Consider the following 144,179-nt stretch of genomic DNA (forward strand, 5'->3'; position numbering starts at 1 on the left):
TTTAATACCACTGTGGTTATGTGAGGGCTGGGATAGGGAATTCAGCTGCTCATAGCACAAGGGCTGATATAAACAGTAATAGCTGCTTTGTTACTAGTAAGCTATCCAGAGTAAAAGACTGGCTTAGTAGATGATCTAATAGCAGCTGTTGCTGAAGGCTGCATATTGCTTGCAGAACTCTGTGGGTCACTGGGGCTGCCTGAGGGAGGATACTCTTGGATTACTGGGTGTAGTCTTTTCCCATTACCAAGCAGCTGACAGGCTGCTTTGTGATCCTGGTAAAAATAAATAATAGGTGGTATAAAGTGATAGCTCTTTGAGAAAGTAGGGGAAATAAAGTAAAGGACAAAACAATATAAATAATCGATTAGTTGTTATAAGATGGCAGCAAACAATGGATCTGAAAGAGGTCATGTAGATGAAAAGAGGTTCAAGGAGAGATTAAAAAGCTTTCTGTAGCCACCAGGTAATTGCAGGAACAAATATAACAGTTTGCAGTAACATGCTAAGGGTGTAGCTACGCATACTCACTGTATTCAAGTGAGTATATTTTTTTTCTGAGCATCTGTCAGAAACTTTATCTTCAATGGTACATAATGTTTAGAACTGTTTGAGCTATTGTTTACTGAATAATGTTATATAAAACAGGCTTTCCTAAGAAAAATGTACCTCTAAAACAGCCTTTTTATGGTTACAAGCATAGCCAGCTTTAGGCACCAGAAACCCTGTAGTTGCTGGAGGCTCCCTGTTCCTGAGGGGCCCCCAACAACAGCATATCTTGATATTTTGTAACATGTATATCAAACCAACAAAACTAGTACAGAGATCTTGTATACTTAAACCAGCTGTGTAATAAGTCTTTTATTTATAACTCTTTTAATACTCAAAGATCTCTCTCTGGTTATATTGACAGTGTTTTATCAAGTAACAGGCTTCACAATTCCATTTAATATTTTAACACTGACATAGTACCCCTGGCTTAGTTAAACCCTTGTGGTGGACATTCTGTCCAGTAAACCTAACACTGTAGCCAGCTTTAGGCACCTACAATATCCATGGCTGCAGGAATAACCCCTTTATCATCCTCAACACTGTGGGGACCCCACAGAAGCTGCTGTTGGTTGTGGAAAAATGAGGAGAAAAAAGTGTATTAATTTCTTGATGTTGCGTCTTTTGGCTTTTCCCAGTTAGGGGTCACCACAGCGGAACTCCGGTCCGCTAATGATTGGCAGTAGATTTTTACGTGCCAAGTTGCCAGCTCTGACGCACAACCTTCAACGAAGGTACGCCCATTCATGCATGTCTCCACACAGAAGACGCTCTAGCTGAGAATCGAACAGGACAACGTCATACTGTGAGGCGACAACGCTACTGCAGCACCACCACTGCAGTTGATATTAATTTCTTGATGATACTCTTTAATGTGAACAGGGCTTTGATATGATCCTAATGGATAAAGCTAATAATGAACATGAGCAAGGTAAGCACTATAGATCTCAGCAGCCCAGTGACTAATCTCAGTGCAAACCTTGGATTTTAAGAACATCTGATGCTTTCAATTTTCAGGGATGGTTTTCTCATTCTGGAAGTTTTATAAATACTGGCAGAACACCAGATACTATAAGTCTCAACTTTGCTGAAAAATTCATCCCAGTGCTAAAAATAATAGCAGAATAAAGGCTCAAAATCAGAAACATGTTTTTTTTAAATATTATTCTAATTCACTTAAAAAGTTAATAGAATAACACCTTTTGCATCAACATGTATTTTTTAGACAATAAGAAGTATAAAACTCTTGATGCCTGAATGTACTGACTATGTAATCCTGAATGATTTATTAGCAAATCAAACTTTTTATATGGGACAGAGCAAAAGTCTGATCTAATCTGGTAAGGTCTGTGAAAGCAAGGACAGTGACAGGTATGCATTATTCCTCATTGGGGTAAATAAAAGTGACTAAACAGCAGTCACTGGTCTGGTGGGGGCAGTACCAGTGTTACACAATGTATTGCTATTTGCTGAAATAAGTACAAAACTGGTATTGCTATGGCTTATACTTGTATAAACAATATCACTGATTTTTATCTGTGCACACCCCCAGAAGTGCCAGGACACATGCATTATTATTCTGGGTATCAGTAAAAATATGCAGCTAACAAGTAATTATATTTAATTTTCAAAAGTAAGGTGTAAAATATATCACAGAGCATTCAGACACAGACCTTTTAGGAGTTGGTGGCCCCTCTCCCCAGATTGTATAAATGGATGAAGGGGGCTCCTTTAATCATCCTTGACTGTGTGGGAGCCCCATAAATGCTGTTGCTGGTTGGAGAAAACAGGAGAAAAAAAATTTATTAATTTTCTGATTACAATCTTTAACTTGAACAGATCTGTGATTTGACCCTGTTAGGATAAAGCTGATAATGGCCTCTGCTCTCAACCACACTCATTCTAAAACCAGCCCTGCTCAGTCAGATGTGTGTGTACAAAAAGCTGCTGTAGGTTGTGTGTGTGTGTGGGGAGGGGGACACTGAGGATTGTCTGGTTATTACTTTAATTTTCATCGCAGTCAAACCTTAGAGGTGTGTACTAGAGGTCGTTATAGCTTGTGTTTGGGCTGAGGACAGTATGGTCATTGTTTGTTTTACTTTTTTCTCAAAGCTCAGAGGTTACAAAGAATGTTATTATAGCTTGTGTAGGGGCAGTGTACTGTCTAGGAGCAACAAAGTAAAATACAACAGTAATCATTATTTGTTTCACTTTCCTCACAGTTGCACATCAGGAATATATACAGGTGGCTGTCTTTGAGGATTAGGGGTGAGGAGGGAGAAGGCATGCTATATAGAAATACACAAGTGTTGCAATTTGAACCTCTGCTTCCATCCACATCTAACACCAGAGAAATGCATAGGCAGTAACTGTCTTTTGTTGGGGGTTAGTGAGGCAGGCAGTATTTCTAGATAGGATCTGTGTACCCCTACAACAACTGGCTTGCTAATTTACTGCGAGCTACTATTTTGTCAGCCTTGAAGATTAAGCCTTGGGCACAACTTATGTCTTCCTTGAAAGAGAAAAAAGACGGAAATTCTTTTCTTACTCATGATTTTTGTTTCGTCCACAATTGGATTAAAAGGTTAGGAAATGGCCTAAAACGCATGTGTGCACTTTGGAGCATCCTAGAGTCAAGCTCAGCAGGGTCTTCCTTCCCTGCTCATTTTGCCACACCCATTCTCTTGGCTGTGGTTTCGCTAGATAGTAGGTAAGGACAGTGGGAATCTCGTTCATCCATTCAGCCGCATCACTAATTAGATGACAAGGCATTTGGCTACCTTAAGAGAGTCATAGTTACTCCCAACATTTACCCGCACTTCACTGAATTTCTTCACTTTGTCATTCAGAGCACTGGGCAGAAATCACATCGCATCAACACCCATCGCGGCCTTCGCTATGCTTTGTTTTAATTAAACAGTTGGATTTCTCTAGTCCACACCTCTTCTAAGTCAGCTGCTAGATGCTGAGCGATGCAGGATGCCAGTCAGGACAGGCACCTGCCACAGCAGGGGAGATCCACAGAAAGGGCCTGGTGCATGTCCAGAGTCACCACCAAACATCCATCTCCCCAGGGGCCGCAGCAAGGTGGCAACACCTCATCCATCTACAGAGTGCGCCCAGCCCTGCTTCATGCCCAAGCCCAGCTGACCCAGCCCTTGGAGCCAATCCTTATCCCGAATTTACGGATCTGGCTTACTGACCCTCCTTAACTACATTGTTCTAACATGCCAGAGGCTGTTCACCTTGGAGACCTGCTGCAGATATGGGTACGGCCCGGCGCAAGACTTGCACCCTTTCCCCTGGATTGGCTTCTTGGGTCCTGGCTTATTTGAGTTATTTCCTAAATGGTTATTACTGTGCTATCTTGGTCAGGAAATATGTGTTGAAAAGATGTATGGAAAACTTAAGCTGAACAAGATGAACACTAGCAGTGAATTTCTTTCCTTAATCATGATTTCTGTTCAAGCTATCGTTGGATAAAAAGGTTGTCTAAAAAGAAAAAAAAAACTTAAAATGCAATTCAGAGCATATAAAAAGTTATGGCTTATTAAAAAAGCTGAAGACTAAGGCCAAATGTGAGAAAAAGAAGAAAAAAGTAATGGGCATGGTGTTGGGAGGCCAAGATGGGGCGAAACAGAGGGGGGGACTGAAGGGTGTGTGTGGGGGGGATTGAAACAACAGGCCTAGGTTGCTATTTCACCTAAGTCCAGACCTGTACACGGAGTTGTTGTAATGTATCATTTTTGCAACTAAATGCCAGTAACTGTAACTGTCCCTTTGTGAGATGGGCCAGCACAGTGTGGTACACTGGCCTGTTGTAATGTAACAGCATTGTAGCTACAGGCCATTTTGTGCGTACATCTCATAAAGGTTTGCGGCATGAGCTAAGACTGGTAGTGCCCAGTGGACCCCCAACTTGACATTTGCTGGGGCCCCCAAAATGCTAACACTAGCCCTGTTTACAAGTGACAACAACTGTAAAGTGCCCCTTTCTGAAGTGTATGTGGCAGCATTTTGACAGCTGAGTACATTTTTTTTTAAATGATAGGTTACTGGTGTTACATTAAATGTGCATCAACTATATCTTAAATCATCATGAAATACTGATGTTATGTTTAAAACATCTCACATGAACTGTTTCAGAGCACACCTGTTTGTTATTTAGCTGTCCTTCGTATACTTTCATGAAAACTAGTACTTAGAGTAAAAAGCCAGTCAACTGTTATAGGACACAACCCAGAATGGCATTAAGCTGTCCTTAAACTTCTAAAAGCAATAGGCCACAAACTTTCTACATAGGTTGGCACCAAACTATGGTAGTAAATTTTAAAATAAACAAATGAAAACAAAATCAGCTGGGGTTTAGTTCCCCGAGATTATCTTATAAACAACCATGTAAGTGTGAGAGACAGCTAATGCTTTTCTGGTACCAAACTGCAGTAGTAAGTTAGTTTGAATTCAAAGTGTGAAGCTTCCCAGCATTACTCCTACAGACAGCCAAGTAAGAGGCTAGGCGGGTAGCGTTTTGCTGTGTGAGTGTTTATGTGTTTGTGGCTAGCAGCTAGATATCCAAATATATCTAAAAAACAAATAATACCGAATATAAACTACTCAGTGAGCTATATCAGTTTTAAAGCAGAAAACAAATCAAGTGGGTAGAGTTTGTGGTCACAGACAGAGCAGTGCAGATGGAATGCAGTTTGCAATCTCAGTTAAAGCAGTTTTGGCAAGAACGATACATTTTAAGATTGCACTATCGTAAGTTATAAAAGCCCTTAGCTAGTGTTAGATAATGAAAAAGAAAAAAGTAGGATATTAGATTACCTGACTACAGCATCTGGATTCCTGAGAGGAGAGGAATGCCTGGCGACCCGGCCTGAGGGAAATGAATAAAAGCTGCTGGAAACCATACAGAGAGGGCGGGACCAAGTGATTACAGTATTCCATTCAGATTTGGGGTGTGATCTAATCCTACTCAAGAAATGAAGAAAGCTTAATTTGTGGTAAAAAACAATATCCATGTACATGTTTTGTGGTTTGTATTTTGTTGTCAAAATTAGGACAAAAACACATTAGTGAATAACGCGTTTATTCAGCAATTGTTCTTTTTTTATTTACTATGCCTATTTTGTTCATCTGAAGAAGATTCACATGTTTTAAACCCACATTTGATCTTATCTATTCTTCTTTTATAGAGAGGATGTTGTGTAATCCCTCTAGATTTCCATTCTGGAAAATCTGTTACTGCACCCTGCAGTATTGAATACTATGGCTAAACCTGAACACCTCTAGTAAACAGAGTATGGAGCACTGTTGATTGAAGATGAAAATGTGTCCTGATAACAGTTACTAATTCATCACTGAATTTTGATAAGCACACTGAAAAAGTCATCAGTAAAACACTCATGTCTAAAACTACGTTGCAAAATCACTCATCTGTTTTCACCATCTGCCTGGCCTGCTTTAGCTAGAAACGTAGGTACTAATCCCTAAAACTGAATAGTTTTCCCTTAATAACATTCTACTCCAGCACAAATACACATAAAACAAATGGTAGTTAAAACATTTGTAGTGTTCTCCTTCTACCCAACAAATAAACCCACCACTGCCAGTTACTGGACCATTTTAATTGGCTACCGCTAACAGGAAGATTTACTTCTCTCTTTAGTTCACAAAGGAATAAAATAATCATATCTGGAGAATGTCATTATTTAAAAACTAACCTAATCCTCTATCAGCATATTTACTCGCTTAGAGAAGATATTGAACATAACCTAACCCTTGCTAGACCTAGATTCAGAAAGAGCCCTTCCGAGCACTTCCCTATATCTGTAAAGAAACAAGATGCATTGGAACTGTTTAAATTGAAGCTAAAAGAGTACCTGATAAAGGAAAATATCTGTACATGCTTTAAAGACAATAACTATACTTAGAACTGTATGCTCCAGCCACCTGCAATTCTAGAATGTTCAAACTATATACGATACTTATTTAACTGACTGAACTTAGCTGTACATAGGTAAACATAGTGTATATAGGAAAACACATTGCACATAAGTAAATAAGGAAGACTCAGTACAATGTTACTATATGTATCAGATTCTACTACCAAGTAAATAGCTTTCTTTATCTAATATTTTAAGTGTTAAGTCTCAGTAATGTTGCCTTATGGGCCCAAGTTGTCTCAGTAATGTTGCCCTATGGATCCAGGTAATGGCTGAAAAGGGTCTGCCGACAAGTCCATCTACCTGATTAACAAAGTGAAAAATAAAAAAATAAAAAAAACATTATGGCCTGAACAGTAGACTTCTGGATGCATCCTGGGCAAAATGAGTTCTTATAAGGGTGATGTCAGGGAATATTCCTTTTAAGGGGTGCCTGTGCATGTGCTAATCTGGGTGATATATATACTAAATCCAAGGATGTGAGACTTCTAGGTATTCCCCTTACACCAAGGCACACTAATCTCAGAGTTAGCTTCTATAAGTAGCAGGAGTGCAAGGGTTATGTCCCCCCACAACAGGTACTGCAGGGGAGGCAAATGTCATTGCATAAATGCCTTAATGCTACTATAGGAAGTTTGAACACTGACTATATTTCTTTAATATTGCAGTTTTTTAAATGTTTCTAATATCATCTTAATGCTTATGTAAAATATTTGTAGTAATCAATCTGACAATATTTTGCAATATTTTAACTGTATTGTAACTGTTATACATATTTGTATATTGCATGCCTTTTGCCTAAGTCATGGTTGTAAGGGGTCATTAGATTAACTTATCCATCTGGAAAAATGTACAAATAAATAAGTTGTGGAACATGAAATCACAAGTCTCAAAATTGTGGTTAGGAGCTCTATTTAAGCCTGGGTCACTTGCTGTCCTCATGCTGCAGTGTAAGAGTAAATATTGTATTATCTGTGGTTAATCACCGGTGATGCTGTTTACAATCAAAACACTAGGGCATGTATAAAACTGACAAGTGCAAATCAAATTTTATTGCAATAAAATCAGATATTTCAATTTTCTGATCACAAAAATAAGTCTGATGTTTCTATACCACAGTTGAGAGCTGTGATTTCTCTTATAGAGCCTTATAAAGTTTTGTAGGAGCTATAATTTCAATGAATAGGTTCATAGGTACGTACTATGCTTTTGGCCCTAGGGCCTATATAAGCCTAGCCAAATGGTACCCTGGCTTTCGCCACCCAAGAAAATTATTTTCCTGTGCCCCTGTTGAGCAGAGCCACAGAAGTGATCCTCGGGGTGAATTTCCTGTCTCCCATCCAATCATCAAGATTTTTTTGAAGAGTGCTAATGAGGAGCTTTGTTTGCTATAGATAAGTAGTTTGTTCCAGAGTATGGGAAGTCTCTGAGATAGGAATCTATCCTTCTAGCATGTTCTGATTATTGTGGTGACAAGGTTTAGGTCCCTAGTGCGTGTAGCTCGGAGGGATTGGGATTTCTTTAAGTGGAGCATGTTCAACAACTCTGGTTTTGACATAGCTTTGTATGTTAGGCAGAGATCACCTCTGAGTAGGCGATATGCGATGGAGTAAAGCTGGAGTTTTTTGAGATGGTCTGCGTAGGGCATCTGTTTGAGGCCGGTGATCCTCTTTGTGAGGTATTTCTGTGGCCTTTCCAGTTGTTGTAGATGTCTTGTGAGGTACATACCAAAAGGGGTGTTGTACTCTATAATGTGTCTAATGAGTGACGAGTAGAGGGGAACAATGACCTCTTTTTTCCTGGATGAGAAACCTTTTTTGATGAGGTGTGCCACGTGGAAAGATGTCCTGACTACTGTGGCGATGTGATTATCAAAGGAGAGACTACTGTCCACCTGTGTCCCAAGGTCTTTTATCACACTTTCGGTGTTAGGTAGACTACTGCCTATGTGGTAGTTCATGGGTACAGAGTTTTTACCAAAAGGGATGACAGTGCCCTTTTTGGCATTGAGCTTGAGGCCATGGCTTTGACACCAGGCATCTGTCTCAGTGAGGCCCTTTTGTAAGATGTCCACATCATTAGGAGTTTTGATTATGGCTCCTAGTTTACAGTCATCTGTGAACTTTGTTAGCCAGAGACCTTCTGTGTTACCTGTACTTCAGAGAAGTAGATACCAAACAGAAGAGGACCCAGGACTGAACCCTGTGGTACTCCACTTGTCACTAGTCTGAAGCTGGATTTGGAGTCTGCTACTTTCACAGTGTGGGTTCTGTCAGTGAGCCAGTTGGCAACCCATCTTGTGACATAGGGATTTATACCTAGTTTAGTGAGCTTATCTATAATTCCAGAGTAGGGGATGGTGTTGCAAGCCTTGGCAAGATCTAGATAGGCTGTGTGGACCACGTTACCCTCATCTACGGCTTTAATGACCACTTCAAAGAAGTCTATCAGGTTTAGAAGACATGATCTGCCTTTTACAAACCCGAATTGGGTAGGGTCCAGAGTTTGGAGATTACCAATGTCATTGTTTATAAGTTCCATGATGATACGTTCCATAGCCTTGCAGACCAGGCTTGTCAGGCTATTGGGGTGGTAGTTCCCAGGGTCCGTGGTGGCTCCCCCTTTGTGGAGTGGGATAACCGTTGCTGTGCGCTATTCAGTGGGCACAAAGCCTGAGGTGAGGCTATGATTGAACATGGCACTTAAGTGGGGTGCCAGTTCATTCTGTAGTTTATGTAGAATGCAGCCTGGGATGTTGTCAGGTCCCATGGATGCTGTGTTCTTGGCTTTGGAGAGTGTGGTTTTTTACCTGTGCAGCTGTGATTACAGGAACTTTCCATTCTTCCGGTATGGAGATGGGCCCTATAGGGGATGAGAGGGGGGGGTAAAGTTAGCACTGAACCTATCTGCCAGATGTTGGCAATATCAGTTGGTTCTGTATATTTAGTGCCATTATGCTGTAACTTAGAGCAGATCTGAGTGTTGCCATTGAGATTCTTGACATAGCTATAGAATGATTTGTGGTTGTCATTAGAATTAGTGGCGATTTTGTTTTTGTAACTAGCTTTGGAGGATTTTATGAGGGATCTCAGATTCTTACTGAGGCTGACCAGGGAGTTCCTCCAATCATCCATCCAAGTGACACAACCCTTCAGAAGCACCCCCCCCCCAATGAATGTTTCCATGTGGTTTCTGGTCTGAAGCAGGGATTCCAACATAGGAGGGGCATCACAGATATGTGTCTCATAACTCCTGTTCATTCCCCCATAGCTCATCCAGTGCCTGTGTCACTGGTCAAGGTGGATCACGTGGTCGTAGTTAGGGCTTTATCTGTCTGTTATAACAAATATGGCATTATTTCAATTTTATGTTTAGAAACTGTAGATTTCTATGGAAGCATGAAACTTCTATGCATTGTGTAAGAAGGGTTTATTCTCAGAAATTAAGTATATTTTTACTGTTTCCTGCATGTTATTACTGTTGTTAAATGATTTTTATGGAATATTCTGTATAGATTTATATTAATCTTTCCAGTGTAATTTACATATAACACTTGACCATTCTAAGTTAACTCATTTAATTTTAGTAATTGTTGAACAGTAACTTTTAGCTATTGTCTTTGTATAGTCATCGGTTTGTATTTTTATAGTATATAAACCTTGTTTTTTTCTAGAAAGTTGCAGAAAATATTAATTTATTTAAAAGAAAATTGACAGTGCATCATTATAACTACTCATTAAGCTATCGGTGAATACAGAATCACTTTCAATTCAAAATAAATGCATTCATGCTTTCTCAACAATAAACCAGCACAGTTCTAGATGTTATGGTTAACATGCACATAGTATACCCCTTATCTGCCTACGTGTAAAAATGCAAGCTCCACACTAGGCAGCAAGCCCAGCTGTGCAGCAGTTTATAGCAGGAATACCATCTGCTTCCTCATTTTCTGCAATTCTGCATGCGTCATGCTCATCCTTGTGTCTGGCAGCAGTCTTGAGCATGGCATAGCAATGCTGTCTGACATTCAGAACACATGAGCCAGCAAGTCAATCATTTCTTTAAAATTTTCATTGTCTTATGTTTGCACATATATATGGTCAAATTAATGGCCAAAAATGGCTGAGGTACATGAAGTAAGAATATGAAATATCTACTTAAATTATGAGTTTAATCACGTGAAAAAAAAAGAGATGTCTTGGGAGGGAACAAAGTAGGAGGCCAGTAGAAATGATCATTTCCTTTTAAGACTGTGGTTAGATTATGCTTGAAGAGTTCTGATCAGTGTTGCCCACAGAACTCTACACACAGCTCCAGGTATTTTAAGACAAAGAAGCAAAGCTAGGTACTGATATACCTCTGCAGATTAGGGTGGAAAATTCAGGCATATTAAGTTAATCAGCCAGCAGTCTACAAGAATAAATGAGTATTTTCATTACACAAAGGTTATTAGGCCACAGTATATGGCAGTTTCTAGACTGCAAAGTGCAAGCATTGTCAGGTAGTATAAGATTTTTCCATCAAAAGTAATAGGGTGGTTAAAGGGCAACACTGTAAGATATTCATTCACAGAAAGAGTAGTCAGTGTGTGGCACAGCTTTTCTTGTTTAGTTGTGAAATCAAGCAGTACTCAGACTGTCAAAGTAGGATTAGTCAAATCACTAAGAAAGAATAATATTGCTACATTCCATTATCATATTCCCCATCCTATATCCTAGGATTGATTCTCACAAGAATCACTTATAGGTCATGTGTCATGCTGTAACTCAGTTAACCAAAACAAAGCTTAGGAGTATACTTGAAAACTGTCTGGCTTTTTCTTGCACTTACTGTTTAATAGGGACTAAATAAATAGACAGTGGTTTTCTAAGCGTTGAGCTATCATCCACGTATTAAGTATAGGTGTTTGTATATACCAAAGGGTGGCTACTTTTACTTGCTTCTGTCAAGATAACAGAACATAAGGTTTCATGTCCTTTTTGGTTTTGCAATGATCTTTTTTTTTCTTATAGCAGATGTATTATTACAATTTCTTGATACTGACACATACACAAATACTCTTCAGCTGTGTCATTATAATGATGCAAAACCCTTTCCTGATACAGCACTTTAAACAAAGCACCCCGCTATTTCTGCACAGAAAGCTGTGAGCAAGCCAATTAACTGTAGCAGTTGTCTGCACCTGTTCACACTGGCTCCATAAATTATGAAACCATTCAATTAAAGTACTTCAGGTGTTAAAATGATGAAGTTCCGTTTATAGCAAATGCAGTATGCACTGTGTCTTTAAAATAAGCACAGACAGTTGCCACACCTACTTTGATGTCTTAGTACTAGCACTAGTTAACCTAAAGGGAATCCCTTCTGCAAAACCAAATCAGACTGTATTGCATCTTGTCTATTTATACTGTGAAGCACTAGATTAGACTAAGAGACGGAGGAATGGGAGAATTTGTGCAAGACAGCCATCTCTGAGACAAATGATGAAACTGTGCCATTGTGGCATTTCTAGGATCTGCAGGATCCAGCAGTGACAAGTCAAGAGGGATGGTTGTACATGCAGGTCAGCAGCTGATGGAAAATTCAAACAATGCAATGTCGACTTCTAATGCTGGAGATGAATTCAGTTTTATAAAACCAGATTCTCTTAATACAAGTAGTGTTTTGCATCCCTTGAAGGACAATTTAGAAGAGGTATGCTGAGGCTTCATTTGCTTTTTGTCTTGTTTCTAGTTGTTGCAGGGTGCTGTGTAATCATTCTGCTGTTTCCATGCAAACATTTAAATGGACAGTGCTGTTTCTGTTTGATTCTGTGTTTTCTTTTCTTTTTTATCCTGCTGCGTTATGGGTTTGGGTCTCTTAGCAACTGAGTGGTTATCTTCTATTGCACTGCAATTCGTCCTGTTGCATCATATGATAGGACTTTTAGCTTATTAAGAGCTGTAATTCTCCATCTTTATTGGTAATCTGCACTGTCAGTCAGGTGTAGGGTATGTCTTGTAGACTGACCTTCTGAAGTATAATATTCTGCAAGTCATTTATGTCTGAAGTTAATGTGCTAATTCATTCTGTGAGATGTCTGGACCAACTCTCACAGCAGATCTTGGAAATGCATACATGAACTATTTATTGTACCAAACGCCTGTTTACATACACTGCATCTTGTTAAGAAATTACTACATCACATGGGTTACCAGCTAGTAGTGGGTTGTACTAAGTGTTTGCTTCAGATGCAGGATTTCTTGCCACTGTGGAATGGAACATCATGATTAAAAAATACAGGAAGAGGAAGATTATTCGGCAGCTGATGATATTCCCTCAGGCAGAAGGTTGGGATGATGTTGTCAAGGTACAAGTTTAGGAAAGAAGAGTGTCTGTGGTCGGTGTTTATATAGTGATTACATTTTTGCAAAACTATGCCTAGAAGGGTATAATATTTATTATGTCAGCTCTCCTTGTTTTGCAGACCATATTATGGGACTTTCTTATGCATGTTCTTGAATCTTAAAATGTTTGTTAAAGGTAAAATATTTATTTTTACAGTTGAGGGGAATTTCATTCTTGCCACCCTGCCCTCCCTCCAGTAAGTGTGAAAGATGTCAGGTTCCTATAATGTAGTCGAACTTTTACAAGTTCGAACCACATATGGTCGAGACCATAAGTTCGAATTTGTAAAAGTTTGAATGGAAATCTTCATAAGCGGAAGTTTCCATTCTGTTCAATGTGGTGCGATCTTGGAGTTGGTATATTTAAGTAGCAGGGGTGTGGGGGGTGCAGGGGGGCTTGCCCCCTGCTTACAACAATTTATTTTGTTGTCCGTTTTTTTCCCCCGTAGTCTAAGTTCTGGAACTTCGAACATAATGGTTCGACCATTAGGTGTTCGGAGTTATGGAACTTCGGCTATGTGATATAGACCCAAAGATGTCCTATAAGTAATTTTGTCTTAAATCAGGACTACTGTTTTCCTGTTACCCTGAAACAAAAATAAAGTTTGAAGGCATAGAGGATTGCACTGAGGGTTTCCACATCTGAAACCTGCTGAATAAATGCTTACCAAGATGAGGCCATGGACTGCTTTCTTCTTATCATAAGAACAGAAATTCAATTTATAATGTGTATTAATACATTTCTATCTTTGCTAACATTATTTTTGTTCAGCAGGGACATTCATTTTGGTTATAAAGGTAACATGGTAAGTATCTTTACTATGTATAATGAACACATGCATATTCTTTGGATTACTTGTGACTTCATTCTCAACTGTAATATGGGTCTTTATCTGCAGAAAGCAGCACAGCACTGTGATTCATGGGAAAGAGAGGTTAAGGGGTTAGGGAGCACAGTTTCAGTGATATACTTTGTATTGTGGGGGGGGGGGGGTGGACTACTTCCTTGATGTTCAGTTGTCATGCATATGTGCTCCAAGCAGGTGACATCTTACTCAATTCATTTATCAGTTTTGTAAAGTCATTATTTCTTAGATGCCTAAGTGCTTTATGGCCAGTATAACATTAAATTGCTTATTCTTCATCTCTACTTACTGAAAAATGACAACTAGATGCATCTGCCACAGCGGTAAAATAAACAAAATCAATAAAAAAAAAATGTGTGCAAAAACAAAAGGGACACTAAATTAACTTTTATACAGTTTTAATATCGATTGAGCACTTTTGACCATGAATAGGTCTTCTTCAGAATAAAAAGGAGTTTTAGATCATAGTTTTAATTCTGAAGAAGACCTATTTGTGATCAAAAGCTCTCAATTGATATTAAAATTGTATAAAAGTCAGCTTCGTGTCCCCTCTGTTTTTCCACACAGCGTATTTTTATTGATATTCTTCATCTCCATTTGAAACCTTACATAGCCTCCATCCTGTTTCTAATTTAAACTTCCAGGCACTGCAAGGCAACAAGTCTCTACTCCATTTTACCGAAATTTGCATCAACCATTGTGAATCTTTTACTGTTACAGTGAAGTCATCCATTGTGAATGTTATCCTGCAGTACACAAGCAGACATTATTTTTTTCCTGGAATTAGCATGCACTTATATTGGACAGACAATACTGGGTGAATTACTGCCAGCTATTGGACAGGTATCTGTGAATGTCTGCTGGATAGAGCATTCCGTCAAAGTTCCCAGCTAGGAAGTGAAAGTCTACTCTCTTAGAGTTCTACCTGCTCCTAGAGTAGGAAAGAGAAGTTGAAATGCATGATCCTACCTAGTCAGAATCAGGGCTTGCCCACAGACCCTTGTCCGTGATGGACGTATGCTAGTTGGGTAACAATAGTCTAACCAGACATTCTGTTTCATTGATGCTAAGTGCAGTCCAAGGAGACCCCTGCAGCTAATGGCCAATAACTAGAATCACAGACTGTAGGAAGACCCAGCACAAAACATTTGCCATGACTACATTTGAGTGCAATACAGTTTCATTTGTTTTAGTTAAGAATATACAAACACATAGAATGAGCTTGCATATATATCTGTTTGTCGTTTGCATACCCTATGGTTTCTTTTTAGTCCAGTTCTCACGTTTTAAGGCCATCAAAGAACTCATAATCCTTTCTGTAGAGAAAAACATCCAACATCGTCTTCTCATTTTAATAATCCTCCTTTTGCCACGAGTCATATCATCTCAACATTCCTTTCCACAGATATTGCCTACACAGATTCTGTCCCCACACTTTGTCGAATATTGTCTCCTCGATCCCATCTATTTTCCATACTAAAAGCCTCAGCCTTTCTAGCCTTTCTTTCTGGATAAGTCTGCATTCCCCTGCCCAGTTTGGTGCACCTTTTCTGAACCATTCATGATAGCTCCAGAACTGGTTCTACCCATATAAGACCTAACCAGTTACTAGTATAAAGGCAACAGAACGTTAGCTTTCCACATATGCTGCTTTCTTGTTGAGCTTCTTATCTGCTCTACAGGTCAGGCTTAAATTGTTCAGAATAGTTAAGCCTATACGTAAATGACTTCCATGTTCTTTTCCTCAGAGTTGCTGCAACCAACAAACTTGCAGTACTTTGCACATAAATTGCGACCTTTATTCCAGTTCACAGTAGCTGTCCATGCACTCATCATAAATATTATTTTCCTACAAGAACTCTGCATCCACTTTTTGTCATCAACAGCATATCTGGTTTTCTCCCTTAGTCCAAAATATAGTGTTTGTGATACAGATTCCCATGGTACTCCACTTACCACCCTCGCGTGTTGCACAGATCCCCAGCATCTACCATTTATCCTCCAATTCAGCCAGTTTTAATCCACCAGCATAGCTTTGCACTCTTCAATTCCACTTTCAGACTTTTGTGTGACCATTTCATCTTTGATCGTTGTCCTTAAGCAGGAGAAAACTATGTTTGGGAAATTTTTGATAAAAACTCCATGCTTTGTGACTGATGCGTTTGGTATAGGTAAGTGATCCTACCCTGCTTGTCTGGAATGTATTGTAGAATGTGCTCAGCAATGCAAAAAGCCCAACTGCAAAAATTTATAGAATAGCATTGTCACACTATGCTACCCACAGGAGGCAGCAAATGCACAGAAATGACATAACAAAGGTCATCCTGACTACCACAGATACATACAGAAGCAAAGAGAGACCACACAATGTTTTTAAAATGTAGCAAGTCCATGCACAATAGCACAATGAAAGTGCAAATAAGAATGTAAACACAAAGGTGTTAAATCTGGTTAAGGATGGACCAGTGAAAAAGTACAGACCTTAAGGAAATTAGGTCATTGACGAGGAGAACCCGTGAACACAAATACATACACACATGCACATAAAATCAAAGTCAGAGAAAAGGCGCTGCCACAGAAGTGTAACAAGAATATGGCAAGTGCATCCAGGAAAGATGCAAAAGTGCACCAAAGGGCACAGTACATCAGTGCACGGATTATCAGATCAGCATGCATACAGTACTGGAAGCAAACCAGGTAGTAGATACAGAGACTGAGGTGAGGTGCCTAGATTGGTGGCACCACAGTATGAGCTGAGCCATCAAGCCAGTTATACCAAACCAAGGAAAGAGAGAAGCCTGACAGAATGTGATGGCCACAGACGTAATAGGTATACATGTACTTCACTGCACTCCATTGTTAACACAGTGCTGTATGTGGCATATAACTAATTAATAGGTGTATACAAGACTAATGACCACTACGGCCCTTATAAGCCTAGCTGTGCAACCCGTGTGGCTCACAAATCTGATTTATATAGGTGATGATTCACTGACTTAGTGAACAGGAACAAGGTGCTTGGGGACAAGGGGTGTAGGGATACAAATGGAAGATGCACTCTGCTAATGGATGGGATGTACCTTTTGAAGCTTAAAGAGATGAGGTGCCAAAAATAATTGTGTAAAAATGTGGAATTCTAGGCCATGGCTATATTCAGGTAGTATGTAATGTGAATAAGAGTGTATGTATATACATAGCAGCATACATCAGGACAGGAACATAGCAACAATAATCCGGTTCCCTTATAAGTGTACCGAAGTAAATTGTGGGCAACTATGTTAAAGTATTCCAAAGTGGTATAAAATGACCTGCCATTGAAAACAGTGAAAATGGACATGTGCTGTTCTCCCATAGGCAGTTTTCATGCCAATATTTACCACTATACAGCAAACCATAGTCTGTCTGTACAGTTTTGTTCTACCTGAATAAACTCCAGAATGATGTTCTTCTCATTATCCATCACCACATCATGTGGCCGAAAGATGACATCTGTCTCATCAGGAATATATCCCATAGACATGAACATCTCCCTGTGTGTTTCCTGTGTTTGCTACATTAAGGAGAGATACACTATGGGTTGGAGCTGGCTGTTGGCTGCATGACTGATGTACATATTAATAGTATGCCCTGTAGATGGCACAGGTTGAAAAGTGTCATCCATCATTTATCCTGTTACTGTTGACATGTCCATGATCATCATTTTGATTGTGATGGTTGTCATCCATCATTTATTCTGTTACTGTTGACATGTCCATGATCATCATTTTGATTGTGATGGTTGTCATCCATCGTTTATTCTGTTACTGTTAACATGTCCACGATCATCATTTTGATTGTGATGGTTGTCATCCATCGTTTATTCTGTTACTGTTGACATGTCCATGATCATCATTTTGATTGTGATGGTTGTCATCCATCGTTTATTCTGTTACTGTTAACATGTCCATGATCATCATTTGGATTGTGATGATTGTCATCCATCGTTTATTCTGTTACTGTTGACATGTCCATGATCATCATTTTGATTGTGATGGTTGTCATCCATCGTTTCTTCTGTTACTGTTGACATGTCCATGATCATCATTTTGATTGTGATGGTTGTCATCCATCGTTTCTTCTGTTACTGTTGACATGTCCATGATTATCATTTTGATTGTGATGGTTGTCATCCATCGTTTCTTCTGTTACTGTTGACATATCCATGATCATCATTTTGATTGTGATGTTTGTCATCCATCATTTATTCTGTTACTGTTGACATGTCCATAATCATTATTTTGATTGTGATGGTTGTCACTCTGAGACCATCGTTTTTAACTGTCATTGAGAAAGGAACTATGTTTAGTGTTAGTGATGCATTATTAAATGGCATCATGGCACTACACTCAGTGACCTTCATAGTCTTGCATGTTCATTTAATGTGTTGTCTCAGTGCCTTGGTGGACTAAATCACTGCCTACACAGGGTGTCTTTGAGGCATGCTTCTACATTATATCATCCGGTGTCCTTGCTGTATTAGAAATGGTACAGTTTATGTTTTGCTGTGCCATTGCAATGGGATAAATAAAGGGTAGTCATGCTGCGTTTTAACCTGACACAGAATGGGGACCTGCAGTGGGATCTGTTGGGTGGTCAGGAACCACATTCTTCCCCTTTAGTAATATGACTGCCCATTTTCTTCATCTGGTTTTGCACTTCCATGTGCAGCACAAGTAAAACTTGTTGGTGTCGGCTCCTTCCATGCAATATTGGGAAGCCATCAACGTTCAGTTTTGGGATTCCACTTGCCAAAATTACAACAAAGTATATAGCCCATGGTGTCCCATGACTGTATAAATAATATCTGAACATATAACCTTTCCTGTATGTATCCATTAGGAGAACACTGTTGACCTGCATGCAGACATTTTTACAACCTTTATTAACCACAGAATGACCATGTCATTTTTGTCTGAACCTTTATGGGTCTACCTCCATTTGTAACATATTCCAGTTTTAGACTGCTACTGCTTGTTCAGCAGCTGCATTCTACTGTTCTGGATTTACGTACCTGTTGTGGATAATAGTTTATCTATTTGTTAACTAAGTAAACCCATTAAACTGTCTGGTTAAGTGGCTTGCTTAAAATCACAGTTTATAGTCCTAGAACTGCTGGATGAAATTTGATAACAGGTCATTGCATTTATACTCTGAACCAAACAGTTATACTGTTTATTTACCTTATTTTTTTTTTATTTAGTGCATTTGTTTATCAGAATTGTCCTACTGGGCAACAATCCAAACCCTTTCCAGATGAGGCCTAGGGAAAAAAAACTTTGAAATAAACAGGACAAATCAATAATTAGTACAACAGTACATATAAGCTAACAATAAGATTATTATATGATAGATATAAAATAAATATTGGAAAAAGGAAAATATATGCATTGAATAAACTAGGAAATGCTGAAAAAAAGCAGAGGAGAGGATGGTTAAGAAAAGAAAGAGAAATGCTAGGTTTGCAGAAAAGAGAGAGAGAGAGAGGAAATGTGGGAGAGGGGAATTTGGAAATTTTTTAAATAGTGATATTTACAGGTATTAGTGGATAGTAGTAAAGAGGGAAGGAGTAAATAGAGAGATGGGAGGATTGTAGGTGTCAGTCAATAGCTAGGTCAGAATAGTTAACCAGGAGAGGTACAAAAACATAGTCCTGTATCTGTTAATCACATCTTTCATTGAAATTTAAAAGGACTACTGCTTTGTCTAAGTGAGAGGGTAATATGTTCCATATTTTTGGACGCTGTCTTGAGTACAAGGATTCTCCTGCAAGGTTGCTTGATTTGATTGCTCTCAGTAAAATTTAATCAGTATAGTGTAGTAGTCTGCCAATAAAGCAGATTTGGACAATTTTTATAGACTAAGGCAATGTTCTGGTTTATAAATGAGTTTGTATGTTGTGAGCAGGTTAGGCGGTGCTTATGTTCTAGCCACTGGAATTACTTAAGGGCATGGCACTGATGTGACCTGTAGTGGTGGTATTAGTGGCACACATGGCTACTTTATTGCAGGATTAGCATAGTAAGGAGAATCTGTATAGAATCTGCATGCATGAGTGTTGTGGTAAGGAATTATACAGCAATATTTATTGGTGTGTGTTTTTTTACAACATGTTTATGTGATGGTCAGATTTCATCTTGTAATCAATCCTGACATCCAGAATTGTTGATAAGTTCTATGTTAGTGTTGTTGGACTAATTTATTGAAACATTATTTTGTGGTCAGATAGTTGCAGCCAAGAGACATAGACTAGTGGGTCATATTTTCTCTTGCACATAACCTAATTCACTGTAGTGAAAAAATGAGCTTGGAAGATGCTGGACAACCTAACTCATCTCTGTGCATAGTATGCCAGGACACTTAATGGGCACCCAAATTCATCCCAGTACAAAGCATGACAGGACGATGATGGACAACCTAATTCATCTCTGTGCATAGTATGCCAGGACACTTAATGGGCACCCAAATTCATCCCAGTACAAAGCATGACAGGACGATTATGGGCACCCTAATTGTTTTCGGTTTGTAACATGTTGGGGCACTATGAATTTAACTTAAATGTAGTATGCTAGGGCACTGATGGGCACCCAAATTAATCATACTGAGAAATGTGCTTCTAGAGTACAGATGTTAACTTACAGGCCACTTAATTCATCTTGTTTAACAATATGGTGGAACACTGAAATGAGCCCCAATTTATCTCATTGGGCTGCATTCTGCATCTCTCACACTCATGCTATTAAATCTTTTAACCAGACACTGGAAACTGACAAGCGCTCTAATTCAGTAATGAAATGTAAAGAAAAATTCATCTCAGCGGACAGGGTGCTGAGTCACTGTAGGACACCATAATTCATTTGACTGTCAATGCTGTTAGGATACTGAGAGGTACCCTAATTCATGTCACTGAGCAGGATGCTAGGACATACAATGACATCTCTGCTTTAGGGTGTATGGAAATTATAATAGTTTATATTCTTATCGCCTTATGTCTGGGACAAATGTCAATCCTTTTTCAGATGCAGTGACTCTGGTGTTCGTGCCAGGTCAGGGTTCCCTGCGTATCGCATACGACTAGTAACTTGTCATGGCAAACCTTTATGTTACTGTGCCCTACTTCCTCAAACCATAAACATTCTACATTTTGTGGACCTATACCACAAGCATACAGGGATGGCATAAACTTTGCTTAAAACAAATCATTCAAGGACTCATGCCCTGATGATGATGATGATTTAATTGGCTGCTACAGTGAATAAGCAGTGAACTATTCAGTGTACTTCTCTTCCACACGTGTCCTGTCAATGCCACATCGGCTTCTAGAGACAAGGCTTTGGCATATCTCTCTCTCTCTCTTATAAATTTGTTTGCAGCTGTTTGAAGCTCTTTCTTTTACCCTAAGCTGATTAGAATTGAAGGCAAATGCGGAATCTCCTCTTATTATGCCATTCTAATGCATTGGTGGACCTCTTCTGTTTCTAGGACTGAATCCTTCTTGGAAGAACTCTAGTAGGTATGATTAAGGACTTAATCTGTATTTCTCTCTTATGATGCTATATAGAAGGCACTGCATTTCCTGCGGATATGTGCCCCATACTCTCATAGTGTCTGCAATCGCACGTGCTGCTCTGGTGTTGCTGATGCCTAATGTTGGCTCAGCAGCTCCCTTATTTGGGTAAAGGTTCTTTATATTTGAGTCCATTTAGATTTATAGAGTGATACACATATATCTGAATATATGACAATGCAGTAATAACTGCTTCCATCAGTAGTTGCACTGCAGACACAAACTCATTGGTAACTGCTGGCATTAACAGTTAAAATTTAATAAGAAAAAACACTCTAATAACTTTTCTGGGGTAATGGGTAGGATACATTCTTGAAAGCCCCTTGTGGAGTGTTCACTCCCTTTAAATACTATCTCTAGGGTTGCTGCAGGTCAGGGAGAAGTTAAAATTTCTACAATAACCTTGCACTATTAGCATGCTAAATGCAGCTGTTGATGTACTGATCTGACTAACTGCAGTATCAGCTCTTATATAACGTTATCCTTCCAAATGACATACGGATGCCATTTTCATTTCCTTACACTTGTTCCTTCTTGGAATGATGTTCTAGAAACCTTTTTTTTTTTTTTTTTTTACACTTTGTTTCTCGTGTCCTATACAGATTTGGTGGCTGCCCCACTCCTCATTCTGTTTATGACTGTGGATATACTTAGAGGTATGGCCTCTAGAACTGGCCACAGTACGTTTTTGTGATCCGTTTGGTAGCTGACACTTTGGTGCCACTTTTCCCTTCCTGGAGTTTTTCCCCACAACAGTTACCTTGTTGCACTAGCCCTTTGCGATCATCAAACAGACCTAACCTAAATGAATTCTCTTGTTTTCTTAGTGATTACACATTCCCCTCATGTCCATCCTTATGCACAGTCCCTTGTTCCACTACATACATGTTGCTCTATGTTTATCTTGAAATCAAGACTTCCTGTGTCTTTGCTACCTCTTTAGCTTTCCCAGACGTTTATATTTACTGCACCCCCCCCCCCCCCCACCTAGGTGCTCATCCTGCTGCATCTCATCTGCAGAACTGTCAAATATGAAATGCATTACTTATCTATGAGTGTCTAAAACCACATCCTGAGTACAATGCTGCAGACTTGTACTCTCAAAGTGAATTTCTTTCTAATGGTGTCATATTCTCTACCTTTAGAATAGGCTATCAGAAGGAGTTTTTAAAATTTGTGCAAGGTTGCAATGGCAATTAATTGTATAGCTGGGAATTCAGACTTTCTGAATTAAATTAATCACCAAGCAAATAAATAATGTCTAGCAATTAGTGCAGAGGACTAAGGCTGTAAGCTGTTAATGAGGTATTTTCTATAATGCAGGGTTTGATTCCCACAGCCTTCATTTGGCTATGGAGTGATGTTAAGCAAGTCACTTAACCAGACAGTGCTTTGGAGTAATTTGGGAATTGGGCTAAGCTTATAGGTTCATAGGTGAATACTAGGCTAACTGCCTTGAAGGGCCATTTTAAGCATAGCCAATAACCCTAGATCAGAATCAAACCCTGTACTTCATGCCTATGAAGTGAAAGCCTTAACCATCATGGAAAACCCTCCTCATTAATGGTCTCCTGGACTGCATGTCTAGTAACTATCTATGAACCTAGTTATCTTCAACAATATCAGTCTGTTAGGCATATTAAATGTGTCCCATAATTTGCTTGTGTTTAAGTGTGATATTTGTACTTAATGTGTTTTATCTGCTTAAGCTTAAACTGCTTTAATAAAACTCATTAAACTTTATCAGTTAATTATATTGTAGGTGGACAGATTAATAAAGGGAGGAAGAGAACAACAAGGCTCAGCAAATAAGAATATATGGACACAAGACCAGTGAAGGATTATGCAGACAGGAGTGGTGTAACCCCTATCTGGTACTAACCTAACAGAAGGGATGGTTACCAGAGCAGTGTTCGAGTGTGGCATCTTTAAATACAGCAAATTTTCCTTGGTTCAGCTTTCACATTCAGCTGCCTGGGCCTGTGTAAATGGCTTGTCTATTTAGCATAACTCTCACTACAGGTGTATTCAAATTTTAATCAAAATTAGTGCAAACTGTTATCCATATGGTCATTACAAAATTTTGGGCTCTTTTAAGAACAGTCTGATGTAAAATTGACACCAGTGCATTTGAAGGTATGTAGGTTACTACATGTGGAACTAATTTTATACATATTTGATTTCTGGTAATTTTTTGTTCTTATAAGCTCAGGGAAAGCCTTGCAGCATTACTGTCTAATTGGTAATATATATATATATGTATATATATATATATATATATATATATATATATATATGTATATATATATATATATATATATATATATATATACACTGTACAGACCGTGGGGAATAATGACCTTGAATATAATAAATCAAAAGTCTGAAACTACTGCAGCCTGTTGCAGTAAATGTGACTTGATTGTTGAATCTTGCAGTTATGAATGGATAATCATTTAAACATCTCGTACATCTGTTTGCAATTCCTCAGTTTCCTGAAGTAGTCTCCCTTAATGTGGGTGGTATGTATTACACCACAAGATTATCCACATTGAGACGCTTTGAAGATTCCATGCTAGCTGTTATGTTCAGTGGAAGACATCGCATTCCAAAGGACACAGAAGGGCGGTACTTCATTGATCGGGATGGAAAGTATTTTGGGTATGCACATGTTCCTTTTACCTTTAAAATATGCTGCATGATACAGCCTCAATACAATTAATGCTGCTAAACTTTAAATGTTATTGTTAGGTCAGTATAACACACTGAATGTTATTTCCAGCATTTATGAAACTGACGTCTTGCAAGTATCTTCCTTAAAGATGCCATTTATGGTATCCTGCTACCCAAAAACATCTGCAAACTGGCAGTTTTTACTTCATTTTATTAAGTGCATAGAAACAATAATATTTTATCAGAGCCAGATCTGCATTTGCTATTGCAAAATATCTGCCAGTATAATTTTATGAAGTTTGAGCTAGTCTGTAAACGGTGAAAATGGTGTGGAACATATTCAGAACAAACATGTTGCATTCTTATTTTGTATAATTGTATTTCTTTACTATTTCACATCATTTTGGGAAGAAGATGGGTCATGAATATCTGTATGCATGTGTGTGTGTGTTTGGTTCTACTACATTACTTCGACACACCACAATGTCAATGGCCTACTGTTCAACTACAAAAGGTCAACATATGCAGATGGTCAACAGGTGTGACAAGAGTGAAAATCCCCAAGTGGCGGAATATTCCCTCTTCTCAGGGATTATACATTCTCAGAGTTAGTATATATAATTGGCAGTGGGTTGGGGGTGTAGGGGGGCTTGTCCCTCTGCAATAACAATGTAGATTTTTTTTTTTTGTTTGGTTGCATGCAACGAGGATTTTACTTGCACATGCATAGTTGACTGTTAGCATTTACATTGTAGACCTTTTGTGGTTGATATTTTTGTCATTGACATTGTGGTATGTCGACGTAATACATTACTTCATATATATAGCTATAGGTGAGATTACTTCGGTCAATTATGGAAATAGTTACTGTTTTGTCAATACAATTTGTTCAACAAAACAGCTAATCGACAATTGGGCGAGATCACTACAATACAGAGATCAGGGAATGTGCCCTTTTCCCCCTGTATTGTGTGATCTCAAAGTTTGAATATGTAAGTATCAGGGTTTGGGGGTACAGCCAGGTTTACCCTCCTGCAAAAAAGATTGCTTTTATACTTTTATAGTAGAAGGTTATGTCTCTGAGTATGCATATTTGTGTTGACTTTATTTTGCTGATGTTTAGTGATATCGACATTTGGGTGTGTTATTTATTTTCACTACACCTCTGTGTGTGTGTGTGTGTGTGTGTGTGTGTGTGTGTGTGTATGTATGGATCCCTAGTGTTTGACCAATACTTGGTTTGTCAAATGGTAATTTGGCCAAGTGTCAAAGGTAAGTGATGTTGGTTGCTAGATGGATGTGTATGTTTTGTATGGTGTGTGGTACTTTGGCCAAATATGGGTTTGTTTTTGAATCTAACCATGAAAGTTTCAGATATACACTTTCAGCATTAAAGGGTAGGTGTGTGTGTGTGTGTGTGTGTGTGTGTGTGTGTGTGTGTGTGTGTGTGTGTGTGTGTGTGTGTGTGTGTGTGTGTGTGACAGACAGAGGGGGTTAAGTTTAGAGTAAGGTCTAGAGTAGTTGATAGATCTAGTGTAGTGTCTGTTTGCTTGTTTGTATTTGTGGTGTTGGGAATGTGTTCAGTTGTTTCTAGGTTAGGGTTAGAGTTAGGGCAAAGAAAGGGGATATGTAATGCTGAGCATGTGTAATGCTCTGTGTGGTGTGCCTGTCCCAAGTGCCTTGTATAGTGTTAGTGTTACAGAAAGGAACTTTGTAAGGTAAGGTACAAGGGATGGGGTTAGGGACAATGTCAGAGATAGGCTTAGCACTCATTAGTAAGATGGTGCGGGGAGGAGGGAAGCTTACAACTTAATATGTTTCCAGTTTAATGTTAATTTCTGCAGCCAATTCCAAGTGTACAAAGTTGGTTCTTCACTTTATACCATAGTTAAAGATTAGCATTCTGTCTGCTCCTCATTAATGTAACCATTATATTACACAACACAGACACATTTTCACCTGTGCACATTTTAAGCTTCACAGTAGTACCTTGTTAGCAGAGAAGATAGTGTATGAAACATCTGTTGGTATTTAGTTCTGCTATACCAGTGTCTTTTTTCACATACATTCATTCAGCATGCATAATAAATGTAGACATAAAGAGTTCTTCCTCTTTTTGGGAACTTATGGAAGACATTGGTAAATTGGTGTCATTTTCCTGTGTTTGGTTCTCTCTCTCTATGTCATTTTTTTTATGTTGCATAAAGTACAGTTGCAGGGCAAGAATAAAAATGATTGTTTTAGATGCCCACTTTTTCCACAGCTGTGGCATTTAGGCTCTTTATAATTACAAATTTGTGGACTATGATTTTTACTCTTATATCAGTAATGAAACGTTTTACCTTTCTTAAGATTTGCCTGTATTTTGAATTTGTGAACAGCATTAACGTGATTCAAGCTACCTCAACTGTTTTTGTTTTTATGATCTGAATCCTGAAAGCAATTGCACCCACCTCTGAAAATATTAAATCTTGATTTTGAAAGCCTCACTTCAAATACCACTCACAAATCCATCTCTGACCAGATTCACAACTCACAGCACACTGTTTCAGTTCAGCAGTGTTCTGTGTCTCCATCTCCTAGACCTGTGGCTGCAGTTACTGATTTTATTTTCACTGTTATCAGTGAGTTAGGCTCAAAATGTCCTTTCAGCATTTCATTAATAATTTTAACAACCACTTCCATTTAAAGTGCCAGTACAAATGTCATATAAAAACACGATAAAATTCATTTTCACCATAAAATCAATACCCATCAGGTGTATATACTCAATAAGGTAAACTCAACAACTAAAAAGACTTAAAAAAGTAGATAAAAAACAATATTTGATAATATCTACTACCATAAAATATTTAAAATATACAAATATATAAATGCTATGAAATTAATAACATAAATATTGTGTACAATAAAAACAACTCTGCCTAATGAATACTTAAAATCAAACTGCACAAAATACACACTGCACAAAATAACAATGAAGGGGGCATATAACCAAATAAATAACAAATAAATAAGAAGTGTGGAATTGGTTGTTAAAATTATTAATGAATTTGGCGCCAAAAAGTTATTAAATACGTATTACATATTGATGTAAAGTGGACTGAAGAAGTCTGCAATCACAGATGAAAGCGCTTACCACGTTGTTTAGTGTATATTCAATAAACAGTTTTTAATTCCTTGGTCCGAGTCCTGTTCATCACTTGACTGACTAGCCTAGCGGAGACGGATTGCAGTCTCACAGTTTTGTTTCCGGTGTTGTTTTGAGCGTGTTTTTGGAATTGCTTTCAGCATTTCAACAATGTGTTCACAGGATTTACCTTTAGGCTTTTGTGACCGAAGCAGGTTCTGAAGCAATCTGTATGTGAATGCACCGATAACGTTGTGTAATCCACCATGTACTTCTCTGAAGAAATGCCACTTGTGACAAATATCACTCACTTCTTGAATCTTTCTATGTATGCAGACCTTGATTCAATTCTTCCTAGATGAGGCGTAAAAAAATCACTTCACCATTGTTGTTTTTTTGTATGTTACGAACTTCGAGGAAACCCTCATGGAGATGAAGGACTATGCCAGAATTCACTTTACTCCCAATTACAGATCGAGAATAGACTGATGTGTGTATGTGCAGTCCTTTACACAGGTTTACAGGCTCACTTTTATAGATATATGCACTGCTGAATAGACCTCAGAAATGAAGGTAGGTACTAGCGAGTGAAAAGAGAGACTGAGGAGAAGATGATGAGAAGTGCAGATATTGAAAGAGGTAGGTTATATGATTTTGCATGTGCTGATCCAGTTATGTGCTTTCAGGGCGGAAGCAGTTTGGTGACTACTTTGTTCTAGTGGAGTCTGAAAGGGAGGTATACCATGAGTTCAGAATTTATCCTGTTTTTGTTATGAGCTTTGTTTAGTAATATTAGTTAAGTACAGGGACATTTAGGGGGTACTAATTTCTCCATTTGTTTTGGGTTTCTAATACCATGACAGGAATTGACCCCATTTCTAAGTCGGGGTACAATCAGTAGTCCTTTTATGCTCCTTGCTCCATATTGATGCAGTACTTAGAATGAGGAGGAAGGTGAGGTGAGTATTGGGAGGCAAAACTGGAATGTGGCATGAATATCAGGAAGGAGATGGGGAAGGAGGCACTGGAATGGGGAGACACATGTAGTAGAAGCCTGCAAATCTCAGGGACACTGTGCAGGCCACCACCCCTCCAAGGAAAAGGTCTATGGGTATCTGTGTGTCTTTGGCATTTATACAAATGCACATGAATGCTAAATATTTTCCAGCAGACAAAAACATGCCAGTTCTGGAGCTATTTGTTATTTTGTTTGTGTTTGTTTACCAAGAAAGTCTGACTAGGTACAATGCTCATTTTCAGCAAAGACCTATGGAGAAAGACAATGTTTAAGTAAACTCTAAAGAAAAATCTGCAATAAATTATGGGATTCATTAAAACGAAATAAACGGGAAATACCACACAAAGTTAAAAACTGTAGTAAGTTCTAAGACGTGAAAGTGGTACACATTACAGGATACTGTTGAAGAAGGAAGTTATCAGCGTAACAACATTATTAAGCAGGAGAGCATCAAACCTTTATGCTTAAGTCATGTGATGTACATCTATTTTCACGCTGATATGTAAACTGGTAAGAGAACAATAAAGCATACAACCCTCATGGGATGAGTGTGGTAAACTCATTTTAGTAAGACATAAACCAGTTGTGAAGACGTGGTTTAGTAAGTAAGAAGAGGAAAACTTAAGTGGTTGAGCATTTTTATCTTGGAGATTTAGAACAGATTCTAGTATGATTTAGGTGTAGTTTTAGGTTAGTCTTAAAAGAGAGCAGGTTGTTTATTGGCCTGATGGTGAAGGGAATGTTCATGAATAGTTTAGCTATGCATATGGAGTATGAGGAGTTCCCACGTGAGTCACTGGACTTTTTGAGATTCTATTAGGTATTGGTCTTTTGATTGAAGGTTCCTTCTGAGTTTGCAGAATGGCTAGGTTGTTTGAGGGATGGTGTAGTATTTTATGTGCCATTATGTACTGTGTATATGATATGCAGTGTGGTAGTTCTAGCTAGTTCATGTTCTGCAGGGGACTACAGTCATGGGTTCATTTTGGGAAACTAGATGCAAATTTATTTTATTATAATAGTACTCAAGCTCTTTCATTAGTGTAGCTTGAAGTTTAGTGAAAATTGTAGATGCATACAGCAAGCCTGGAAGTAAGGGGTATGTTGCAGTTCCTGCTGTGGTCAGTGAGATATGACCTGGCTTTGTAAAGCTGCCCCAATTTAAGGTGTATTTTTCTGGCAACAGCATTAATATGTCATACAACTTTAAGTTTGCATCTATGATGATACCCTATTACTTGGTATGTGTTCTGTTTTGGTGGTGTTAGATAAGACTAAATGTAGTGCAGTGCTAGGTGTTGGGAGGATACCTGAGGTAAATGTGATTAATTTTTGGCAGGGGTGATTCAAGAATAGCTGGTATTGTTCTCACTAGGTCTCAATAGAGGAAATGGAGTCTATTTATTAGATGGCTAATAAGAACAAAGAATAGATTGATGAACATTTCAGAGCTTGTGAAAGTCAGGGGGTGGAGGAATACATGAAATTCAAAAAAATGCTCAAAGTGCTCTGTTTTTCTTTCTTCCAAAGGCATGATTGATCACACATGTTGTCTGTAAACTTAGTGCATCCTGAAAGTTGGGGATGACACTTTACAATAAAACTCACCTGTGATGCTACACTTATAAAATTCTTCACTCATTCCACAACCTTACTGTTCTTCTCTTGACCTTCCACCTGGAGAGGGTCAGAATTTCACAAAATAAATGTAACAGTGTTTCAGAGGTGACGAGCAACTTACTTACTGACACAGGGCATGTGAAACAAATGAAATAAAGACAGCTTAAAGTTATAGTATGCAATGATGAAGAAGAACTTTGTAACAAATTAAGGAAGAACAAGGCATTGTTTATCAGATGGGAAGCTTGCAGTGAGGACCACAGATGCCTTCAATGTGCTTTGAATGGTATGGTCAACCACAAGAAGTGTTTATCTCAGAAGCACAAATAAAATATAGTTATTGTACAGCATTAGTAACTGGAAAGCTGTGTTGGCTTTAAATTTGCAGAGGCAGAAATAAGCTGTGTGGCAGATCTTTTTAAAAATATATTTTCTCAATGACCTTGTAAATTATACAAAGTAGAAAAGTATATTTATTGTCTGCTGCCTTAACGAATGATGGGCAGACTTGTACAAACTGGTAAAAATTAACGAAGCTGGCTGATCCATTTTGTTGCTATCACAATGGTGGCTTTTATTAGTGCTCTTGGAATGCACAATGGCAGCTAAGATAATGTAGGACTGCAAAGAGTGCTTACAGTAAAAGGGTCAGAAGTGAAGCAATGGTGTGATCGATCAGGTAGTAGAAAATTTGGTGTGAAGGAGTACAACTTCTCAAAAAAAAAACAAAAGGAAAAGAAAAAATGTATACTACTATTCATTCCCAATGCTTTGCCTGTCTGTCTAAGAGATTGTTTATAACAGAAGCAGTAATGAGACTCTAGCACTGAAGCATTATCAGCATACAGTAATTCAATCTTTTATCTTTTTTAAATACTGTTAGCCAAAACAAAAGTATGGGTACAAATAATACTTAAATTGCAACCATAATTGCTTAGAGGAGTAAATTGGGAAGCATGCCCCTGCCTTGGCCTGCCAACAGTAATGCAGCTTAATGTGCCATTAGCATGTTGCTGTGAGCTGATACTTGTCCAAAAGAAGAGCCTACTGTTATACCCTCTATGTTTACTGTCCCTTCTAAGCCAGCATGACAGGGCTTGAAAATGTGTATCAGATCATGCAGCATCTACAATAAAACAGAGCAGGTAGCATGCTCCGGTAAAGCTACAGCATATGACTGAATTTGAATTGGATAGGGTTGAGAGTGTGTAGGTTGCTTCTGTCCTTTTTTATTAATTCTATAATGATTCTTTCCATAGCCTCACTGATGTGGCTGGCCAAACTTATGGGACTATAATTACATGGGTCCACTGGAGCCCTACCTTTGTGTAACGGGATGGCTATTGCTGTCTTGCATTCATCTGGCAAGAGGGAAAAAGCTTTTTTGGAGGCTAATATTGAATAACTTGTGTAGGGAACTGGACAAATTATGTTTCAGGCTGACAGCTTGACAGCCTGGTATGTCATCTGGCATCATAATATTAATGTTCTTGGCCTTAGATCGCACCTTGAGGACTTGTTCTTGGGAGAGTTGAGGGGGAAATTGTAGATGCAGATATGTAATTTGGAATTATGAGAGGGATCGGGAAGTGAATTTTGAACTAAATTTGTCTGCTAGTAGATTGGTAATGCTCTGGATCTGATTATGTGATATCCATTACTAGTAGCTGGGCATTGTTTATAAGATTTCTAACATACCTAAAAAAAAAAAAAAAAAAAAAAAGCTTTTGTGGTTATACTTTGCCTGGGTTCCTATTTGTACCTCATAATTGGATTTGATTGATTTGATCCAAGAGTGTTATTAGCATCATGAGATCATGACAGTTAAATTTTGCATTCAATTAGTTTTTATTTTCATTTTCTTACAGAACCTGTTAATATTAGGGTTCCACTGTATCGGGGCATTTTTAAATTTGGTATTGTATTTACTTCTAAGGAGGACTGATGCATCCATGCAGCTATTTGCATGTGCATAAAACGTGGTGGTAAAGGATGCTACATAAGCAATGAAGTCATAAAGACATAAGAAATGATTCAGACCCTGTACTCTCAGAACTCACCTGCAGTGTATTAGTCCTGTGTACCACCACTCCTTGATTTATAATATTAACTGCACCATTTGATAATACTACTCATTGCATCGTTCCATAATGCTACTAATTGCACCATTTGATAATACTGCTCACTACACTGTTTGATAGTACCACTAACTGTACAGTTTGATAAAACTACTCATTGCATTGTTTGACAGTACCCCCTAACTATACAGTTTGATAATACTACTTATTGCACTGTTTGATAGTACCACTAATTGTACAGTTTGATAATATTACTCACTGCACCATTTGATAATACTACACATTGCATAGTTTAATAGTACCACTAATTGTACAGTTTGATACTACTCAATGCACCGTTTGATAATGCTACTCATTGCACCATTTGATAGTACCACTAACTGTACAGTTTGATAAAACTACTCTTTGCATTGTTTGACAGTACCCCTAACTGTACAGTTTGATAATACTACTTATTGCACTGTTTGATAATACTACTCATTACACCATTTTACAGTACCACTAATTGTGCAGTTTGATAATACTACTCGTTGCACTGCTAGATAATACTACACATTGCACAAATTGTTAGTGCCACTAATTGTACAGTTTGATAATACTACTCATTGCACCATTTGATAGTACCACCTACTGTACATTTTGATAATACTACTCACTGCACCATTAGATTATACTATTCATTGCACCATTTGATAATACTACTCATTGCACCATTTGATAGTACCAGTAATTGTGCAGTTTGATAAAACTACTCATTGCATTGTTTCATAGTACCACCTATTGTACATTTTGATAATACTACTCACACTGCACCATTAGATAATACTATTCATTGCACCATTTGATAATACTGCTCATTGCACAATTTGACAGTGCCACTAATTGTACAGTTTGATAATACTATTCATTGCATTGTTTGACAGTACCCCTAACTGTACAGTTTGATAATACTACTTATTGCACTGTTTGATAGTACTACTCATTACACCATTTGACAGTGCCACTAATTATACAGTTTGATAATACTACTCATTGCACTGCTAGTTAATACTACTCGTTGCACAAATTGTTAGTACCACTAATTGCACAGTTTGATTCTTTCATTTCACTGCTATAAATACCGCATTTCCCAGTTTTGCACGCCAGGCAATGCCGGTTAGCTAGGGTATAACTATTCCCGGCTCCACAAAGTCTCCTCTTCAATTTTTCCCTTGGAACTAGACAAACTTTCAACTTAAGTACTCAAGCCATTCATTTCTCAGCCCAGCACTTGCTCAAAACACATAGCAAGCACTTATAAACCCTAGCACTAGACCCTCCTATACTGTATAGAAGGACAAGGCTCTCTATTCAACCTTACCAGCCATTCAGTAAAACAGTTCACTGTACCTATCCAGTTATGTCCAAAGAGCAGTTTCAGGCATACTCTCCAGTCCAACTGGTGAATCTGGGCATTTTGAGGCAATGTTACCATTGCCTCATGTACACAGACAACCCTCTCCTCCTACCACCAAACACATACATATACATGCGAGAGATGCAATTATACAGCCAAACTGGAGGCTAAGCTGTCTCAACCCAAAGCTGGATCAGACAGTCAAGAGGAGAAGGGAAATACTTGCATCACACCACTAGTCTCACATAGACCCATTAAACCAGCACCAGCAAAAAACACACATAAATACACGAAAACATAGGAGGCTCTAAATAAAAATCTGCAAAAGCAACAGAGACCTCCAAAGCAGACATCCAAGCAACCTCCACCCCCCAACACAAATCATGAAACACATACTTCACAAAACCAGTGTGCCATGCAATCACAGCCCTTAAGGCAAAATAACATACCCAACATACTAGTAATAGGTGACTCTATAGTCAGGCACACTGACGTCCCACTCACTAGGCAGAATAAGGAGAAGGTTACTGTTAGCTGCCTGTCGGGTGCCAGGATCTGCCACATAACACAAGCACTCAGGTCACGCCAGAACAAGTACAAATACGACTCTGTCATTATCCATGTTGGTGTGAATTACCTGAGCCGTACCTTCCTGGACTACATGAAAAGAGACATGGAAGAGCTCTCTGATCTTGTAGCCCAGGCCGGTATTACCCTAACCCTAAGTAGCATCCTGCCCTCACCAAGAATGATACCACAGTATAAAGAAAAAATTATCAACTTCAACAATTGGCTAAGTTTCTGGTGTCATTCAAAGGGGATCCAGTGTCATTCTGTGAATAAAGTTCATTTTACTTTTCGTGGTGTTGATCTACAATTTTTTACTTCATTATCTGTCCGCCTGGGATGACATGCTCGACAAGCCACGCTGCTTTGCTAGAGATGGCTTGCACCTGTCACCCTTAGGCTTTCGAATACTGGCCAAGGCTCTTGCCACCCCCATAATGCCCTTTTTAGGCAAGGCTCAAAAGACAAACCCGCCACCATAAATAGCACAAGTAACAAAAAACTGAGGGTAATGCTACTCAATGCCAGAAGTCTAAACCTCAAAATGCACGCACTCGAGGCACTCCTCAGTATGGAGAAAATTGATATATGTGCAGCAACAGAAACCTGGTTTAAGGCTCCAGAGAGCACCCCAGTACTACCAGGATACAACTCATACCATACATTTTGGCCACAGAACCCAGACTGAAATACAAAAGGTGGGGGCGTATCCATATTCATCAAGGATACCCACACCTCCAGGTTAGTGGCAGAGCACGATGCTTCAGAGATCATCCATGTGCAACTAACAACGAGGAAAACTGCAGTTCAAATTATAGATTGCTACAGATCACCCACCATGTCCCAGGACCCCCATTCCACATTTCTGGAAACACTGGGAAATATAAAGGTCCTACCAAACACCCTAATATTGGGTGATTTCAATTACCCAAACATTAATTGGGAGAACTACTCAAGTACTAACTCCCTTGCCCAACATTTCCTAGAATTTATAAACTCAAATGCCCTGGATCAACTGGTCAACACTGCCACCAGAGGTGACAACATATTGGACCTGGTCATCACCAACATGGGCAACCGGTGCTCCACACCAGAGGTCAATCCCTCACTGATTGGATCTGACCATAAACAAATCACTTTGGATATCCACATTCCGTCCCCACCCCCGGACAAGGAAACCACTGTGAAAAACTTTTCAAAAGCAAACTTCACATTACTTAAGACCGAGGTGGAAAGCTTCAAAACCCTCATGCTAAAGGATAACATTGTCCAAGCTGCAAAATCCTTTACTAATGCATTCTACGGGCACCTACAAGAATGCATGGATCGTGCTATCCCAAGCAAAACCAAGACTCACTCCTCTAAGAAAAGGAAACCAGTCTGGTGGACTCCTGCCTTAAACAAGCTATACAATAGAAGGAGGAAACTAGTACAGAAAAGAGTAAAATCACAAGAAGAGAAGACATCCCTGATCAGTATCAGCAAGAAACTACGATCCCTCATAAAATCATCCAAGGCGAGTTTCGAAAGAAAAATTGCCAAGTACTCCAAAGATAACCACAAGGTATTATTTAGCTATGTCAAGAATCTAAGTGGCAATGCTCAGATCTGCTCAGAGTTAGTGCAGAATGGTACAAAATACACTGAACCGACTGATATTGCCAACATCCTGGCAGACATGTTCAGCACAAACTTCACCCCCCTCTCACCCCCAAAAGGGTCCAGAACCATACCAGAAGAATGTAGAGCTTCTGAAATCACAGACACTCAGGTTAAAACAGCCCTCTCCAAAGCCAAAAACACAGCATCAATGGGACTGGACGGTGTCCCAGGCTGCGTCCTACACGAGCTCAAAGATGAACTAACCTCTCACCTAAACATACTGTTCAAACTCAGTCTCTCCACAGGTTATCTACTTATAGAGTGGCGCACAGCAACAGTTATTCTACTCCACAAAGGTGGAGCCACAACAGACCCCGGGAACTATCACCCTATAAGCCTGACTAGCTTGGTCTGCAAGGCTATGGAGCGCATCATCATGGAACTCATTAACAGAGACATTGGGAACCTCCAAACACTAGACCCTACCCAGTTCGTCTTTGTTAAGGGCAGATCATGCCTCCTAAACCTGGTGGACTTCTTTGAGACAGTTACCAAGGCTATAGATGAGGGAAAGGTGGTACACACAGCCTACCTAGACCTTGCAAAGGCCTTTGACACCATTCCCCATTCTGGTATTATAGACAAGCTCACCAGCCTGAACATAAGCTCCTACGTCACAAGATGGGTTGCCAACTGGCTCACGGACAGAACTTACATGGTAAGAGTTGCGGGAGCTAGGTCTGACTCTAAACCGGTTACAAGTGGCGTTCCCCAGGGCTCAGTCCTAGGAACCCTCCTGTTCGGCATATACTTCTCAGAGGTACAGGCAAGCACAGGATGTCTATGGCTGCTCAAGTTCACAGACGACTGCAAACTAGGGGCTATAATTGACTCTCCGGCTGACACAGACATCCTCCAAAAGGGTCTCACTGAGACGGGCACCTGGTGTCAAAATCATGGCCTCAAGCTAAATTCCAAAAAGTGAATAGTCATCCCCTTTGGAAAAAACAAAGTACCCACAAACTACCACATAGGTGGTAGTCCCCTAAATACAGAAGTTGTAATGAGGGATCTGGGGACCCAAGTAGATAGTAAACTCTCCTTTGATAATCACATTGCCAAAGTGATTAGAAAATCCTTCTACGTGGCACACCTTATCACAAAAGGGTTCGCATCCAGATCAAAAGAGGTCATTGTGCCCCTTTACTCATCGCTCATCAGACCCATCATAGAGTACAATGCCCCATTTGGGATGTATCTAACAAGACCCCTGCAACAGCTGGAAAGACCACAGAAGTACCTCACCAAGAGGATCACTGGCCTCAAACATCTGCCCTATGCAGCTCGACTGAAGAAACTCCAGCTGTACTCGGTTGCATATCGCCTACTCAGAGGTGATCTCTGCCTGACATACAAAGCCATGTACAACCCAGAACTGATGGACATGCTCCACCTAAAGAAAAGCTTATCCCCTCGAGTCACACGCTCTAGGGATCTAAACCTCACCACAACAATAAATAGGATGTGCTGGAGGGATAGATTCCTGTCACAGAGACTTCCCATGCTTTGGAACAAGATTCCAATGTACATTAGGCAGAGCTCCTCGCTAACACTCTTCAAAAGAATCCTTGACGAGTGGATGGAAAACAGAAGGGTTACCCGGGGATCACTTCAGTGGCTCTGCTGGACAGAGGCACAGAGAACTAATCTAAGGGGGCGGCGAAAGCCAACACATTCTGGCTAGGCTTATAAATGCCTTCGGGCAGATAGCCTAGTACCTACCTATGAACCTATGATAATGCTACTCATTGCACCATTTAATAGTACCACCTATTGTACATTTTGATAATACTACTTACTGCACCATTAGATAATACTATTCATTGCACCATTTGATAATACTGCTCATTGCACAATTTGATAGTACCACTAATTGTACAGTTTGATAATACTACTCATTGCACCATTTGATAATGCTACTCATTGCGCAGATTTTTAGTACCACTAATTGTACAATTTGATAATACTAGTCATTGCAGTGTTTGATACTAGTACTCACTGCACCATTTGATAATACTACACATTGCATAGTTTAATAGTAACATTAATTGTACAGTTTGATACTACTCATTGCACCGTTTGATAATGCTACTCATTGCACCATTTGATAGTACCACTAATTGTACAGTTTGATAAAACTACTCATTGCATTGTTTGACAGTACCCATAACTGTACAGTTTGATAATACTACTTATTGCACTGTTTGATAATACTACTCATTATACCATTTGAGAACACCACTAATTGTACAGTTTGATAATACTACTCATTGCACTGCTAGATAATACTATGTGTTGCACAAATTGTTAGTACCACTAATTGCACAGTTTGATAATGCTACTCATTGCACCATTTGATAGTACCACCTAGTGTATATTTTGATAAAACTACTCACTGCACCATTAGATAATACTATTCATTGCACCATTTGATAATACTACTCATTGCATAACTTGATAGCACCAGTCACTGTACAGATTGATAATACTACTCATTGCACAGTTTGATAGTACCACTAATTAACTGTACAGTTTGATAATACTACTCATTGCACAGTTTGATAGTACCACTAATTAACTGTACAGTTTGATAATACTACTCATTGCACAGTTTGATAGTACCACTAATTAACTGTACAGTTTGATAATACTACTCATTGCACAGTTTGATAGTACCACTAATTAACTGTACTGTTTGATACTACTATTCATTGCACTTTTCGATAATAATACTCTGCACCATTTGATTCTTCAGCTGATTGCACATCACATGTATCGCTCTTATTGTATACAATGTCAGTTTTTGTGCATACTTTTTTTTAATATAATCCCACAGTTATCAGTCTTATTGGCTTGGGTCATGAGTGAAAATGATCCTTCCACTAGCACCCTTACCCAGTTATCAAATATCATATGCATGAAATAAATTCATAAGCATCTTAAATACTTTTTATAAGACAACTATTATCAAAATTCAGAGGTAGTGACTTAAAGTAAACTGACACTTATCTAAGCAGTCAAAGAAGGATTAAGACTCTGAGCTGTCAACAAGTTGCTTCCTGTAGCAAAGGATACAAGGTTGTATTCTTTCCACCTCCATTTGCCTACTGTATGACTTTGAGCAAGTATCTTAACCAAATTATCTTATTATTATGCCTCATGTTATATTCTTTCCTTCATCTGTATAATTAATTGCGTTATATCCACCCACTTCACCTAACCAGTAGGTTCTATGAGTCTTAACCTACCTTTGAATATCACTTGCTATGCTAATCTGGTTATACTATACCTGCTTCTCATATTGCCTTTGTCAGTGGTAAATGCTGCTTATATCCTTCCTGCACTGACATATTTATAATTTGTTTCTATCAGTTCTGCTGTTATTAAACCAAACTTAGCATTTGGGTTTGCCATTTTTCTCATTATTTGTCCCTTATTTTATATTTGATGCTATTATCAGTTTGTAACATGCCTTGCCAAAGTTTGGAGATGTAAACATATACATCTATATACTGATCACTGAATATAACTGCATGATTGTCTAACCTTCTATCCATTTTTATGCCCACTTATCTGACTCAAAGTTATGGTGTTGAGGGAGGCATGCATTATAGCAGCAAGCAGTTCTTGCCTTGAAAATCGCTATCTCCAGAAATAATGGTAATCCATTGCAGGTCACATGGTCATACATGCACGTACAACAAATTTGTCTTCAGTATTTCAGCTGCCAGTATGTCTTCAGAATGCAGGAGGAAAACAGAAGCCTGGGCAGAAATGCAAATGGGTACAGAGAGAACATTCCAACTCCAGACAGAAGGAACCCAAGCCAGGAATCAAACTGGCGAGCAAAGCTCTCTGTGGCAGCAGCCCTAACCACTGCACCACCATATCACCCATATGCATACCATAATGAACTATTCTGAATGCAGCATCTTTGTAGGGAATTGTATTGTATGTTGTACCTTACAACAATGAAAGGGGTGTAGGCTAGAGAAAAATGTTTTGTCTTCAATTGTCTTCTTCTAGGTCTTCTACTGAAAATGAGTTTGCTTCTTAGAAAACCCATTCAGCAAAACAAAATAAATTATTAAATAAATAGTGTTCACATTTAAGATTGTGTGTGTGGTGTTGGTGGGGGGGGTTTGAAATCTTAATCAAAGCTGGTCTCAAACATCTTAAATGGATGAAGGTTTTTCAGAAGTTAGAGTACGTCCAAGAGAAAGGTAGTCTGGAAAAAAGTTCACCTGTAAAATTACTGTGCAGCCATATCATAGAACAGAATGGTTATTATGAACATAGGAAAGTAATTTAGGGCCTCACCATTAATGATCTGAAATTGAAAACAGGACAGGACATTGATGGGAAGCTTGAAAAAGATTTAGTATAGGAAAGGGGCTGATTGAAAAAAAAAGCAATTAAACTAGTCAGAAAGGTATGAATAAGGGAAATCCTGTGATTTGAAATATTGTACAATTTCTGTACCACAATCCCTTATGTAATTTAATCAGAAGAGAACTACTGAGGCTGTCAATCAAAAACATAAGACTGAGCAGTTTCCATATTTTTATAATGCACATTTCTGTCAAATTTCTAATAGTATTTTTTTATATCTGCCTAGGTAATACAATAGCAGGATAAGAAAGTCTAGAAGCAGCAGAAACAAGTTTTCTTTTGTTCTCCCATTTTAAAATTTTCAGAAATCCTTATTTGACCTGGTCCCCTTCAATAATACACATCACCCCAAATGACATTTGATGACCTTTATTAAGTTTCCATAACATAGCTTTGAATCACCAACTTTATTAATTACAACTATTCATGATATAATTGATTCTAAATACAGCATAACAACCTTGTAATGTTAATCAGGGCAGCATACCTACTCACCCTGCCCCAGTAAGCAGCATCCATACCTCTACTCACTTACTTTACTTATGAAGCAGCATCCCATCTCACTTCAGTGTAAATCAGGGCAGCGTACCTACTCACCCTGCCCCTCAAGCAGGGTTCATACCGCTGCTCCCTTACTTTACTTATGAAGCAGCGTCCCAACTCACTTCATGTACCATCCATTGAATTACCTTCCACCAAATAAGCACCATCCTTACCTCAACTTGCCTATCTATTCAGCAAGCTTCCTCCAACTACTCATTTCCTTTCCCCCAGATCCTTGAAATTAACATCCAGACATCAGCGGGGAAACAGAAGAAGGCAAGCCTATCCCTCTTCTCCGCCAACCAGCCTGACCAGGCTGTTCCCCCTCCCTTCTACCCAGAATTGTTCAATCCACTTCCCATAAAGGGAAGGGTCAAGCCAAACATCATTTGGTGTACCCATCCTCTGTGAAGCACCTTAGAATTCTGTCAAACTCCAATCCATGCCATCACTAAAACACACCCTAATGAACTAAAAGTAGAGTTACCGTGACCCCGTTGTAACACCAGAACATCCACACCAAGAGAACACATACCCTTTTAGCCCGCTGCCTTCAAAACTGAAATCATGGCTCAACCTGAATGTATTGACAGCCTATAACCACAACAAAAACAGACTATAACCCCTTGAACTCAAGACAGCACCCATTCAAACAACAGTAGCAAATCTCACCAAAATCCCTGTAAACCGTAGCATATCACCTTAACCCACCCAATACCCAGTTCTATATGCACAACAACTCCCTTACCATAGGGAACAAGTCTAATTCCAACTTTAATGCCCTACCTTAGCTAGCAAAAACTAGCACCCCTTGACCTAGCTCCCGAAAACCCGCCTATGCTCAGCAACGAAATACTCTACATACCAGCCATAAACACCCCCAATTTGCTCATTACTGAACCATTCTTAACCCCTGCTTGGCCCTGGCCTTACCCCTGGAGAACTCTTTCCTTATATTACCTATACCACTAATAGGCAATTAAAACCTGTCCTACTGCAGCCTTATTGTCCAACCAAGATTCCTTTATACCTTCTAACTCCCCTGTAACAATGCACCCAGTTTTAAAACTACCCCACCAACCGCCTACCTACAATGCTTCTTAAAACTCTACTCACAAAATTGACAAGAGCCATAGGGCTTTAACCTAATAAGCCCTGTACTCCTATAAATGTCATAACTCTACTCATCCCCACACTCCCCACAAACCGCCCCCAAATGTTTCCCCTTTGGCCCCCCCTACCTACCTCTTCCTTACTTGCCCCCTATACCAATGCAATAATCAGCTCTCACTAATTGAACACGGAGCTCTAATATACCTTAATAAAGTGATTTCTCGGACCCACCTTGTGCACCATTCCAGTGGCAAAACATCCGTCCTATCAAAATGATACCTTTCAGATCCCCTTTCCAAGCCACTGCATGATGCCTTCTGTCCTTCAGCAATTTCAGTCAGTAACTGCTGCCATCTTGTGCTCCCCATGTGTAACCTCTTCGCTCGCCACTGCTTCCATCATCTGTGAGGTCCTTGTGTATCTCCTCCACTGCTACATGGCACACCACCATCTACAAAGAAAAGGACGAGCGTAAATCCTCTAATATGTAAAAAGAAGGCTCTACCTTATACCCACCTATTCCAAATTATAACAGCAGCATTCCAAAAAAAACCCTCATCTGTAAGAAAGAAGAGACATGTAAATCAGCTAAAAGACATAACACCTTTCAAGACCTTTGCAAAGACAAACTATCCTGCCAACACAGGAATGAATGCAACACCGCCACACATCTATGACGAAGCAGCCATAATCAAATGCCTCCTTGCTGGACTGGCTTGCCTTATGCCTAACAGAGAACTGCTGCGGCTGTAGAAGGGACAACAGATGACATAAAACTACCCACAACTATAAATCTCCATCCTGCACCATCCCCGTTCTGTAGCCATAAGTCATCCCTTGATTAGAGCCACCGCAATGGTCATACAGAAGCAAAGATCTTGCATGCCGAAGAGTGCAGCAACCACATTGACTGACTTGAGAGAACCCATGACACCCCATCTGCTCAAGGCTGTGTCCTTAAGAAGCTAATCTCATATTATATCAAGTCAGAGTAAACAGAGAAACTGATTTTAGTGAACAGAGAAGCTGATATTTTTTCTTTTTTAGGAAAGACTTTATGCTGACCTTTTATGCTGAGAATGGCTGGCCATAGAAAGAATGAAATGTGCCCCTCCATACGTCTCAACCTCTTATTGTACGAATTCTGGGCAAAGCCTGTCAAAATGGGGTGGGGGCAAAGGCTCAAAATAGGGACAGATCTTAAATATTGCTCCTATAAACTCAAAATGCCACTAGAGTAACAAAGTTTGTATTAACATACATTTTCTGAAGGACCTGAAGTCTGAAACTCAAATATTTGTCATTACTTAGTGATTTCAATCCTTGGATCATCTCAGTGATTTGCAAGAAAACCGCAAATCTTATGAGGAACAGACCAGAAATATGAGGTAAAAATGTGGACTTTCTGCTAAAATCTGAGATGTGCCCCTCCTGCTAAAATCTGGATAGTTGAGAGGTATGGTGCCCCCACATCAAAGGTGCAAGAAAGCTGCAATGCCAATTACTCTGTCTGCATTAATTTAATTCACTACTCTCACATTACCGTTGCCATATATTGATAACATTCAACTATATAGTGCTTCACATTTGACATATGAGAGCTTGAGAAGATGTGATTCAGTGAATAATTACAGTTCCCTGGGATGCACCACACCCATTTTTCCTCCTATTTAAAAGTAGAATAAACCTTCAATGTACTTAAGGAATAAACTTTATTACCTGTGCCTAAGGGCAAAGTAAACCATAGCAACTGTTAAACTCCAGTGCGGTTATTAAACTATAACTGTTAAACTCCAGTGCGGTTATTACTTGTGAGGGTGTCCGGAGCAGGAGCAAACTGATGAATAAGTGACAAGATCCTTACTCTCTACTCTCCTCAGGTTAACCATCTTTATTCTTGTCTCTAACTTTGCTCATTATAAAGGAATGAGTGCAGTGGATGTAAACTAACCATTTTTAGGGCAAGCATATTCAGTACTTAATTTTTGTATACTCCAACTAAAACACGTTTCTTAAATGGCTAATGACAAGCCCGCCCCTGCTTGTAAACCTCAAGTCACAATCAACCACAAACCCACAACAAATGAAAGGTGGACACCGTTTAAATTTTTTTTTTTTTTTTTTTAATGGCCATTAGTGATGAGAATCTTTATGTCTGAGTTTCTAAATTGATTCACCTTAGCCACTGCCAGCCTCTCCCCCATGACATTGCAAATATAAGCAGCTCATTTCATGGCTACCAGTTCCGATATGGCTGATGCACATCTCCTCATCACCCCGAGTCCACTTTATTTAACTCAAAGGCAGTTATACTTGTAATCGCCCTCTTTTTATTTTATATACATTTTTTTAAATAACCTTACACTGTGCATGTGCATTAGAAAATTCCTCCTCCCATGGAACTCGCAGCCCGCGAAAATGATGATCGCGACCACCTTCCAGCCCCCAACAAAGCAGAAACAATGGTACTTACGTATTATCAAAACCACATTCCAAGCAACTAGATAATACGTTAAGTACCTCGCAAGCAAGTGACCACCCTCAGTCATCTAACCGACAAAAATCCTGTTTTTCCCACTGGCAGAAACTGGCCCACAGACCTCACAAATCACCTGCGAACAGAATGACCGTCTCATTTGTACACTGCAGCACAGCCACGGCGAATGGGGAGCAATGTCTGCCCGAACTGAGGGGCACCAATCTGAATGTCGACAAAGTAGGCAGAGTCGCAACTTCAAAATGACACCACCCATGCCCTGCAAACTGCCATCTCTGCAAATGACAATCCCTTCACCAGGAAACCCAAATCCCTGTCGTTCCAAGCAACCACAACACAGCAGCAGCGCAAAGCACACTGGCAGACAGAAACCAGGGAAGAACGGCACCCATGAACATGACACTCCCACCATTCCTCCTGCCACATCCCACAACCACAGTGCCAGAACAGCAGCTGAGAACGTACACACCTCCCTGCAGCCACAGCCAAAGCTGCAATGTGGTTGTGACAACATGCAAGCACCAAAACAACAAACAGCCCCTTCCTTTTTTTTTTTTTTTTTTTTTTTTTTTTTAACTCTCTCAAACACATCCTTCCCCTCTGCTCCCCTTCTGCTCACAATGAGTAAGCAAAGGGCCCACAAGATGGCCTCCATGCCACACCACAGTGGCCTAGCACCGAGCCATGGAACCAAAAGGGGGCTTCCAGCGTTTGCAAGAAAGCATGGCATACAACAAAATTACCCCCCAATAACCTTTCAAGCAACATCCGTCCTTGACAACCACAACTCTGAGGAATCGCCCAAAGCATGATCCAAAAACCTGGACAATCTGCGGCAATCTGCACGGCCAAGAGGCACGATGGCCACACTCCCCCACACCACCACCCATGCCAGGCAGCAAACATCAAAAAAGTAACAATCAGCGAAAAATACCAACAACCACAGCCAGTGCCCCTCACCACAACTCTTGACAGAGAGGCCCACAAAATTGAAATGGTGTGTTGTGATCAGCATACCACCTCGGCAATCAAATGTACATTATGTCTGTGCATAATTGCTATGACTTCTGTCATGATATGGGGGAAAAAAAAAAGGACACTGGCCGTTTGTATAAGAGACCTTATTAGCGTAACTGATTGAAAGGAGCAGGCGTGGTGACGACCGGTGCTGTCTCTTGCTCACAGACCCATGAAAATCCTCTCTCAGCTCCAGCTGCAAGAAAAGTGATGATGACTGGTGCTGACCCTTACTCAAAGACCCGCAAAAAGCCTCTCATGGCCCCAACTGTGAGAACCAGAGCTCTGCACACCACAAAAACAGCTGCGGCCCCACAAGGAACAATAATACTTCAAACATGGTGATACAAAAGAGAGCATGTCCTGGCCACTAAGCTGAACAGCAGGAACCCTGTCGCACAATCCCCAGTGAGCAGAAAGCGACCAAACTTCAAAACTCTTGCTTTCTCTTGCTGAAAGACCCGCGAAAAGCCACCCACGGCCCCAAAACATGGGGGATACAAAGGAGAACATGCTCTGGCCACTAAGATGAACAGCAGGAACCTCATCAAAGCCACTAAACTTTTTTTTTTTTTTTTTTTTAAATACCGAGTTGCACCACCACAAACACCACCCAGCCCTAGGGACAAAAGAAATGCTGATAACTGATCCAGGAGCCTTTCCCCTTGCCCCATCCCAGCGGCAAGCACTCCACCTTGCGTGCAAAGTGATTAACTAAGCCTCACAACCCAGGAAGCTTTCTAACTACAGGAACCTAAAACCCTTCACTAAACAACATAGCAGCCTCCCTGTAACACAATCATCTAGCCAACAAACCAGCCATAAACCTTTACATACCATAAATCCTACCTTGTATACAATCTAACCCACCCAAAACTTAACCTTGGCCGCTTACTATGTCAAACAGGATTCTATAACACCTACCTTACCCCTCCATACATGCTAGCCTTACTCCAAGGCCTACCGTCCACACCATATCAAAGGTCGTCCTGGACGTAAACTTGCCCTAGCAAGTTCACACCAAAATGTGATTGCTTAACCCAGCTACACCAGACTAATCCTCGTAAGCCCCTCCCCTCATTATCTCATTTCCTCCCAACTATCCCTGCCTCCACTTAACCCTTTCACCTCCCCAACCCACTTAAATCCCCTTAACATTAATCTAATCCCCCTATGAAGGTGTCCCAGGGCAACTTAGTTTGTTGCCAAACTTCATATATCCTTGACTCTGTATATTTGCAGATGTTAGATACAGAGAAGATTATGGGAGCTGCCAAATAAAGCTGTGGATATGACTAAATTGAAACTGTGTATAAATTATATTCCAATACCAGAGATGATTTGCAGTGTCTTTAAAGATACATGACTGGAAAGCTGGAAGAGTTTCTTGAGGGCTCAGAAGAGAAAATGAACTGTATGGAAAAATAGTTAATGCTAACTGAACTTTGCATGGCTTCATCACTCAGAATGTTATTAAAATGATTTGTGGAAATCTGTGCCAGCACACATGACTGCAGCCAAATGAATTTAATGTAACAGAACTGTTTCATTAAGTGAGGTCAGCAGTGAATTTGTAACATGCTTTTCTTTTAATGATCCAGTTTCATTTAACCTTGCCACCAGCAACAAAATATTACTACATGCTGAGTATTCATATTTCAAAGCTTAACATCAAAAGATTTACTTCTCTGTTGAAGTATAAACAGACAATAGAGATATTCCACAAAAAGAGCTTAAAAGGGAGATCAAAAACAAATGTCACAAAAGTAACCACTGATATATATGGAAACTCCTGTTACATTTGACCTCAGGTAAGACCATCTTAGTAGGTGGTGATGGAAGTATACTTCAGAAAATGAATAGCTCCTGTTCACTGTTAACCCTTTGAGCTTATTCACGGCACAGAGATAAGTCTGCAGAAGAAGAACACAGAGGTGATGTAATATAGGGTTTACAATACAGACTACACAAGCTTTTTGAGATGCTCATCAGAAGATAGAGGGCTCTGTAGTTAGACAGCTTGAGTGCACTGTTTTGTAAAATGTTTGTTGTCCAATTAAAAGGTAGATCGAAACACATTTCTTTTTATCATTCGTTGTATGTTAAACATTTAGCAGCCTTAATAAGAAATCAAAAGTTTAACAGAGACTGCTACTGTAATACTAGACTTTATGGCTTAGTAGCGGATACATTTCTTCCCTGTTGCAACTTGGCTGAGATAGGTGAGCTAATTCAACTGGGGGAGGGTGCAGAATGAGTGTAAATAGAAAATAATCAAAAATACTTCATGGACGAATATTTACTCTTTACAATGTATACCTAAGGTGTATCATGCTTGTTCAACTCTAATAGCCAGGCTAATACACACACCCCTTTCTTATGTTAAAGGACTCCCTGTATAAGTATAATGATTTTAAACACTTTTATTAAATTATCATTTAAGAGAACAAACCATGTTAACTTTTTTTTCCATTTACATACATTATACATTTTATTTATTTATTTGACATTTGTTATCGGGTTGGTCCAACTGAGCCAAAAGCCCATTTTCAGTGGAGACCCGAGGATAAAAGCTCCAGAGATTATACAGAGCAACACTTGTAATATATACACAAAAATATTTAAAATTAAAGAAAGAAAGACAAATGTACTATAGCTTACAGTACTTGAAAGATTTTTTTTATCAATGGTGGTATTAGATGAAGGAGGTAGAGTAAGAAATAGAGAGAGTGAGAATAGTGTTGGTGGGAGACGTAACTAAGAGAAGAACTTAAGGTAGAGCGTGTTGATAATAAAGACAAAGATAGCTGAAGCAGATTTAAGTGTTTAAAAATGGTGTGGAGAGTAGTAGGATAAAATAATTCCTGTATATTATATTGGTAATAGAGGGCTGTAGAGAATTAGGTGGGGTCATGACAGGGGCAAGTCCTTGTGTTAAGTAGGATATGTTTTAGCTCTTTTTTTAAAGTACTTGGTGTGGGGGGTGGTTCTAATGGATGAGGGGAGTTTATTCCAGGTCTGAGCTGCAGTGCATTTGTATAGTAGTTTACCAATTTTTTTGTTAGGTTCATATCAAGGTTTTTGATTGGATGTACGGAGAGGACAGATGGGAGTGTAGTAGGATATAAGGTTTGAGAGACAGGCACAGGATATAGGTTTATAAAGAATGGACTATAAGATTCGAAATTGTGATAACTGGAGTTGTTGGGGGAATTCTAGCCATTGAAGTGTGTTGAGGGCAAGGCAGTGGTGAGAGTTATATTGTAAGTTAGTAGCAAATTTAGCTATTTTGTGATAAGTTTGTTCTAATTTAGACACGTGTTGATTGGATGTCAGTAAAGACTGGAGCAGCATAGAGGAGGGAGGGAAGGAGGAGAGCTTGAGCCAGGAAGAGTTTAGTATCAGAGGTAAGAAATTTCTTATTTGTGTAGAGTCGACCTAGATTTTGGTGGGGGGGTTTTTTTGATGCTATGTTGGATATGCAGGTTGAATTTTAGTTCATCGATAATGATACCTAGGAGTTTAGTGTGGGGTTCTGCTCTAATGGTGGTCTTGTCAAGGGATGTGATGAGAAAGGTTGATTTATGGTCAGATAGAGGTCGAAGAAGGAATAGCAAGAGTTTAGTTTTGTTTGGGATTTAAGATCAGTTGGTTGTCAGAGAGACACTTTTCAATGCACAGAAATGAGCCTTGGGTGCGAGTGAGGAGATGAGATATATTGTTGGAAATGGAGATATAGAATCATTGGCATACTGAATAAGGGAGGAGTGTTTACAAGCAGTACGGAGGTCATTGGTGAAGATATAAAACATAGGGGGGGCCAAGGATTGATCCTTGGGGGACTCCAGATTTAATGGGTAGGAAGAGGGAACAGGAGCTGAGCCATCTGACTAACTGTAACTCCCAAATGAGCTAAGAGAGGTCCCAGAAAGATTGAGATTGGATAGTTTAGGTAGAAGTAAAGGGTGTGAAATAGTATTAAAGGCTTTGGATAGGTCGAGGAATAGGCAGGATGCAAGTTGGTTGTTGTCCCTGGCCTCGGCCACAGTGTCAGTAAAAGAGTGCAGTGGTAGTACTGTGGTGTGACCTGAAGCCATGTTGGGTGGGAGTTATTAGATTTTCTAAGAGAAGAAAATTTAGGAGTTGACTATGGATACATTTTCGAGTATTTTTGAGAGAGTGGAGAGAATGGCTATGGGTCTGTAGTTAGATCGATCAGTAGAATTTCCACCTCTATGCAGTGGGATAGTGTAGAATATATATAGAATATATATTTTCTTCCTTTGTAACTATCATCAATCCAAAATTACATAAATTGCTGAATTCCTGCCTTCCTTTAAACCTTACTCCTCCTGAATATTAATATGTTTGCATTGTTCCCACAATTTCCATTTATTTCTATGTAGTCTGTGCTTTCTCTTTTTTAAAGATCGCTCTTCCAGTTCTTTTATATCTTATAATATTCAATACTTCAAATACGGTTGGTTTTAGACTTTAATTTCTCTTTTCAAGAAATTTCTTTCCTGCCTTCCTTTAAACCTTACTCCTCCTGAATATTAATATGTTTGCATTGTTCCCACAATTTCCATTTATTTCTATGTAGTCTGTGCTTTCTCTTTTTTAAAGATCGCTCTTCCAGTTCTTTTATATCCTATAATATTCAATACTTCAAATACGGTCGGTTTTAGACTTTAATTTCTCTTTTCAAGAAATTTCTTTTTTGACAGCCAACAGAATTAAACTTAATAAGGCCTCACTATGAGTAGGCAGTTCAGATCCTCTGCCTCAGCTGAAGAGAATCATTCCTTAGTTACAGCCATTTGCTCACCTAGTTTTTCTGACACTCTATAGGGAATTTTAAAATCTGTCAACTCGTTACACCCCTAAAGCACATGTCCCTAGTTATCTATTTCTTCCCCATCACACCTCCAACATTTATTATCTACCTGAAGAAAAAAATTTTGAAGCCTGCTTGGGGTATAAAAATGCTTATGCAAACACTTCCAGGCAAAAATCCTAAACCTTCTGCTGGACTTTGCAGACTTGGGAGCCATACTTACGTCTTTCCATTGTTCTCTTGTAAATTGCCTTTCCCGTCTCTCTTCCCAGTCTTTTCTAACCTCCTCTGACTGATTCTTATAGTTATTGTGCAATATTTTATATAACCTATTAATTATCCCTTTTTTCTAGATTCAACAAAAAAGTGCCAGAGCAGGCCTTTCACTTAAGGTTCCCCTATAATTTTCTATTTGTCTATACTCTGATTATCAATCCTGGTAAAGAAGGTAGTCTCTGGCCTGCAGTCTAAATATCTTCTTGGCCTCATGCCACTGTATTTGCTTTCCCTCTATACTCATTTGCTCACAATACCTTGCTTCCTTTGACATTGTTTCAGTAAATTCCAGCTACATCTTGCCTGTTCTCTGTGCCCCTGCTTGCAGTCTTCTCTATTGGCAAAATCTCCATTCTCCATTTCTCCAGTCTTGTGTTGGCTTAGTTCTTATAATACTTCCTGCTTTCTTATGCAAATAATAGTTTTTTGCTTTTTTAATTTCTCCAAGTCTTCTGGGTTTCTAATACCATGATGGGAATGGACCCCATTCCTAAGTCAAGGTAAAGTTCAATAAATTAGAATTGTTTCAGTCTTTGATGTCAGCCAGAAGTGCTCTTCACAGCACCTGCAATGTGCCCAGTATTGACTCCTTCTGCAATTCGTATGGAGTTACATGTATTGGTAACATATCCAAATATGACTGCAGATGCTTTTTTATAAGACCTGTTGCTCATACTACTATTAGAACTGTTTGGGTATCTTTCTTCCACTTTGCTGTCATTTCTGCCTGCAAATCCAGATATTTTATGACTGTCTCTCTGTATGCAAGACACTATAGTCAATGGGTGTAGCGATTTCAATGATCAATGCTACTTTTGTCTTCTTTTCATGGGCCACTATATCTGGTTTTCTCACATCTGTCTTTTGAACTGTTGGTAATGGGTGATCCCATGAGATGTAGACCATCATTTTCTGTGATACTTTGTGGCTCATGTTTCCAGTGTTTTACAGCCCAGCCACTTCAGCACCATAATGTTTGCACAATCCCCAGTGCAACAGTCTTGCCACATTATTATGCCTTTCAGTATACAGTCCTTCAGCCATTAGTATGTCACAACCAACAACAAGGTGTATAACTGTTTCCAGCTCTGTTTTACAAAGCCTACATTTGTCTGTTTCTCACACATGTTCAATGGACTTTGTAAACCATGTACGTAGCCCACTATCTTGGGCCGCCAATATTAACCTTTCATCTTTTGACTTAAATTTGCCTCTCCTTAACCATTCCTGCATTTGATCCTAATCAACATGAGGTTCTTCCAGGCGTTTTTTATACTTGCAACAATATTTATGCATTTTCCACATTTCTTGCCTTCTCATCTGATCCTTCACCTTATATTCTTTCTTTTATTTTTTGGCACATTCAGTTGCTGCCTGACTTTTATCTACTTCTGATTTTTATTTCCATTCCCACTTGATGCCAATATGCTTCTGCTAGACTAAGCAAGGGAGTCATCTTAGATTTATTCTCCTCATGTTTCAAAATGTTCACTACATTTGGGTCTTGTGAGGTCAGCAGATATGTATGCAGTCCCATGATTGCAGATCTATTCATGTAATCAAATTTCAAGGAGGCCCATACCTCCATCAGAATGGGTAATATAATCTTGGTATGCACTGTGTTTTATAAATCATTTGATGAGCATGAAGCTTCTTTCTTGTTTTCCTATCTAATCTATCCAACACATTTTAAAACTTGTGCAAGAAACAAAGTTATTTATTAGAGATTCTTTTGATTTTTTGAGCAAAATTAGGGACCAGTTTGTGGATAGTAATGACTTGTTGGTAACAGTAGATGTGCAATTACTTTACACCTGCATTCCACATGAAGTAGGTTTAGAGTGGGTAGGGAACATGGTAATCAACAGTGAACAGTTTGAAGTGGGAGAATGCAGATTTATGCTGGAATGTATAGACAGTATGTTGTATAATTTATTTGCTTTCGAAAAGGAATATTTTTTGCAAACAAGGGGCGTTGCTATGGGAGCGAGGATGACCCCCAATTATGCCAGTTTAATCATGGCTTGTTGGGAGACCAATATTTTGTCCAAGATTGAAGGAAAGAACAAGATGTCATGTTATTATAGATTTATAGATGATTTTTTTGTGTGGAAGGGGAACGGAGTATGAACTGGTACAGTTCATTGAGAGGATGAATAGTAGTACTTCCTTTTTGATTTTTTCTTGTAACTGCAGTATTTTAAAAGTTAGCATTTGGATTTGGAATTTTTTAAAGAAGTAGGGACTAGTAGGCTAAGTTCAGTCATTAGTTATAAGAATGTGGCCAGTAATAGTCTGCACCCCACTTATGTGAAACATAACATAGTCAGGGGGCAGTTAGATTGAAGAGGCTCACAACTGATCTTTCTAAGATGGATGAACTCATGAATGAGTTGCATCTTATGTTCAAAAATTGGGGGTATCCTTCAGGAATAGTGAAAGATATATTAGGGGCAGAAATTTTAAGTGAAGGTATTGGCAACAAAAAGAATGATAGAAAAGATTGGTCCACGTCTATGCCTCTAGTTTTTATTGTAGATAGTAAAGCTATAAAAGGGATTATAACTAATAATTGGAGGATCTTAGCAGTGAACAGTGAAGTTAAATCAGTGGTAGGTGTGAAACCCACTTTTATAAATAAAAGGGCAAGGAATTTTTTGGAAATATTGGAGGGGAATCATAAAGGAAGCACCGCCACACAAGGGGGAATGTTTAAATGTATGAACTGTAATGTATGTAGAAACATAGCAGAGGTTCCCTTTGTAGAAGTTAGTACACATAACAGAATTTGAAAAGTTCCGGGGAAGTTTATGTGTGGTTCCACTTATATGGTATACTTCACAAAATGCTCAGCTTGTAGTTCCTTCGATGTTGGTAAGACCAACAGGCAATTAAGGAAGAGAATTTATGAGCATTATTATGACATCAAAAAGAAGGATTTAAACAATGCATTGTTTAAGCACACGTTGATATGCTCAAGTAGTAAAAAGATTTTCTTTTTGCTGTTGTTGATCATGTTCCCATGGATTTTAATGGAGATAAAGAGGGTGAATTAGAGTATAGGGAACTGAAATGGCAAATTTTCCTCAATGCTTATAATGCACCAGAGTTGAACAGTGGTGTCAACTATAAAGCTTTTTTATGCAGAAATGTTTATTATGACAAGTGCAAATAAAAGAACATCATTTAACATGTTTAAATAATATTAATATTTATATATATTTTACAATTTATGTTTTTTGTCAATAGTATTTATGTCCATGTTTTTTTTAAATGGAGTTCCACTTTGATTGGATGTTTTAGATTGGGGAGGGGTATTCAAGAATGTTGTTTTTGAATTCATGTTGGTTCTGAAGAAGGCCATAGATGTTTTTTGGCCGAATATATAATCTTGGTATGCACTGAGTTTTATAAGTCATCTGATGAGCATGAAGGATCCTTCTTGTTTTTCTGTCTAATCTATCCAACACCTTTTGGGGCCAGTCAATCACTCCAAAACTGTAAGTTAGGACAGGAAGAGCAAATTGGTTTATAGCTTGAATTTTGTTCCTAGATGTCAGCCCTGTTTTCAGAATTAATTTAAGTCTTCTAAAATATTCCTTACTAAGTTTTATTCACATTTGTTCATGTTTTATTGTTGATCCATCATTAATTCCCAAATATGTATGCACTCCCTTTTGCTCAAGTTCTTTTATATGGCATTCCTGTCCCAAACTGATGTTTTCTTGGTGTTGCAGCTTTTCTGCTGTAAAGGTTTCTTTTCCACATTTATCAAGATGTAATTACATTCTTATATCATCTGAAAAAGTTTGACTACTTGCAGTTGTGCTTTCAGTTCCTCATCTGATGAGATATACAGTTTTAAATCATTGACAAAGAAGATAAGTCTTTACACTTTCTTGTTTTCTAGGAACCAAATTGTAGCCATGACCTAATTTGTTAAGTAGACAGCCTAATGGGTTAAGGGCAAGACAGAATAGCAGCGGTGACAGGGAGTCACCCTGGAATATCCCATTTGAATTTTTATCCCAGGAATAATAATTTGTCCGTTGCCATGGCTTAATTGCAAATTGGTCTACCACTCTTTCATGGTCACTGTAATGCAATCGATCAGCATAGGGTGTATCTTATACATTTTTAAGCACTGTTTTATCCATGAATGTGGGATACTGTCAAATGCTTTCTTGTAGTCAATCCATGCCATACTTAGATTCTTCCCCTTTTTACAGTTCTCCATTATGACTTTATTTAGCTACAAATGATCCTTTGTTCCATATGACTTTCTTTTTATTAACCTTTTGTTCTGTTGCCATGATTGAATTTTCTTCTAAATGACTATAAACTCTATCAGCATCTATTCCAGTGTATAGTTTATACGTCGTCAAAAGGCAAGTTATTGGTCTATATGGTCTTAAGGTAGCTTGCAGGTTCACTCTTAAGTAGGAGCATTATTTTTCCTGTTAGCCAGGTTGGTGTCTGTTCTGGGTGTGAATATAAATAGTTCTTACTCATGGCTAAATCTTCGTGCATAGATATTAATACTTTTAACCAGAAGTTAGGTACTGCATCTGGGCCTGGGTTTTTCCAATTAGAGGCTTTTCTTAACTTTGTTTCAATCTCTCTGGGTGTTATTTCATCCCATTTCATATCCTGTACTTTTAAACTTTTTCTTCTTTCCTTTACTTCTTCTATCCATTTAGCATCTTTGTTATGTTCCACAGGATCTTCATAAATACTTCTCCAGAATGCATGTGTGTATTCTTTTTTGGTGGTCTTTCAGTTCCTTTTACCTTGCTTCCCAATTCTCTATAAAACTTTTTTGAGTCATCAGTAAATTGCTTATTTTGTACTTTTCCTTTATATTTATCTGTGTATCTTCTAATATTCTGCTTGGTCATTGTTATTCTCCTTAAGGATCTGCATCCAAAATTCCACTCTGTCTTTATTGAAATTCCCCATATTTCATCATCATCCCTTTCCATTTTCATTTATAACCTTATGCTTATGTTATGTACAGCAGCCTTAACTGTGTCATTCTAAAATATCCCTTCAAATTGGGTATTCCTAAACCACCTTGTCCTACTGGAAGGATCAACTTATCCCACTTAACTCTTGCCCTCTTATCATCATAGATAAATTCCTTCAATTCTTTATTAAATCATCCACAACTTCTCTGGTTGATAAAAAAATGTCTGAATTGTATATAAAACGAAAGGGGCTAAAACATTTTACTGCTTGTATCTTACTATCCATATCAATAAACAAGTGCTTCCAGTTTCTCACTTTTTGTATTATCATTTGTTTAGCCTCTTCCAACATATCCGTAGATGCTACAGCAGAAGCCCTTTTAATTCATACTCCTAAATACTTTATCTTATTGTGTCCCCATAAATATGGGTAATGCTGAACCAGTTTTTGTGTGAATACATAATTTATGGCCATAGCCTTTGTTTTATCTTCACTGATTTAATATCCCTGAAAAGACTTCAAAGTGTCTCAAAATGTTCCACTACACTGAGATGTCTTTTTTTTTGGATTTATCAGACACAAAATAATATTATCTGTAAATAAAGTCAACTTTTCTTGATTATCATAACAATTATATGCTTGCATTTCTATGTCCCTTATTTTTGCCAATGGCTGTAAATATAATGTAAATAGCAAATGCGAAAGATGACATCACTACCTAGTTCCTCTTTTCAAACACAAGTTATCAGAGAAGAAGCCACCCACTTTTATTTTTGCCTCTGATCCTTGATATAGCGTCCTAATTAACCGTATTATTATGTCAGGGAATGCAACTGCTTCTATTACCCTACTCATAAAATCCTAGCTTACTCTGTTAAATGCTTTCTCTGCATCAAGACCCAACAGCAATGGTATTTTCTTACATTCTGCTTCCCTCTGTATCATTATTGTTCTATTAATGTTATCAAATGTTTGCCTCCACTCCACAAAACTACATTGATCCATATCTGTCAAGTTTGGCAACACCTTTTCTATTCTTTTAGCTACTATAAACATAAACACTTTATAATCATGGTTTAAAATTGAAATGGGTCTGTATGAAGCTGGGTCTGATGGATCTTTACTATATTTAGGTAACACAGCCACCACAGCTTTCTAACTAGATTTTGGTGCTTCCCTTCCTTTTAAAATACTGTTAAACAAAATCTTCTTGATCCTTATCACTTTCTTCCATCCTAACTTCCAAACTTTCACAGAAATACCATCTGTTCTTGGAGACTTTCCTGAAGATCGATTATACATCATCATTTTTATCTCATCTCCTACTGTCTTAAATGTTAGTTGTTGAGCCTTATCTTCTTCTAACCTTGGCAGAATTCATTTATAGGTGAATACTATGCTAACTACCCTAACAAGTCATTTTAAGCCTAGCTAATAATCTGAAGTCAGAATCAAACCATGTTCTTTGTGGGTATGAGGTGTAGATCTTAACCATTATACAGACCCACTCCATTTTTATGAAACATTTCTCCAATGACCCCTTCAGTTGTGTGCCATGTCTGCACAAATGCTTCACTGACATCAATATGAAATGTTTCCTCAAGCAACCCCTTGACTAGTATATTGATGTCTGCACAAGCAACTGACTGACCTGAAAATGAAACGTTTATCCAATGATCCCTTCAGTAGTGTCGCTTACATATATGACAAGAAGGATGGGGTTTTCGTTTAGATGCTTTAATAAATAAAAGCACATCAGGATGGATAGCAGCATCATAAAATATGGACAAACTAGTTAACAGAGCTTACACACATACATGCTTACATCTCAACAGCTAACTACAAAATGGCAGTCAGGCTTGCACGTGCTCAGTATTTATACACTTGTGCAAGCCCTAAGACAGCTTCTTAAAAGTATATAAACAAACATATGTTGATCTACATCCTCCCTCTTAAAAAGATTGCCCTTTGAAAAAACAATATTAGAGTTAGACATGCATTACTATGTACATCAGAAACAAAACACAATGTTCAAGTCCAAGTTGCTTCATATCTGTTACAGGGTTTAGGGATGCGACCATATCTCATAGCATAAAAGTTGGGAGCAAATTTAGCAACAGGGACAGTCTGTGGTGCACAGCTCATATCAGGAACTTCTGGATTCATCGCAGGAATGGGAATGTTCTCTGGAATTGGAACACCAGACAACTCACTCTGAGGTAAAGAGTCTTTACAGGCTATGTGTTGTGCTATAGGCTCGGACACCAGTCTCAAATGTTTCCAATTCCACCTAAAGAATGCTCCTGATTCCACAATGTATGATCTCGGCTCTGGACCAGTATTCTTCACAATACCAATCTGATCATAACCTTTGGACGTTCGCATCCTCACCACTTCTCCTTCTCATAATGGATTGAGCGGTTTACTGGTCTTACCATAGTAGGACTTCTGGGTTAGGTGCTTCTTCAACAGATTGTTTTTTCACTAACCTGTTGTTCTTGACACATGGAACCAACAACTGACTACTGATTGATAATGTAGATCTGGTTTGTCTTGACAGACGTCTCGGAGCAGGTTAACTAAGATGTTTATCATGAGGAGCATTTATGAGATTCAAGAAATTCAGGAAAACATCAGTATTATGTTGTTTTGATTTCTCTAGTAACTGTTTTTCACTTTGAACTGCACGTTCTGCCAAACAATTTGACTGGATACTCAGGACTACTTGTGATGTGAGTAAAGTCCCATTCTTCAGCAAATCTTTTGAACTGTTGGCATGTAAACTGCGTGCCATTGTCAGAAATAACTTTGGGTGGACTACCATGGACTGCAAAATGACACTTCATTTTAGTAATAATAGTACTGGATGCTAGGATAGGAAGGAGGTCAATCTCAAACCAATTAGAGTAAGAGTCTACTAACACCAAATAATGTTGACCATTCCACTCGAAGATGTCTGTGGCTACTGTCAACCAAGGTATTTCAGGAATCTGGTTTAGTTTAAGTGGTTCTTTCTGTTGATGTGGCTTTGTACTATTACACACTGAACAAGATGAAAGTGCTGTCTCAATGTCTTGTGACATAGAAGGCCAAAATACCAGTCCTCTCCCCCTTCTTTTGATAGAGTCAGTTCCTGGGTTACTACGATGCAAGATAGTAATGTACTTTGGTTATTTTTGGACCTTTCATTATGATACCTTTGTCAGACAAAATCTCATCTCTGTATGGAAAATAAGGTTGCATTTCTTGAGGTAAACTAGATTGCTTTAACGACCATCCTTGTTTGATAAAGTGGTTGAGCCTTTGTAAAACTATATCTGTGGCTGTGTGATCTCTCAGCTTATCAAGATGTGTGGAAGAGAAATTTCTCACTTGCATGACTTCAAAATCAAGCTTCTCATTCTTGTGCTGTTCTGTGGTTTTTCTGGGTGATCTGGATAATGTATCAGCAAGGTAAAGAAGTTTGTCTTTCTTGTAGACAAGATTGAAATTGTACTTTTCCAGTCTCAGCATCTTACGTTGCAGTCTGGCTGGAGCTGAATGCATAGGCTTTCTCAAGATAGTGACTAGTGATTGGTGGTCTGTTTCAATCTGGATAGGTCTACCATAAACATAATCATGGAACTTTGAACATGAAAACACACTTGCCAAAAGCTCTTTCTCAATCTGGACATACTACATTTCAGTTTGGATAAGAGTTCTCGATGCATAGGTAACAGGCTGATCTTCTTGTAGAATGACTGCACCAAGACCAACCTTCAAAGCATCACAGGAAACTGTTACTGGTTTGTGAACATAATACTATCTGAGAGTTGCTGGACTTGCAGTTCTCTGTTTCAGGACATCAAATGTTCTTTGGTGTTACTGTAACCAGAACAATGATGCATCTGTATGTGCCACCTCTCTGAGTGGTGCTGAAAGTTGACTTAGTCTGGAATGAACTTGCCTAGGTAGTTGAACGTGCCAAGAAAACATTGCAAGGCATGAACATTGTCTGGAGCTGGCATCTCGAGAATGACTGCTTGCTTTCAAGGGTCTGGTCGTAGGCCTGTACTCAGAAATAAATGACCAACATAAGTAACATCTTGTAGCCTGAATTTGCATTTCTGTGGATTGAGCTTAAGATTCACTTGATGTGCCCTTTCTAGAACTTTTATGAGGTTTCTGTCATGTTCAGCTTTATCATGACCTCCTACTAATATGTCTACTATAATAACACAAGGATACCCAGAATAAATTTGCTCCATTGCACGCTGAAAGACTTCACTTGCAGAATTTATCCCAAATGGCATCCTCAAAAATCTGTACCTGCCAAATGGAGTACTAAAAGTAGTGAGCAATGTGGATTTCTTATCGAGCTAAATTTTCAAAATGAACTCTTTGCATCAAGACAGACAAATAGTGGGATTTGGCATCAAGGCTGTGACTTCTTCAACTGCGCGCATTGGATGATGAGGTCTTTGTTAGTGCTTTGTTCAAATCTCATGGATCAATACATATTATAATGTATTCTGAACTTTTCTTATGAGCTACCACCAGGGAAGATACCCATTCAGTTGAAGTGTCAACTGGACAAATCACATCTTGTCGCATCATTTTATCTAACTTGGCTTTGACTCTGTCTTTCATAGCTATTGGAACTTTACGTGCTGGCCTAATAACTGAACTGACCTCTGGGTCTAACTTCATGGAGTACACAACTGGAAGTTTGCCTAGTTTTGTCTTCAAACAGATCTGCATAGCTAGAAATAATGTACTGGTCAAAATTGGAGTAGTGGTCTTTTAAGCCAACATAGTTGACTTCCTTGTTAAAGCAGTCCCATTTTCAAACTGTCAGTGAGCCGTAATAATGACTGGACATGCCTTTTGACCACATAAAATAATAAGATGTAGCTTCTTCCAGCAGAGTAACATGAAAGCACTGCTGAGGTTTCCGTTTGAATGTCTTCACCTCCGTAAGCAACAAGCTTCACACACCTTGCCAAATCAAGCCATTCACCACAACACACTTTAGCAAATGTGTCTGCAGACATAACATTGCACTTGGAACCTGTGTCAACTTTGAGCTCTGTGAGTTTGCCGTTTATCCGAACAGTGCAAAATACTTCATTCTTTGCCCGTGTATCTACTGCATTGACCGTTTCATGAAGCACTGACACACCATCAACATAAAGAGTAGCCTGTAACTTTACTCCATAGCTTTCTAATTGATCAACTCATTTCTTAAAATGTTCACTTTAATAAAAGAATGCGGGCCTTTTGATTTACAGAATATTTTAAAATTATTCCATTTATTACACTTGTGGCATTGTTGACCAAAAGCTAAACATTTTCCTTGCTTAAATTCATGACTTCTACCACAATTACGACAGCTGACAATGAAACTAGGTTGGGGCCCATGCTTTGGGTTTGTTGACTCTTATGCTTCACTGAGACTATATGAACTCTATAATTTTCTGGAAAATTCTGGGATTTACCAGTGAGTGCTGCAGGGCCTACAGTTGCTGCCAAGTGTTTGGGGCTATTTCTTTTAACCACGTGCTGCATACTGTCAACATGAGCTTTATCACTGTGCCTTGTAGAGTTATTCTCATTTGTAAGTATATGTTTGCTTTTCTGTGAGCTCATATATCTGACAAGTTTCAATGGCCTTATTCAAAGTTAAATCACTGTCATGAAGCAAAATCTTTCTCACAGCATCATCTTTTATGCCACACACAAGTCTGTCTTTTATCAACTCCTCCCTTAAGTCACCAAATCTGCATGTTTTAGCCTTATTTCTCAGGTCAGTTATATATGCTGTAAAAGCTTCACCAGGCTTTTGATCCCTGGTATAAAATAAGTGGCTTTCCATTGTAACATTTGTCTGGGGGCTTATACATTTCTCTAAATTTATGTTTCAAGCACTCTGTGTCCTCCCTTGACTCAACTGGCACAACAAAATGATGGTTCCCCTCCTGTAAAGATAGCAGATGCATACATAAATGAGCTTTCCCTTTCTATAGCTTCTGACCCAGCTAAATTAAGTAGAATAAATGGCTTTGTATGGTCATCTTTATCAGAAAATGCAGCCTGTACATACCTCTTAACTGTCCCGAATTACTCTGTTTTTACTGAGTTTTGGGATCGGAATAATGGGGTGCCATGATTCCGGAGTGGCACCTCTTCATTTCTGATTTTTTTTAATTTTATTTTTTTTATGTTTTGCGCTTTTTTAAACATTTTTCCTGCTTTAGCTGATGTCATTGCATGCACAATGACGTCTGCTTGTCAGGGCTACCAGCCTGCCAAAATTGAGTTCACAGCGCACGTATTTCCGGGTTTCTGGCTGGTTCAAATGCTTTGCGAGCGGGAACGGCTATTTAGAAGGCTTGCCTGGCTGTTGTTATCGCTTCTCCTGGCTGTTGTAAGGGGTATGAAGGCTCGAACACTCCTCCTGGCTGTTTTGAATGGATTAGAAGGGCAAGGATTTATTTAGAAGGCTCGCTCGTTCTGGCTGGTGAAAGGATTTATCGCTCCTGGCTGAATGGAATGGAGAAGTAAGCTGAAACGTGTGTGCATCTGCTGGGTGAGCAAGAATATATTACACTCTGAAATGAAATGCTTGAATGAGTTTGGAGGAATATGGTTGTTAGAAAATTTAGGATATATAGCTGAGTGCAGTTGCACAGATGTGCTGTGTTAGAGGGTTGAGTTATGTGCAATAGCAGTGAGGAACTGGGAGAGAGTTTGTTTGAGTTGGTTGGTTCAAAAAGATGTTATTCAGAGTTTTTGTAGCTATGTTGTTGTTTCAGTGGAGGTACTTCCTGTATTATGTACCATGTGCTTATTCAATATATGCAAACCTTAGAGATAGACCTACCAGAATAGTGGCTTAAGGGGGAAGTACTCCCCTACCACATGATTAATGTCTCATTGCTACTTTTGGTGGAGTTTTTTTTTTATGTAGCTAATGCACACCAAAGTTCCGAAGCTTTGATGGGGGTACTAGACTTGCTGATGGTAATACTAGAAAAGCACACCACTATAATGTGCTACAGCTGCTTAAGATTCTCTTCAGTATGTTTCATGCTCATCATTTGTGGGATGTTTATTAGATTTTGTTCATTCACTTATGCAGCATTGAAACAGACTAGTTGCACCACAAGCTTTTTTGCACACTTTATTCCACTGCTGGTGTTGACATAAGGCTTTCCTTGACTAACTCTCTGATTTAAACATCCTCCTTGCTGAAAACACACTGTGAATCTTTGCTGGGAGGATCTTCCTTTGGAGGAAGCCCAGGATCGGGTGGGTTATGGATCAGTCTGCAGTACAAGTGGAAAGGGTTCATGATCCCCAGTGGAAGCTCAAGGAATATATCTGCAATCTATATACTAAAAATGTAGGTATGAATGGGGTGGGGGTATTAATTTCCCCCCTATTTCTAATCTGACAGTGTGTGTGTATGTGTGTGTATATATATATATATATATATATATATATATATAATCTGTGTGTGTATGTATATATAAGTAAATAAGTAACATTAGTGTGGGGTACAGACCCTCCACCACATTACTTTCCAGGGGGTTGATCCCCCCCCCCCACAAAAGAGCTTTAAGGATATAATAGCAAGTTGGAAATTTGCTATTATTCAAGCTTAATTGTTGGAACTTGTATGATCTAGTCTTGTACTTGCATTTGAAAGTTGGTATCCCACAATTCCATTAGAGTGGGTGGGGTTACGTAATTATGTATGCAAATTTGATGTTAATCAGCATACAGATTTGTACCTATTTTTCATGGGCCTTGTCCAGATTTTTGATGTTTCCAGGTTGAGAGGTATGAGCCCATATGAAAATGTTGTACTCTTTCTCAAACACCTTCCAGTTCTCAGCAATATTACTGTCAAATACAAGTGCACCTTGTTTTCAAATTCCGTCTGCCATATCCACAAAGTATACACAAACACATTGAAAATATGGCCCTTGTAATTATGTATGAACAAACAGTTCTGTGAGCTTGTAAAAACATTCAAATGGACAATAAACTCTTCAAAATACCTTACTTTGTGAGATATGCTCTGTAATGGCTGTATTTTGTGAAATATGCCTTGTAATGGCTGTACTCTGCAAAATAACTTTACTGTAACACTGCACAAACATGCGAACACTTTATACACTTCTGATAACTCGGATATCTTTGCTTAATATGAAAAATACATGCTTTGCAAAAATGTGGTCATTTCCCCTTATTTTATTCATTTTATGCAATTTGGACTTTATTTCAAACATTTTCCAGGGTAATTTGAATATTTTTATCAATGTTGTAGATATCAGTTTATACGAATATTATTTAGAATGTTCTGTATGCCCGATTTCATATTTTATGAAAAAGAAATAGTGCTTAGCAAGTTTTAATATCTGAGTTTCGTTTCTGACCTGTTTTGCGAAGTTTTCACATTTTAAGGATGATCCACTCATCTATATTCCTCCATTTCTAAGCAAGTGTCTTAAGTTGCGTTAGCCATGCTGCCTCTCACTTCATGCCCTTTTGATATGCCGGGTCTGACTCCATGCCCTTTTGATATGCCGGGTCTGACTCCATGCCCTTTTGATATGCCGGGTCTGACTCCATGCCCTTTTGATATGCTGGGTCTGACTTCATGCCCTTTAGACATGCCGGGTCTGACTCCATGCCCTTTAGACATGCCGGGTCTGACTCCATGCCCTTTAGACATGCCGGGTCTGACTCCATGCCCTTTAGACATGCCGGGTCTGACTCCATGCCCTTTTGATATGCCGGGTCTGACTCCATGCCCTTTTGATATGCCGGGTCTGACTTCATGACTTTTTGATATGCCGGGTCTGACTCCATGCCCTTTAGACATGCCGGGTCTGACTCCATGCCCTTTTGATATGCCGGGTCTGACTCCATGCCCTTTTGATATGCCGGGTCTGACTTCATGACCTTTACACATGCCGCTTCTGGCACCATGTCGCTCATTCATCTCTAATACATATGACAAGAAGGCTGAGGGTTTTGTTTAGATGTTTTAATACATAGAAACACATCAGGATGGATAGCAGCATCATAAAATATGAGCAAACTAGCTAACAGATAGACCTTACATAAATACATGCTTACATCTCAACAGCTAACTATAAAATGGCAGTCAGTCTTTGCATGTGCTCAGTATTTATGCACTTGTGCAAGCCCTTGGACAGCTTCTTAAAGGCATGTACACACATGTTAATCTACAAGTAGTTTGTCCAAGTCTGCACAAACAAGAGTTGGTATATGTGTTTACTCTGTGTATTCAAAATGGTCTAAAGTTAAAACCATAAAATAAAAAGACATTGCGGTAGTATTAGGCAAGAAAAAGAGCTGCACACTTCATATGTTATAAAAGATAGTAATTTGGGGAGAGAGACGGTCATATGATTTTAAATACTGCTCTTTTAAACTTAGAGAATTGGTAGAATAACTGGATCTGTGTTAAGTTGCATTTTCTGAAGGATTTAAAGTCTGAAACGTAAATGTACATCATTATTTAGTTATTTCAGCACTCGGTGTTTTGTCAGAAAAGCACAAATTTAATGAGGAACAGACCAAAGAATGTTGTTGTGTCTTTCGGCTTTTCCCGGTTAGAGGTCGCCACAGCGGAACTCCAGTCCGCTAATGATTGGTAGTTGATTTTTACGTGCTGAGTTACCAGCTCTGATGCACAACCTTCAATGAAGGTACACCCATTCATGCGTGTCTCCACGCAGAAGACACTCTAGCTGAGAATCGAACCAGACAGCGTCTTACTGTGAGGCGACAATGCTACTGTAGCACCACCACCGTGGGAGAATACAAGGCAAAAATCTGAACAGTCTAGTATTATTCATGTCTTTCTTTATATTTCTTTTGGACTCTTTCTTAATTTCCACATTTTTCTACTTTATACAAATTATCATAAAGTTTCTAAAATATCTATAATACCTCTACAGGATCTCTAGTTATCTTTCTTGTTAAAGGCTCCCTAAGTTTGGCAAAAACCTTTTATACTTTTAGCATGACTTAAGCATCAAAAAGTTTTTGTGTCATGGAGTTATCAAAAAACAGTCACTTAACATCATCTTTCTAAACTCGTGCATATCATCCAGATACTCTCTTATTTTGTCTTTTTAACATTCTGCATTTGCAGCAATTCTTTTGTGAGGTTCTCCTTATTCTTAAACAATTTAGCCTTTGTCAGCTCCTTTAAGCAATTCCTATTACTTCTTAACCATATCACTTTCTCTTTTATTTCTACCCTAGTTTTAAACTCCAGAAATACAAACATTGTTCCTAGGAATGGTCCAGCATAGGCCACATGTAGTTTAACTATAGCTTTGCAGTCGATTTACAAGGGTGTAACGTTACATATTGTGGTAATTTACTTCCCAATTGTCATGTATCTCACATCTGTACTATTTTTCCACCTCTTGATCCATGCTAGGCAAACATTTTTTGGCCATTCCAGGATACCCTGATACAACATATTCATTACTACAAAACTTTGTATAGAGATTATTACTAAAGTCCCCCCACAATCCATAACCAGCTGTACCACTTGATGATAATATTTGGACTAATAATGCATAAACTGTGACTCAGTTGTTTAGATCATCCTATCAAAACATATTCATAGGTTCATAGGTTCATACTAGGCTATCTGCCCTAGGGCATTTATAAGCCTAGCCAGAGTGTGTTTGGCTTTCGCCACCCATTTTAAATTAATTTTGCTATGCCCTTTTTCGAGGTTAGTATACTGTGTCTCTGTCTAACAGTGACACAGAAGTGATACCCGGGGTAAACCTACGATCTCCCATCCACTCATCAAGATTCCTCTTGAAGAGAGTCAATGAGGGACTCTGCCTAACCTGGACTGGGATTTTATTCCAGAGTGAAGGGAGCCTCTGGGTTATGAATCTGTCCCTCCAGCATGTCCTATTTATTTCAGTGCTGAGGTTCAAGTCTCTCGAGCGTAGCTCAATGGGATTTGGATTTTCTGAGGTGCAGCATGTCCATTAATTCTGGGTTGGACATGGCTTTATACATCAGGCACAGATTGCCTCTGAGCAGGCGGTATGCCACTGAGTAGAGCTGGAGTTTCTTTAACCGGGCAGCATATGGCATCTGTTTGAGCCCTTTGATCCTCTTGGTGAGGTACTTTTGGGGTCTTTCCAGTTGCTGCAGGTGTCTGGTAAGGTACATCCCAAAAGGGCATTGTACTCAATTATGGGCCTGATGAGGGATGAGTAAAGAGGCACGATGACCTCCCCTGATCTAGATGTGAATCCCTTCATGATTAGGTGGGCTATATAAAATGTTTTTCTAACCACTTTGGCCACGTGGTTGTCAAATGAGAGATTGCTATCAACTTGGGTCCCCAGGTCCCTAATTACTTCTTCTGTACTTAATGGATTACCACCTATGTGGTAATTTGTGGGCACTTTGTTTTTGCCAAAGGGGATGACTATGCACTTTTTGGCATTTAGCTTGAGGCCATGGCTCTGGCACCAGTTGTCTGTTTCTATGAGGCCCTTTTGGAGGATGCTTGTGTCGGCTGGAGAGTCGATTATGGCGCCCAGTTTGCAGTCATCTGCGAACTTGGTCAGCCACAGTCCTTCCGTGTTGGCCTGTACCGCCGAGAAATATATACCGAACAAGAGAGGTCCCAGGACTGAGCCTTGTGGGATGTCATTTGTAACTGGTTTGGAGTCTGACATGGCTCCAGCAATTCTAACCATGTGAGTTCTGTCCTTGAGCCTGTTTGCAACCCATCTAGTGACATAGGGGTTTATATTTAAGCTGGTGAGTTTATCTATAATGCCCGAGTGGGGTATTGTATTGAAGGCTTTTGTGATGTCCAGGTAGGCTGTGTGGACCACCTTCCCCTCGTCAATGGCCTTGGTGACTGTTTCAAAGAAATCAACGATGTTTAAGAGGCAGGATCTGCCCTTAACAAAGCCGAACTGGGTAGGATCCAGTTTCTGTAGGTCCCCAATATCTTTATTTATGAGGTCCATGATGATCCTTTCCATAGCTTTGCAGACCAAGCTAGTCAGGCTTATGGGGCGATAGTTTCCAGGATCTGTTGAGGCATCACCTTTGTGGAGAGGGGCCACTGTTGCTGTACGCCACTCTTTGGGTACATATCCTGTAGTAAGGCTGAGATTGAACAGTAGTTTTATGTTTGGGTTTAGCTCTTCTTGGAGTTCATGTAGGACGCATCCCGGGACACCGTCTGGTCCCATAGATTCTGTGTTTTTTGCTTTGGAGAGGGCAGCTCTTACCTGAGCATCTGAGATGTCAGGGGGCAGCACTCTGCTGGGGTAGATATTTGCCCTTTTGGTGAGGGGGGGGGAGAGAAGTTTGTGCTGAACCTGTCAGCTAGGATGTTGGCAATGTCTGTGGGTTTGGTGTATTTTTTGTCATTTTGGACTAATTCAGAGCATATCTGGGAATTCCCACCCAGGTTCCTAACATAACTAAAGAAAGCCTTGTGATTATCCTTAGTGTCCTGTGCAATTTTTCTCTCGAAGCTGGCCTTAGACGATTTTATGAGTGCCCGTAGTTTTTTGCTAATACTGATCAGAGATGCTTTCCCTTTTTGGGATTTTGCTCTATCATGTAGTAGCTTTCTCCTTCTATTGTATAGTTTGTTTATGGCTGGGATCCACCAGACAGGACGTCTGCCTTTGGAGGATTGGGTCTTGGTTTTATTTGAGATTGCATGATCCATGCATTCCTGAAGGTGTTCATAGAATGCATTTATAAAGGATTCTGCGGCCTGGGCCGTATTTTCCACAGGCCCGAGGGCTTTGAAGGATTCCACCTTGGTTTTGAGGAGTGTGAAATTTGCTTTAGAAAAGTTTTTCACTGTGGTTTTCAGGGCAGGGGGTGGATACACTTCTGGTCTGGAGCATAGAGTCTCCATGTTGGTGATGATCAGGTCCAGTATGTTTTCCCCTCTTGTGGGAGTGGTAACAAGTTGTTCCATAGCATTTGAGTTTATAAATTCTAGGAACCTTTGGGCTAGGGTGATGGAGCTAGAGTAATGCTCCCAGTCTATGTTTGGGTAGTTGAAGTCGCCCAATATAATGGTGTTTGGAGAGACCTTCATATTTTCCAGTGTTCTCAGGAAGGCCGAGTGGGGTTCCTGGGTTTGGGAGGGTGGTCTGTAGCAGGCTATAAACTGGAAGGCAGTTTTACCCACTGTTAGTTGCACATGGATAGTCTCTGATGCTTCGTGCTGTGCCACCAACCTGGAGGTGTGGGTATCTTTGATGAATATTGATACTCCCCCTCCTTTTGTGGTTCGGTTCAAGTTTTGGAGCCGAAAAGCATGGTATGAGGTATAAGCTGGTAGTGCTGGGGTGCTCTCGGGAGCCTTGAACCAGGTTTCTGTCACTGCACAGATATCGATGTTCTTCATGCTAAGGAGAGTTTCAAGTGCGTGCATCTTGAGGTTTAGATATTCAAGCACTTGTGCCATTGTTACGCCTCTGGTAATTCATTGTTATAATTTTCTCAGTCAGTAGTGGTCTAGTTTATGTAACCTCTAAGACCAATACTTGATCAGTTAGGCCCAAGTCAGCATGCTTTTTTTCTGAAAAAAATGGCAAAATGCATAGTATATTTACATTAGCATGGCATTTTCTTGATGCATAAAATCTAGGCTTAGCATTTACTGGAACATGAGTATTGGCTATGGTTATTGTCCAAAGTACCAATTTATCTTTAAATGTAGTTGTCTCATGTTTTTAAAGCACCTTCTATAAAGGTTTTAGTCTCAGATCATAGTTGCTTTGCTTCTTTCCATTCTAAATTAATTATATTTATCTATTTTTTTTCTAAGTTAGCTGTTGCCAGTACCCTGCACTAGTAAAAATAATTACATTATTTTTCCCTATAAGCAGTCATCCCCTCTTACTAGCTTTGTGTTTTCATCCACAAGTTTTCAGCACAAAGTGAATAAGCTGTAAAGCTATGTTGGTGATGAAAAAAAAAGCTTCAGTGAAATTATAAGAAATATATTGTTTCCAGTCACTATTTCAAAAGTTCAAATGCTTGTATCATATCTGCATTTCCTATAGGGATTAACTAAATTTTGCAAGACTTAAGCTTCACTCAGTATGTAGCAGAATATTTCTTTGGACATTCTGTAATTTTGTTCTAGTACAAATATGTGAACAGATACTGATGATCATCCTTTCATCTCTTTTAACACAAACATTTATGTAAAGATTTATTTTAGTATCACACGCTTTTACCAGATTTGACATGTTTTCACATAAATTGAGATTAAGAGGCTATGTGCTTTTCTATCCTTACCCCTATAACAAACTCCAACTTTGCTGCAGTCTGTGTTTTTGAACCCATGCTTTCTAATGTGTTGAAAATTTTCTTGGTTATATGGTAGTACCAACTGTTGTCCCTTCACATTTTGCACGTTTTCATTAAATGTTTCTACTACCAAAGAATTAAGGCATTAAATGTCATGTTACTTTCAACAGTAATTTTTGTATGGCTTCATCATTTATTCCATATAAGATTCAGTATTCAAGGAGAATCTTTAATGTGTATACATAATTACAATTTGGATTAATTGTATCAGTTCATCTAAGTATTCTTGTATTACTTCAGTAGTCTTTTTAGTGCAAGACTTGAAATTTATATATCTCTATATCTGATTCCATCCAACTCTAAGTTACATCTGATTCCTAAAGGCGCCTCACAAGCAGGTACTAGCGTCAAGAAAGTTTGTTACACAAGTAGGGAACAGAAGTAGATTGGCAACTTCTCCCTCCATGTCATACATACACCCACAGACAATTTAAAGTTGCTAGTTCATCTACCACATGTCAGCGGCATATGAAAGGAAACACAGAAAACCCAGAGAAAACCCACATTAATACAAGGAGGGCATACAGCCTCTAAAAAGAAGGTAAGCCAGCTGAGACATGAATCAGAAAGATTCTTGCTGTAAGATAGCTGTGCTACTTGCTGTGCTGACCCAATTTATTTCTATGTGTATGATTAAAATAATTATGTAATAAGGTTACCAGTTGCATGTATGTATTTCATTGGTTTTGGAAGGCACTAGCAACTTTCCTGTCTTCAACTGTGATGTCCTTAATAACAATAAATTAAAAAAAAAAAGTTTCTTTTCTTCTGCATCAATCATCTCATTACTGGCTTTTTCAAATGCAGTTTAGGTACCAATAGTTGCCATTTTTCCTCCTCCTTATGTTGAAGCACCTGAATTAATTTGTAGATCTTGTTGGTAATAACACTGAAAGAGCTGCATATTGGTTGTAAACTTCAAACACTTTAAAGTAATTGATTTAGCAACTTTAATGCAAACTTCATATTTAAATATTTTTTTATGTAGCAGCTGAGAAACCTCATAAACAAACCTCACAGAGATAGCCGAGCTAGTTCACTCGTGCAGGGCTCAGAACAAGTTTAAACAGAAAATAACCACATTTATCTCACAGTAGAATGTTTACCATGCTTGGGTAACTCTTTTTAATACCGAAGATATTGCACTCATCTGTAATTGTGAGTTTTGATGCCATTGCATTTAAGAAGTAGGCATCTCATCTTCTGTTGTGTATTGATTTATGTGTAGAAATGCATTTCCACATCATTGTATGACATTTCTGCTACTTGTAAGTGTGAGATCCTTTAATTTTTTCATTAAATTACACCACTGACTCCATGCCTGTATTAGATCAAGTGCTTAAAAAGGAATGTAAAAGATGTCATCCTTTTTTTTTTCTAGAGATGTTCTTAATTTTCTTCGAAATGGTGATCTACCCCCGAGAGAACACGTACGAGCAGTATACAGAGAAGCACAATATTATTCCTTAGGACCACTACAGGATACCCTAGAAGAAGTTCAGCCCCTTGCAGGAGAGAAAGTCAGACAAGCTTTTTTAGACTTAATGCCATATTACAAAGGTAATGCTGATTGTAATAATTGCAGGCATAATTGGGCATGTTGCCTAACCGTCATGGTGTAATCAGGTACATAAGTGATGACCATTGTCTGATGAGGATTGTTAGCTTTGTAATGTTTTTAAGGAAAAAGACATTATTCAGCAACAGGTTATAAAAGAAAGTGCTGTTACTGTAAGGCAAAATTTAAAAACTATTTTATTGTAAAATCGTGGTATTCATACCAGTTTGTTTGGAATTTGATGTTGCAATGGCACTTAAATAATGCTGTTTGATCTGATCAAATTATTACTATTCCAGGTCATGATTTTATTTACCTGATAAGATAATACTTTACACCAATCTCCATACTAGCTTTTCATATTGAGCTGCTCTCATGCACTAGTGTAAAGCACCCTGCTGAGAAGCATTTGAGACAAATGTAATGTATTACAAGCCCTTAACTAAAATTACTATCATGTTTGTCACTTTTTACAGCAACAGTGGAAAAGAAAAAGTAACATATAAAGATATACTGATTTAGTCTTTCACCAGTTTGAATGCCGTCCTTCTTTTTTCTAGTTGTCTGTATGGATAGTAGAAGTTTGTTGTATTTTACTCCCAGGTTGTTATTGTCATATTTAAAATTACAGACATTTCAGGGACTTTGAAGATGGCTGCACACTGAGTAACAGCATAATTTCAGCTCTTCCGATGTGAAAAAAGAAACTCAGAAAAGAGGGCCAGTGAATGTGCATTTTGGGTAAATTTCAGTTAATGGCTAGTAAGTGCACTGTCTGGATGCCAATAATGTAAAAATGTAGAGAACCTGAATGAAAATCAACCACAAAAAGTAAGGAAAAAACACTGGCTGGGAAGAATCCTGCAGTTGTTCAGCAAAAAGTAGTTCAAGCTTCATCTCTGGTGCAAAACATGACTTTCAGTAATCTAGAGGAAAAATAACTCAAATGTGCTCATAGTTGATTAAAATAAATGAAGCACTGAGTATATTAACTCAAATAACAAAAGGCTGAAAAATGGAAGAAGCTTTAAACAGATATTCAAATGAGCTGATAAAAATGCAAAAGCCAGAGGTCAACATGAAGAAAAAGCTGGCTGAATATGAGACTGCTCATGGAGATGTTTCAAAAAATGGTAGAATTCGAGAACAGAGCACATAGAGAGAACCTGAGATTTGCTGCTGTACCAGAGAAACTAGAAGGAACAGACTGCATTAATTTTATGAAAGCACAAAAAAGCAGCTGGACTGGTATTACACAGAAGGAATTGTTAATTGAAAGGGTACATGTGTATGCTCCAAACCTGGCCATGAAAAAGTAGCCAAGACCTTTAATAGTAAGGATGCAATCCTATCAGTAGAAAGAAATGATTCTAACAAAACCGTGGATGAAGTACAGATTTCTAACCTTTGGAGACAGTAGAGTGTTTTCCATGATTACTCACTGTACACCGGGCAGAAGAGGAGTAAATTTATTCTAGCAATAAGGGAATGTTGATAAGCAGGTGTGATATTCAAGCTGTTATAGCCAGCTATCTTTAGAATATTTTTTTCCTGGAGGGTCAAAGTCATTTTTTGATGCAGAACATGCTAAGGAGGAAATACAAGTTTGTCCAACAAAAAGTGAGCTTTCAAACAAAAGAGGATTATGCTTCTTATGATAATAAAGCTCATAGAGAGACTATGCCAGTGAAATCCTTTCCAATGTTCCAAACAAGATAGAGAAAAGCAAGATTAGAAGAACCAGGAGTACATTGGAAATGAACCAGAGACTGGAGTTGGGAGATGGAGATCATCAGGAAGAAAAACAGCAACTCAGAAATTGAATGAATAAATGTTAGATTACAAAGTATCAATTACATTTGTGAGATATGGAAAACCTGGAAAAATTGGACTTTTTGACATTGTTAAACTTGTAGGAGGCTCCAAAGCATATGTCCTACTTCATGTCAATAATGTTTTGAAGAACTTTAAGGACAGGAAAAGAGGATGGAAAGAGGTAACTTAGTAAAATAAATTTTGTTCTTAACAGTATTTTTATAAAACATGACAAATATTGCATGCTATAGAGTAAAGCTATTTCAGTTATTTTTGTGTGTGATAGGGATACTAAAATAAGCAGGTACCCCTTTATTCTTTCTTTCTTTCTTTCTTGTTCAGGTTTAAGAAATGTAGGCACTGTAATGTAAACAGAGAAGAAAGCCTTGACAAAAGAGCATGATATAAGTAAAATTGGTATACTTGTTCTTGATTTTGCATAAAGGAATGACTGGATTAAAGGCCTTGGCCTGATCTAATAAGTTTTAAGGGGAAGGAAGTGAATGTAAGAACACTGAATATAATGAAAAGTTTTCCTGTAGCAGATGTTCACATGAGAAGTTTGTAGTGGAAGGCAACTGTGCATCTGTTTCTCATATTTCTGTGGAGACAATCTGATAAGGGAGCAATAAAAACAGAATGCTTCTTTCTTTCAATGGCTAGGAGATATTTTTTCTGAAAGCATTCAAGCTGTTTTCTACATCTGGAAGGGACAAAAACAGACAGCACTTAGTGTAAGCAGAAGCACAGGCTGTACCATGCATCTTAACATGGATAACCTTCATTATATGTTATTTCAAGCATGTGAGTGTAGCTGTCAGTCTGGGACAATTATTTTGTTAGGAGGGTTAAACTTCATTATTTGAAGATGTATATAGTTGTGTGTCTTTGTATTAAGTTAATAGGTTCTCATGGTGATCTGGGACTAAAAAAGTCTTGCAAGATGTGACATAGGTTCAAATGGATATGACGAAACAAATGTATAAAAGATAAACATTCCAAACATTAGTGCATGTATGTAACAGAAAGCTGAAATTAGGCACTTAAAAATTGTTATACATAACAGGAGGATTAAAAACTTCTTATCATAATGACAACACTTTCCATATTATCTTTAAATGTAAATGGTCTAGCAGATATATATATAAAAAAAGAAACAGTAGTTAACTATATTAAAAATACAGCGTGAAAATAGCTCTGCTACAGGAGACACATTTGGAAAGAAATGAGCATATGAATTTCACAAACAAAGGATTTCAGGACGGCTATTCAATGGAATATCTGGGGCAAAGGAAAAAAGATGTAGTTCTACTAAATGCAAGAAGAGCTCCAACAGTGATAGAAGAGGAGGGAAAGATAATAATTGTAGATTTGTAATACTAAGGAGCTACTGGCAAGGGAAGAGGATTATGCTGCCATGTATTTGCATTACACTTAAAACTGCTACAATGCAGCTTAAGAAAATTCTGGGAGAAATAATTTGCTTTTATTTGGGGAACTGGAATTTGATCTGCAACAGTGAGGATGTATCTGGGGGCCTAGAAGTGAAAATATAACAAAAGAGGGTAGATTTTTGAAGAAATGTATGAAAATATTTGGTATGGAAGATGTGAATTCAATTGTAAGAGTTCAGGGGAAAATTTACAAATTATTCCCCACAGTACAAAAACTGGGTTAGGATACGCATAAATTATATTTCACAGGAACATGTGCATTTTTCAGAAAGTTTGGATGCACATCCAATAATTATTTCAGATCTTGCGCCAATAGCAACTAAAATAAAAATGTAGGGTAATGAAATAAAAATGAGACACCGGCACTTCCTCACCTATCTGCTAAATACAGAGGAATTTAAGGGTAGTGGAAATTATTCAGGAGTTATTAGGGAAGATAGAAATTTCTTCTGAAAATATAGCTAGGGAGTGGGCTAAAATTAAAGTGGAGTTTAAAAATAGGGTGAAAAGGAAAGAAAAGAAAGAGATAGATAGCTAAGAAGTAACAAGAATTATTTAGAGGGACTTACAAGGATTAAAGTATTGCAGAATAGGGTGAAATGCATAGAACAAGAAGAGGTACAATTGCAGAGTACTAAAGAGAAAATAAGGGACTACCTTGATAGTATACAAGAGTTTAGAAAGATTGTCATTAAGCAACTATTGTTTTATATTAGCTGCAGAGAACAAAAGCTTTTAACTCAACGGCTTGGGCAACAGAAATTAGAAAGGGCTGTTGCCAAGTTTAAGAGCCTATAACAAGGAAATAACCAGAGATCCTGTAGAGGTATTATAAATATTTCAGAAATTTTATTAAAATCTGTATAAAGCAGAGAAATGTGGAATTCGAGAAAAAATACAAATGGAGATGTTTATGGAAGAATTACAAATGCCAAGGTTAGAGGTAGATGAACTTCAGTTACTAACAGGAAGGGGGGAGATGAGATAAAAATGGTGATGTATAATCAATCTGCAGGAAAGTCTCCAAGCATAAATGGTACTCTGGTGGAAGTTTTGAAGCTAGGAGGGAAGAAAGTGAGATTTGGAAGGTTTTGTTTAACAGTATTTTAAAAGGAAGAAAAGAACCAACATACTGGAAGAAAGCGATTGTGGGTATAATACGTAAAGATGTTAAAGACACATCAAATCCAGTTTTATATAGGCCCATTTTGATTCTAAACCATGATTATAAAGTGTTTATGTCTATAATGGCTAAAAGAATGGCAAAGGTAATTCTAATGTTGATACCTACAGATCAGTGTGGATTTGTGGAGAGGAGGCAAACATTTGGCAGCGTTAATAGAACAATGATGATGCAGAGGGAAGCAGAATGTAAGAAAATACCATGTTTTTGGTCGGTCTTGATGCAGAGAAAGCATTTGACAGAGTAAGATGGGAGTTTGAGTAGGGCAATAGAAGCATTTGCATTCCCTGATAAAATTATAAGGTTGATTAGGAGAATATTTGAGGGATCAGAGGCAAAAATTAAAGTGTGAGGTTTTCTTCTCTAAAAAGTTATTTTTGAGCAGAGGAACAGTTAGGGGTGCCCTCTTTTTCCTTTGTTATTTGAGTTATATTTAGAACCATTGGCAAGGAAAATAAGGGACTCCAAAATTCAATGATATAGTTTGTATGGTAATCAGGAAAAGTTGACTTTATTTGCAGATGATATTATTTTACCTTATAAAACCAGAAGAAGACAGTTTCAATGTTGTGGAACTTTCTGAGACAGTTTCAAGTCTTTTGGAACTTTCTGAGAAAGTTTCAAGTCTTTTGGGGATTTTGGGATACAAAAATAATAGATAAAACATAGGCAATAGGTGTAAACTATGTACCCACACAGGAATTGGTTCAGCAATACCCATATTTATGGGGACATGATAAAATGAAGTACTTAGGGATATGGATTAAAAAGGATTCGGTTATGGCAGCTAAGGATATATGGGAAGAGACTAAACAAAAGAGACCACAAAAACTGAGAAATCGGAAGCTCTGTTTAATGGATTTGGATAACAAGATACAAGCAGTGAAATTGTTTTAGCCCCTTTAGTTTTATACATGTCAGGCATATTTTTATTAGCCAAAGGAGAAGTTGTGGATAGCAATTAATAAAGAGCTGAAGGACTTTATCTGGGAGGGGAAGAGTCAAGTGGGATAAGCTGATAATTCCTTCATAACAAGTGGTTTCCTCAGGTGGATTGCAAATGGAGGTGTGATGGAGAAGAAAGAGGTAATAAGGAACATATTTTATGAGAGAGTGATGAGTTGGAAGACTGTAAAAATTCAAAGCAGATGATTCTGTCAGAAATATTTTTTTTGAGCTGTGATACAGAATCAAAATTGGCTAGACATATTAAGACCTTTCTGAGTTTAGTTCTGGTGGCTGCCAAAAAATTAATATAACATGGAAATTAAAGTCTAAACCAACTGTACTAAAAGTAGTGAATATTGTAACAGAGATAGAAGAACTGGAAGTAGGATCTTTAGAAAAGGGCAGGAGCAAATTATATAGAAAAAATGGGAACTGTGGGAACAATCATGCAGAAAATGTTTTGGAGGAGTAATGAGTTTTAAGGGAAGGCAGAAATTGAATGAGCTATGTAATGTCTGACTGACAATGACTGTACAGATTATAAGTGATCTATAACGTTTACAACTGAATGTAAATGTGGCTTATTTTCATTTATATAATTGTATGACTGCCAATGTCATAAGTGATAATTCAATAAAGATGTTTCTTGTTTAAAAATAAAATACAATTACAGATATTTCAGTGCAGCATACTAGCAGGCACCACACTGATGTCTATTACATGGGACATTAAATGGAGTCAATTTGTTTGTATAGTATCCTTTTGTGTAATAAGGTTGAATTAAAAGAACCCAGCTGCTGTTTCAGCAGTACAGAATTCAAGAACTAGTCACATCAGTCATATAATTGTGTGTGTGTGTGTGTGTGTGTGTGTGTGTGTGTGTGTGTGTGTGTGTGTGTGTGTGTGTGTCTGTATTATACACAGAAAGAAAGTATTAATTCTTCTTGAACTGGCACTGGTTTTCCAAATCTCTAGTCTATTGGAAAGCTTACAAAGTGTCTGAATGGGTAATGGATGGGACACAATAGGTCAGCTCCATCTCTACTCTAAACTCTATACCTCACAATAATACTCCAGTGTCTGTACAGGGAACAGACTATCCTGCATAGCCATCTGAAGTCTTTCCCACTTACATAATTATTCTAAATACATGGTCCTACAGCTATGGATTGTCTGCAAGGGTGAACACAGTAACCACATGAATTATTATCTCACAATCACATTATTAGAATAGTAAACACAGTCAGGGAAATGCAACACTGAGGAGTCTGGAACAGGAAGACAGCACCTGACCAAATGGATGCAGAACAGGTTCTGGTATGAATGTTGAGTCATGTCTATTCAAGATTACAAATGGACAAAACAGAGCAGTTGGAGCCTTGGATGGAGATAGAAAATCAAAATAATTTGGTGGGAAAAACCCTAACCCCCCATGCTGGAAGCTAAACCTTCACTCTCCCATTTCTTAGAATGCTAACTCCATGGTTGCACAATTACAGGTAGGACTAAAAAACCCAAAGACTAAGGGTCACAGTTGGGGCAGTAAAAGAAACTGCACCAGCAGTGGAACTTTGTGGGAAATGGCACTTGATAAGTTGCATCTCATAAAGTTGTACTCAGTGTGTTTCAGTCTCATCTAGTTTCAGTCAGCCAACCGTAGGGAAGCCTTTTGCCATCTGGGGAATGAGGACGCATATACTTTGGTTGTACTTGTAGATGGACAAGAACCTGGATTTTTAGCTTTTAGCATCAGTGAATATGATGATGGCTCTGTCAAGAATTTCTCTCAATCCACCTCTTAACTCACCTTTAACATTTCACTAAATATCTCTTTTGGCAGCTCCAATGCAAATGAAGCCTCACGGACATTGTCTTTACCTTTTCTAGTCACTCTGAAATGCCTTACTCATCCTAAGCAGATGTCTACTGTTTCTTCTCAGCACTCTTGCCACCTGAATCTTCCAGAACAAATTATTTTGGCCTCTCGCAAAAGGATCTACATTTGGTTGATTCTGCTGATAACTCTGTCAAATGCTCATTTTATCTTCTATCTCCTCCCTTTGAGTCTGAGAGAGTATTGATTAATCTAACTGAACCTTTGTCTTGACAGATTCTATTTCTTTGTCTCATACATCTAATTTTATTCCTTTGTGGTAAACCATGAAGTAGACTAAGGAATTCTACCTTTCAATTTGTGACCCATAAATAATTTTGCAGATGACATCATCTTGCAGTAGTGTATTTCTATACCCCAGAAAGGCAATGTGACAGTCAGTGTTACTGCTTTGTGACTTCTTCATCAAATGCTTCTTTCAACCTTCTAACTATGTGTAATTATGACTTGCAGTAATATGCTGACATACTAATTTCTTGAAAACATCTCTTAAATTCTCCACTTTTGTACCGTGGACTACTGTCTCAGTTCATGAGGAACACTGTCTTACAAAGATTGATTTCAATGTACTAATGACACAAAGTTATAACATCAGGAAACTCTAAATAATAATCAACACATTTAAGTTTGTTTTGACTGATTCACTCCTAAACATTATACAAAGCTTTGAATGAACATGATTATTTCAAATTGCCAAAATGCATTATTTTATTATTAACAAATACAGTCAGCTTCTTAAGAAAAATGAAATTCCTGAAACTATTTAAATGTCCTAGATTAATTTAATAACAAAGTAAATATGGTATATTGTCCAAGGAATTCAGTAAGGAGTCAATAAAATATAAAAAAAAAATGGTCAAAGCCGTATATATAAAACTTAAATGTCCTTTACTCTGCAGGAGTCTAAAACAATCAGTAGGTTAGTTGGTTCCAAGCAATGCAGCAAATATCTGGCAGTAAAATCTCTACCAAATGATATTCAGTAACATTATGCAGATAAAATTCATCCATCCATAACCCCCATTTTTGCACATGTAGTCATGGTGTTACATCAACAATGACCATCATCTAGAGTCAGTGTTTATACTGCTGGGTGGCTAGTTCACTGTGGCTGTTCTTCCATATCAGACACATGCACAGGCACTCAACACCTATGGCCAGTTTAGGTGTCCAATCCACTTGATGCTTGGCTTTGGAATGTGGCAGGAAAGTGGAGCACCCAGAGAAATCCAAATGAGCATAGAGAGGACATACAGAGAAGGCACCCCTGCTGAGAATCAAACCAGAAAACCTCTTGCAACACCACTAACTAATGTGGCACTTTGCTGCAGGCTTTCCAAAAGTTCCACACTTAAATGAAAATTGATTTCAAATCAGATGGAAATATTTTGATAACAAACAATTCATTCCATCTTAAACATAGTACCTCTAGAATACAAACTTGGAAACATGAAGATTACAATACAGAGGTCTGTATTATTCTTGGCTCATGATACGTCTTGGAACTAAATCAGACATCATTGGCTCTCCTGGATTATTAATGTGATGTGAATTACATACAGCACAGCTCTGACCCACTTGCTCTGTTTTAGTGGACATTCCTGGCCACAGTATCATATCACATGCTCTTTCTTTACCCATGAGTACTCCCAAATGGAAGGGGGGAAACAATGCCAATAAACAAAACAGTGCTATTTATTTTACACACACACACACACACACACACACTATATATATATATATATATATATATATATATATATATATATATATATATATATATATATATATATATATATATATATATATATATATGTGTGTGTGTGTGTGTGTGTGTATGTCTGTGTGTGTGCTCATGCACATGTGTGTATAAAACAAGTGCAACTGTTATTTAACAAATAATGCTGTGGTGAGTTTACTGATTTTTTTTTTTAATTACTTATCAGTTTAGTTTATTAGCAAGACATTCACCTCTGACAGCTGAGTATTTTGGATGTTTATTCCCAAATGAGCCATACTATTTTCTCTACTGATTTGGGACTCTTACTCTGTCTGCTTCAAACAACAAGCCTGCGGCACAACTTAGCTTCTATTTAATTGAAAAGCAAGGCTGAATTTCATTAGAAATTGTACTTTTTTGCCCTTGCCAATCCTTCATGGCAATTTCCTTCAGCGTTGTCATCTTTGGAGCTTCCTTACAACTCTAAAACTCTTTAAGCCTCTTTTCTTTCATGTACAATTGTGATATAGTTCAGTTATCTTCCAGTAAATCTTCATGAAAGTATATAAGGCTCAGAATATCTAATGTATGAGTTTATTCTCTTGTCTCATAATTCACTTTCAGGTCATACTTTTGTAAACAGAAAAAAAAGCTTAATAGTTCCTGGTGCAAGAACTCCTTGAAGATGTACTCAAATGCCTTATGGCCACTCTCATCTAGAACTTCCTCCCATAATTATAGTGATGAACCTTCACACAACTACATACAATTGCAAACGGTCCCTTTTCACTCTATGCATACTTTTTCTCAAAGTCAATAAATGCTTTTAAACCATATGTAGCTCGATCATTTTCATAGGTTCATAGGTAGGTAGTAGGCTATTGGCCCTAGGGCCTATAGAAGCCTAGCCAAAAAGGTACCCTGGCTTTTGCCACCCAAGAAAATTATTTTCCTGTGCCCCTGTCGACCAGAGCCACACATGTGATCCCCAGGGTGAATTTCCTATTTCCCGTCCAATCATCAAGATTTTTCTTGAAGAGTGCTAATGAGCTTTGTTTGATATAGATAGGTAGTTTGTTCCAGAGTATGGGAAGTCTCTGGGACAGGAATCTATCCCTCCAGCATGTTCTGTTTATTGTGATGACAAGGTTTAGGTCCCTAGAGCGTAGCTCAGAGGGATTGAGATTTCTTTAAGTGGAGTATGTCCAACAGCTCTGGGTTTGACATAGCTTTGTATGTTAGGCAGAAATCGCCTCTGAGTAGGCGATATGCGACGGAGTAAAGCTGGAGTTTTTTGAGGCGGTCTGCATAGGGCATCTGTTTGAGGCCGGTAATCCTCATTGTTCATAGGTAGGTGTTAGGCTGTCAGCCCAAGGGCCTAAGTAAGCCTAGCCAACAAGATTACCTGGCATACGCCACCTAAGAAAGTTAATTTCCTGTGCCCCTGTCGGGCAGAGCCACAGAAGTGATCCCTGGGGTGTATTTCCTATTTCCCATCCACTCATCAAGATTTTTCTTGAAGAGTGCTAATGAGGAACTTTGCTTGACATAGATGGGTAGCTTGTTCCAGAGTATAGGAAGTCTCTGGGACAGGAATCTATCCCTCCAGCATGCCCTGTTTATTGTGGTGACAAGATTTAGGTCCTTAGAGCATGTAGCTTGGAGGGATTGCGATTTCTTTAGGTGTAGGCTGTCCAACACCTCTGGGTTTAACATACCTTTATATGTTAGGCAGAGATCTCCTTGGAGTAGGCGATATGCTACAGAGTAAAGCTGGAGTTTTTTGAGACAGTCAGTGCAGGGCATCTGTTTGAGACCAGTAATCCTCTTTGTGAGGTACTTCTGTGACATTTCCAGCTGCTGCAGATGTCTTGTGAGGTACATTCCAAAAGGGGTGTTGTACTCTATAATGGGTCTAATGAGTGACGAGTAGAGGGGAACAATGACCTCTTTTTTTCCTGGATGAGAACCCTTTTGTGAAGAGGTATGCCACATAGAAGGATTTCCTGACTACTGTGGTGATGTGATTATCAAAGGAGAGACTACTTTCCACCAAGTCCCAAGGTCTCTTATCACACATTCGGCATTAGGTAGACTGCTGTTTATGTGGTAGTTCATGAGTACAGAGTTTTTACCAAAGGGGATGACAATGCACTTTTTGGCATTGAGCTTGAGGCCATGCCTCTGACACCAAGCATCTGTCTCAGTGAGGCCCTTCTGTAGGATGTCCACATCATTTGGGGACTTGACTATGGCTCCTAGTTTGCAGTCATCTGCAAACTTCACTAGCCAGAGGCCTTCTGTGTTAGCCTGTACTTCAGAGAAGTACATACCAAACAGGAGAGGTCCCAGGACTGAAAACTGTTGTTCTCCACTTGTCACCAGTTTGAAGTCAGATTTGGAGTCTGCAACTTTTACAGTGTGGGTTCTGTCAGTCAGCCAGTTGGCAACCCATCTTGTGACGTAGGGATTTATACTTAGTTTAGTGATTTTTAGCTATAATTCCAGAATGGGGGATGGTGTTGAAAGCCTTGGCGAGGTCAAGGTAGGCTGTGTGAACCACCTTGCCCTCGTCTATGGCTTTGGTGACTGCTTCAAAGAAGTCCATCAGGTTTAGGAGACATGATTTGCCTTTTACAGACCCAAACTTTTTCTAGAGTTTAGAGATTAGCAATGTCTTTGTTTATAAGTTCCGTGATGATATGTTCCATGGCCTTGCAGACCAGGCTCGTTAGGCTAATGGGGTGATAGTTCCTGGGGTCCATGGTGGCTCCCCCTTTGTGGACTGGGATAACTGTCACTGTGTGCCATTCAGTGGACAAAGCCTGAGGTGAGGCTATGATTGAACATGGTGCTTAGGTGGGGTGCCAGTTCATTCTGTAGTTCATGTAGAATGCAGCCTGGGATGTTGTCAGTTCCCATGGATGCTGTGTTTTTGGCTTTGGAGAGTGTGTTTTTTACCTCTGCAGCCGTGATTACAGGAACTTTGCATTCTTCTGGTATAGAGATGGGCTCTTTAGGAGGTGAGAGAGGGGGTAAAGTTAGCACTGAACCTGTTTGCCAGGATGTTGGCAATATCAGTTGGTTCTGTATATTTAGTGCCATTGTGCTGTAACTCAAAGCAGATCTGAGTGTTGCTATTGAGATTCTTGACATAGCTATAAAATGCTTTGTGGTTGACTTTAGAATCAGTGGCGATTTTGTTTTCATAACTAGCTTTGGAGAATTTTATGAGGGATCTCAGCTTCTTACTGAGGCTGACAAGGGAGTTCCTCCAATCATGGGATTTTACTCTTTTTTGCAACAGTTTCTTTCTTCTGTTGTAGAGTTTGTTTATGGTAGGGGACCACCAGATTGGCTTCCTTTTTTTTTTGGAGGATAGCATCTTAGTTCTGTTAGGGATAGCACGATCCATGCACTCATGTAAGTGCTTATAAAGTGAGTTTGCATAGGATTCAGCAGTCATACCTCTATTGTCCATCTGCATGGGTGTTGTGAAGTTTGCCACTTCTGTCTTAAGAGGCATGAAGTTGGCTTTGGAGAAATTTTTTGCTGTGGTTTCCCTAATGGGGGCTGGGGGTGGGATGTGGATGTCTAGGATGATTAGCTTGTGGTCGGATCTGACCAACAAGGAATTGACCTCTGGTGTGGAACACTGGTCACCATGTTTGGTAATGACCAGGTCTAGGATATTGCTGCCCCTGGTGGGGGTGTGGATAAGTTGATCCAAGTCATTGGAATTTATGAATTCCAGAAAACATTGAGCAAAAGAGTTGGTACATGAGTAGTTTTCCCAGTTAATGGTGGGGTAGTTGAAATCACCCATTATTAGGGTGTTGGCTTGTAGCTTAATATTTTCCAGTGTATCAGGAAATGAGGAATGGGAATCCTGGGGCATGGTGGGGGATCTGTAGCAAGTTACAATTTGGTTTGTGATCTTGCCCAGAGTTAGTTGCACTTGGATTATCTCGGATGCATTATGCTGAGCGACTAGCTTGGAGGTGTGGATATCCTTAATGAATATGGACACGCCTCCGCCTTTAGTGTTTTGGTCCAGGTTAGGTGGCCGAAAGGTGTGGTATACATTATAGCCTGGTAATGTATGGGGTGCTCTCTGGAGCCTTGAACCAGGTCTCTGTCACTGCACAAATGTCGATGTTCTCCATTTTAAGGAGTGCCTCGAGTGAATGCATTTTGAGGTTTAGACTTCTAGCATTGAGTAGCATTACCCTTAGATTTTGCTTGCTTGTACCTGTTACGGTGGTGAATTTGTCATTTGAACCTTGCCTAAAAAAGGCAATATAGGGGTGGCAAGAGCCTTAGCCAGTATCTGGAATCCCAAGAGCAACAGGTGCAGGCCATCTCTGGCAAAACATCGTGGTCTGTCGATCATGTCATCCCAGGCAGACAGATACTGGATCCCCTTAGAAAGACACCAGAAGCTTAGCCAATTGTTGAAGTCAATCATTTTGTCCTTGTACTGTGGTATCATTCTGGGTGATAGCAGGATGCTACTCAGTGCCTGGGTCATACTTGCCTGGGCTACAAGATCAGAGAGCTCATCCATGTCTCTTTTCATGTGGTCCAGGGAGGTACGTCTCAGGTCATTCACACCAACATGGACAATGACAGAGTCATATTTGTACTTATTGTGGAGTGACCTGAGTGCGTGTGTTATGTGGCGGATACTGGCACCCAACAGGCAGCTGACAGCAACTTTCTCCTTGTTTAGCCTGGTAAGTGGAACATCAGTGTGCCTGACTATAGAGTCACCTATGACTAGAGTGTTGGGTACTTTGTTATGCCTTATGGGCTGTGGTTGAGTGGCACACTGAGTTTGTGGGCTGTGTCATTTGTGTTGGGGGGTGGAGGTTGCTTGCGTTTCTGCTTTGGAGGTCTCTGTTGCTTGAGTAGATTTTTATTGAGAGCCTCCACGAATGTAGGTGTGTGTTTTGTGTTGCTATGTGTGTGTTTTGGTGGTGTAGGTTTTGAGGGACTATGTGATGAGTGTGGTGTGGTGCAAGTGTTTACCTCCTTCTCTTTACTGTCTAGTCCAGTCTTGGGTGAAGAGAGCTTTGCTTCCGGTTTGGCTATATAAGTGCATCTCTCACAGGTTGTAGTGTTGGGTGGTAGGAGGAGACGGTTGTCTGTATACATGAGGCAATTGCTGTATTGCCCCAAGATGCCCAGATTCATCAGGTAGGCAGGAGAAAACACTGGGAGCTGACCCTTAGACATGCCTGGATAGGTGCTTATTTATTAAGTACTAAAAACTGTTTTCCTCTAGGCAAGTGAGAAAAGTTGAGTGCTGTAGTAATTTGTAGCTTATTTAGTGCTTACAATGAGTATTGAACAAGTGCTGAGCTCAGAGAAACAGATTTGAGTGCTAAAACTAAAAAAACTGGCTAGTTCTAAGGGAAAGTTTGAAGGGCAGATTTTATGCTGCCAGGAATAGTTTAACCCTAGCTAAGCAGCGATGCATAAAGTTTATTTTTTTTTAATATAACAGTAGCAAATGAGCAAACTGATTTAAACAAATTCACCAATAAAAATCTAAAAACTGAGCCCTGTTCCAGTAGTCTTCGATCAGACAAGTTCTAACTGCACACTCCTGCAACTAGGGTGCAGGGGAACCTTCTCCAAAAAAAGATGGTCTGGATTAGTCCTCAAGTTATAGAAACAAAGCTAGATTCAGCAGGTCTGAATTTAGTCTATACTACAGCAAACAAGGCGTACCAATTTCAGAAAGAAACAGTTCAAATAAGCAGGCACAATAAGCCTTTAACATCACTGCACCAGTATCATTTTGTCTGTCATTAACTCATAAAGTAGCTGGATTACATGTATCAAAATACCAGTATAGGTGATCTAGTAACTAACTTAAAACCTATTGTTCTTCATTCCAGTGTCATGCATATCTTGTCTCCAATAATTTCTTTACTTGGCACACTTATTTTATATGTATTCAAGATAAACTTTGAATGATACTTCAGCATGTCTATGTATCTCATAAGTAATTAACTTCTGGTGGTACTTACACAGTAGCTCTGACTTTTTCAACATCTATATTCAAGCCTCTTGAAGTTAATACAAGACCCATGTATTTCAGCTCTGTAGCTCAGATTGTGCACTTACTGTTGTTGATTTTGAGATTATAATGTACCAGTCTATTTATTTATTGAATCAAAATCAATCTCTTGTCATGCTCTTTTCTCATCACACCCCAACCACTATATCATCATTGATGTTGGTGTGAATGACTTGAGATGTAACTCCCTGGACTATATGAACACAGACATGATTGAACTCTCAGAGTATGTGTCTTAGGCAGTTATGACCCTAGCCATAAGCAGCATCCTACCTTCACCAAGAACGATGCCACAATGCCAACATAAAAATAGTTGACTTCAACAATTGGCTTAGTTTCTGGTGTCATTCCAAGGGGATCCAGTATCTGTCTGCCTGGAATGACATGGTTGACAGGCCTCAATGCTTTGTCAGAGATGAGCTCCACCTGTCACCACTAGGGTTCTGGATACTGGCCAAGGCTGTCACCTCCCCCATTGTGCCTTTTTTAGGCAATGTCCCAAAGACAAATCTTCCAACATAAAAGATCTGTCTAAAAGTAAATTGAAGGTCATGCTGCTTAATGCTAGGAGCCTTAACTTGAAATTTTCATGCACTCACTAAAGGCTCTCCTTGCACTGGAAGATGCTGATGTCTGTGTGGTCACAAAAACATGGTTTAGGGCTACGGAGAGCACCCCTGCCTTACCAGGCTATACCTGATTCCCCCCATTCCGACCCCAAAATGAGGTCGGGAAGACTAAGGGTGGTGGGTTGTCTATCGTCATTAAGGACAGTCACACCTCCAGACTGGTTTGCCGGCATGATGCACTGAAAGTACTCCTGGTGCAACTGCCAGTTGGCAAGATACCCAAGTTATAGTCAGCTATAGACCCCCCCTCCATGACTCAGGATACCCAGTCCTCTTATCTGGATCTACTTGACTCCATCAAGGTACCCCCTAACACCCTGATCCTTGGTGACTTCAACTACCTCGCCATAGATTGGGTGAACTATTCCTGCAATAATGCACTCACTCAACAATTCCTTGACTTCATCAATTCTAATGCACTAGACCAGCTCATCTCATCCCCCACAAGGGGAAATAACATTCTGGACTTGGTTCTCACCAACATGGGTAACCACTGCACCACTCCCATAGTAGGTTCTTCCCTGGTGAGATCAGATCATCGGACTGTCTTATTCAAAGTTTCTATCCCATGATTCCACCCAATCCCCTCAGCGGTAATCAAGCTAAAAAACTTCTCAAAAGCTGATTACAACCTCCTAAGGGAGGGTATCTGCAGCTTCATATGACCACCCCCCTCAGACTAGGCTCAACAGTATGCCAATGCAGTATACAAGCACTTGTACAACTGCATGGACTCAGCCATACCAATAAAACTAAGACCTGCTTCTGAAAGAAACACAGGCCTGTTTGGTGGATATCCTGTATCAACAGGCTTTACAACAAAAGGGAGAAACTGTTGTCCGAGGGTAAAACGGAATACATTCCAAATTAGAAAAACTCCCTCCTTAGCCTCAACAAGCAAATTAAATCACTAGTGAAAACCTCCAAAACCAACTGTGAATAAAAACTAGCCTCCAAAACAAAGAGAAACCACAAAGTCTTCTTCAGTTATGTCAGAAACCACCATAGCAAAGCCCAGGTTTGTTCCAAATTAGTACATAACAGTATCACTTACACTGATCCTGTTAACTTAGCCAACCTGCTAGCAGATAGGCTCAGTGCAAACTTCACTCCCCTGTCCCCCCCAAAGGCCCTTTCCACATTCCCGATACTTGTCCTGCACCTCACATCTCCATAGATCAAGTGTTAAAGGCCCTACCCAAGGCAAAGAACACAGCTTCCATGGGACCTGATAGTATCCCAGACTGTATTCTGCACCATCTCCAGCAAGAACTGGCTTCACCATTGAGCACCCTATTCAACCACAGCCTAAGTACAGGCTTCATTCCAGCAGAGTGGAGAACTGCCATTGTCATCCTCTTGCACAAAGGTGGTGCCACTACTGACCCTTGAAACTACTGCCCCATTAGCTTGACAAGTCTGATCTGTAAAGCCAGGGAGCATATTATTATGGTCCTCATAAACAAGGACATAGGCAATCTCAAAGCACTTGACCCCACCCAGTTCGGATTCATCAAGGGCAGATCTTGCCTGTTGAACCTGGTTGATTTCTTTGAGACCTTCACCAAGGCCTTGGATGAGGGAGAGTCAGTACATACAGCTTACCTTGACTTGACCAAGACCTTTGACACAATCTACTCAGGCATCATCAAAAAGCTAACACAGCATGGCATAAATCCGTATCTCATCAGGTGGGTGGCCAACTGGCTCACCAACAGGACCCTAATGGTCAAAATAGGCACCTCCACCTCTGATAGTAGACCTGTCACTAGTGGAGTTCCCCGGGGATCTGTCCTGGTCCTTACTGTTTGGCATCTACTTCTCAGAAGTCCAAGCAAAGACAAAAGGCCTGTGGCTGACCAAGTTTGCAGATGACTGTAAGTTGGCTGTTGTCATTGACTCCCTAAATTATGTTAACATACTGCAAGAGGGTCTCACAGCAACTAATGACTGGTGCCAAAGTCATAGCCTCAAGATAAATGCAAAAAAAATGTATCATCATACCATTTGGCAAAAACACAGCCCCTGCTGATTACTACATCAATGGTAACCCCCTAAACACACAACCTGTGATGAGAGACCTGGGTACTCAGGTTGATAACAATCTCATATTCAACCATCTTGTAGCGGCAGTGGTCAGAAAAGCCTTTTACTTGGTTCATCTCATAAGTAAAGGGATTGCATCCAGAAAAAAGAAGTTTATTACCTCTCTATACTCCTCCCTCATTAGACCAATAATTGAGTATAATGCTCCATTTGGTATGTACCTCTCCAAACATCTGCAGCAACTGGAAAGACCACAGAAGTACCAAACAAAGAGAATCCGTGGTCTCCAACACATGTCCTGTGTGGAGAGGCTCAAATCACTATCACTCTACTCGGTATCATACAGATTGCTCAGAGGTGATCTGTGTCTCACCTACAAGACAATCTCAGAACCTGCCCTACTAGAGATACTCCATATCCATAAGTCTAACTCCTTGTGCATTACCCGCTCGAAAGGCCTGAATCTAATATGCAACATCAACAAAACCTGCTGGAGAAACAGGTTTGTCTTCCAGAGGCTGCCCCATCTCTGTAATAGACTTCCCCTACATGTCAAACAGAGTACCTCTCTGACCCTCTTCAAGCACAACCTTGATGAGTGGATGGGAAACCACAAATTGTTTCACCTGTGTCCCTCACTGATAGGGGTGATAGGTGCTCACTGAGGTTTCTTTTTGGGGGATAAACTCTTGGCTAGGCTTGTAGGGGTCCCAGGGCAATTAGCCTAGTAGCCTCCTATGATCACACCCCAAACCACTATATCATCATTGATGTTGACAACATCATAAAGTTTTTCTGTCATTTGTGCAGCAAAGCTGTGAGACATGCTGGTGCAGATGAAATACCAAATAAGATGTCAAAGAAAACTGCATCTTCTTGCATGTGTTAATGAACATGCATAGTTTGAAATGTTTTTCTCATCCAACTTAATGTACCAAAATCTAAAATAAGCTTCATGCACATGGAAATAAGTTGCCTTATGCACACTAGTAAGAACTTCTTCTGTAGTATGAAGTGAATAATTTTCAATCTGTATATCTTTATTCAGGTTCTTCAGATCTATGTATACACAATCTTATGTTTAACCACAGTAACTGTGCTGTTGAATGAGCCAGGAGGCTTAGTCTCGTTTTAATCACACCCATGCTGTCCATTCTGTGAATATTCCTTTCAAATTTACCTCACAGTAATGCCAGAACTTTCCCTGGGGCAAGCATAGCTGGTAAAATGGTAAAATTATCTGAATGAGCTGCAGACCTGGCTATCTTTTCAGACCAGTAAACCATAGTTAAGAAACAAATCATTATCCTTTATGTGTAAATCATGAATTGTTTTTACCATATCAGGCTTCTGGCAAGTTAACTGTTCCAACGCAGAAAGTGCTCATTTCCAGTATTTGAAAGGGAAACTTGCTTTTCTTGTTCTTGATAAGATGTGATGGCCTGAATCTGTAAGCAATTTGCACAACAATGACATCCCTATTTTTCTTTCAGCTTTGTTTGAACATTTGAGTAGAAATTGCATTATATTGTGCTACAGAATCTAGTTTAAGTATCACACCCTGATTATTTATCTTCAACTTTTCTGACCAGAATATTGACTAACCATCTAATTTCAGTAAATTCCCAGTTTCACTTCTTTGCATAGTGTACATTCTTTCTACACTTATCATACCCACAAATAAGTCATTTCATTGTTCTTTCCCCCACATGCATTCTGTTCAGTTTTTAATGTGTCACATTTTACACATTTCAATAAATTGATTTTTCTTGCCACATCTCTTACATAATTGTCCAGTCATCATGTTCATAACCATAACATGTGCAGAACTTTGATTAGAGACATGCGTTTCATGTTTTTTCTGGCTCATTCTGTCCTTGCTCTTGTCAAATTTTGTTTCTTTGCTCTCACATGCACTGTTACATTATTTTTACTGAAGTCAAAGTAATTTCACTTGCTCTGTATACATATTTTCTATTATTTACTATTAAAATGCTTTCCATTTAATAATCTACCTCTTGTTAAATCAGTTGTGTACCAGAGTATACTAATGAATCGTGGAGGTTAGCAAATTCACAAACTTGATTCACTAACATTATTCAGTACAATAAGCATAAATACTTTAGATGGGAATTTATGCCTCAAGAAGAACAAATTCTAGATATCTGGCAGACTTTTCTCAGATCACACTATTAAACTACTATCTCATCCATCTGTACTTCCTTTTTCCCTGTCAGATTTCAAATGAATTGTGTACTTCTGTGAAGAAACATGGTACACTATCCTTTCAGGCTTTTTGGCCATTGCTCTTGCAGTCAGAAACATTCAAACTTCTGCATCCACGGTTTTCAGTTTCAGGCAATTTGCCTTAAAGAATGAGGTTTTCCACGAGCTATAGCTGCACCGTGTCTGAAAATGCATAACTCACCTGCCTTCTGACACCATGCAACATCTGACTTATTTAACTAAGTAAGGGAGGGACACAATGTGATGTGCTGCAGCGCCTTGACTTTATTTTTTTCAGACCACACTACTAACAGAAAATCTAATTCAACACATTCTGGTACTCTGAAACTAGAAATGGTGCTAAGCATTTAAAGAGAGCATCATATGTTATAACATAGTCAGTTGTTTTAGGAATGGAAGTGACTCGGCAATTTTCTAAGTATGGGGAATGCACAATATTATTACTTATAGGGGTGTAGCTATAAAATATCTAGGGTATAAACCATCATCCCAAAGACTTCTATTTATTTGTAGTATTGACAAGCAAGTGCCTAACCTGGGACATTCCAGCATATTAAAGAAACAAGGTACTCCTCAGTAGAATGCTTTATTGTAGTGCATAGCAGTAGAGAATCATGTAAGCTATTAATTGAAAAAATTTTGGGAGGGATGTGGAGAGGTTCTTCTCCTTTTACCAAGATGTAGAGACCATAGTGTTTCCTTTTTTCTGCCTGTGAGGCAGTTAACCTGTTATCACACTCCCTTTGGATTACTTACAAATTTGCTTAGTACCCGACAAAAAAGTTTTCTGTATTTTGTATTACTTTTTACATAAATATCTTAACCTGAAAGTGCACATCAATAGCAAGAGAGTTATGTATGAGTTCCTAGGTAGGAAACTGTTTAAGATCAAATTTCAAAAGTAGAATATCAACCTTTTTTTTGTCTTAACCCGTAACTCAGCAGTGTTTCATTAAACACTGCATGTTCTGCTGGTGTGGAGTGCACTCTTAAAGGTTTACAGCCTCCTCAACATACATACACAGACAAAGACAGAAGATCAGCCCATTCTGCTGAGATCATTCAATAATGTATTAACAAGCCCTGAAAACTCTCTGAAGGATGTGATTGTTGTAGAATATTTCTACCCTTCTACCGGAACACTGAAAAACTGGGTTCCCTGCAAATAATCTTATATAATATGTACTGTATATGATCCGGGCAGGAAAATGGGCAAAAGCTATGGGATTAAAGTTTGATAAGTGCAATGCTATGTTCTTTAGAAGTCCTAGAAAAAATCAATTACTTTAACATCATTTATTCTAAGGTTAAACAATATGAAGAACTGTATCATAATGTCTGCATATTTTCCTTTTGATACACAACCAGAAATAATCCATTGTAAAGCAATAAAGCAGATGAGTATTGTAGTTAAAAATATCACTGCTAGGGAGAAAAAGTGTCAAATAACATACAGTAAATATCAGGCCTATTATTGCATAATATAATGCCTTTTGCATTTATATCATGGGACAACCATGTCTCCTACACTCAAGTAATATCTACCTAAAACGTATTTTGTTCTCCACTGTAATAGTGCTTGCTATTCCACATCCTGAGCCTTTGATTTTCTGAATGATTTTGTTGTCTCCTTCTGCCATAGCAGATGTTATTATAGCAATAACCCACGCCTGGGTGTGGGTAATGCTAAATTTACCCACGGTTGGCGTGGTTTGGTCCCGGTGGCAAGCCCGAGGACCAAAAAGCCAACCGTGGTAATTAGCATTACCCACACCCAGAAGTGGGTTATTGCTATTATACCATGACATTATTTAAGAAAATAAACTATTACTTTTCTTAAATAATGGCATAGTATAATGCCTGTTTACTGCCCTTCCGCAGATGTCTGGCATCCGGCAGTTCTGATGTACTGCGCGCCTGCGCAGTACATCAGAGTTGAGCAAAAACGGAGAAAGCAAGATCTCCGTTGCTTTTTAGTGTCGCTATGTTAAATGAGTTTAACATAGCGAGACAGTTTAAAATAAGCAACGGACATCTCCGTTGCTTATTTTAAACTGTCTCGCTATGTTAAACTCATTTAACATAGCGAGACAAAAAAGCAACGGAGATCTTGCTTTCTCCGTTGCAAACTGTCTCGCTATGTTAAATGGGTTTAACATAGCGATAGCTTTAAAATAAGCAACGGAGATCTCCGTTGCTTATTTAAAGCTGTCTCATGTTAAACCCATTTAACATAGCGAGACAGTGTTTAAAAGCAGTTATACTAATGGAAAAAAGTCCGGGCGACCGGACCTTTTTCCATTAGTATAACTCGATTTACAACGGGCACGCTGGCCAATCAGCGTGCACGTTTTGGGGGGGGTCATGGTATAATACCTATTTTTTCTACCCTGATTAATTCTTCCTTTTCTGTGATTTGTTTTGCAGTCCATGGTGTTTTTCCTTTTTCTTTCTGGGATTGATGAACTTCATGAGATGGTGTGCTGCTTGTATAATGCAGATGGTTGTTCACCTATGGCCCTTTACCCACCTCTCACTTTATTACTTGTGTAGCCATATCCCTGGGCTCTTTTTCATTATGACAAAGCTGACTCACCTGACAGACAGTTCACAGTCATAGATTTGGGGTGCCTCATTTCAGTAAGCAAGCTTGGCATCAGAGTGCTGGTTTGAAAGGGTAAGGTGGAGTGGCCAGTAGCAAGCTTGCTTATCCTGAAAGGTAAACGTATGAAAATGACCACTATAGTACCTCTGTAGCAAACTGATACCACTATACCTTGTCAAGGTATATAAATACTACTAGATTCAGATTCCTATTATCACAAATGATTATTAAAAAAGTGTTATAAAGGAGGAATTGACTAGGGGAAGAAAATAGCTACATGAAAGTGAAAAAAATGACCAGCCTGCTCCAGTGATCTTTGATGATGGCTTTTTGTCTTGCTGTCAACTAAAGGCCAATAGGGACCAGTACACACCAGTAAGCTGAGCAACAGTGGGGACATAATTAAGAGATTGTCAGTGATAGAATTCTATAAAGGTACCCTGAACCTCAGACAAGGGGAACAATACAATATGGATAAAAAAAAAGAAAAAAGACTCATCTGAAGTCTGACCTTGTATGTATGAAATAACATTTGTTGTGAGCCAGATGGCATGGTTGCCACTTCATCCCTGATATCCAGTCTTTTTGATTTGAAATCCTCTCCTCTGCCCCATTTTTGAGCACTAGTGCCAGATTCTATTCACTGTACGTGCTTACAGGGCTAGTTACTTGAAGTCTGCTCCATGTTAAGGAATTGACAATTACTCTGTTCCTGCATATCTCTGCAGTAAAGGTATGGCATTTGAAATATTGAATATCCAAGCTGCATAACAGTATATCTCCTTGGTGTGTCATGTGTAAGGATTCTTTCTGGCAGTTTTTTGTATTTTTCTTATTTCTTAGGGGGCTTGTAAATAAACCCTACTCTAGACTGTTTTCTCTTACCAGGGTGACCCGTAGCAGTGATTCTCTTCCATGGATGCTCATAAGTTCTGTTGCATTCATTCCCCATCATATGACAATGGCTATCCCTTCTCCTATTGCCTTCCTGAGCTCTCCTGTACATGACGTACACTGTTATAATATCATCCCAACTATGACTGTAAGTTTACTATGTCTCAGTGACTGTGGCAGTGTCGATGTCTCCCTGTAGCAGCAGTGCAGCCGGTTCTGGGAGAGATTAGGAAAGATTGTGTACATTTATTGATCTTTTCATCATTGCAGTGTTAGCTGTATGCCTTTTCTCCCTTTGTGTTTGAAATGAGCCTCTATTTTATTGTATAGGATATTCATCAAATTATGTATTACTAGAGCTGATTGCATGGTGTCTGTGTGACTGATGGCTGGTTTTGACATTGTATAGGGAGGTAGCTATTTCTACAGGTTTCCTGATTGCCTCCATTCAGTGGACAGGTTAAATCCTTTTTATAAATCTGATATTTTTCAAGATTTGTTTATCCTTCCTCAGAGTAATTTAGACCATCTTTCCAGCAGAGGACTACATTTTTCTGTTGTATCTCAGGCACCAGCAAAACTAAATCCTAGACTTGTGCAGTTGGTTTTTCAGCCAGGGTACTAAATGTCTCAGATAATGCAGCTTAGCCATTCCTTTTCCATATAATGCTAACACTTTTGAGAAGTTTACTCTGTTCATGTTTCTTAATCTTCCTGTCAAAATACTAGAAATGTGCTCTATATCATGCCTGCATCATTCTTAGGTAAGCCAATAGTACCTTGCTGGATAGTGATTACATATCATATTTTCAGTATAAATTCTGCTATCCAGAGTAAACTATAATATGCAGTACCAGTATTGGCACCAGTAGTAAAGGCAGAGAAGTTAAAAAAAAAAAAAAAATGTTTACGGAACATTAACAAGAAAACTGGGAGCAAGTCGAGTGTGCCAAAATGGCAAATGATTATAGCTCATAGATCGGTATGCATTATTATATATGAGAATGAGGCAAGATGTAATAAAAATGTGTCTGGCAATCTAATTTGTATTTTTATTAATTTAACCAGATAAACCAACTATGCACAAGCCTCTTTTCAGAGCCAGTCGAGGAGCGCTGCCTGGTTACAGAACACAGTAGGGAAATAGAGGCTGAGGGAATTCAAACTTTGTACTATAGGATGAAGATCTTTAGCAGCTCATGGTCTTAAGCCTCTGTTAAACTGTCAAATATTGCCTTTAGCTTGAGTTTCATTTTGGTTTTATAGGTCTAAATTGGTATAAAAGGAAACAGGGAGACAAGACTCTGAACTTAACTGTAAGGAATAAATGTTATTATACACATGGTATGATATTTCTATCCAAATATTGCAGTTTGATTTGACAGTAATAAAAAAAAATAAAAAAAATGTGAAGCTATTAAAATGATGCTTGACATTTACAGGGAAAGGGGACATATAAAATATGATAAGATCTATTCAGCCATTATGGAACTATCCCTTTCCATGCTTCTTTTTCCAGAATCCTGAGTATCTTATTCCTGTCTTTCCTACCACAGTATGAGGCAAGCACTTTATCATTTTGCTTTGTCTTTGCCTTCTCATTATAACTCCAGGTGATCATTGTTGTTTCCTTCCTTTCTTTTTTTGAATTGGCCAGTGATATCTGTTGCAGAGATTTACCATTATTCCTAATGTGTGACAAGCCAGAGGATAATCATGCTTCCTTTCAGGTACTTATCTCTTGGGTTTACAGTGTGCTGGCATCTGCTACTTTCCTTGTTTTGTACTGCTGAGAAGGGAGGTTGTCCACAGAGGGCTACATATGACTCCATATGTGTTAGGATGACAAGTGAGACATGCAGAGGCACGACTGGAAAGTTATGCTTTTGTTTCATTACCCCAGTATTCCACATTTTATTTAATAGGGATGTAATGCTGTGCCATAACGGGTCTTGCACAGAGCTATATTATCTGCTCTGTTCTATGTTAATAGCAGTTATCTTTTACTTTTAAAGTTCAGCTGCCTGCAGCTCATTTGCTTACAACTGAATACTCATCTGTGTAGTCAAGTGTGATAAAGTCGAATGTACAGACTGCAAATATACTTTCTCTAAAATACTGCTGCTGAGGTCACAGAAACTTATAGTAAGTGGTGTGAGGGGCAAAGCCCACCCCTAATAAACACCTTTAAACATGTTGCCAGTCATGAGTATTTCTTCTTTAATTGGGTTAGTGGTGGTGGAGCAGTTTGTGTTAGAGCTAATACATAAATCCGATAATAGCTGTTCACAGCAGCATTTTATTCTCCATTTGGTTTCCCAAAAGAATGCAACACCCCACTCATTACACCGTACCATTCTACATATTTACAACATCAGCAAGGCTTAGCAATTTATGAGTTATAATTAAGGTAAAAGGAGAAATAGGTACGCCGTTGAACTAAGGACTGGACATATTCATCTATGCTTTAAATTAAACAATGCCAGATGGGCAAATGAGAGCAAAATATTAAAGACATTGCTTCCAAAACTCAGTACTCTTCAACCCAGTTAATCGTTTAGCTTTTACTAACAGACTGCTTGCCTCACAGTGCAGCTGCTGCTCTGTAGTGGCAAGAAAGCTGGAGTTTTCAGTCTAGACCCGTGATCTCTTTTGTAGCTCATGTAAAAATAGTGTAGTGATACACTAACTGCAATCCTGCTGCGGATGCACAAAAGTGATGCAGTGACTATACAGGAAACACGGAGGTGAGTGCTGCCTGTTTGGTATCTACACTCCAGGAATATAAAGGTGAAAATGAAAGTAAATGCGAGGTTTTTTGAATCTCTCTCCTTCCCAGAACTGTTTTTCAATTTATATGTCTAATGAGATTTTTGAGGATTACATTTTAAGGGTCCTAAACATAATTTCAGTGACTGAGATTGCAAGATTTTCCATTTCTCATGAAATGCAGTAACACTGGAGATAAGTAGAAGGTATGGTATGTTGCAGGACAAATAAAATGCTCTTCTTTCAAAAAAAGTATACTATTTCAACTACATTCCTGGAAATTTCAAGAGAGTGAAGGACTTTGCTTTTGCAATATATGTTTAGCTTGCTAACTTTTCCAACAGTTTCCTTTTTCTGCAAATCATCACTTTCTCCCATTTCTGATAAGTAACTGTCTAGTGCCATGCTCTCTTCTACTTCTTACTAATATTGCAAATAGAATATTTGAAAGGATTTTCTTGTGAAAGAAAACTTTCAAAAGCCATGAAAACAAAACTTTGAAAGTCCATTTTTCTGTGGTGGCAACACCGGAACCCTGCTCTTTTGTCTTTAATATGATCAGTTCTAGGGCCAAAGTACCACAATAGTAAGGAAAAATACTCCGTTGCAGTTACCTATGCTGGCAAACTGGATCTTCAATCAACAGGTAACAATCCATTTCAAACAAGATAATGTCACAAAATTAACTGGCACGTGTTGGCATCACCTTGTGCAACATTAGTGCTTTGAAAAAGTCTTCCCTTCATGGCTAACATTATATGAAGTACTTTTTAACACAAGCCCCTCCCTTCTCATCTTCTCAGATATAAGGTATAGTCTTCCTTTTATCTTTATCTATATTACTTTAGATGTGTGTTTACCTTCATTGTATTTGAAGACTAATTACATTCTCTTTGTGCCTATCTGGATGCATGCCTACAGGAGTTAACAAGGTATAACAAGGTGTCTAAATCATACTTCACTCTTAAATACAATATAATTAATTTACCTCATTTTTTCTACTTTGTGTGTCTCCAATATCCAAACACATACTTAAGTCACTTCTACTACCTTGCCAGTCTGCTTGCCATTAGTTTTCAGAGTTTAGTACACTTGCATTTCTTTCTTGCATGGAGAACAGTAAAACTTCTGTCTTTAAGTTTCATTGGAAAGTCCTATATGTACAGTGCACCCTCACTTATATTTTCCCCTCCTGGGTCAATCCTTTCCACCCCACAAAAAAGATTGCTTGCCACTTACCCTCCATGACTGTAAGATCCAGTTCTGGTTTGATCCCAGGCAGAGTTCAAGGTGTAGTGTGGGACCATGTGCCCTCCTGTAATGCTCATAATGTCAAGGTCCATGAAGTATGTCAGCACTGGGTATATGAAAGTGAATTCCTCAGAAGGGCCTCCAGCTTGTCCTTTGATTGCTCTCTCCACTATCACACAAACACACACCTGTGTTCACTTCACTTATTTGGCATGTCTCTACTGTACAGGCCTCTGCTAGATGCTACTAAAAAGTGACAGAACCCAGAAAAAATACCATGTCCTCTCCAAATGTTCATCCCTCCAGTTTTCCAGCTCTCTTCCTATACTTATGTCACCTATGTTACAGCCCAGCTACATCACACAATGCTTGAATCTGATCCAGTGTTGCTCTGCCCTGATTGTATAGTTTTTTTTTTTGTTTTGCATGGAAAGTCAGTAGCTTTATAGTCCTTTAAATTATCCAGGATATCTGCAAATACCAGTCCCAGTGCCTAAAACATATATTCTATTAAGGTATTCTGTAAAAAAAAAAAAAAAAAAAAAAAGTTTGTCTTCTTCTAGCTCTGGTAGCAGATTCAGAAACCATTTCATAATTCAAGAATGAATATGAGGCATATATAAGGCAGTTTTGGGGGAGAAGAGGGAAATTATGCAAACCTTTGGGTGACTGAAACTAGTAAATTAGGTGAGACAAATGGAGTGAGGAATATGTTATCTGTCACATGTTCGATAACCAGAGTTTACAAGGGTTACCATCTAAAGAGACAATTTTACAGTTCATTTCACAATCTGGCGTGTGTAACATTTCTTACTGAGTCAAAGTAAATTTCATCTACTGCTTTCTTCTAGTCAGTGAATTAAATAAGTTAAACAAGCTAATTTGACATAGTTCCACCCTTTAATGAAGTCAGTGGGTCACGTAATCAGTAAATTTAAGACTGGTCATAATCCCCAGTTTTTAAAATTATTTTTAACATCTTCACTCATAATATCTGACCATTTGGCATACAGAGTCCTTCCTCATCCCTGGTACCACATTTATAATGTGGCAGTGGACACCCTACCACAGTCACCTGAGCTTACCTGCACTGGGAGCCAAATGGCAAATGCATATTCAGCAGTATCCAGCACCAATCATATGACCTTTAGTGTGTTTTTATGGGCATTGTTTTGTACACATTTTGCTCATACATGGTTCCCTTGTGACACAGTCATCTAGTGCAAAATCCAGACTGAGTATGATCAAAAATAGAATGCATATGTTTTTTTTTTACTTCACTAAGCCTTTAGTTCCTTTAAGAGGCCTATTGGTTTACAACAAGTATTATTAATTGCCCGCATTTTGTACTGATCTTGTTTATTAAATCTTTTTGTTTTGTTTTTTTTTTCCTTGATTTAGAGAACCTTGAAAGAATAATTGAAATTGCCAAACTCAGGGCTATGCAAAGGAAAGCAAGATTTGCAAAACTGAAAATTTGTGTCTACAAGGAGGAGATGCCCATCACACCCTATGAGTACCCCTTTTTTAACACGGTACGCTTTGAAAGGAGTGAGAGTGAGTCAAAGCTGTTTGAACATCACTGTGAGGTAGATGTGTCCTTTGGGCCATGGGACGCTGTGGCTGATGTTTATGACCTCCTGCACTGTATAGATACTGACTTAGCAACCAGAGGCATCACTGTGGAACACCAGTGCATTGGTGTGTGTGATAAGCATCTTATAAACCATTACTACTGTAAGCGGCCTATCTATGAATTCAAGATAACATGGTGGTGATAGGACCTAAATGGAGGGAATTCTGTAATCTGGCTCATCAACGCTACCTTTACAGAGTGAAACTTCACTCTGTGAGTTTTTTTCCTGATACAAATAACTGCTGAAAGATAGCAAAAGTATGGAATTAAGAGCTTTACCAGCAATATTTCAATGACAATTTTGCTGAGCAAAATAGAAGCTTTAAGTCATTCTTCCAGTGTTCAGTTTTGCAGACTGTTATGGCGATAAAACAGATTGTCTTCATTTGAATCATGACCAGCTGGCAAAGACTTTTTGTTTTCAGATTTTTCTCTTCAAACAGGTATTGACATAAAAAATGCACTCTAAGCATTCTTATCATATGGGTTATAAATGTCCTGCATGTTATAATCCCTTGTTCATTTTTCTACCTATACATTGTGTTGCGCATCAATGGTGCATATCCTGCCATGATTTACTTTCCATTTCCTGCTACATTATTATCTCTGTGAGGTTTGCAAAATGTGAAGAGTACCAGTATTGAAGGCTGTGGCTACCCTGATGGCATGATATATAAACTGGAAGAGCTGCCCAAGGACAATGGAGTTATAACACAGTTAAACCACAACACTTTTTTTAACTTTTGCAAATCTTTTATGTAAGGGCAGCAAATATTTCAGCCATATTTCCTGATTTCAGGAATGCACAAATGTGTATATTTGTAACTGTTGCATTCATAATGTTCATGGTCATAACTATGAACTGCATTTTGCACTATTTATAAAACAGAATATTATCAAACTAGGCTGGTCCTCACTACATATCGTATGTTACTGCTACTAGCTTTCAGTATGAACAATCAATTGCAGTCAAGCTTGGTATGCAGTACACATTTCAGCTGAGTTCTAGAAGGAAAACTCAGTCGTAGATTTAAACTTGGTATGTAGTACACATTTCAAGTTAACCTGCAGTAAAAATATTTTTAACGCAAACTTTAAATATGCAGTTTAACGGCACTTATTGACAGTCAGGGTACTCTATTTGGTGTTACGATACTTTACTGCAACAACAAAAAAAATTGCATTTTTCTTCATTGCACATCAGTTTTACGTATGTCTGATCAACATCTCTCATTTGTTAAGGGATGATCAAAGCCTTCCTAGAAAAACTGGAATGCAACCCAGAGCTCACAAATTAGCTCTGTACACTTAATATGTAAAGGAAAACAAAATGAAACAAAAAAGAAAACAAACTGACACAATCACAACATGCATATAGTTAATCATGGACAAATGACTTAACTCCTGTCAACACTTTATTACACTAATGCACATAGCATTACAAAAGCAAACCTAAGTGGTATGCTTCATGAACAAAACAACACACAACACCAGACACACAAACAAACCCACACTTTTCTCATTCAGCCCTGTGCCTCACTCCTTTTCATAGCAGCAACTAAATATGCTAACAGATTCATTCTAAACCTTAATGCAGTATATAACACCACTGAAGTAGCAGTCAGTATAATAAATATCTAAAACATGTTTAACTGCTACAAGCTATTAACCTATAATGCAACACAGAAAACAATGTTTGCATGGGGAGCTTGCCCACATTCCCTCCCAACCTGAGGACTTTGCCCCACACCATTTTACTTATATATACTAACGCCACACAACAGCGGCCAAAGAGTCATCTACATAACTGTGCTACAGCTGACCATAACAGGACTGAATATAGAACAGGTCAATAGTCTGTAGGTCAGAAGGGATGTGACAGCTTATGTACCCTTCAACAAACTGTGACTGCAACAAGTCAGACAGCACCCGATATATATATATATATATATATATATATATATATATATATATATATATATACACACACACACACACAGACACACACACACACACACACACACAGAGTGTGAGAGAGTGACACACACACACTGACAAGGATAAAGGATTGAAAAGGATGTGCTGCTAATGAAGAGGGCTGGGATAGTGATGGATGCTTCGGTAATGAGTGGACACAGAAGATAATATACTGGATTGTCCCTTCTTCCTGATCTCAAACTGTTAATAATTTTGAGACATTGGGGGCTGTGCTCCATCAGTAACTCTGTAAAGATAAACATATTTTAGATTTGCAAGCTACAGTTTCCCTTTGGACATGTTCACATCTGACAATGGCTGCTTAATTCTTAGTCATTTACAGAGGTATCTCTCAAAAAAAATGAGAAAGACTCCATGTTCAGACCTTTAGTCCAGGCTCCTTTTCCCTCTATAACTTAATAAGGACTTCTTAAGATAGAGTCCCTGCAATAGGCATTTTCTTTGCACTCTTGTCCTGCTTATTCAGTCCTTATGTGCTTAATGTCACTGTAAGGAGACAGTTGGTCTAATAAGCAGCTAAGTGCTTTATTTGTATTTTTAGCAATATATGTCCCTGGAGGTGTACGGAGTTTTATCTGACATTTCACCCACTGCTTGCCAGTTAACAGTTGTAACTCATGGCAATTCAGACCTTAGATTTCCCACTGAAGAAAGCAGCTGTCTGCACAAAGGTAAAAGGAATTCACCATGGAGAAGTCTAGGTACATATTTTACTGTCTCTTGTACCCCACTGCGCACTACCTCTGTGCACAATTCTGGGCAAAATTCAGCTTCATATAACTCTGAGTCTTATTTACAGGGAACCTATACAGCAGGGGAGTATTTGGAAACTGTGCTGTGGTGCTCCTTTTCTTGATAGCCCTTTAAATTTGAATTCCCCACACTTTTTAACCCTGCTTCCTTAGATTAATGCATTGTGCTCCTGTGCTTTAAGGGACACCCCTTGTCGTAAGAGCTCCATTTTTATATCCATTAATGCAGTTCAGATCTTTGAAAAGTTCACAAAGTCAATGTCTAAACAAAGTATAGACCTTCTAAATGTGCATTCAATTGTAAAAATATGAGCCAAGCCTAACTTAGGAGCTCCTGTTTCTGTCTGCATTGAACCACGACTTCAACAGCTATTGCAAGTGCCAGTGTGTTAACTTCATGAAAAGAGAGACTTCTGAGTCCTTCATCAATGCTCAGGTGCTTAGCAGTCATGGAGTAGGAAAGTGATGAGATCATCCAAGATGTCTACCTGACAATCCCATGGAGAAGGTAAGAAATTCAGAGATCAAGTCCAAGTCTTAGCCTGTGTGTGTTTCACATCCACTGGACATGCAGTGGCTTGTGATTCCTAGTTCATCTGAGCAATACCCTATAGTGAAAGGTCTTCATACAGTGCCTGATTCACAGATAGTCATGAAGTAGATCAAAGCCTATTTCCCACTGCACCCACTCTTTGCAGCATGAATCAGGTATGGCTACTGCAGTACCTTTTATAAATTAACAGCTTGCTGTAAGAGGAGTGGGTTCTAGATTCTCAAGATTATGTTTCTGGGGCTAACATGAGGGGCTCAGGACAGCAACTCTCTTTGCATGCCCTGTTGGCTTTTCATCAGTAAGAGTTAAAGCAGTCACTATGTTACTGGGCTTGTTTATTTGGTGCTGGGACTGCAATCTTCCTTGTTTCCATACTGGGTCTTGTCAACATTTACACTGCATGAAGGAAAGTGGCTTTGTGAAAAACTATCATTCTGCAGTTTGCTTCCAGCAGTAGATCTGTCACAGGTTCTAGTCTCAAGTTCTGTTCTAGTCATTGGAGACTCCATCCTGAGACACAGTGATGTCCTTCTCACCAGGCTGAGTAAGGAGAAAGTTATGGTCAGTTGCTTATCAGGGGCTAGGATCCACCACATTACCCATGTACTCAGATCATTGGACCACAATTACCAATATGACTCAGTCATAGTCCATGTGGGAGTAAAATGACCTGAGATGTACCGCCTTAGACTATATGAAGAGAGACATCATGGAGCTCTTGGAATATGTGTCTCAGGCTGGTTATAAGCTTAGCATTGAGCAGTATTTTACTTTCTCCAAGAATGATGCCACAATAAGAACAAAAGATAATTAACTTGTTTTAGTTTCTGGCGTCATTCTAAGGGGGTGGAATATTTGTTAACATGGAAGGAGATGGTCAACAGACCACATTGCTTTGCCAGGGATGGTCTGCACCTCTCCCCTCTAAACTTTTGAATATTAGCTAAAACATTGTCTTCCCCATAGTACCTTTTTTAGGCAATGCCAAAATGAAAGTACTTCTGACAAAAAAATCTAAAGCTGTTATTGCCCAGTGCTAGAAGTCTAAACAAAAAACTCCACTCCCTAGAGGCTCTCTTTACCATAGAGAACGTTGATGTCTGTGTGGTCACTGAGACATGGTTTAAAGCCGTGGAGAGCACACCAACAGTGAGTGCAAGATTATAATGCCTTCCACACATTTAGGCCAGCTACTTCATAGGCAGGGACTAAAGGTGGAGGTGTCTCTATTTACATGAAAAATAAATATACTTCAAGGCTGGTCAAACAGGACAATGCACTTGAGCTGCTCCATGTTCAAATTACCATAGGTAAAATCCTGTACCACTTCCTTGCAAGCTATAGGTCCCCCTCTATGACCCAGAAAACCCATACCATGTATTTAAACTTATTAGAAACACTGACCATCCAAACCATATTCATGGGTGACTTTAATTACCCCACTATTAACTGGTAATCCTATATGACACCAAACGTACATGCACAGAGATTCCTGGATTTTGTAAACACAAACTCCCTGCACCAGATAGTCAATACACCAGCCATACTGGATGTGGTCCTCACTAATATGGGAGACTGCTGCACACCTGCTATTGTACTGCCTTCTCTGGTAAGGTCAGACCACAAAATGGTCTTTGAAGTAAAAATAAAACCTGGAACCCCAGCTAAACCTGGAATATTCAGGAACTATTACATAGCTAACCTCCTGCTATTAAGTGAGAACCTGGCAAAATTTCAAGCCCCCATAAACCCCGAGAACACTTCTGCCTATGCAGAACTGTTCACAGAAACCCTGTAAAAGCATGTTAATAGCCGTATAAAGGCAGCTGTACCCACCAGGAAGAAGTACAGAACTAACTCAAAAAACAAGCCACCCCAATGGAATCAAAAAATCATTCGGCTGTATAACAGGAGGAAGAAAATCATGGCAAAAATTAGGAGGTGCAGCACCTAGCAGGATAAAAGCATTCTCATCAAACTAACAAACAACTTGTGGGACAAATAAAGTCTACCAATGCCAAATTTGAGGCAAGTTTGGCCTCCCAGGCCAAGGACAACCACAAAGCATTCTTTAGCTATGTTTGCAACCTTCAAGGCAATCCACAATTGTGTGCAGAGCTCATTGTAAATGGAGCCACCTATACTGAGCCAGAAGATATAGCAAACCTCCTGGCTGATAAATTCAGCTCCAACTTTACTCCTCTCTCCTCCTCAACTTTCCCTCAGGAAATATCATCAAATGTAACTCCCCCTACTATCACTAGAGAACAGGTCCTTAATGCTCTCTCTGAGACCAAGAAAACTGCATCAGTGGTCCCAGACAATATCACAGGATGCCTTCTATATAGCACGAAACATGACCTATCAGGGCCTCTGGAATTACCACTTAACTGTAGCCTGCAAACAGGCTTCATGCCTCATGAATGGAGAAAGGCACAAGTCATCCCTCTGCACAAATGTGGGCCATCTACAGATCCTGGAAACTACAGATCCATAAGTCTCACTAGTCTTATATGTAAAGCCATGGAAAGAATTATCATGGAGCTGATCAATAGATATATAATAAATGTCCAGACACTGGAACCAAACCAGATTGGTTTTGTCAAGGGCAGATCATGCCTACTTAACCCAGTGGACTTCTTTGAGAAGGTCACCAAGGCAATGGATGAGGGCAAAATTGTTCACACTCCCTAACTTGACCTGGTCAAGGCATTTGACACAATACCCCACTCAGGCATTGTTGAAAAACTCAAGAGGTTAGGTACAAACCTGTATGCCACCTGGTAGATAGCCAACTGGTTCACAGACGGGACCCAGGAAGTTAGAATTGGGGAGTCCACCTCTACAAAGAGGCCAGTCACAAGTGGAGTCCCTCAGGATCAGTCCTTAGACCACTCCTTTTTGACATTTACTTCTCAGAAGTCAAGGCCAATGTCAGTGGTCTCTGGCTGATTAAATTTGCAGATAATGCAAATTAGGAGCTGTCATTGAATCTCACACTGACACAAATATTCTCCAGGAGGGGATGACACATACAAACAACTGGTGTCAGAGCCATGTACTAAAACTAAATGCCAAGAAATACATAATAGTATCCTTTGGGAAGTCATCCATCCCTGGTAACTATCATATTGACAACACGCCCCTTAGAGTTGACCCAGTAGTCAGATTTATGGACACACCTAGATAGTAATCTAACCTTTGATCAACATGTGTCTATAGTGGTGAAGAAGTCATTCTATGTTGCACAACTTATAAACAAAGGTATGGCATCTAAGTCCAAGGAAGTCATTGTTCCACTGTATTCGGCATTCATCAGACCTATCATTAAGTACAGTGCCCCCTTTGGTATGTACCTAACCAGGCATATCCAACAATTGGAACGTCCACAGAGGTTCCTCACTAAGAGAATACAAGACGTAAGTAATACAGCCTATGCATACCACCTCAAGGACCTATCCCTGTATTCTGTCTCCTACTGAGGGGAGATCTATGCCTAGCATACAGGGCATTGTCAGACCCCACTCTGAATGACCTCCTTAATATCCACAAAACAAGCAGCACCAGAATTATCCGTTCTAAAGAATTAAACCTTGCCTGTGATATAAATAGGACCTGGTGGAGAGATAGGTATGTATCCCAGAGACTACCCCTTCTATGGAACAGGCTCCCCATCCATGTGAAGCAGAGTTCCTTCCTAACCCAGTTCAAGTGCAATTTGGACAATTGGATGGGAAACCAGAAATTCATCCCTGGTTTGGAACCTATGTATCTAATGGACACAGGTAACATGTAAATGGTTCATCTCCCAGTCCCATGCTTACACTTGTCAAGGGTATCAGAACTTGTCAGACATTTGGGATGCATGGCTAGGCTTAAAATGCCGTTGTGGTCATTAGCCTAGTAAACACCTATGAACCTATGAACAAGCTTCTAATGCCCATTGTCACTTTTTAGCATACCTCAAATGCACTCATGATACATTACAAAAGTGTCACTCACCCATGTCATATATGCTACTCTCCAATGCCACCACTGAGGAAGTATTTCAGACCCTGATCTCTGAGTGCTAACTGCTAGCTGCCAGAAATCATTTTACCTCCTGACTCTTTAGAAGGAGCTTTATTAAATGTTAAATAGTAACCGTGTTTAGAATGCTTTCTGAAGGTAGAGTATTCTGGAAATAGACCTATTCACTTTATGAAAGACTGTAATCCTACCCAGGTTGCTGTCTGTCCAGCAGGGTAAGGGATGTGAGTTCTGGATGTTTCCTCAGGGAATAAGGGATAGTTACTGTATGCATTTCTGTCTAATCACTGTATGCTGATAAAAGGCCTTGAAACTCAAAGAAAATCTGCAAGAGAGGGCACACACAAGATGTAACTATGTGATTCATCCCCTCCAGTGAGACCTTTCAAAGATCAGCTGATATGGTGAGAACTCAAAATATTTGTGAAGCGTCCAACTCTCTCCACCCAGGCATCTCATATACTAGTCCAGTTGCAACAGTAGCAGAGGCTTTTACATAGTACATTGTCCTAGCATATTTTTAAAATACTCTTCAGCTGAATATCACCTGCCCAGAAGACACTTCACCAAAAAAAACACCATGCCCTGCAGAAAGAGTTTGTTTGTGGCAGAACCCCCCCCCCCCTGCACTCTACATGGAGCAGCTAGCCTTTTGTCCCATTACTTTTAAGTAAACAACACTGAAGTTAACCACCTCTTGAAAAAAAAACAAAGCATATTTTACATTAACTAAATGAAACTTTTCTAGGCTGTTCTGAGGGAATCTCTATGTCCTCAGCAAATTATATGGTTCTCCAGGCCCCACTCTGTCTCAGAATTTTTTCCTGACATAAAAGAAAAATGCTTCTTTAAGCTGTATGTGCAGTTTTAATATATTGTTAAACACAACCAAATGGAGTCTCCTTAAGGAAATTAATGAGTGCTTTCATTCAAATAGAATTATACTTATTCAGAATAATTTGCCGTACAACAACTCCACAATAAGTAATATAAAAAGAAAACACCACCTCTAATTAATCAAAAATACATAAAAAATTAAAATGTAGTTAAACCTTTATAAATCTGGAATACACAAATACAAATAAGAAAACATTCCCTAAAGGTGCCAATAATATCATTGTCATACATAATGACTTCATTGTAAATGCCACTGGAAAAGATGCAATTCCCCTTAACAAAATGCTACAGCACTTCAACCTAGTACAATTAATATACTGACCCACTTGGCTTTATCTAAAACCTGATACCAGTGCCACTCTTGACCTACATATACCCTTTGCTCTTAAAGTCTCCCATGTTCACTAAGTGGCCATTTACCAGTACAATCCACTTAGTCTTTCTGTACACATACAAACACTCCTGAGATAGTTAGTGAAAGAGTCTCCCCAACTGCTGAACTACCACAACTTAATGAGTTTTTTTTTCAGAATTCTTCTTATCTAAACTCACCCCAGTACAGGATACATTATTTTCTCTTTGTAAAAGAATGTTTGGGACACAGATCTGCTCATTGCTTAATAGTGAAATTAGGGACAAAATGAGATCAAGGGACAATACCTGGAAATCTTGGAAAAGAGATTCATTTAATAATTATATATATCTAAACTTTCTAAATCGATGAAAATAAGCTACAATAGCCACCATTTCAGCCAAAGCCACATACCCTAGGAGAAAAAAACGGAAGCTAACCAGTCTCAACCTTATCTGTTCTGGAAAGATACAAAACAAACAGCAGCCACATTATACAACTCCCCATCAGCCAGTAAGGAATCACCCCTCACAAACAACTCTTTGCCAGTGAGTATGTACACTATCTTCAGTCCACCATAAATGACATAACAGCTTTCCTCCGTAACACCAAACCACATCCATACAGGATGATCCATCCTCTGCTACATTTTATCATTTAGCCGCCTATATAGCAACTTATCACTTCTCCCAAATTACAGTCAATCAGACTAACTCCTTACAATTCTGGTGCTCAATTCTCCTAACTTCATTTTTCTTAAAGTTTGCAGCTGAAAAAAATTGCAAAACCCATTATTTATATCTTCAACCAGCATCTGTCCCTTCACATTCAAACACGCATACATATCGCCACTTGCACCAATCACTAATCCTATAGATCTGAAGGATTATAGAGCCATTTCTATTTTGTGCCATCTAACAAAGATATTTGAAAAGTATTTATACAAACAACTGCTAAAGCATATGAACAGACATGGCTTCCATGGTTCAATGTTAGACACTCCGCATGGCTTCCATAATGCTTTTAGTGCTTTTACAGTCCTTTTCATGGCTACAGATACCATTTACTGTAACACAAATGAAGGGCACATCTCAGCAGGTCTCCTTATAGATATGACCAGGGCATTTGAAACAGTTATCACATACTTAATAAACCTAAAGGTCTAAACTTTAAAGAAAAACTGCATTCTCTGCTTCCAGAGTTGCCTTCAAAATAGATCCCTCCAGGTATATTACAACTCCCTCTCCTCTGTGGGCATATTCAACAAAGGAGTACCTCGGGGATCAATAATGTTGATACTACTCTTCTGTGTGGCTCACAAGGCACCGATCTATCCTTATCTCCACCATGTTTCAAAACTGAAATAAGAGAAAGAGCTTTCTCCGGACTGGGACCTGCAACATGGAACCATCTCCCTCCCAAAATCCAAAAATCAAACAAAAAAAAAACTATTAAAAACTTCAGGGGCACTCTTAAAGATCATATAATTTCTAAATCTACCTGCAACTGCTACTGGGACAATGGTTACTAATGTATTGTCTTGCCTATCTACAAACTCTTTGCTTAATCTTTATTGTAGTATGTTATAAATATTACTGTGCATCTGTACATAACCAAATACATTTATAGTTAAATGTTCTTGTTTGTTGCATATGTGAGATGTACTGTAGGATTTAAGCCATGCATTATATTAGTGGTAAATTGTATTTCATTCAGCCCAGGGCATGACTGAAAAGGGTCAACAGATCAACTCACTCACCTAGTAAACAAATAACAATATATAAAATATAAATATATCTAGGCCATTTCTTAATAAAAATGTAAACTCCGTTTTACTATGCCATGACCCAAATAAGCTTATCGAATTCCTCAGCAGCATCACAGTAGGGACAGCGTGCAAATGGACCCACCCCTTCGTATGCTCATTGGTGCTTCCATTTTAAAATCTATGGGCAGATTCCCATATAATCTGTATGCTAATTTATGAAGGATTTTAATAAAAGCTGGGACAGCAATACTGGAAATGATATGGAGCAAAATGCTTTACAGTGCTTGGTAGGTTCAACATGGAATAGTGCAAAATGTCAGTATAAAATATTGGCAAAAATAAATACATTTGGTGAACTTAGGCTCTAATTCTAGGAAGGCTTCTAAAACCATTTCATGAATTTTTGCTAATGTGCTATGATATCTTAGATTATGGTAAACTTAATATTTTGCAAAAAGACTGGAAATGTACTTCCAAAAAAACATGGACAGCTTATAAAAAAAAAAAGAACAGTTAAAAGGTGGAAAAAAGCCAATGGACTCAAAAAGTAAATTTTTGTCAGTCCAGGTGGAGATTTTTTGTCTGTGGTACAAACATCTCTTTTAGAGGTTGACACATTCTTTTTGTTACTTTTTAAAGTATATTGTCACACTCTGCAACTTACCTTTTAACACCAGTCTACATGGCGCCAATTAACATTTTTGCCTGTTACAGCATTAACTTTAAGAAACAGTTGTTAAATTAATTTTCACTGTGCTGATGCCACTGAAAGTTAACAATAATTTTTAACCTTGGTGACATCAACTCAGTGAAAACCTGAAATGCATTCATAGGCTTTAATTGATGTATTTTACACAGGCCCAGAAACATGTCCATTAAAGTCTAAGGGAGAGCCCCAAGTTGATGTTACCAAGAGAGATTATATATTTATCTGGGCCGGGGATTGAATAAAAAGTTAACAAAGCTTTTTATTAAAAGTACAGTCCAAATAAATATGATGTAACTAGGGCAAAATATACTGTGGTCATTAACTTACAGTTTGCAATACACTTTAACACAATGTCACGAAACGTATGGTGAGAAATTGAGACAAAAATGCTGAAAGCTGTCTAAGTCAAAGGACTGTCTTTAATTTTATGACTACATCCTAATGCAGTTTCCAGTATTTTGACTTTAACTAGAAATATATAACATGGCCTTTATTTCAATCCACCTTGGTGTTACAGTGAAATATTTAGCATTGGCATCTGATTATTCCTTAAAATATCTTGCCAAATTTGTTTGTTTTTTTTTTTTTTGCTTCACAGGAAGTGGTATACAAAGAGTTGAACAGCATTTTTTGTCCCATTGGTAAACTTTTTCTAAATCTGCTTTTCTTAGAACAAATTTCTAAAAATACTGATTTTCCCAGGAAATGCCACTGATGATGAAAAGTAAACTTTAACCTCAGTAACATCAACCTAGGGGAAAGAGTGAGGTGCATTCATAGATGTTAATGGATGCACTACATATATGTTCAAAGCCAGATATATTAAAGACTGTGGATGCACCTGATGTTATGCCTAAGGCGATATCACTCTGGGATGCACAAAATTTATTTGGGCTATGGCTGAATAAAAAGTTTATGACGCTTTTTATTAAAAAAAAAGTTAAAATAAATAAGGAATGAAAGGAATACAAATACATCCTGGCACTTAACTCAGTGGGTCCAATTCCAAAAACGTGCTCACAGTGCAAGTGACCACTTACACTGAAAGCAGGCTGTGAGCAGGTATTTTGGAATCTGGTCCCTGTAGTAAGCCTGCTCATAGATAGGCTTCACAATGAAGTAAGTTACTTACATAAAGAGCAAGACTTTCGGCATCGGGACAGGCTTACACTGAGAGCAACTCTTTTGGAATCTGACCAACTAGATGCAGTGATGCTGCTATGAATAGGGACAAAACAATTTTAATTTATTTTATCTTGTCTATTTCCTTGTACAGAATAATTTTGACCAAATAAAAAAATAGACTTGACATTACAATACAGTGTGCATTTGTACTGCTAACTATAATAATTATATTAATTATTTTTAATGTTTTAAATATTCTGCAGAATATTACAAAGAGCTATTGATAAAATAAGATAGCGTATAATGCTCCAGCTTTGTATCTGACAGCCTCCATGTGCATATTGAGTGTCTGAGCAAATCATTTAACTACTCTAATACTCTCTGGTTACCTGGAAAGGTATTTAAGCCATATGGTCTTTATGTAAATAAATATAGAAGAAGGACTATGTTGTGATGATAAATCATAATGGGAAACATTATTCTGAATGTCTTAAGTATAGATATTTAACATGAACCTCTAACCTATTGTTTTATTTTTTATTACAGATGCTCTTACTATAGCTAGCGCTCCTGTCTGTTAGCAACAGGGAATAAAGTCATGTGCACCTGATAACTAATCCTAATGTAGAATTAGCAGACAAGATCTTCAGCTTGAAACCCAGCATTTGCTGAGAATTACAAACTGTAATAATATCCAAATAAAATCCAGTGACATGATGTCTGAAGACAGTAATGAAACATGACAGTCAACAAAAAGAAGCTTTTCAGCACTACCAGAAGAACTTCCTTCCTACTGCTGAAACTTCAAAATGTACTTAGCACTTAGGTTAATTTAAATTAATGTGGTCTGTCAAATACACCCATGCATTATGTATGTACATTTATTTGGCACGCACAAGTAATTTGTAACATCTCATATCTTTAGCACACCACATGTATGATGTGAGAAAACATATTTGAAGCAGAAATCTATGTATATCATGCAATATAACATGATGTTTGTACATTAGATCTCATCTTTACTTAAAATTTTGTGTTCTTCAGTTTTTCCTAGGTTTTTGTGAATTTAATTCATTAAGTTTCAGTATTGGATGACAGAGCAATAGAGGCAAACATGTATTTTTTTCTTCTTTTGTAATAATAACTTATGACTTACAGTCTTAAATGTATGCCTTAGGTATACACTTTCAAGAACCATCAGCTATTCAAAGGCCCAACTACTGTAATATTTTATTAACTTGCTTGTTTACACCTTCTGTCATAAATGGAAGAAAATGCACCTTGGAGGTCTGTATTAGTGTTTCATTGTCATTATTAGGATTTGTTATAATAATTAATATATAAATAAAACTCATTTGGAAACATTGTCAGAAACAGTTCTGTTTTATGTAAACCAGCATAACAGCTGCTTAGGAAAACATTTTATTGAAAGCACTATTCTGAAGTGAAATTTATGTTGTGTTGTTGTCTTTTGGCTTTTCCCAGTTAGGGGTTGCCACAGCGGAACTCCGGCCTGCTAATGATTGGCAGTAGATTTTCATGAACGCCGAGGTGCCAGCTCGACGTTCAACCTTCAATGAAGGCACGCCAATTTACGCATGCCTTTTGAATGCCCACCCAACCGCGGGGAGGACATGCAGACTCCACACAGAAGGCACTTGAAGTGAAATTTATGTAACTTGTTTTTATGCATGGGTAAACATTGCTGCACCCAGCTCGCTCCTAACTATAGTTACATTTGAGGCCCATACCTTTCAATTGCACAGATTTTCACAGGATGTCCAGATTTTTGCCTCATCTTTTTAGTCCATTTTTCATAAAATTGTGGTTTTCCAACAAATAATTGGCAAATTTTTGAAGATTTAATTCAGAAAATAATGACATTTGATTTTTCAGACTTCATACCCTTCAGAAAATTCATGCTATTGCAAAACCTGTTATTCTATCTACTTTCTATGTTTGTAAGAGCAATATTTAAAAAGTGACCCCATTTTTGGGGCCTTTGTCCCCCCCCCATTATGACTTTGTCCAGATTTCTTACTCTAAGAGGTTGAGAGGTATGTTGTGGCCACTGCATCTTAGAAAAAAATAACATTTCGTAGTGACATTCAGTTACTTTAAGCAGGTGTTGCTCAAATATTTTTTGTGGGTACAGCCATTCTAATCTGAATTTGTGGGTGCATATGTAAACTTGTTTGATGTAGAATACCATTGACATCATAAATGTAACTACTGTGATGTTACTTTACTTTGGAAGAAATTTCTGTTTTGTAGGACCATTGAGTATCACTTAGAACAAGTGTCACTGAAATATTTTGTATGCACAATTGTCTTAATCTACATTCCTCTCTCTCTCTCTCTCTCTTTATATATATATATATATATATATATATATATATATATATATATATATATAAAATTGTTCAATGTAGAATATTAATCACATCAAATCATAAAGATAAGCAAATAAGTACACTGTTTTTCAAATAACTGTAGTCACTTTATTACTAAATGCTAATAGGATGAGATTAGAACTACAGAGATGTCTTCCACCTTCATCCATAATCATCGGCTACTTTAATCCCTGAAACAATTCTGTAGTGCAAAGGGATATGCTTTCATAGATAACAGGAAGTGAGTACACCTTTTACAACTGTAGAAGGTGTTCAGCAAACATAGCGGATACAAGACAGATTAGTCACTTTCATTTTAATACCCATTTGTTCATTTATGAAAGTGAGGTGGGTCCTCTCTTTTTTTAACCTTCTGGCTCCTTTGATTATGGCTTCCTACACAGGAGACAGATGAAATGGTTTACTGAAAGGCAGACTGGAGGGAAAGTGAGTTTAGCATTTCTCCACAAGCATTATATTTTTCCACCCTGTATAAGTACTAAAAGCCATTCTTTAATACAATTTTTCTGGCGCCATGCAGCCTAGCACTGTCCTCCTCTGGTGTCATTGCTCACTCATCCATGGATCCCCTAATTGTTCTTTACTGAATGCACCAGACATAACTCTTTCCCAGTGGGCCTCCAACGTCTCTCAAATTTTACAAGAGTAACTCTCTGCTAGTCTTGTGGAGCAAAGACCTGAGACAGCATGGCCCAACACGTGATAGGACATGGGGAACAGTGTGCCCAGTGACATAGGCAGAGGTAGAACATTGTCTGCAGGGTGAATGTAGTTGGTGGTTATAGTCACACAATGAACAATGCTGTTGAGTTGTCTTGGATATGCCTGATTGTGCATATTAACTGCAGACAGAAACTGATGCTGTGTGGCAGGCCACTGACGGGGCACCACAACATACACATCTCTTGAACACTGAAGCCTCCTTTTCTTCTTGAGTCAAGGCAGTAGTATTCATGCCAAAGGTTAGTAAATTTTGCACTGGCATGTTATTAGTTGTATTTAAGTACTAGGATAGTCTTGCAGTTTGTCTTGCAAATGTGCTCCATGATGCAAGATTTTTACGCATTTCTTGTTGCAGCTGTTTGTGGATATATTGGATGGTGTGACCACTATCCACTCCACTGCATACCCGAGAGTGTGACACACAGGTTTCTGTACAGCCGTCTATATCCAACCTACATAACAACATGACAAATACTCAGTGAGTTTCAGGTACTTTCTAGGTATTGTTCCACCTATCTGATGTCACATCTGATGCCTCTTATATAGGTTGCTATTACACCTCATCAGTCATTCCTGAGCAACCTATACCTATGTTATAATTCTCAAATAGATATAAAAGCTCTTGAAAAGTCAGTACAATACACAAAAAAAGACAAATATTAGCACAGCATTTGCATACCAAGTAGCATATAAATTCTCCCACTTCTGTAGGATTGTGAAATACTATGACTCAGAAACACAGGTTTAAAACTAAGAGTGGCAAAATTACACAAAAATCTAAGCATATTTCCATGTCTTTATTATGTGAAGACAATACAACAGAAAACATGTTGTATAATATGCATTTGGTCTTGTGGAGTTGTATCAGGTTCTGTGATTAGTTATAGCTTCTGCAGAAAAAAACATCTTCCTTCTTTGTATTCTGATGCAGTTTATGTTAGCCTCTGTGAATATGAGTAACTTCTTCAGTCACACATCTGCAACTTTTTTAGTAAAAAAAATGAGGGCTAGACCCAGCACCAGTTTCTGAGTGACAGTGTTGGCTGCCTTAACTTTTAAAAGAGTAACCTGTTGATCCCACACATTAAGTGCTCTAACTAATCCAGTCCCCCTGTCATTTATACTATATCATCTATCATATTTTCATAGACTACTCTGTTTACTAGTCACTTCATTTTGCTAAAGCTATTAAAAACCTTCATGAAATTCAAATAACCAGCATCATCTAATGTAATGTAGCTCCTCTGTATCTTGGAAACAATAAACAGAAGAGAGAGATTGTGTGAGTGACTGATACAACTATTATATATATAATAGTGAGCAAGAGATAATGGAATAGACTGTCAAAAATGCAAACTGCTATTAACATAAATCCAATGGTTAATTCAGAACCACAACAACCTGAAAACAATTTAGTGAGCTAAATTTAAAATAGAAGCTTTAGAGCAATAGATCGTAAGCTACGTTTGGCTTTTCGGCATAGTTTGGAGACTGCTTGTGTCTGTTTTATTAGAACGGGGTCAAAAATCAACATTTAATCTGTAAGATTTAAACAGATGGCAGTGCCATGTGGTATCCTGTACTAATTAAAAGAAATGTTCCTTAATTTGTTAAACAGAAATCTTTCACTTCCTTTACAAACTGTCTATTTACTTTATGGACTGGTGATTTTAGATTTTGAGCAAGGAGGTCACCAAAGTCACTGACAGTACAAAAGTAAGCATTTTGCAAAGAAATTGGTGACTTTAAATGTATTTTAAGCAAAAAATGATGACATTTGAGTGTATGTTCATAGGTTCATAGGTATATAACTATAAACACATCATGTATGTCATTGTCCTTCATTATGCCTTCCTTTTTTAGTGTGTGACTTCATTTCATCGACTAAAAGTTGAAAGGTGTGCTTGTACCCACTGAGCGCCAAGATAGACTCCAGCTTAAAAAAAATAATGAATAAATCACATCCACTTTCAACACAAGAGAAAAACACAGCATCATCTTGTCAGCAAAAATAAATAGTTTTCAAGCTATACATATTTAATAAGAGATGCACTCCAGCACTCCAAGTGGCAGATAACTCCTCCAGTCAGATTCTTAAAATGTAACATATAGCACAAATATATGAATGGCATAAGAGAAAGAAACATAAATGGAACATCATGCTATACATGGGCAGAAACGCATAACCTTAAAACCAGATTAAATGTTTATAACATTGCTGTGCACTAAATGGAGGCCATCATTATTAGCAAATGGCAAGTGTACCATGCAGACTCCAGTCTAAACATGGTACCTTATAATAAGAATTAGAAGACATGCAACCAGGGCTTGTGCTGCAAACTTCTTCAGGCACTTGCACTTTCCAGAAATAAAAGTATACTGGGTAAATATTTTTTGAAGTTCAGCAGGCATACAGCCACCAGTCACAATCCATAACTCTGAAATCCCCCACAAGGGTTCCTGACTTTCTGCCTCTGGAAGTGGGAAAGTCAAGAACTCTTGTATGGGATTTACAAGGTCTGGATTATAATCCCTTTCAGGTGAAAGTTGTAGTCCAAGTTCAAATTTATTGAAGTCCTGAAGCAAGCAAGTTTATAATTAAAGAAGAATGTGTAGTGCAAGAATTAAATATAAAAATGATCAAATGAATAAAAATATAAATAGCAGAAATAAAAGAAAATGCAGTAAATGAATGAAAACAGAAGCAGGTTAAAAGCAATTATTGGTCTGACTGGATTAGATAAGGTTAAATGCCATGTGTAAAGACTCCAAAATAAAACATGCACCAGCTAGAGACTGATCACAGGTGTGAGTAAAAAACAATTATGTTTTGACCCCTCACTGCCTATCTTGATCTGGTACTATTGTGTAAAGACAAACTACATTGCAGCTCAGACATTTAGCGAGTATACTCATCTCTGTTTCATGATAGAACATCAGGTCTGTTGATGCTATCTACTTCATTGCCACTGGTAACTATGGAACAAATTTATTTACAACAAAGACATAATATTCAAGAAAAATGGAGAAACTTCATTTTCTTACCTGACCCCACAGTAGTAAGCATTTACGTATTCCACTCCTCTAATCATATGATCACTCCTATAATTGTTTTATTCTAATATTAGTTAGCTTGAACTCTGCTTAATGTGGCTATAGTTTAATTAAGCAATAACCTACGGATGGGTGTGGGTAATGCTGGATTTACCCACGGTTGGTGTGGTTTGGTTATGAGGGCGAAGCCTGAGTGACAAAACAAAGCCAAATGTGGGTAAATCCAGCATTGCCCACACCCAGCCGTGGGTTATTGCTATTATACAATGACATTATTTAAGAAAAAAATACTTTTCTTAAATAATGTCATTGTATAATGACTCCATGCTACCCTTCCGCAGGTATCCTGGGACATTTCTGATGTACTGTGCATGCGTAAGGGTCGTGTTCCCATGCTTACACAGTACATCAGTGCTGTGCAGATGTATTATTTATTTATTTATTGCATTTGTTTACCGGGAAAGTCCACTGGGCCTAGGTGAGCCCATTTTCAGTGAAGGCCCGGGGAGAAAGGCTCCACATAAAAGTCACATTACAGAAATACAAATATCAAAAATACAAATATCAAAAATGTAGCACTATTTACAGTTTTTTAGCAACTCCATTGCAGTTTTATGGTAGTCCTTTGATGATATCAACATGTACTTTTGGTCATATAGATGCCATAAACATTACTGGTTGGGAGGCAGAAAAAACAGTAACATTGTATACAATTATTTATATGCATTTAAATCTGTGTAGGCAGTGTAGTAACAGTCATAGGTATGGCTGCAGACCTGCTAAGAGTGCATGCCTGCAGCCCCAGAGAGTGTTCTGTCTAGGCAGTGTAGTAACAGTCATAGGTATGGCTGCAGACCTGCTAAGAGTGCATGCCTGCAGCCCCAGAGAGTGGGAGTAGTGAGAAGAAGAGTTATTTTTGGCATGGGCATAACCAGCAGGTAGAGAGGTGTTGTCTGAGGGATGTTTTAAAGAGAGCAGAGTATGAGATGGAGGTTATTGAGATTGGGAGGTTATTCCAAAGTTTGGAGGTAATGAAGGAGTAAAGCATTTGGCCAGCTGGAAGTTGAGGTTTATTGACTTTAAGTAGAATTTTGTTTTCAGATCTAAGGTGTCTGTTTGGATGGTACAGAGTTAATATAGAGGAGAGAGCTGGACAAGCTGTTGGTTTGTATATTATTTTATGTGCAGTAATTAAGTGGAGGTAGTTGAGATAGAGTGGAAGTTCAAGCCAGTTTAGTTGTTGCAGTGAGGAACAATGATGTGATGAGGATCTAGCATTTGTTGAAAATTTAGCAATTTTATTGTAGCATATATCAAGTTTGTTTTGAGTGTATATTAGTTAAAATGGCGGCATCATATAAGAGGGATGGAAGTCGGAAGGCAGAAGCTAGTGTTCTTTTGGCGTTGTTATTTAGGTAATAGCTATGTCTGTAGAGGGTACCTAGTTTCTGGTGTGTCTTTTTAATGTTATTGAGTATGTCGGGTTCAAAAGTTAGGGTTTCATCGATAGTGACTCCTAACAGTTTAGTACTGGGGACAACTTTTATGGAGGTATTATTTTGGGAGAGGATAGAGAATGCAGCCCTATTCAAGGGTGTTGTTTTTTTGGGAGTGAATAGAATCAGCTTGGTCTTGTTTGGGTTGAGAGTAGGGTGATTATTTGACATCCATTTTTCGATGGATGTGAAGGCATTTTGGGTTAGTAGTTGAAGCTCAGAAGGGGTTTTTGCAGTGCAGATAATTGCTGAGTCATCTGCATATTGTATTACGTCAGCCTGTATTAGTGACTCGGAAATTGTTGATGAATAAGTTGAATAGTAGGGGGCCCAGTATTGAGCCTTGGGGGACACCTGTGGAGATTTTTAAGGAGGTGGAAGAGGATTGCTGCCATTTGGTTGATTGGTATCTGTCGGAAAGGTAGCTAGAGAACCAGTTTAGGGTTGGGGGTTAGACACCTAGGTTATTACGTTTAGAGAGTAAAATGGGGTGAGAAATTATATCCAATGCCTTTGAAAGGTCGAGGAAGAGTGAAGAGAAGATCAGACGTGAATCGCATGCTCGATTTACTGTATCCATAAAGGAGACGAGGGCTGTATTTGTGCTATGGCCTAGTCTAAAGCCATGTTGGGTAGGGGTGAGTAGTTGGGTGTTGATTAAGTGCTTGATTAGTTGGGTGAGGACACATTTTTCAAGTATTTTAGAGATGGGGGAGAGAATTGCTATTGGCTGGAAGTTTGAAGATGTTGGAATTTTTGCCACCTTTGTGCAGGGGCAGAATGTAAGCTTTTTTCCAGATATTGGGTATGTAAGACTCTTGGACTGATCTATTGATTAGTATACTAATGGGGTACACTATGGAATCAGCAGTTATTTTTAGGAATTCAGAAGGTAGGTTGTCAGGAGCACAGGAGCAGGGTTTGAGTTTATGAAGCAGCTTCTTTATGGTGCTTGTGGGTATGGGACTGAAAGAAAAAGATGGTGGCGGGGATGGTTTAGAATAAGTAGTATATTGGTCTGATGAGTTTAGGTTTGAAGAGGGGAAAATAGTGGTCAGCTTCGCAATGTTGTCAATAAAATATGTGTTGAAGCAAGAGGCTATATCTGAGGGGGTTTTATCAGGGTATGGGCAGGGATTAGAGTTAGACCCTGGGAGAATAATGGAATTTATTGTTCCCCAGAATTTGTGAGGGTTTAGTCTAGGCTGGTTTTGCTTATGGTAATAGTCTTTTTTATCTTTAATAACCTGTCTTTTGGCTTGATTACGTAGTTGTTTGTACTGTACCAGGTCAGCTGGGTTTGTGTTTTTGCCATGTTCTCCACGCTTTATCTCTAGAGGACATGATTTGCTTTGTGGGTTTTGTGAGCCAAGTCACGTGGATAGTCTTGACTCTCTTCATTCTGGGTGGTGCTACCTCATCTAGGATTTTGAGAAATGCTGAATTGAAAAATTCAACTGCTTCATGTAAATGAATGTTATGTAATGGAGTCCAGTTAGTATGATATAAGATTTCATTTAGAGGTTCTGGAGAGAAATTGGACAGGTCTCTTATTAGTTTTAAGTGATGATTACCAGTCATTGCAATAGTTTTGCGGATGGCAAAGGCTGGTAAGTGGTCAGTGATAGTGCTTGCTAAAGTTCCAAAAGTAGAGATTTTATATGGGTCAGACAGAAAGATCCAGTCTAAGGATGAGCCTTGTTTCATTTGATTGTTGGGCCTGGTTATATCAGAAATTAGTTTGGTGTAGTTGTATAGGTTGATATTTGTTTGGAGGTTTTTATTGGTGATATTTGACCAATTTATATTTACATCCCCTAGTATGATAGTTTCATTTTTAATATGTTTGGAATGACCAGGCTAGAATCTCTTTTAGAATGGGAATGTTATTGCCTGGGGGAATGTATAAAACTATGATATATAGGGTTTTGTGGTTATTTAGTTTTAATATTGTAACTAAGAGTTCAGCAGGGGAGAAATGTGAAATGGGTTTTGAGTAGGGAAATATGGTATAGCTACTTGGGTATATTAAGGCATTTCCCCCACTCTTTTTGTGTGGCCTGACGTTTCTAAGGCATGAATAGTTGGGGTGTAGGAATTCTGTATTATTTATACATGGCTTCAGCCATGTCTCTGTCATAGCTGTGAAATCAGGTCTGTTTAGGTGTAACCATGCATGGAAGTGGGGAATTTTGTTTCTAATGCTTTGTATATTAATGGTAGTAAAGTTTAGAGATTTGGTGGGATTTGGTTGGTTTTTCATTTTGGAAAGAGGCCCTGGGTTTGGGTGTATATCCCCACATTTAATTAAGTTAGAAAGGGTGTTTTGAGTGGAGTGGTGTGGCTGTCTTTTGGTTTTCTGGCAGTAATAATGTTTGGAATAGTTATGGCAGACTTTGTGTTGTTGGAAGATTTTTTTACTTTGGCTAATAGAAATGTGTCTGTAGAAAATATGGTTGAGCCTATTGAGGAATAACTAGGACGAGTTTGTGTGTAGGTAGAAGTTGAGTGTGTAAGTTTAAGAGGTATGTGATTTGTGTCATGTGATGTTAGATGGAAGAGTAGATAGAGATGAAAGGATATAGTTAGAATTATTGTAATAGTGTGGAGAGGCATAGTGGTAGAGTGGGAAAAAATAAAAGAGATAGGGAGAAAAACTGTAGTAAAGAAAGAGTAGAGATAAAGAGGTGGGTTGAAACTTTAGTAGGAGGTGTATAGCTGTTTATGATGTATATGACTGAAGGAGAGTAGATGTAGGGATTAGTTAGAGGTTTTGTAAGGAGGTAACGATAGGTAAAGAATTAGTAAGGTAGTAGATATGCAATATGCAAAGTTGAAAAAATTACACTAAAAAATGAAGCACTTTTAACAAATAAGTACTTCTACATATACAAGATTATAATATCAACAAATCATCCACAACATGTAGATTACAACTAACAAATGTAAAAAAAGGATATATATAAAATACCCTTATGTCTAAGATGTCATCACAAGACTGTACATTGAATTAACAGAAAGAAAAAAATCTAAGTCCAAGCATAAAGTCCCAAAAGGGAAACAAAATCCAGGATATGTCCTGGCAAACAGTACCTTGACACAGCAGTAAAGTGTCTCAAAGTTTGGACAATGTCGTCGCTTGAAGTAATCACAATTGCAGTAGGGATAATAATGAAGAGAAGGGACTAGATTTGCCCAACTAAACGATCCCTTAATACAACATTAGAGAATCCCAACAAAACAAAATGGCACCATCAGCTGAGGTAATTCAAGTTACAATGAAACTGTTACCAAATCATCTGCACAATAAATGGACACGAAAAGGAACTAAATTCACCCTTATAAGTGATTACTCAATATAACATGAAAAGGTTCCAGTAAGCACAGCCGTTAACTTGAATAGTCCAAAATGTTGTAATTGACTGCCAAATAATGTCCCCAACTAACCTCCACTCAAAATCAGCAAAGAAACGACAATAAAGTTAACACAGTCATTGACTTGAGTAGTCCAAGACGCTGTAATTCACTGCCAAATAGTGTCCTCAACTAACCTCCACTCAAGAGCAGCAGAAAATCGCCAGTAAGGTTAGCCAGAACGTAGTTGCTAACCTACAAAGCCAAAATCTTGAAAATAGTGTCATTAGAACCTCAAGGGGAATAAGGGAACACCTCATATAAGTCGCTCGAGCCTCGGAGGAAATATAAAAGACTCGTCATATCCATAAAACGCAGCAAAGCTACCTGCTTCAGTAGACATGAGTTTTCTGGCTGATTATGCCAAAAAAATCCTCATTTACATAACACGAGCTTATCCTACTGCGAGCACATCAGTCTAGTGGATCAATATAAGCCTCTGCCATGAGAGGGAACTCCGGGGAAATCCTCAGGTCAGGCGATATATTGAATGGGAGCTTAAATGACATGGTGACAACACAGAAAGATGTCTATATGTATCGTTTTCAAGTTGTATTCCCAGAGTACTGCACTAGCAGGTGAAAACCAGTATGTCAATCTTGCAGCAGATGCAAAATATTCTGAGTTTTAATTTTTCTCAAATACATGCATGCATTTACTACTGTAGGAGACAACACTGTTACAAACGAGAACTAGCCAAAATTATGCTCTATACTACTGCTGCCTTTCATCACAAAGAAATCCCTGAAATGCAAGTACACCTTTCAAAGTTTTGGCTGGCAAGGCATCAATTCTCATTAATCCATAAAAAATCTGAAGCACACGTTTCACCTTGTACTACAGCGCAAACACCTTTACTTGTCACGAAACAAATCACCGCTCATCCTCGTAATGCTACTAATTGATATATCCTCCTTCCAAAAAATAATGCCGTCTCTGAACGTAGACATTCAAAAGAAGTTCCTTCTCTGCTTGAGTACTTTTTAAGTATCACGCCAAGTTAAACAAGTTTAGCATAGCAAGATGTCTTTTAAAAAAGCAACTGAGAAAGGAAGAGCTCCATTGCTTTTTTTTTTAAGCTATCTCGCTATGTTAAATTAGTTTAACATAGCGAGATATCTTTAAAAAAAAGCAACGGAGAAAGGAAGATCTCTGTTGCTTTTTTTAAGCTATCTCGCTATGTTAAACAAGATTAACATAGTGAGATTAAAGCAACGAAGATCTTCCTTTCTCCGTTGCTACCTCTGGACAAGAAAAAAAAATCAGGGGATATACTAACGGAAAAAATCCGGGTAACCGGACCTTTTCCGTTAGTATATTCTTGGATTTACAACGGGCACGCTGCTTGGGCTGGCCAATCAGCATGCTCATTTTTGAATGTTTAGGGCCAGTCATTATATAATTGATCTTTGTTTATGAGTGTAATTAATACTAATTATACAATGACTGGCCCTAAACATTCAAAAACGAGCATGCTGATTGGCCATCCCAACCAACGTGGCTGTTGTAAATCCGAGAATATACTCACAGAAAAAGGTCCAATTGCCCAGACTTTTTCTGTTAGTATATCCCTTGATTTTTTGTTCTTGTCCAGAGGTAGCAACGGAGAAAGGAAGATCTCTGTTGCTTTAATCTCGCTATGTTAAATGAGATTAACATAGCGAGATAGCTTTAAAAAAGTAACGGAGATGTTCCTTTCTCCATTGCTACCTCTGCACAGCACTGATGTACTGAGTAAGTGTGGGAGCACGACCCTTACACATGCGCAATACATCAGAAATTACCCAGGATACCTGCGAAAGGGTAGCACGGAGTCAATATACAATAACATTATTTAAGAAAAGTAAGCATTTTTTTCTTAAATAATGTCATTGTATAATAGCAATAACCCATGGCTGGGTGTGGGCAATGCTGGATTTACCCACAGTTGCCTTTGTTTGGTCACTCGGGCTTTGCCCTCGTGACCAAACCACACCAACCATGGGTAAATCCAGCATTACCCACACCCATCCATGGGTTATTGCTTAAATGACACACTTATTGCTCAATATGAAAACTGCATTCAAATGAATGTAAATGTTGAAGCATATTCTACTGCTGCTGTGTATGTACCACTGTCACTTTTATTTCTGGTCACATATCATGTCTTTTCACTTTATCTGTCCTTGGTTGCTATCTTTTTAATTCTTTTGAATGTGTTTTCCTGTATAACTCATGTTATGAAGCTGTATTTTACTCATGTCACAATCGCCTTGCTTGTACATTTATGTAAACTGTCTTATAAAGAACTTAACTATTATTAAACTGTCTTGGTAAACTTTGCAGTGCTGGAGGCTTTCCTACTTAGGACTGCATTGAAAGTAGGGTTTGCCAGTTGGATACTCCCATTTATTGCAATGGCCATCCAACTACAGTCATACACTGAATGTCACATCACTTTGGAGATAGAGCAGGATTAATCTGTAGTTAAATGCCAGAAATAACTTGCTATGCAAAAGTACAGGCAGGTTTTCTAACTCTCTTCATGTTATTCATAGACAAAAATTATTTACCACCACTTTAAATGCAGAAAGAAGGAAATTTCTTATTGAAACACAAAGGTTTTAGAGTAAACTGCACCCGCAATGTAGAAGACGTATTTCGCTTTATTACCAACATAGCAAATCTCTCTTGTAGAATTTTAGTTGTTTACATTGTTTTATATCAAATTAAGATGTCTGAGAGACAGTATGTTAGCTCAAAGTTTCAATGTTCAGCGTTCAGTATACAAGTTCAAAGCCTTGAAAGGCCTCAAAGAACTGGTCACCAGAATGTGCTGGATCAAAAACCCTAATATCAACCCAGTCATCCAACCAATTCTTACAAGAAATAATTGAATCTGGCTTCCTAATTTTTAGTTGAATATTAAGGAATCCTTCCAAAAAGGATTTATATCATCCCGCAGTCTTACCCAATTCATAATCAATCATAAGATCTTTTATCTCCCGTACTGACTGACACAACCTATTAATACCAGCCATACATCCAAATTAAATTCTTTGAAATATTTAAATGCCATAATCAAGTCTCCATGCACAAATCTATATTTAATAATATATAATGATAAAAACTGTAGTCTTTCTTTATATTTAAGACACTGCATACCGAAACTCCACCTAGTTTAATGCCTTTGAATTCACTCCAATGTATTAGGTTGTTCATTACTGAATACACAAATTGATCCGCAATATTCAACTATAGGTCTAACTAGAGTTTTATACAGAGACAGTGACACAATTCTATCCCGGCTATCAAAGGACCTGAAAATATTACATATTTCACAGTAACACTTTCTTATAATATTCACCAGATGTGGCTCAAAATTGTTTACTATCAGTTAATCAAGTCATACAAAGGCGAAACGGTATATTAGTGATCCGGAATGTTGGTTTTTAAAATGTAGAACCATCAAAATGTCGACTGGATGTAAAGGAAATGTTGAAATTGACATTTTCGACCTCGGAGTGTGTCTCCACATCCTCTCCTTGCATCAAAGACTATCCATGCATTAAACTTCATCTAATGTAATTCAGCAGATTAACTGTTGTGTGCAGTCTCACGATGCTTAACAGTCCATCTTACTGTAATTACAACAGTATAGGAGCATTGTAACATTAGTGTAGACAGTACTCGTTGCACGCCGTGGTTACTTTTTCATTTAAACACACTGTGAAAATAAACATAGCTAGTGAAAACCATCTTTACTGTGAGCCATACGTTATGGACCCTAATATAATGTGTTTTATCCACCGGTGTAGGACATATGTATATTGCAAGTATCCCAGTTAGTATTTGTAAGCAGGGATTAGAATGAACAATGTTTTGCAACCAATCCAGTGAAACCTCTAGATGTGAAGGTGTCCCTTTTTGTCAACAGTCTCCTGAAAGCATTCTCCCTTTCCATTAAACTTCTCCTTTTTGGCGATGGAGGTGCAGATAGTAATAACCTTGAAACTAGGTCCTCAACATGATTCTGTTCCAACTGAATAGCATGTAAAATATCCATAATATCCAATTTCTTTCTACTAGAAGACTATGGAGACAATGATGCCAGCCTTCTACTGCATTCTGGGATCTAGGGAAGCCTTCTGTGCAAGTATCATAATGATTCCAAAATACCAAGTCAAACAATGGTGGGATCCTTTCAAATGTGCATCCATGCATCCCGTACCTCCTAGGTTTACTTAATAAAGAATTATCTTTGAAAAATGTGCATAATGACTGAGCACTATCAGGTATGTCACGCTCAATACTATCAAATGTAGGAAAAATATCCTCTGGCTTTAGAAATGCTAAGGCTGGTATTTCCTTACAAAGGAGTGAGAATGACCTACTCTGCCCAAACTCAGCAGCTAAGTGTAGTGTTTGTATTTGACGCCATATGATTTGGCAGGAATGAAACCAGCATCCCTTGGCTGCTGAGTTTGGAAAGTGTTGTGTAATGGCATTCACAGCCCCTTTTTCAAAGTCACTCAGAATCATATGTGGTGCTAGTGTCAAACTATTCTCATTACACAAACGTATGACATTCCTCCAGAAGTTGTCATGACAAATTTCACTCTTTGTAGACAGTAACGCATACACCACGGGAATAATTTTCCTATGTTCACCATCTGACAAAGGGCAATGTATACTGTATATTTGCTTACAATCCACTGTACTAATGGGAAAAGTGCCATCAACCATGATACACTCTGCATTACACATTATCTTCAGATTATTTACTGTTGTTATGACAACTATACGGTGACTCTGCCCCTCATCCCCATCATGTGTAATGACAAAACAACCACTTTTAATAGGTAACATGTCAGCTGTTAAATTCCTTAAATCTGTAAAATCCTTAAATGCAGATGCTTTGCCTTTGTTTCTTGCTCTAACAACAATTTGTTTCAGTGCAGTGGTGTTTGGTAAATCAAAGGTGATATCTGTTGATGTCCTAGACAGTAGTTCTGAAACAACTCTGCAAGGATCCTCTGTGGTTTGCCCAGCTCTCCTTTTTATTGTCATTTTAACCCTAATACAGTCAGGTTTAACAGGGTCAGGTGCATGGAAGTGTGGAGTGCTTCTCTGCAAACTTTCACCTTCACTACCCCCCACAGTAATACATCTGCCCTTACACTTCTTCTTTTGCTTTAGGGAACAACACCAATATTTCCTATCACCAGCCTGTTTCTCTAAGTAATACACAGTCTTCAATCACCAGCATTCTCCTTCCTTTTTGTGAACTGACATTATTGTATACAGCATGTACTCTTCCTGGACCAGCACTCTCAGTATCTAGTTCAGTAACCTGCCAAAAGAACACATACAGTGCATACTGTAATTCACAGCTGTATCTCCATAACATATACTACAGCATTCCGAACACAATATACTGTGCAATATTCCTATAGAACAGGTATAAATGTGTACATGTCTAACTCCCATAGCAACTACATTATTATACCATGACCCCCCCAAAACGTGCACGCTGATTGGCCAGCGTGCCCATTGTAAATCGAGTTATACTAATGGAAAAAGGTCCGGTTGCCCGGACTTTTTTCCATTAGTATAACTCGTTTTTTTAAAACACTGTCTCGCTATGTTAAATGGGTTTAACATAGCGAGACAGCTTTAAAATAAGCAACGGAGATCTCCGTTGCTTATTTTAAAGCTGTCTCGCCATGTTAAACCCATTTAACATAGCGAGACAGTGTTTAAAAACAACGGAGAAAGCAAGATCTCCGTTGCTTTTTAGTGTTCGCTATGTTAAATGAGTTTAACATAGCGAGACAGTTTTAAAATAAGCAACAGACATCTCCGTTGCTTATTTTAAACTGTCTCGCTATGTTAAACTCATTTAACATAGCGAGACTAAAAAAGCAACGGAGATCTTGCTTTCTCCGTGCTTTGCTCAACTCTGATGTACTGCGCAGGCGCGCAGTACATCAGAACTGCCGGATGCCAGACATCTGCGGAAGGACAGTAAACAGGCATTATACTATGCCATTATTTAAGAAAAGTAATAGTTTATTTTCTTAAATAATGTCATGGTATAATAGCAATAACCCACTTCTGGGTGTGGGTAATGCTAAATTTACCCACGGTTGGCTTTGTTTGGTCCCTCGGGCTTCACCCTCGGGACCAAACCACGCCAACCGTGGGTAAATTTAGCATTACCCACACCCAGGCGTGGGTTATTGCTATAATCTATTCTGCCTAGAAATATCAGGTATAGCAGCACTCGAGGGGTATTTACTGAAATCACAAGTTACTGGTGCAAACATAGATTAACATACAACTGCAATGCTACAGATATAGGTTCATAGGTTCATACATACAACTGCAATGCTACAGATATCTGAGATTAAACTGTCTAGGAATGTGTATGGTACTTGGTACCCATTACCATGGCAATTGCAAACATTCTGTTGGACATATAATTTAAATTTTCAGCTGTCCGTTAGGATACTGTACCTGTGATGCGTCCAGCATGGCTAGACGTAATACACCTACTGTGTTAGCATCGGTCCTGCTTTCTTATCCCTGTAAACATGTTACCCTGCTCTCCAGCTATTCAAAAGGCTTACACTGATGTCAGCAGATGTGCGACTCACAATTTCATCGCCTGCTGATTATCGAATTGGCTTTAGCCGAATATCCACTACAATTCGGAATTTAGACTGTCGGTTATTTATATTTCGACTTTACACATCGTTAAACAGGTTATTTCAATTATTTGTAATTTGGATGCCTTCAATTCGAAGTTATGATAGTAAACCGCTCAAAACATGAAGTGTTAGCAGTCATTACTCCCAGACATACCTCTCAGCTGTGCAGATTTTTGCAGAATGTCCAGATTTGTACTTAATATTTTTGGTCTGTTCCTCATAAAATTTACGGTTTTCTGGAAAATCATTAAGGATTGATGTTACTAAATAATGACAGACATTTGAGTTTCAGACTTCATGTCCTTCAGAAAATGCATGCCAATGCAGTGTTTATTATTTAAGCAACTTAAGTTTATAAGAGCAATATTTGAAATTTGTCCCCATTTTTGGGCATTTGTCCCCCAGTTATTCTAAGTTTCGTCCAGATTTCTTATTCTAACAGATTGAGAGATATGCTCCCAGATCCTTAATAGTTTCCACCAGTTTAATCCTCAAATTATTCAAAGCATAAGGATGTAGTGGATTAGACATCTCTAAATGCATTACACTTTTCTTATTTATGGTAAACCTCATATCATTAGATGATACCCATATATTTTTATTATCCAGATAACTTTGTAGCACAAACTGAAAAAAGCAGTTTTCTACAAAATTCAGAGGAAATTTGGAAAGTACTTTTTCATCTAAATTTCAAGAGATTTTCCAGTTTTAATCTATTTAAAGTAATCAGGATACAGATGTCAAACACATGACTGTCCTATGGAAAAAAAAGTCACAGGTGATAATCTAAAGGATACAAATAAATTTGAAAGTACAAAGATACTTTAATACAGTTAATGAAAACCTTCTGGCCAGGTGTATGGTTTCTGTTTTCTTTTAGTAAAGCAAAGTCATGCCCACCCTCATCGTCTCCTTTTGGCTTATCCCGGTTAGGGATCACCACAATGGAACAATCCGCAGAATGATTGACATTGGAGTTTTACAGTGTCAAGTTGCCAGCCTGGCGCCCAACCTTCAACTGAAGGCACACACATGCACACTCGCACCTAGGGCCATTTTAGAGTGTCCAATCCACTTACAGCATGTCTTTGGGATGTGGGAGGAAACCGGAGCACCCGGAGGAAACCCACGTGACCACAAGGAGAATATGCAGACTCCTCTCAGAAGGCACCCCAGCTGAGAATCGAACCGGAGAACCTCTTGCTGTGAGGCGGCAATGCTAACTGCTGCACCACTGCAGCCACCCAATGTCATGCTCACCCTAGTGTCTATATTTTGCTACAGACAAGCAACTAATTTTGTAAGCAAATGGAGTTCTTAACAAATCACTGTTGGAAACATAAAAAAACTCCCCTAGAAATCAATTGATAAAAATTGCTTAAAATAAATGCTTTAATTTAATTTATTTTTCCTTTGTTTACCAGGGCAGTGCACTAATCATCACTGATGTTTTTCAGACACAGCCTGAGCCTACAAAATCACAGAACATAAGCATACAAGTAGCACAACCTTGCTAGTACATTAGAAGATAGCTTTCAAAGTGAGCATAAACTATAGGCAGGTATGCAGGAGGATATCCTTGCATAGGATCAATAGTTTAATACATACAAAAATTACAATATGTAAAGTAAAATATCAGTGGTAAGAAATTTGGAGATGGCAGAACTTGAAAGTGGAGTAGAGAATACAGAATTATTTTCTTCCTGCAGTTTTTCTCATGGTATCATGTTTAGTACATGATGCACTTTTCTTTACAAGATGCATAGTTCCGTACTGATAATGACATCTGAAAATGATGCTGTCTCAGGTACTGTGGATTTATATATGCCTGTGCATCAGCAGTAAAACTGCAATGTACAACATGCAGTTGTCTTTTCGGAACCAGGCATACCCACTGTGTAGAAAATTCAAAAGGTCTTCACCTTTATTGAGTCGGTTACTCCGCAAGCAGCATTTCAGCAACTCATGAAAGTTCCCTTAGCCTAGTAGTACTGCAGTGGATGAACACAGCCCTTGCAAAATATCACCATTATATGTTTACTTTTTGTTGCCAGACCATGTCAAAAAGGACAGTGCCACACTGTATGCCACCTTCATTCATCTGAATGCTATAGTAATAATGAGACTGTGCTGTGAGCCTTTGTAAATCACAAGAATGTTTTATACTGAATAATTAATCCTTTTGCAGGTGACTACCAAAATCATACAAAGGCTAGATTATAGCATTTGACTGTGGATTTTTTCCAAAAGTAAGAACAAATCAGTCACTTAAATATAGATGATCCAAATGTTTTCATTGGTCAAGGAGTCTGTTTGCTTCCTCCAACCCACCACTGTTCAAGAACTGCAGAAATGAATGAACTTACATCCAGCACCAATAAGTCATGACAGTCAAGATTATTCCGGTTTGGTGTCTTCCTTCTGTATCTTCTGCTAACACTCATCTCTTAGTGCTACAGTGACAACAGCCAGGTGGGCATTCCCTGTAACTGGTATGGATTCATGCTCATGCACTACTGTTGTCTATTACACACTAAGCATCTACCACAGAATCTAACATAACTTTTAGTTATGTACTCACCATAACTTTAGATGTTTGGGATCCATCTCGCCTACATTCTGACTGTTGGGTTCGGAGCTGATCCCTCGGCTCCGACTCGGCACGCTTATGCCAAAGAGCGAAGTCTCTTATTGGCCGAGCTTACTATATCCCAGGATGCACCACTACCAGTCCCCCAGATCTAGTTTGTCCGCATACATGCACACATGCACGCACTGCTTATATAACATCGTCAGATGAAACAAGATAAAACAGTAGAACTCAAAACCGTTCAATCTCTTCTGATCTCCAAGGCAGGGGGAAGGAGGGTGGGTATTAGGAATGTAGGCGAGATGGATCCCAAACATCTGAAGTTATGGTGAGTACATAACTAAAAGATGTTATGTGATCCTATCTCGCCTACATTCTGACTGATGGGACAGCGTCCCTAGCACCTGAATCCTGGGTGGCTCACTGGAAAACACTCCTGAGTACCGTGGAACCAAATGATGCTCGCCCTTTAGATGCCACATCCAATTTATAGTGGGAAATGAAAGTGTGCAGGTTGGACCAAGTAGCCGCAGCACAAATCTCAGAAATAGCGAGCTTGGAATGAAAAGCAATAGAAGTAGCCATAGCTCTGGTAGAGTGAGCTTTGATAGATGTTGTAAGTTGCTTATTTGAAGAGGAATAAGCCTGAGTTATACAATCTCTAATCCATTTGGAGATAGTAGCTTTAGTGATGGTTTTACACAATTTATTGTCTGAAAAGGACACAAACAACTGGTCTGATTTTCAAATTTGCTGAGTCCTGTCTAGATAGAAGCGCAATTGCCTGTGAACATCCAATTTATGGAGGGTGTACTCCGCTTCATTGGAGAATTTTGGAAAGAAAACTGGTAGCTCTAGAGATTGTTGGAGACAGAGATTAGAACAAACCTTTGGGACAAAAGATGGGTTAGGCCTAAGTGATACTCTATCCTTGTGAAAAATCAAGTACGGTGGTTTGATAGATAGGGCTTGAAGCTCTGAAACTCTTCTTGCAGAGGTAATTGCAACTAAGAAGGCAGTTTTCCAAGACAGATATTTTAACTCACATGTAGCAGCCGGTTCGAAGGGGAAGATGTTAAGGCACGGTACCAAATCAAGATCCCACGGAGGCGCAGGATGAAAAACTGGGGGTCTTAACAGCCCAGCACCTTTAATGAAAGTTTTGCATAATCTGCTGCTCATCAACGGTGGATCCATGGATTCGTGAAATTTAGAGATAGCTGCTAGTTGGACTTTAATAGTAGAGACTGAAGATCCTTGATTAAACAAGGATGTTAAAAATTTCAAAACCTCTGGAATCAGGGCAGTGATAGGGTCTAAGCCCCTGATTTGAGCCCAGATAGCAAACCTCTTCCACTTACTGAGGTACAATTTCTTAGTGGTGGGTTTGTGGGCCGAAGATAAAATGTGAATAACTTCCGGGTCTAAGGTGTGATTTCTGACTAAAGTCGGAAGTGGAGGAGCCAAGCTGTCAATTTCAAAGTGTGAAGGGACTGGTGTTGTCGTCCCGACTGATGAATCAGCAGATCCGGAGTTAGATCCAAAAACCAAGGATCGTCCACAGCATGTTTCTTCAGGTAGGGAAACCATACCTGACGAGGCCAGTGCGGAGCAATTAGTATCATTGTGGACCCCAATTGAGAAGCTTTCTGGATGACTTTGGGGAGAAGTGGAACCGGAGGAAAGGCATAAAGTAGTCCTGTTGGCCAAGGTTGGACTAGAGCATCCATAGCTGCCTCCCCCTGACGTGGAGTCAAGGAGAAGAACCTTTTGCACTTTGTGTTTTGTGGTGTTGCAAACAGGTCGCAGCACGGGGTTCCCCATCTTCTGAAAACCTGAGCTGCTACTGTTTCATTCAGGGACCACTCGTGAGGAGAGAGAATCGTCCTGCTTAATCTGTCTGCCAATATATTGGATTTCCCTGGAATGTGGGTCGCTACCAAGAAATGGTTGGTAGCTACAGCCCATTCCCACACCCTCATGGCCTCTCTGCAAAGGGGGTAAGATCTGGTCCCTCCTTGTTTGTTTAGATACCAGACCACCGACATGTTGTCTGTGTGGATAGCGATAATGCCTTGAGGGAGAAACTTGTGGAGGGCCTGTAGGGACAGAAGTACAGCCCTCATTTCCAATACATTGATATGGAGAAAGGTTTCGTCTGGAAGCCAAGAACCCTGAACTAACCTGCCCAGACAATGCCCCCCCCCCACCCTGTCTGGGAGGCATCCAGCGTCAGGGTGGCCACGGAGGGGATAACAAAAGGTCTTCCCTGATTCAGATTGGATGGCTGAAGCCACCAGCGGAGGTCCCGTTTGCAGGCTTCTGTAATCATAATGGGGTGAATGAGGGGGAGATTCTGAAAGGACCATTGAGTCGATAACAGCCACTGAAGAATCCTCATGTGCAATCTTGCCAGTGGAACTAGGAGAACCGTGGCAGACATCGAACCTAAAAGTTGCAGGACCATCCTGGCTGGGGCTTTGGATCTTGAAAGCAGGGCTTGAACTTGACCTTGTAAAGTTTGAATCCTTTCGGTAGGAAGAAAGACGCATCAATTTTGAGTCTATCTCTGCTCCTATGAACCTTATGCGCTGAGAGGGCAGCAAGACAGACTTTGACCAATTTAATGTAATTCCCAGGGTAGCACCCAGGGAGATGGTGGCTTTGAGGTTGTCCATTAATAGATGCCTGGTGGTGGCAGTCAGGAGCCAGTCGTCCAGATAGGGAAACACTTGGAATCCAAGACTCCTCAGGTGAGCAGTCACTACTGCCAAACACTTGGTGAACACCCTGGGGGCTGTGGTGAGACCAAAGGGCAGTGCACAAAATTGGAAATGACTGTCTCCCAGGCTGAAGCGCAGATACTTCCTGGACGCCCGATGTATCGGTATGTGATAATAGGCGTCCTTGAGATCTATGGAGCACATCCAAACATCCTTCTCCAACAATGGGAGAATGGATTGTAAAGTGACCATTCGGAATTTGGATTTCATGACGGATTGGTTTAGTTTGCTGAGATCCAATATTGGTCTCAGGTCCCCTGTCTTTTGGCACTAAAAGAACCTTGAGTAATTTCCGGATCCGATCTGGTCTGTGGGGACCGGTTGGATGACTCGTTTTCGTAACAGCTTTGACGCTTCTGCGGCTGCAATTTGCCTTTGACTGGGTGGTGGGTCCGGGATTTTTGGACGGTGGGGTGAGTGTGTGAAGGGAATGGTGTAACCTCCGGCAATAATCCGAAGCACCCATCTGTCCTGAGTGATAGACTCCCAGGCTTTTAGGTGCTTGGCAAAATGGCACCCGACTGGCTCCGGAGCAGCACAGCCGGGCAATCCCTCATGAAGTGTGGGAGGCTGAAGAGCCACGAAAGGACTCGCGGTCTCCAGAATTGCGGGGCCCTCTGCCGCCTCTGGGACGGCGTCTCCCAGAAAAATTTCCCCGTCCTCTGCCTCTGGAAGGGGAATCTTCCTGCTGTTGAGGAAAAACTTACGTGATTTGGAACCACATCTTCCCTCCTCCTTTAGCCTTGGGATAAGGCCGAAGGGAGTGGAATAACGTGCACCTATGGCAGATAAAGTTTTTCCCTCTTGCTCACAGCGTGTAAGAGTGTCTTTAACCTTAGGTCCAAACAAAGAGGACCCATCAAAGGGAGCGTCGTGAAGGAAGACTTGAAGGCCTCCGCAAAATGACACAACGGAGCCAGGCTTGTCTCCGTGAGCCACGCCTGTGCCTGCCGCTCTGCCGCCTTCGGCCGCATATGAAATGAGCCTCATGGACGAAGTTAGAAATCGAGGTAAGGATAGCCAACTGAGAGCTAACCGACTGGGCTAGCTGCTCAGGTAGGTTACCTGAGAGGGAATCTGACAGCTCCTTGACCAGATCCCTCTGTAGCCTGGTAAAATGTGCCAAATAATTCAAGGACCTTAGTGTAAAGGCCGCTGAAGTCAGGGTGCGCTTCCTGCAGTCCATGCTCCTAGACTCCTTATTAGGAGGATGGACGGACGTTGAAGCCTCTGCCACGTCCTGTTGTGTAGCAGATGCCACCACCATGGCATCTACAGCCACGCCTTTGTCAAGAACTCCTTCTCGGGTGGGGCAGACAAAAATTTGTTAGGGCGAAGGCACTGGTTCCACAGTATCTGGATGTTCCCACGCCCTCCGACAAACCAAATCCAGGAGCTCGTCGAAGGGCGGAGACACCCAGGAGGCGGAGGGCTGAGCCCCAAAGGCCTTGAGAAGCACTGACTCATCAGCAGAGGGGGGTTTGGATATCCAGCCGCCTCGTTGTTTGAGGATCTCTAAAATGTCTGCGAATGAGACATCATCCAAGGACGACTTCGGGGACCCCTCCGCATCATCAAGATCAGTGTCCGATGTAAGAGACTCGGGGGAGTCCACGTGCTTCCTCTTGCATGATCTCTTCCTTGGGGGCTCCTCTGAAGACAACTCCGAAGAACCCTCAGGAGGAGGGGAACCCCCAGTGGGGGTAACCTCAGGCCCCAGGGCTCCGCTGCCTAAGGACAGGGGAACTGCCAAAGACCCAGTCTCCACGCCCAGGGAAGGTGCCGGTAAAGCCGGAGAGATGGCCGAAGAAGACTTGGCCAAGGCACTCCTCATAGCTCTGAAAGCCGGACCCCCAGAATCCTGGGAGTGTCCGGTCCCCGAAGCCATGATAGCAGATGGAAGTCCCGCAGCCGAAGCACCGAGAGGGAGGCTCGGAACCGACAGCATAGGTCCCGAAACGTCACCCCCGGGTCCAGCCGAAGAAGTCCGCGTGCCAAACTCGGACCCGAAGGCCGGGGTTGGAGTAAGGGTCGGAGCCGACCCTAGGATCTCCACCAGCTCCAACAGCACCTGCTCCGACGGAGCCGAAGCGGTCAGAGCAGGAATGGCAATGACATGGGCATGGGCTATCGGCTCCAAAGCCAACTGGGTCGGAGCCGAAACAAATTTTTGAAAGACTGGGGACTGGAACAGTCTTTGGAGCACCCTGTCTATGTCCGAATCTGACATCCTTGATGACCTAGAGGATACTGAACGGGTTCGAGTTGGCCTCTCCAACGGCCCCAAGGGGCTAGGGGACCGGCTCCGAGGCGACTCGATGACTATCGGCGCCGAAGGAATACCCAAACTAGTTTCCATCGGTGCCGAGGAGGACTTAGGCGCCGAGGAGGAAGTGTCTGAGCGGACAACCTTCATCGGCTCCGAGACCAGTGGAGCCGATGAAGGTGACCCGCCTCTCGATGCCCCAGCCATCGGCTCCGAAGCCAGAGGAGTCGAGACTGGTGGCATCGAGGCAGACTGTTCCGCCCTCGGCTCCGAAGTCCTTGGAGCCGAAGGAGAAGCCTGCCTATGTCTTTTGGCGGTCGGATCCGACGGACTGGTCGGAGCCGACGCCTTTCTTTAGCAGGAGAAGGAGAGGATGCTAAAGCTTCTTCAAAAGACGGTTTTATAAGGCCTTTCAATATAAGCTTATTTTTCCTCTCTTGGAGGACCCTCGAGGAAAAAGCGTGACACACGCTGCAGGACTCCTGCAAATGTTTGGCCCAAACAATATACACAGAGAGAGTGGTCATCCGTGATAGACATTTTAAAACTACATTTAGTGCACTTTTGAAGCCCAAGGCCTAGGAGCCTGAGACATTATAAGAAAAACTGAGTACTCTCTCACAGACAAAACTTTGTTGGGAAAGACTGACCCTACAAGATTAACTTGCTGTTTACAATGATAGCCAATTAAAATAAAGGCCAACTGAAGACATACAACAGTGAATAAAGTATACAGGAATCCAAGAACCCCTAAGGTTCAAAGGGATTAACCAACAGGAAAGGCCCTATGGATGAAGGGAGCCTGTACCGGAACAAACACCAATCGCACACAAATTTTTTACAAAAAGTTTTCAAAACACACACACAGCACAGAGTAGCTGTCAAAACAGCTTTTTGTTAAAGAATTAGCAAATTTCTGACAGAAAAAGTTAGTGAAAAGACACTACTTAGCTCAGCCAGCTCGAGACCACGTCTTTGCTAGTTAGCGGCAAACGAGATCTGGGGGACTGGTAGTGGTGCATCCTGGGATATAGTAAGCTCAGCCAATAAGAGACTTCACTCTTTGGCATAAGCGTGCCGAGTCGGAGCCGAGGGATCGGCTCCGAACCCATCAGTCAGAATGTAGGCGAGATAGGATCACATAACATCTATTTATCTGTCACAGCATGGTGTTCTAAGTACTAACAGCTATTCACAAGATAAGAAAATCAAGCCGCATCTGACAAACTATGGAACTGTTGGCCATTATAGTGGGATAACTCATTACTCTGCTGACTTTACTTGGTCAGACAAACTGCAATGTACAACTGCAAAGTTAGGTCCAGTTTTAAGTAAAAAGCCAAAGTTTTTGTTATTGATTCAGAATGATTCCCAACTACATCTCTGTTGTTACCAATGGACACTGGATTACACATACTTCGTTGAGTCTTCAGTAGGTATAGCTGATATCCACAATAGTATATAGACAGCATTTTTTTTCTTTTTGCCATAGACTACTGTTGCTCAAGCTGATAAAAAAGTACTTTTTTACAGCTACTACGGCTACTGTACCAGAAGGATGCACATCTCATTGTTAGCTCTTTTTTTGGCTTATAGCAAGCAACAATTACATTTTGACTAGAGCAGGAGAATCTGATTCATATGCTTCTTGCCCTGGACTTTATCAAACTTCACCTTACACTCACTATCACTAAGTCTGCACCTTAAACTGACCATCACTAAGTCTGTAGAGATATGCAACTGTAATTTAACTCACTGTGCTTAAAAATTCAATAACTATTTTACTTGCTGAGATTTGAGTGGAACCAATTCTGAAATAGAATAGTCTTAATACTGTCACAAGATCTGAAATGTGTGACTTTTTCTAGGTCTCCCTCTAGGGAATAACTTAAATCTTCTGTTCATCATGGCTTTTGTCTTAAGACATGCTGGAACATACAGACATGCTCAGTAGTCATTTCAGAGGACTGTCAGTATTTGGAAATAGGTCTGTCTGTCTACCATTAGGGAACCATCATTAGCCTCTACCAAGTCTTCAACATACTCCCACTATTCCCCATACTACTAGTACAATTACAGCCATTCCATCCTCAAAAGGCACTTGCTGCAATTAGTGACTGTCTATCATAAAACTTCCACCCTGTCCAGACTATAAATATTATGGTATTCTTTTGGCTAGTAAATAACCTCAGATGCTGCAACAACAGGTAACAAAAAGGTAAAGTTCATCCCAATTAGAAGATTCTTTATCCGGGACTTTACAAAGGCAGGGATAAGGGCAACTACATGAGGACTTAAGGACATTCTTGAACAAGACAATATTAAGAAATCTATAAGCCTGTAGGGTATTCTAGGCTTGGCAGTAGTTAAGGAATACAAAAGTTCTTAGTGTGTTGAAGCTCACAAAAATTGTGTTTGTCACTTTTCCTTTACTGACCTGAAAATGTCTTGGACTGCTTAGTTGTACCAACCCAGTTTAGGTTGTGACTAGATCATCAATGTTCACTCTACCAAGTAATATTCATCTGACTTCATGTTTGTACACAGCTTGGCACTGCCATATAGGATCATCATCATCTTCATCTTCATCATCGTTATCATTGTCACTGCTATGTAGGTCGTTTCCAATTAAATAGGTGCCCCGGGGCAGTTTATCTTCACCAAGAAAGTGGTAGTTCTATGACTGAGTGCATGAGCATATCTGAATGGGAATGGGAGAGCAGCAGTAGAATGGGGAAGCTTTAGTCTATGAAGGAGTTGATGTGTGTCATTCTAACAATGTTACGTCTTCCTGACTTGAGATAGAGGGAGTTTAGGAAGGAAAACCTTAATGAAGGAAGTGCCAAGTCGAAGGAAAGAGAGAGACTCTAGTGAATAATTTGATAATCAGAAAATGGCAAAACAGTGCACCAGCCTGATATACTCACAAATTAAAGATGTCCTGACATGGGCAGATACCTTTGGTGATGCTTTGGTTGGTTTCAAGAACAGGACCTTCTCTCAGGAGCAGTATGAATTTCAGAAAATCATCTGCTGACAGACACAAAAACAAAAGATTATGACTATACATGAATACCCACAAATAATAATGCTCTTGAATTTTTTAGAGAACAGATTAGTTACTTTCCAGAACTGTCTTGTCAAAGATTTGGCCAATAGTTATTCAAACCTTACTGAGATACTAGTTCCTGTATAGTGGTGGTGTTGTATGGTATTAAATCCAGCATGTAACACAATCATATTATAGGAATCATAGGAAATGCAAGACAACTAACTGTGAATATTTACACCTTCCCAGGGCCACATTTCTGAATACACATCCACTCATCTAGTTCCCATTTGAAGGAAGATAATATATCACATTGCTTGATTTGCAATGGGAGTCTATTTCAAAGGTTGGCTCTGTTTTTTTAATCAATAATATGCCATCCATCTTATTTCACAAGAAACTATTTGTAATGCATTAAGTTTACTAAGCTAGCATGGGGGATAGAGTCCAATGCCTAGGTCAGGTGAAGGTATTTTGTGTAGCTAGCATGGCCTCTGGGAAAGAAAACTATGTTACCCTTTCAAAGAAGTTAATCAAATTCATTAGAAAGGATCTACCCTTGACAAAGCCAAACTGCTGTTGGTCTAGCATGATGAGATGTTTTAATATCATAGTTTATCAGGTCAGTTATTATATGTTCCACAGTTTTATAAATAAGGCTAATCAGACTGATGGGTCTATAATTCCAGTGATCAGTGTTGGAGACACCCTTTTGAAGTGGTATCACTTCTGCTATGTGTCAAACCTTGGGTTTGTTCAGATTTATTTAAGTGGGCATACATATTCATGTACTGAGGAAATTATGATAGCACAGAAAAGAGGATCTAGTTATGGTTATCGCATTAAAGAAATGTTACTGTTACCTGCACTATTCTCCTTTACATCTATCATGAATCCTGCTAGTTGTATGAAATGATGTAACTAACTGATACATTTGTCTTGTGGACTACAATGCTGTAAGATTTGAAATACCAACCTGACTGCATGCACCCTAATGCAGATGATATCTCTTCATCCTGCCTTTTCAAAAGAGAAAGTCCGTGTGCAAACACATCATTTCAGTGCCACAGATGAGCTGCTTTTCCAACAGCACCTGAATTCATTCCTTGCTATCCGATGCATCATTAGTTAAAAATGGCAACCTTCATTTACTGCAAGCAGATAAACTGCTGCTTACACTCCTTGTTTCAGATATGTTCCCTAGCAATGAAAAATTGTATCACACGGAGGCCTGATTTGTAAGTGCTGTCCATCCTGCATACACAACCTTTATGAAACCAGATCTGATGGGCCTTTACCATCTTTAGGTATTACAGCCACCACCACTTTCTTCCAGCATGTTGGTGCTCCTCCTTTTAAAATACTGTTAAACAAAACCTTGTAGATATTTATCACTTTCTTCCTTTCTAGCTTCCAAACTTTGACAGGAATACCGTCTGTTCCTGGAGATTGTCCTGTAGATTGGTTAGACATCACCATTTTTATCTCATCTCATCTTTTCCTAACTATTCGTAATTCAGCCTCACCTATGTCTAACCTTGGTATGTTTAATTCTTCCATAAACTTTTCCACTTGTACTGTTTCTCAAGTTCCACCTTTCTCTAGTTTATACAGATTTTCATAAAATTTCTGAAATATTTCTAATACCTCTACAGGATCTATGATTATTTTCCTTGTTATAGGCTCCCTAAGATTGCAACAACAGTTTTTACTTTCTGTTGCCTGGCCCATTGTGCTAAAAGCTTTTGTGCTCTAGAGTTATTATCAACAAACAGTTGCTTAATAGCAGTCTTTCTAAACTTGTGCATATTATCAAGGTAGTCCCTTACTTTCTCTTTAGCATTCTGCAGTTGCCCCTCTTCTTCTGTGAGATTCCCCTTATGCTGCAATCCTTTAACCTTTGTAAGTTCCTCCAAATAATTCTCATTACTTCATAACCATATCTCTTTTTCTTTTATTTCGACCCGTCTTTTAAACTCCACTTTCATCACATCCCACACCCTAATTATATTTTTGGAAGAAATTTCTGTCTTGCCTAATAACTTCCGAATAATTTCTACAACCCATTCCTTAAATTTCTCTCTATTTAACAGATCGGTGGGAAAGTGCCAGGGTCTCATTTTTTATTTCATTCCACCAACATATTCTTGTTCCAAAGATCACAAAGCTGCATGGAAACTTGCAGCACTTTAAGAGTCTGAACTTCCTCCTGCCAATCTTTACATATAAACCGATACTGATGTACTGGCTTAGTCAGTTGGACCTCTGAACATTTCTCTGTCTATTAAGGCTTATCAGAGCTCTGTTCTGCCCCAATGATGTTATATCACATTGAGGAAAAGTAACAGCTCATGGTTCTCCCATTCAAAAGATCACATTATTTTTACAACTTAAAAATATATATACATCTTTTTCTGGCCTACCCTCCCTCCTTCCTATCAAGATATCATTCAAACCATGCATTCATCAGTTCATGCTAACTATACAAGTCATAGAATAAAGAGGATATTGTAATTCCTATTCAGGGTGCCGAGTTTAGCATTGCTTTGTTTTACAAATTAGCTTAGAATTGCTCTTTGCATTAAGAATTCTTCCTTTTCACACACACACACACACACACACACACACACACACACACACACACACACACACACACACACACACACACATATAGAGAGAGAGAGAGCTATACATATATTTATTTCCCCTACTTGTTGCAAATTGAAATTTTTACCTGGGTATATTTTCTCCTTCCTTTCCCTATCTTATTCTTCTCCTTGAACCTTACTATTTATGGAAGTCTGGCCTGAAGCATTATGGTGTCCTCCTTTGTCCGGCATTACATGTACTGCCCAGTGGTATAATATGGCTTAGTTTGTACTCTGGCATGCAACAGTATGTTGCCTGTTCAGTTAATACTTTCCTTCTTGTGTGGTACTAAATGTTTTTGTATGTTTGCAATGTTTGTTAGAGTTATTTTGATGGTTCATACCTGGTTCTGCATCATAGTTTTCTATTTTAACTGCTGAAATGATACTGAGTTATTAGTGCCAGAGTCATGTAAAGCACAGTGTTTACCACTGACTGACGTATATCAGCATCATTTTGACATAAACATCAACATGATTTCTCTGTATGGAATCCATCGACATGATTTGCTAATTCTTTCGCACAATGGATGGACATACTCGTCCCTGTCTAAGTTTCGGTTTGTACAT

The 144,179-nt window shown here is 39.1% G+C and overlaps 1 protein-coding gene across 4 annotated transcripts; it reads left to right on the forward strand.

Annotated features, from left to right (window-relative positions):
- Window positions 1-11,801: 11,801 nt before the first annotated feature.
- KCTD7 (potassium channel tetramerization domain containing 7) lies at window positions 11,802-113,850 on the forward strand. 4 transcript variants are annotated; one of them, XR_006362575.1, is made up of 5 exons: window positions 11,802-12,191; window positions 23,844-24,013; window positions 70,942-71,120; window positions 100,063-100,740; window positions 113,027-113,850. XR_006362575.1 is itself a non-coding variant. In XM_044054235.1 (5 exons), exons 1-5 carry the CDS (start codon window positions 12,045-12,047, stop codon window positions 113,039-113,041), a joined length of 645 nt encoding a protein of 214 aa, XP_043910170.1. In that variant the 5' UTR covers window positions 11,803-12,044; the 3' UTR covers window positions 113,042-113,850. The 4 variants fall into 4 exon arrangements, 2 of the variants coding, with proteins under 2 accessions (XP_043910170.1, XP_043910171.1); XM_044054235.1 differs by having other exon boundaries at window positions 11,803-12,191; window positions 100,063-100,196; XR_006362576.1 differs by lacking the exon at window positions 11,802-12,191 and adding an exon at window positions 12,593-12,846.
- Window positions 113,851-144,179: the final 30,329 nt, after the last annotated feature.

This window comes from Protopterus annectens, chromosome 13.part0 (genome assembly GCF_019279795.1).
Source record: "Protopterus annectens isolate FY-2018-M chromosome 13.part0, PAN1.0, whole genome shotgun sequence".
In the NCBI taxonomy this organism is placed as follows: Eukaryota; Metazoa; Chordata; order Ceratodontiformes; family Protopteridae; genus Protopterus; species Protopterus annectens.

Excerpts from the sequence above, each read along its gene's own strand:
- KCTD7 (XM_044054235.1), top strand. The coding sequence starts at position 12,045 with ATGGTTGTACATGCAGGTCAGCAGCTGATGGAAAATTCAAACAATGCA. Across the intron at positions 24,014-70,941 it reads CGGGATGGAAAGTATTTTGG|AGATGTTCTTAATTTTCTTC; the intron begins GTATGCACATGT and ends TTTTTTTTCTAG. Across the intron at positions 71,121-100,062 it reads CTTAATGCCATATTACAAAG|AGAACCTTGAAAGAATAATT; the intron begins GTAATGCTGATT and ends TCCTTGATTTAG.